Raw genomic sequence first — 144,179 nt, 5'->3', positions numbered from 1 at the left:
GTTATTCCAGAAATTGCTGGAGTGATGACTTCTTTGCTCTTAGAGGGTCTCATTACAGTGGAGCCCTGCCTTTCCTGAGCTGTGGAAAACTAAGCTGCCTCCTATGCAAATCAAGGCTGTTTTGCACCTCTACATTGAGATTTGTATAAAACTTGAAGATGTAAAAATATTCACCCCAACTCCAACTGGAAATTAGGCAGAAAAACATAACCATTTGCTCATTCAAGTTGGATTTTATTTAGTTCTTTAAGAATTGGATCTCTGTTATGTACAATATAGTTTGTACATGCAAATTACTAATAGGAAATTTAATGAAAAAAGGTTTTACTCTGGAATATTGACAAAAATCTGGAGTATTGGGGTAGTACTGTCTGTTAAGGAGTAGTCTCACTGTATATTCTGAGCACCTTACAGAAGGGATTCGGCTCCGCATCTGGTCAACAGACAGATATAGAAGCCTTCAGAAAATAATTGAAACCATGAGTTAGGCAATACTTAACTTCCTAACTTGGCTGATCTGAAATGGACGCTTCGCATTGTTTGCAAAAGGAGCCAGAGGCCCTGGTCACGTACATGTAGGACACAGGAATGGTCAGTGACTAATACTAAAAATTCTGTAATAATGCAGATTCCTTTGAAACACATTAAGTGCTAGAAAGCTTTCAAAGGTCCATAGTACAGATGTAAATATGTTGCAAACATTATTCAAAAGTATTTTGCTATTGGCACTGGGACACAATACCATATTATGTATTTTCATACCTGACCTCAGGAAGAAATAAGCTTTCATTTCAGCCTTTCGCCCTTGTGTCTCTAATATTATATCTCATATCCCAAAGCAGATGTTGAACCGCACACGTATACACATTTATATATTAACACAGTAGACAACGGGTCAGATCCTTAGCTGGTGTAAATAAGCATAGCTCCCTCATCTCTGCAGACAGCTCTGATTCATACCAGCTGAAGACCAGTACATTTTCCCTAGGTCTGGATTCAGTAAACCACACACACAGAGAGTGCAAAGCAGCCTATTGTTTGAAGGAAACCTTTCTTGTTTAGGGCACTGCTGAACAAATAAACTAAGCAGCAGAGGGAATTAGCAGGAATGAAGAGCATTAGTTCCTCAGAGAAAATAACATCAAAAAAAGCCCTTGGTATCCATCAGTCAGAATTCCTTCAGCGCTAGGCAAAAGCTGCAATGGAAATTGCTGTGTTGTAACCTACGTGATCCCATGCTGAACTATTTACTTGAAATGCTGCACTTCCAACACATTGTACAGATCAAGTATCATGGGCAAGGAATGAGAGTAAATGAGAAATTAGAAAGAACTGAAATGCTATTCAAGCAAAGCATTTAACCACGCATTTAACTTTTAACCTGAGAGTAGTCCTATTGAAGTCAATGGGATTACTTACGTACTTAAAGTAAATCATGCGATTAAATGGTCCTCTGGATCAGGGTTTTAAAAATCTGAGTGACAATTACTTAGAAATGGATACAGTACAACAGGGGAAGGGAAAGAGAAAAATCTGTTTTCCATCCTCTGTTTCAAGTGTGCTGACAAAGGCATGATAAGATCTAGCACCGCAAAGTTAAAGTTGGAAAAATCCAGCCTTGAAATAAGACATTTCCTCATAGCTGTGAGGAAAATATTGAGACAGCTTATGAGAAGGAAGTGGATTTACCCGCACATAGAGTTCTTATAATGACATTAAATATATTAAAAGAAAAAGGTGATTAATCCAGATTCTGGGAGTAAACTCAATGGCTTAAATAAAAATTAGGCAGTTCCTGGAGGAGAGACCCCTCCACCAGTTTATTGCAGTATACTGGTCCAGGTCCAACCTCCAGTTCAAGAGATTCCTAAACCACTGATTATGGGAGAGATGATTTTATACTGCTCTGCTTTTTGTATTTCTTTTAAGCATCTGCTACTTTTGGAAGTAGTACTGGGCTAGACATATTTTTGATTTAACCTTGTGCAACCGTATTTTTTTTTAATATTGCGTTATACATACACATACATCATGAGAGGATTAGGCTGACTGGTATTTGCAGTCCTTTCTGGCCCTAAAGTATGTCAGCCTGACTTCTGCTTACCACCTTTGTTCATGAGTTTGGCGGGAAACAGCATTGATTAAGTTTTCTTCAGCAGTCTGGCAATCCTGAGCTTTCTTCAGGATTTGGGAAGGAAGCAGGTACCATGCTGCGCAGTCGGCTGCGTCTCAGTGGCTGGCAATGGAGCTGGAGTTACCTGGGAACATCTCACCCGAGCAGGTCCCAGCAGCCGGGGTGCCACGCCATGAGGAAGGGACCTCTGTTTCTCCTCTCCATGGCACACGCTTTCTAATCTCCTGAGGAAAAAAAAAAATGCCATTTCAGTACTGGCATATCTGGGTAAAACTTGCGTATCCTGTGATTAACTACAGATCGGACCAGATGATCTCATTCAGTTTTTTCTGGCTCCAAACACTATAAACTTTTGTCCTGGGCTACGGCCCATCAAAGCCCATCTGAGTCCCTGGAAATGCTCCTATTGACTTTACTCTGCATGAATTCAACTCAATCTACAGCCTCTGTCCAAGTCAATGGGAGTCCAGAAAGAATTCAGCTCAGCTTGCAGTAAATGCATATACCTAAATGACCACAGGCAGAGCTATTCAGAAAGCACTAGTTATAGCATCTTCACAGAAATTAATACGTGTACGCTTAATTAGCTAAAGATATCTTCAGGAGATATTCTTCTCAGCTTTCTCTATGAAAGGTCTGTTGAAGTCAAAAGCTTTTAAAGTTACTTATAAGAGAGAAGTTTAGCACGGGCTATAGGGCCCTGCAGGATTCAGCCACTGGAGAAAAGTTGTTTCACCACAGTTTGTCCATTTCCCAAAACAAAACTGAGATCAGCCCGCATAATTTACATGAGTATTGGCTGGATTTTAAATGAGAAAAGACTCATGTTCTGGGCCAGAAGCACAGCTGGTATAACCCTAAGGATCTAGTTCATAGCAGTAATATTTTTCTGCAGTTTTAAGCCAGAGCTCCTGCAAGTTTCAGTATGACAGCTCTTAGCTTTAGACCCAAGACATAACAGAGTGCTGGGAGCAATTAACTGTGCACTTTTCCCCAGAATATCACAGTTTAAGATGCCTGTGTCTTTCATGGCAGAGAGAGGATCCTAGTTTAAATGTTGGGCTTTTTGCTAAATACTAAGCTGTACGTAATTTTTCTATTCTTTTTTATGCAGTGATATAGAATCCGTGAGAAATAGATGCATATTTGCATATAAAATAAGTTTTCATTGTCATAAGAGAGGTGTTTATATAGCATTTATGTGTCTGCCGTTTAAATAACTCCATTTAAATAATAAGGTATTTAGGAACGTTAGTTGAGGAATGAGGAATATTTCACTTTTTACAAGTTGCAATAGCACAGACATCTCGACGACTTTGCAACATTATTGTCTTTATGCACAGTCACAAGAAGGGAGATTTTCATATGATGGTTTTGTGTCTTTGTGGGTGGATTTGTCTTCTGCACTTTCCGTCCTTGGAATAGAAATGCTCAGGACTTTATGAGGCAAAGGTAACTTGAGATATAACTTTGCTCTACTCGGCAATTCAAAATTCCCATAGGGAAGACCAAAAATTTTAAAGTGTATAAGGATTAGGGTCAGTTTTCTCAATGCGGGTACATTAAATTAGGGAGGTAGCTGGTTAGCCAGGCATGATAACAAAGGCCCTGATTTTCAGATGTTCTAACCACCCCGAATTTCTTTTCCAGATTCTAAGTCTCCTTGGCTAGATCTATTCTGCCACACCAAAATTTGGACTTTAATTTGCTGAACTGTGTCTCAGAGTGCTGGTTTCTACACTGTGCGAAGGAAAGGGCCAGTTCCTCCCTTGTTCCTGGGCTTTTCTAGTTGTCAGCCTGCTAGCTTGCTTGGGACATCAGCCAGAGCTTGAACACTCACGTAGGCAGTGTGGATGATCCGATATTTGGGCTCAAGCACAAGTCTGACCCCAGAGCTAACAAGTACTGATGTACTCAGGATTGTCTTCTGGAGCTGCCTGCTCTGGCCCTAGCAGAAGTTGAAGCTGTGTCACCTCAAATTGCTTGAAGGGTTGGGGCCCCATGTAGAGCACAAGCAAGAGCCCAGGGTCTGGCTCAGCCTCACTGGCGAGCAGAAGAGACCACATTCATGGCCATCGGGTGTGATTGAGGGAGCAAGCAGTAGAAAACACGAAGCACTAAGTATGTACATGTGAGCATAAAATGTGGTAGCTGGTCAGCTAGAAGGGCTGTGAGTTTCAGGGAGATGATTGACCTGGAAAATTTACTTGTGGCTAAGATAATAACCTGTTTTCATAAGACACGGATTTTTTTGCCCTGCTTGTTTGTGAGTTGTGCTTTGTTTGCATTTGTTTTCAATTACATTATTTGTAATTGTTGCATTTTGCTGAAAAATTATAACTTTGGCACATACAGTTGAAAACCAGTTTTCATCTATGTCAGAGGCATTCACTCAAGACAATTAGAAGTGATGTGTTTGCATTTTAATAAGAAATTGGCTGCCACAGGAAATTATCTTGGTAAAAAAATCCGGCGAAGGCTGCTTTGCTATATGATACATTTTAGAAATGTCTTAGCTTTCTCCAAACTGCAAAAACTATGCCTATCATTTCAAAATGCTCTGGGGAAAGGCAGCTGAATCCCACTTTTAATTGTGAAATGATAGGCACAGTTTCATGCATTTGGGGCAATGTTAAATATTTCTACTATTGTTTCTTCCCTTTCTCCTGATCCCTGCCTCCTCTGCCTCTCCTTTCCCCCTCACTACTCAAAGCAACATTTGGAGCCATTTATCAGGAACACATATAAAAAAGCTTTCCCACAGAGTTTCATCAAGAATAGTTATTGATTAGAGGCCAGGGGGGCAACAGGCTTTTTCAAGAAAAGGCTTAACAGGAGAAATTGAGCATTTGATACAGGAGTGTGGAGAAAAATGCTGGACCATCGCCATAGGGCCTGGCAGCTGAGGAGGGAGCAGAACAGTGTAGGGTAGCGCAAAGAGATCAAAGCAGCAAAAAATTAGCCTTAATATAAGGGGAAATACCCTGTCACTGTTGGACTGGAATAGAGACCAAAGGGAAATTTTGGTGTCTGAAGACAGAGACTGAACAAAGGACTGGAAACACTTCCTGGGCAAGAACTCTGCACTGACAGGGAGATGGATGCATGTCTGTCAGCTCAAATACCATGAGCAGAGGCACAGGATTAGTCGTGAGCTACTAACTTCCACAGGGGGATCCCAGGAGGCTGCAGCACTGACACTGCCTGTTATAAATCTCCTGTGAAGAAGCAAGGTACCGAAGAAAGATGTTTAGCACACAGACAAAGAGAAGGGAGACCCGATTTCCATGTATCTCAATACCACATCCTTCCTGGTTGTCATATTTGCTCAGATGCTGAGTTTCCTCTGGAGACACTTAATTCCAGGGAGGCATCTCAATTATGTGGATCAGCAAATCGCAGCTGTTTCTCAAACCAGATGTTAGAAACTGCCTCCAGCAAGCATCTCCCAGGAGCTGAGTCGCCTGCGGTCGGCTACGCAGACAGCTCCTCCTCTGTCCTCCTCCCCATCCCACCAGACCTGAAAGCCAGTCCCCTGTGCTCCTTGGTGCCACTCCACCAGGCTGGTTGTTATTACAAGTCAAGACAGATAAGCCTCAGTCTGACAGTTCAGAGCTGTGGTTGAAAGAGAATTAGATCATTGTGGAGCTATGTGTCTTTTCAGATTGACAAGTAATGTTTTCATTGCAGATGAGGACGCTTGGGCAATATGTAAGCTATCAGAAGCTGTCTTCGCTTCCAGTTTCTGGGTCCAGGCTGTGCCCTGTTTCCAGACTGACATTAGATACTGGTGTGCATGCTCTAGCCATCTCCCCTTCCCACCCTACCCTGACATGCCTGCACAACCTACACAGCCTACACAACCAGGGGACTGGCACCTAGGATATGTGCATAGGTGCAAGCTAAAACACATATGGGGAAGTACGGCCTAATGTATCACGTCGTGATACCACAAAAACTTTCACTAACTGAGTGATGAGCCCAAGGGAGATGAGGAACAGCTGTAGAAGCTGCACAGGAACTCATCTGCAGTTTGAGTTTAGGAGCCACAGCTCCAGGGGGAACTGTCCTTCTGCCGGCCACTGTTCTGAATTACCAAATAAAAGGGCTCCTGTCCTCTCCTGCCTCAGTGACATTCCTCCATTAAGGGCTTAATTGTCTCCTTAGCTGCCACTGTCTGAAGGAGGAGGATATAGCTGAGAAAGGGTCTTAGGAAACCTGGTGGAAAACAAAGTGTCTGGCCAGTACATTTCATTCGGTAGATAAAAGGGGTTTGAATTATTAAATGCCTTGTGTGCATCTGACCTGGACTCACATTTAGAGTTTAGGTTTCTTTTCTTCAAGATCAAGCAACATTTAATTAAGATTTACTACAGAGAGTCGCAACTTATAGTTTCCCGATACTAATGCAGATCCTTCCATTAAATGACATTCTTAAGAGTGAATAATACCCATTCTTTTACCTAATAAATGCATAAAATAATATTTCTTGCTTACCCCCTAACAAAGGAATTTGACGCTGGATCACCTTCTCCTATTACGTGGGTTGGGTATTTTCACTGTATCTGAGGAAACAAACCAGACAAGGATCACTTATTCTGCAAAGTACACTTTAAAATGTTTGTTTGGCACCTTTGAACTATTTATTTCATTTCACTGCCATTACAGAAAAATACGGTTTCATACTTAATAAACATCAGTGAGAAGCTTTCTGTTCTTGTTTAAACGGAAGTAAACTTGAAGACTTTGTCAAAACAAGTAGGTTAAGCTCGACTAATCAGCCTGAACTCATTCTATTAATAGCAAAGATGGCATCATTATTCCATTAAGCTTTGTCTGGAATATCGGGGACAGGTACATGCATTCATACAGAAGAGGTTCAACCAGATGAACCTTTCCAAAAAGAAAACAGAATAATTGTCATTTACTCTATATTTCTTCAGTCTGTCTGAAGAAAACGGGACATGTGAAATTGAAACTTTTTCAGAAAACTTTGTTATTTTGCTTTCTGCAACAGGACAGTTGCTTTGTTATGGCTTGGTTAGGTGGAGTCTGAAGTGATGTTGTCATTCTCATGGAATATGATCATATCTGTAGCCAAACTGTGTGCATTGCTCATCCTATATAAAGTACTTACCAGACAAATTATGTCTCAGCTGGGACATCAAACACAATCTGATGAAATGAAGATAATCAGGAAACAAAGATGCACTTTTGATTTTTGTCAGTCTCATGGCAGAAGGATATAAAATTGAAAGAGAGGTAAAAATCAGGCTTTATATTTTCAGATTAAGTAAATGCAAATTTATCAACTACATCCAAACTATGAATAATTACCTGGGAACTCACATTCTGTTACTATTCACCATTTCCTTAATCCATAACATTAATCCAACTAATCCAATCCATAACACTTAATCCAACAGTGCCTCATCTAAGAAGCTAAGTCAGCACTAGGGCATCCACTGACAGCATTTGGGTTTAGTTTTTTTTTTTGTGACAGATTCCTCTCCAGCTCTAACCGACAAGTGTTTTCTATGGCTCCAAGAGGGAGTTGAACTTCAGATATTTCTGTGCATAGCTTCTGTAAGTGATCATCCACAGTACTGAAAAACCCAGGCACTTACTCATGAAATCTCTTCCCCAGCAGCAGTTTCTCCTTCTCAGCTCTCCCAGGAAAATGTTTCCATCTCTGAATCTTCAGCCCAACAAACAAAAATGCCACAAAATCTTCACCTAAGAGAAAAGGCCTGAGACTGATGTTTCGGCATTGCTTTTAGCCACCAGCTGGGGCAACAAACTGCAACTGAGAGCTGCTATCTATGTACTGCTGAAACCATAAAGATAAGCAACTAGGACAAGCGTCCCAAGGTCCCATGTATCTGGGGTTTAGGTAAGAGCTCTGTAAGCCACCCAGAGTGCAGGGGCATAAGAGAAAAGCCTGTATTTTAGCCTGCATACCTCTAAAAGATTAATGCTATCACTGAAGTGTTTTCTCATGTTAGGAACATGGAAGCATCAAATGGACAAAAGACCCCCATCGCCCCAACAACTGTCATAATTTCGTGGAGCTATAGGGCACTTAGATCTCAGTGTTTCAACAAAATAATTTAATAATCTATGCCACAGTCCTTTGTTGCCATCTCATGGCATCTATACTTTTGCTTTAGTAGTGTAATCATTTATTGCAATGGTTTCTTACAGGTGTAAATTTCCATGACTTGAGACCTTGAGGAGATCAGATCCATCACATAATTTATGGGAACATTAATGAGAAAAAAATAGGCTACAATTCCCCATCTGCCTGAAATGTTTATGTTAAAAGAGCTGCATGTGTAAGGGCACAGTGGATTAATAATAGAGATGCTATCACGTAAGTAAGTAGTAGGGGCTCCCTACTTTTCTTATAGGTCATTGTGGTAAAAAAGGAGCACTACTGAAACCACAGGTAACTCCTGTTCTCGCTACACATGACAAGTATTGTAGCATCTAAGTCAGGCTTCCATTCTCACATATGCAAGCAGATTTAGGATTTTTTGGTCACCGAAGAAGTGTACACACTCATGTAATTCAGAATGGAACAGCTACCAAAGAAATCATAATAAAAAGTAATGTTCTGTGATACGTAGCAGCATTAGAAAATAGTGGTTGTTTTAATTGTCAGATTTTGTCCAAAACCCACTTCCAGTTTTCCTGAAGGACAGAAGTGGTTTTAGAAATGAAAGATACGTACTTCATTTTGCAACATGTTCGGAGGTATGAACAGGTTCAGACGAAGTACTCTCTTAGATGTTTTCAGTGTTCAGGCATAAAAATAAAATATTTCATTTTTTAAAAGTTTCATGCTTTTATACGCACAATTGCTGATAGCTACTGTCTTTATTTGCTCCTTCCTTTAAATTTTATATGGGGAAGTTCTCTTTCCATTCCCTTCAGCTAAAGGAAGAGCTTCCTTCCCGTTCTAGCTTCCGAGCTAATACATGATATTTCTTTTTTTTCAGAGAAATTAGTCTAGAGACATTTTGACAGAAACTTCTTCAACAAAATGCTTTTACTTATACCCACAGGCCATGAGCAACCAATATGAGTTTATCTTCAGTATCAGGAGAATCTTCACATGTATAACCCCATGAGAAGGATGCTCTTCTGGCAATCCGGCAAACATTAGTTAGGACTGGGATAGTCATAGAACGTGCTCACTTATCCTTCATGCATCTTGACTTATAACTGTTGCCAGAGCAGGGAGCAGTTTAGAGAATAAAACTTTATAATCTACTTATTTCAACACTGGCCAATACTAAAGAGAAATGTCTATCAACAGTCTTCCAAGTGGGAGCAGACGAGCAGTTGCATTCACTCTATTATGTGCACTTAAAGCAGTTGCTCTTTGCACACAAAAAAACCCCCATGTAAACTTTACTCAACTTATGTTTGTAATGTTTGCTTGCAATTAAATAGCATTTGCTAAGCATAAGGCACAAGGCATAACCCTTGGTGTTTGGACTTACTGCAAAAATAGAAAAGGAATTTTTCATGTCATGGAGAATACAGAAAAATTAAATTTTGTCAACAACTCACAACATTTATCCATATCATGTGAAAAGTCCACTTAAATGTGGACATTTGCCAGAAATACCAAGTCTATATCCTTAGCACATAATTTTTCTATATCTTACTTTTCAACTGGGTCCTCTAAGGTCTTGCTCTTCCATATCTTATTCCTATATTCTTAGTCAGGAAACTGATGGTAAAATGAAAGAGATTTACAGACAGACACCTCCCATTTTGTGATTATACGAAAACCCAGTTGCATATGCAACTGGGGGCAGTTGTGTTAGGAATGCAGTTATGTGGCTGTGTTTGCCAATGCAGATTTTGCAAGATGTCCTCGTAGCCTTGCCAATCAAAAGTTTTCCTCAAACATTCTCTATAAATCATCTTGCAGTTTCACTGCGGGATGATTCACTCCTCCACTGAGAGCTGCAGCTAATCTGTCCAAGCCAAAGGAAGCTGTGCTGATCATGTCTGTATGGCAAAGACGGCACTGCCCAGGGAGGGAGACTTCCCTGGAGAAATCCTGGGGCTAGGAGAAGTGCTCCTGAGATCTCCTACCTTTTATAGCCCTTATAAAATGCTTTGAGTCAAGTGGCAGCATGGTATTGAATGGGATTGGGCTGCAACAGTGATATTACCCGCTGGGTGAGAGACCATTCTATGCTCCCACCCATAAAGGAGAAGTCTGTCTTCACAAGGGATGAGGAGTTTTGACCAAATGGCATTATATAGGTAAACATATCCTCCTTGCCTAGCTCTTCTGGTTTCTTTCATTGAACGAGATGTTTTCTTCACCGTCCTGCCTCTAAATGCTTTCATGTTGATGCTAGCACACTGCAACGGCTGCATATTGCTAATATGATCACAATAAGGTAGATCTTGTCTATTCTGCTAAAGCACTTGGTATACACTGTATTTTGTTGCCTTTTATTTTTATTTAATCCTACACAAGCAAAACACCAAGCACAACAAATCTGAGTAAGGACTAGAGGAATTTAGCCCACCAGTAAGTGCCTGTTGAACGTAAATGACTCTTCCTATCTGATAATGTGCCAAGCCTAAACTCGAGAAATACGGAGGCATTCACTGGATTGTCTAGTTTCTTGTTAGCTCTCCTTCAAGTTACCCAGAGTATTTGCAGAGCCCCAGCCTGCTCTGCTTTGCTTGGAGTACTGGCCATAATACAGCAATAACTGCTTAGCATACAAAAGTCATACTTAATTTTACCTTCTTCCAGGTTAGTCAGGATAGGAAAACTTACACTGCCTAACATGCCAGAAGTAAAGATATTTCTGCTCATTGTCACATTTTCCATAACTCCAAGTATAAGGCCACCTGCTTCACTGCTTTCTTCATCATATTTTCTAAATATGCTTTCTTTCTATGTTTGGATCACGGAAGTAATACATTTTGGCTGAAAACTTTTGAGCTGCTTTTCCAAAACGCAGGACCTGCTTTCCCATTTTTTCAGTGTATAGCTCTTTAACTAGAGCAACCTCGCAAGGAAGTCATAAGGGAGTTTAATCCTAATGCCTCTCTAACCAGTTGTACAGAAGGAAGTATTTAGAGACAGAAAGTACCTATTCTCCAGGATCAGGCTTGGATTTTGATATATTCCGCAGAGAACGTTATCAGTCCACTGTCTGGGGAATCTCCTGCTGGAGATTTCTGTGGAAATCATCTGAAACCATAGGGTTGCACAAGAGTAGCCCTGCTATAAAAGGGCTGGTGTTTGCAGCGGGGTGGCTCACTTGCTGACAGATAACCCACTTTCTTAGGGGAAATAGCCCTCCTGCCCACTAAAGAAAGGATCCTTGAAAAATCAGAGGTGGTAAGTTCAGTCCTTGGGTGGGTTGGGTGATATTGCCACTGAGGAAAGCAAAGGCAGTCCCACAGACAAGCCTTGGGGAGAAAACGTGGCTTGCAGAGTACATCCCATAGGAGCACCGGATCCCAAGCAGTGGCCTCCCAAAGAAACCTGAGATGCTGCTCTTTGGTTTGGTCACAAACTAAATCGTGTTATTTCTGGATAACTTGGCTTCCTTTTTTTTCAGTCTCTTTCTGAGAATTTTGTGGGATTTTGCTAGTTCCTTAATATCCACCGAACATATGTCAAAACTGCTTGGTGTCTATTAGCTTTTTGTTCTGTACATGCAGACGGAAGCGAGCAAGATTGCTTTGCTGCTGTCCCAAGCAGTCCTTGCAAAAACAGCCGCTATGATGTCAATAGAAACATTAAATCTCTGGCATAACAAAAGAGAATAAAAGTGACTTACAAAAAAATGTTAAAGCGGTGTTATTTTCCCAATACACACACTCCACAGTATTGTAGAAAATTCCTTAAGCAACAGAAATGGAAAGAGAAACAAAGTTTAACATTTCAGTACCTTACTCAGCAAAGTTTTCTGAGGAAAACAGATCAGCTGAAATAGTACACTTTGTTAGTTTTTCCATATTCTTTATTCAAATAAAGATATGTGAGCTACATATGTTCCTGTTTAATTTGAAAATTTTATTCTAAATGCCTTTGATGTACATTAACTTGATATTTTTATTTATTAGTTATTGAAAAGAGTGACACACGGGGATAATGTTGAATGTGCCATAAGTCAGTGCAGTATTCATCTTGTAGAGATTTAATCAGAAAAGCAAGACTTGTAGAGGGAGGAAATATCTTTTATTAGCCTAGATGCCATAGTTGGGAAAAAAGGACACAAATCTAAAAGCTTTGCCCATTTTTCCAATTAAGTCATTCAATCTAATAAAAAATAGTACCTTTCTTGTACCCTGAAACCACAAAAGCTACTGCAACACCAGTATGACGGTACAAAAGATTAATCATTTGTGCAGACATGGCCACGAAGCTATGCAACCTCATTGTCTGCATCTTCCCCTCTGCCCAGAATATAAAATATGATTATTGCACTCACAGCTAATGATTTCGTTAGAAAAGGAGAGGCTGTAGTTGATGCATTTCATGAGGGAAATGAGCTTAGGCAGATAAGGCTCGCCTGTCTTAGCCTCATGTAGCAGGCGGGAAGATGGTGTGTGCAGGACAGCTGCAGTATAGCACAGCACGTATGACCAGCAGCAAACTCTGTTTCAAATCCTGAGCACTCACAACAAAAGAAAAATAAAGCCCGACTCTGTGATCCTTGTTTAAGTATTGCTCGGGCTCATGAAAAGATGCAGGATTGAGTTTGAGTGACAAGTTTAGACTCCTCTTAGGGCAAAGGTTTGAAATTCCTTTACCTAATGAGTAATTGTATCATACCACCCCTGCGGAGCTGCTAATAGCAAATGAGAGACATTTTGGGACAGAAGGAAACTAGGAGTCCTTTCTAATTAAGTGTGGCCCTCTCTGAGTCTCTAGATAAATTCCACAATACTTTTTAGCCCATACTTGCATACCACACCTTTTTCTTCCTTCGCTGGTTTTCCCGCTTGCTGTATCCACTGCTCTGCAGGCAGAAAATTCCACTTGAATTCCTTTTGTGTCTGCTCATTCCATAGATTGAATCAGAGCCCCTTGGTTTATTATTAGGAATGCAATCATCTGTGCTATCAACATGTCTCCAGACGCTTCCCATTTCTATTTCCACCCTTAAGGTTCCTTTGAGTCGTTTATTTTATAAAGTCAAAAGCCCTATTTCTTTAATCTTCTTAAACTACAATCTGTAAATTTATGCTTCATCTGGTTTATCTCCAGCGTTTTGTCTATGCCAAGAAACATACAGAATGTCATGAAGCGTGCTTGGTTCTGCTCTCGATGTATCGCCACTTCTCTCAGACTTGAGCTAGACGTGTGCAAGGTCGCGCTGAGCCCAGGAGCCCTGCAATGGCTAAGGTGCTCTGTAAGGGCTGGAAGTGGCTTACCGCAGACTTGCACCCCATAGCCTCTGTGCCTCTTGGTGAACCGTCCCATTGCTTCTTTGTGTCTTCATGAACATGCTGTTCTGCCCCATGCCTTCAGTTCTTCTTATGTCCCCCATGTTTCCCACCATTGCAATACAGATAACCTCCTCCACTGTCCTTCAGTGCCCCTAAATCTTTTGGACAGCACAAGCTGTGGCTGGCTCAGATGTGCCTGCATGCCAGCCGGCCAGCTAACGTGCACATGGGTACGGGTCAGGTGGCCACTTTCAGACTGAACAAAGGCTGAGCTTTGTCTGCATTCCCACGAGGAACAGATGCTCCTCTGGCTCCTGTTTCTCTACACGGACAAATGGTTCAGTGAAACATTTGGGAACTGAACAACTTTGAGCCCTGTGCCCTTCTGCTGAATCTGATTGCAAGTAGTGAATTGCATTACAAAAAGTTCTTCAGAGTGATAGAAGACACACAGATTGTTGTACAAACAGGCTGCAAAAGTCATGTAGGAATCATTTTCTTAAGAAATAAGGCTAAAAACCTAATAGCCTGGGTGGAGAATGACATCAGGGAAGCTGGATTTGGCTTCCTGATTCTGAGACTCAGCCTGTGCTTTGCCATAAATAACGTTGCTGACAGGCAATTTTAAATTGCACAACAAATGGACCAGGGCAGGGCTACTCGATAGAGCAGAGCAAAACATATCCCCTGTTCTTTCCTGCTTTTCTGCTCCTTGCTGCCAGATGCCTCCTCCTCCCCCTTCCCTTACACAACCAAGTGTAGAGAAGAGTATCTGCACTAGCGGGCTTCTCCTGTCCTGAAGGGAAAATATGTCCTGATGGTTATTGTACCCCCAGGTTCCCTCGTGCAAAATATAGCCGACTTGTACGAGTGGATCTCAGGCAGGTTTGCAGCAGTGCTGACCCCCCCTAATCTACAGCCAGCTCTGGTGCTGGTCTGAGTCTGGTTCTTGTGTGTGGTTTAGTTCTGGTGCACCTAAAACTTCACGTGCTCGAGGTGGTGTAAATCCCTGTGGTAGACAACAGCTACTTGCAAATTTTTGAAGAACAGATACTAAAGTAGTGAAGGCACAAACTGAATAAATAGGTAAGACTGGAAAGGGAGGGAGTATGCTTGTGAAGCAAATTTCATATTGTACGGGCTCTTTGCAACAAGTTTAACAGAAAATAGCAGAAATTTTCTGAGGTCTTTGTTATATTCCATCTTCCTGGCACCTCCTCCATGATGTGAAATGGAGCTGTTTTGGCACTGGAATTTTGTCACTCTTCAGATATTCTAATTATCTGCCCTAACAGCAGCCTGGTTTCCTAGTTCACTGTTGCTTTTTCCTCCCTTGAGACTATTTCTGGCATCTGTTTCCACATCATTATGTGAACACTGAGTGAAAAAATGTCTTTAATGTTTTAGCAAGACTACCTAGCTTATCAAGCAAATACAAATCTGTAAATCTGTAAGAAAATCTACTGTCTTTTTCACTGACCCTTTTTCCCTTTAAGATGAGATTGGAAAACGCTTTGTAATATGTGTGGAAAACTTCTGATTTCCTCTCCCTTTTTTTCCTCCTTACCTGACACACCTGATGTGAAGCATCACTGGCTGATACTTCATTACCTGCTCTCGTCCATTTAGAGCGCAGTCCTCGCTGATGGTGATGGGTGTAGGAAGGGAGGGAATGTGGCACCTCACAGAATTCATCTCTAAGAGATGAACCAGAAATACTAAAGAGATCTTGAAGTCAGATTTTCAGTCTCAGGCAAATTTTGAAAAGAGCAAGTTGAAGTAAGTAGACTTCAGGGATTTCAAGGACTTTTTAGTTAAGCTGAAAACTCATGGCAACTACCATAATGCTGCTTGTATTTGCAGCCTCTCGTACAATGGATACAATTTGCTAAACCAAAAGCCAGCCCCTCAGTGTGTGTGTAAAAGATGTCCAAACAACCATTTTTTGAACTCCCAAGTGGGCTTTGTAATTTCTTTGCTGTCCCTGCCCTGCTTTAAAAGTATGTGCTAAACTCCACTCTGTCCACAAAAAGAAACATGCCAATTTAGTAAAGAAGATAATTAAGATTTTATTGAAAACATACATCAGGAAGAACGTCTACTTAAAAACTGCCTCCCCTCATGTAAGTACAGACACTACCTTTTCCTCTCAGCTCAAGAACGAGCGAACAATGCAGCAAGGATTCACAAGGAATGCCTTGAAAACAGCAGTTTCAAAGAAGAGTCCGAGCTGCAGCATGCAGAAATGCTAACGGTGTCATGAAGCAGATCAGAGTTGCAAACAGCTTAACGGCCTTTTCGTGTTCAGAAATTTCACTCCTGGCAGCTGCTACTAGCTGATTCTCCGTCCCGCCCTGCCCAAGAGGTGTATATGTGGATATGTACACATATGTCGAAGTAAAAGGAAAAAAAAAAGAATGGAAAATACTTTGATTGTAATGGGAAAATGTCCATCTCACAAGTTTTAAAATGGAGAAATCGCTATTTGCTTTTTCCTCACAAAATAGAAAACCTTTAAAATGTAGATATGTGTAAAATAGGCCCCCAAAAAACCCTTTAAAGAGCAAGTTAGTTAGTTCTGTGGCATCTCACCAGGCTGTGGAATTTATGAAAACCACATTCCTTGGATTCTAAAACACTGGCCATCCCTGCTGCTCTTTCAAATAATGTTGATTTTGCTGACTAGTCTCTCTGAGAGGCAGCACAGTTGTTTAATTGTAAGTAAATAATCTCAGAACAAATCCATGTTTGACATACTGTCATACTAACATTTACTGTTTTGCAAAAGGGATTTACTTCAAGGATATTGAAAAATTCCATTGGTGTTTAAGAGGAGTAGCAACTGTGACCCTCTATAAATTAAAATGTTTGACCCTGCTATATGATATAGATGATCCAAAGTATTTCACATGTTCAGATCAGTAAAGGCAGAAAACAAACCTTCCTTATGAAGATGTGGTATTATGTTCACACAAACATCCGCAAGGGCTATGAAGGTTTACAAGGGTTAGCTGTTTAAAGCTGAGACTCTTCAGCTCACGTGTAGCCCTGATAGCTTCTTTGGGAATGTATAAGGTTGATTATAAAGGTCTACCCTTGCAGATCGTATTGCCAGGAAAGGACATATGGGCCACATTCAGAGCTGATATATAGCACTTAAGGAGGACATTGGTGCCACTGCGATGTCAAAGTTCAAGAGCTTCATGAGCACTTCGGACCACCTACAACCTGAGGCTGCCAAATCCTAGCCTCCTGTGTATTCAAGGGAAGAAGTTAATGAAACTTACTTAGGTTAAAAGCCTGGAGCGGACAGCCTGAGCATGGCCCGCTACTGCTCTTCTGAGACCCTTGCAGGGCAGGCTGGGATCATGCAGGGACTCAAGGTCCAGCAGCCCCACTGCTCTTGAACCTAATGCCATAGTAATGGTGGCATCTAAGACAAGTGCCTGTAGCAAAGGATTTGCTTAGCTGAGATGTCACAACTCTCCTTCTCTGTCAATATAAACCAGGACTTAGCAATGTGACATACCAGCAAGCTCTGAAGAGCTCATCACACTCGTGAATGAGGACACCATGGTAGCAATATAAGCCCAGCAGTCTGCATGGCCCGTGGTGCCTGGGAGCCCTAACACTGCAAACCTCTGAGCCTTGCAGAGGACCTACTAACATCCAGGACAAGGTAGATGACATGGTGCATCTGAAGTGCAGGCTCACCTCCAGAGATTAGAAACCCATATACATACACTGAATATTGTGGCCAGCGACAGGAAGGGTGCTGGGCTGGGGAATGAGGGTACCTGAATTCCCACCTCTCACTCCTTAAATGAATGCAAGAAGCTGCTTTGTATGTTGTTTTTTTCCATCACCAGCATGAAGATACAGATCCATACCTCCCTTTGGGAAACTGACATTCATGATGTCATCATCATAGTTGCTGTTTTCATTTCCATCAGCCCTACTTACCATAGCTCTTGTTTGACATAGCCATGGAAAGAATACATCCTTTTCTAGCACGGCTGCTGTCATATCATGGTCACTGTACAACCTGCTTGAAAAGGGGTGCAGAGCTTATACGAGTTCCAGCGATGCAAAACGCAAACCTGTGAGCAGAATTACCTCAGCAAGATGCTCCATTAAACCAGCCCACCTTATTCAGGCACAGACCAAATTCTGAGCATGATGCAAAATTCCCAGAGATGTGTGCTTTGGCTTGTTAGATGTAGGCTGAGGTTTGCGGGTTTTTCAAGAAAGTTTGCCAGGTTCTCTCATCCTTAGTCCCAGCGCTGAATCCAATGTGCCTCGTACCATTAGGTGTAAGAAGGCAAAAAGGTGACAGAACTTTGCTACTGACTTCAGACCAAGAACAATTCAGGATATAAGTTTTCATATCATATTTTTACATGGCTGAATTATTTTTTCTTTTTACTGTGGGTTTACTGTACCTAGAGGAGAGAGCTTTTGCCTGTGACGTATTTTAGTTCTAATCCCTTTAATATTCCCATTATAAAGAAGTGGCAAAAATGGCTTATTGTGAACAAATTTAATAGAAATCTTCATAAGAAGCAACAAAAATGTTCTGCAACTAATGAAAGCATTTAAATTAGCTATCCAGATGTCTAATCGGTCCTGCTAATAACAAGTTTGCATTTGTCTGAAAATTCAAGCTATTGCAGTACAGTCAGTGTGATGGAGGTGTATGAAGTTTTGCTTAAATTCTTGGCTCCTACAGGGAAAAACTGTCTCTGGATTTGCGTACATCTGTTTCTATCTGAAACTAAAATCCAAAGAAGCAGGAGCTGGAACAGTTTTTGGTGTTGATTCAAGTGGTGCATGAAAAATCAGGTCAGTTCTCACTGGATCAGTTCCGATTTCACTATTTCCAGTCAAAAAAGTTATGATGCTTGTTATTAAAATGTTCTTGAATGGGACTGCGTAAAAAACTCCAGCGTGTCAAGCCAGTTCTTTTGGACTTGTGTGCTACCCACGGAGAGATCACTAATAAATGCTGCTAACAAATTTGCCCTTTGCGACCTCATGCTGTGAAGTTACTGCAATAATTAAAAGAGTTCCTATATCAAATAACAAAGCCCTTTTTTTCACAGTGGAATGTGTAATGTTTGTAGACTTTCCTCTCCAGTAAGCTGTCAACATTTTCAAAGGAAAACAGGAAGACGTCTAGTGGGGAGATCACAAGGTAGGGAGTCAGGAGGTCTAGGTTTATTCCTGGCCCTGTCACCATCACACTACATGACACACGGCTCCTCTCTGCTTTGTTTTCATCATCTGCCACCCAACAGCGCTGTTCCTTACGGACTTTGTCTGGGCTGTGCTCTGGGTGCCGGGGGCTGGTGGGCGGCAATCGGGAAGGCGCCGGTGGCAGGAGATGTTCACAGTCATCTGGAGCTCCTGGGCACCTCCAGCAGCATGAATTTTCAGAAAACATCGACTGTCTCTGAAAAAAACTGTACAGTTTTTTGCCTCTCTGCAAAGTTCAGCTGCTTTGCAGGGAATATTAACCACTTTCCCATGAATGCATGTACTGGCCACGAAGGTGCCATTATAATAGTTGTCATTTAATCCAATGTTTGTCTTAAGCAATAAATTTTCAGCAACAATCCAATAATATTTCCATGGGATCCCAAATGGCTTCTTTTTTTTTCTTTTTTCTTTTGAGGCTGAATTAACAGTTACGTAATATAAGGAGCTTTTTTTTCCTTTGCTTCATAAATGATTTTTTGTTAGGCACAGTGGAAAAAGAACACCATATAACAATTCAAAATGAAGCCATCTGGCTTTGTGTCCATCTAACAATGTTAACAAATATCCCACATCTAAAAGAAATACAAAGCACTATTTCTGTGGTGTGTTCATTTACTTTACTTTGAAGGAGCATAGCACATACATATATATTTTAAATGAAGCACATATTTCTGCATTTTTTTCCACGGCATTTCATTGCTTCTTTGCCTGTGTTTCAGTGACCTTGCCCTCCATTGTGGTGAGCCTTAAAGAAATCAGAAAGATGAACAAATTCTGCTGGCCATGACCGTACTGTGCAGCACCTCTGCGTGGGCTCCGACCTTGCAGCCAGCAGAAGGTAGGTTACCCAGCCATGACAGCCGGTAAACTATTTTACATGAAGAGAAAATGGAAGGGAACTGCAGTTATGACCAGGACACGGCACACCCTTAATTTACTTCAGAGTAACTTATTGGCTTGTCCCTTACCCTGGTGGGTATACGCTTGCAGCATGTGAGCACATTGGATGATGAAAGATAAATATGCCCCCATATGAAAAATGTCTCTGTCTGTTGGCATTTCGATATTGCTTGTGGGAAGAAAAAGAAAAGAGCAGAAGGGATTTCAAGCTTAAATTCATGCTACTAGGAAAGTCTTACAATTAGTCTACACCCAGTGTTCCTTAATGTGTGGTCTTCAAGACATCACAAGGGAGACTGTGAAACAATTGCAAAAAAATTAAAAAACCACACACATGCACACATATTCCCACAAATGCAAACAAGCAAGCAGGCAAAAGGGGAGAAAATAAAACTAATCAATGTGGCTTTGAAGCCTAGCCTTAGTATTTGGTTGTAGTGAAAACTTTTTTGGCAACACTGTGCAAGGTGATCCTTGGACTTGTTTTTTCCCCCCAACCCATTATGTGGTACTTTGGTAAGGAGGACTGATAAACACTGGTAAATGCCTTTAGAGAAGACACAACTTTCACCAATAAATGGAGTTTTGTGCTAATGCAGTAAAAAGACTTCACAGAACAACATCACAAATACACACAGAGTTTGTGGGGATAAATCTGTCAGTTTGGGAGTGCTTATTTTTATGCTCCTTTCTGATAAGACAGAGGCCAACAGAACTTCACAGAATGACTCTGGCCTTCCATCACGAGGAGGTAGGCCACCTTTGATGAAATAGCTCTGCTAAGACGTGAAGATGGGCATCTCTGTAGCTGCAACTGTATTTTGGTTTGGAGGGAATTGCATCCCTCTTGGATTCTCCTCTAGGAGATACCTCCTAGCATATTATGCAGTGAACTGCTCCTCGTGGCAGCACCGAGGAGGATGGGCAACGTCCAAGGACTTGTGCTGCCACAGCTCCCTTCATCCGTCCTTCCTCTCCCACCTCTGAAGGAAACTGCAGGTGCCGGGTAGTAGGAAATACAAAGGAGCTTCTGCAGGGCAGCTGTCTTTGTCTTTGCACCTCTTCAGGCCCAGGAATGACACAGCTGAGCAAGCAGAAATCCATAGGACAGCCAAGCTTTAAGTCAAATAAATAAATAAATGAGATGTTTATATATCCAACTCCTAATGTATATATAGCACCCACTTACAGAAACACTTCTGAAAATTATCATTTGAGCCACTCAAAGAATGAGAACGGTTTGGCATATACATTAGCAATCACAATTTGTTGCCCCTGTTTATAAAAAAAGAAGAAAGAGTCCAAGGAGCCTGTTGCCTTCAAAGGCCAGAGCCAGGGGCAGCCACTGGCAGTGGTGGGACACCAGAAGATGTGAATGGGATCTGTACCAGGCTACAGGCTCTTGTTCTGGGGATCCTGATGTTTGCATGTACACACACACACGTGCTTAGCTGATGCAACTCTGCCGTTACTATCAACAGCTTTGCTTCTTCTTTTTCGTGACCATCTGCGATTTTGACTCATTTATTCCAAAACTGCGCAGCTAACTCTGCCCAGCTCTCTAAAATTAAAGATCTTAGCTGATCTTAGTTGGCTTTTCCTTTTCTTTTTTTTTTTTTTTTTCTTACTGTGGTTTCATTAAATTCTGTCCTCCTTTCTGCTGTTGTGACTGTGCTCATGCAGGTGTCCTAAGACAGGGGAGAAGAGCCCAAAAATCCTGTATGGTGTCATCTCCACGTAGGCTAATGTGTCTGAGAGAGCATTGAAATCTTCTGTGCTTCTGCCTCAGACTTTCTCTTTTCCCCAACTGTGGTGACACAAGTGTTTTCTTTGCCATTAGCTCACCATGTGGGAATTGGTGGCTTAACATGCATAACAGTGCAGCAAAAGTTTAGAATATGCTACAAAGTTTAATGACAAAAATATGTGTAGAATCAAATAAATCAAAATCTTACTTTTGGACTGGTTTTTGTGGGCGGAAGGTTGTTCTTGCATTTCATTTTAAAGCCTTCATTCATTCCTGCAATAGAAAGCTATCTGTTTTGTTTCTAATTTGGTCAACTTCACACAGTTCTTCACATGCAACAGTCTATAAAAGGCAAAAACTACACTAACCATTAGACAATAGACTTAAGATACCTCTTTACTATCTTGTTCCTTTATCCGAGATCTTTTTTAAAAGTATGTGATGTTTACAGTTTGACAGAAAGTAATGATGTCTTTTACTCATCTTAGAGGGCTTAGCACCAGGGGCCCCATCAAATGGGTGTCTCTTAATCACACAGCCAAGCAGTTAAGATGAAAAAGATGATTCTTTTTAACATAAACTCACAAAAATATGTCTCGTCGAGGCCTCCCAATATGATGTAATACAAAAAATATATATAAACATAGGAATGATTCAGTGAAGTTTTGCAATCTTGACAAACTATCCATTATAAGATGGATCTTTTTCCTGAGAGGGAAAGTTAATCTTAGGATCAGAACAGAGCCACTTTCAAAGTAAAATAAGTGAAAAGAGGGCTGTATTTTTTCACAAGTAGCTCAAATTTGTATAGACCTTGAAAAAGTTGCAAACAACGTCTGTTGAATTTTGCATCAACATGTAGAGAACTGCAGTAGAAACATTAGGACTGGTACAAATGGAGCAGGAGTGGGAAGGTCAGGGTGGGCAGCCACCTGAAGGAGCAGCAGGGGAAGGTTTATGAGTGCAACAGCTGCTGACCATCACTGGATTAGCAGCCCATGAAGATCCCAGCTGATCTGTGTGCAGCTTTGCAGGACACCCAGACTGGGAGACACAGAGGTGGGACAGGCTGGAGTAACTAATGACTCTCGATTCCTGGATGGTACAAAAGAGGCACATAGAAAACCAGGTCATGGTCACCAACCTAAGAAGAAACCAGGAGGTGTGGGGAGGACTTCATAGGTGGCATCCGTTGTCCTGCCTGCCAGGGACTCACGACCAGGCCACCTGGGTACTGACATCTGGATGCCTGAATGCATCGGTTTGGGTATACACTCCTCATTGTGCTTGTCAGCATCAGCATATGGGCACAAGAGTGTGAGTATGAGTGAAATTTTGTCAGTTTTTCAGATAAAATCACCTTCCCCTCTAGATCGCCTTGCCTTGATCTTTGCTAGATCATTGCTAGTGTTGCAACGTTATTTCCTACAGATGTACGGGAAATTCTGGCTTTCAAACAGCTTTGCGTGTTGTTATGAATCAGGGATCGCTCTGCCGCCTGCTTGCAATGAACACAGGCAGGTTCCAGCACAATTTGCCTCTAATATGGATACAAAGAGGAGTTACACATCCAAACTCATCATATGTTTGTTTAACTGTATTGGATTTGCACAGCTTTCCTTTCTGCCAATAAAATACAAAAAAAAGGTAATCCTCTCAACATGCAGTGAAATCCTGGCTCCGCTGAAACCAGTGGCAGATATCCCATTGACTTCAGAAGGGCCAAGATTTCATGACGGCTTCTGGTCTTCCAAGCTATTCAATGTGAAAGTTTAAAGCGAAGGATGTCTGCAAAGATACCGCCTTACCAGGCTGTCCAGAGCTAGCACCATCAGAAAGAGCAAAAGTAGTAAAACTGCTCTAAAAAGACCATCTTCAAAGAGCAGTTGAAGTTCAAGCAGCTATTTAATAGCTTTTAAAGAATGAAACAATACTCACTCCTATAAGAGATGAAAAATAAATAGGATCTTTTCTGTTGACATTAATGGCAGCTCAGTCCGCCTCTCAGGAAACAAGCAGTAATATCTACATCCACGTCTGCATATGTCCTTGCAATGTGTTCATTTCCTTCATACACAGGTTTTAATATACTGCCATCCTGTCTTAGAACAGTACCTAAAATACTGGCTGACTTTTCCATCAAACTATTTTCCAATGCAATAATGCTCTTTTTCATCAAAATTGGAACATTTTAAAATACGTTGATACAAATGAACTCCACTCCCAAAGGCTTTCAGCACAAATGTTGACTATTTCAAGAAAATAAAATTCATCATACATTACGAAACTTCACACCGGCATTCTGAAATTATGTTCCTATTTGTCTTGTATAATTTTAAAATCATTTCTATAACTCATGTCATGTTATACACTACTGCAGTTGGCATATGACAACATAGCATAATGTGATACAAACTAACATCGTAGTTGAAATATTTTATTCCCTTACTGGGTGGTACTATCTTTTAAAATCATTACTGTGCACTGCTTTCTATCACTGAATGAAACCTCTTTCCTTGATCACAGTGTCTCTTGGTTTTTGCAAAGAAGTGGTATGTCACTCCCGTCCAAGTATTTCCTGTTTGTATTGGAACTGAACAGTTTGATAAACTGTTTCAACCCCACAGAAGCAGGGGACAGTTACATCGAGAAGATAAAATGCTTTAATGAGTAGTAAACAGAAGCCAAACTTAACGATTCTTTAAAATAATAAAATAAAATATAGTTCCAGTGAAGTAATAAACTGATTTCAAAATACTAAAACCAGCATAAAGTAATATCAATATAAAAATGTAAAACCATAAATAAGAAATACAGCAAACATTTTAAAATTTTAAACCAAAATTTCAAACCCCCAAACAAAATTTACAATTTTCTAAATAGATAGTCTTTTTTTAATTTCTGTACCGTGGGGTGTAGGGAAAATAGGTTCAAATGTCATTTCTCTTTTGATTCAGAATAAAAACAGCTTTTCAATGGCAAAATTTCTTGAACACATAAATTCCATGTTTTGATCAGGACTGATATTTACACAAACAAGTTAGGAGAAAATTCCTCTTTCCAAAAAATGCCACATGGCTATAAAACAGCATGAGCTTGAGCAAGCGTTTAATGAAAACTGTTTAAATTCAGAATGGTATTAATAAACCATGAAGGAATTCAGTCATTGTTCCAATATCAATTCATATATCATCACCATGTACAGTGTAAGATTTCTTAATAGCCAAAAATGCTGCCCATCAGCATAATCAGAAAGCGCAAGTCAAAGTAAAGCTGTGTAATTATATACAAACCATTTCAGTTCACTCTTGCCAAGAAAAACGTTAACAAAAGTATTGGCTGCATGACCAATTAATTCCTTTAGAAGGCTTAGCACATCGGACCATGAACGAGGCTCTTCACCTGCGATCCGCGAGCTCCCCAGCCCCATGCTGGCTGCACATCTGTCCAGGCTTGGGTGTAAATGAAATCAGACATCGGTTGCTGACAGTTTATAGGACAGTTAAAGATGTTCAGTTACCAGAAAACCCACCATCACAGACTATCAACAACAGCAGGAGGAGAGAGTAGCTCTGAAGTCATTCAGCTGATTCGGTAACGCCAGGGTCTGCAACCGAGTGAATACACCTGAATATATCAGTTGTAAGGGTGTTTTGTATGACCAGCATAAAGTTGCCATAAAACTAGGAGGAACAGAGACTTTAATGTACAATTTAAAATGTCAGAAAGTGATCCATTCTATAGGTTTCACCTGGACACATACAGGTTATGAACTTTCAGCTTTCACTTTCATTCTCTGCAGTCATTAGTTGCAGTCTTGTTTTCACAAGACTCTTCAGATTCAGAGTCACCTTTCGGTAAGAGCAACCCATTACGAGAACTGCCAGCACCTTGAAAAAAGCTTCCAGTGGTATAAAATGCTGCAGCCTACTTGGTTAGCAGAGCAGATCATATCCCAGTGCTGCATTCTTCACATTTCAACCCCACCATATAAGAAACCCATTTCAAGATTTCTTGTCTGGTGTTCAGATGGCCACATAGCTAATGTCAGTGGATGAATTCATCTCCTGCATTATCACCTCCTACAGCAGTTGTGTTTCTAGGGCAACTACCAAACTCAGCAAAGAAGCTCCAAAGTGCAGAAAATGGAGGGCTAACAGGAGCAGCCTGCTTCTAGCTGGATGAAAGAAGTTGGATCATGGCCATGCCACATAACACAGGACTGTGTATTGTACCTGGTGTCAGTGCACAGAGGATTTTCATATTTCATGGATTTAAAGTTGAATTGGGACTGGAATCCATTCTGAGAAGACATAAACAGGGTTACAGACTACATATTTTTCCAAATGCCTTATGCAAAACTCATGTTTGTGATTTAGCCTAGCTCCAGCAGTTCCTCACAGGCACCTAGTATGCACAGGAGATGCATTGCAGTCAGTGGAAATTGGGCTGCTACTGACTTCAGTAGGACCAAGATGATATTAGTGCTCTGCCATCCTTCTAAATGCATAACTCTCCTCACCCAAATGAATACCTCAAACACTGTAACAAGATAATTTATTTTGAATAAATAGAAAAGTGGGGCTTTACTGTTGTTTTCTTTTTTTAAAGCTTGGAGCTAAGATGTTAAGGAAGTGGGTGCATGGGCAAGCCCAGATGAGCACCCCATTGTACAGCTAAAAAGACTGGCATTAGGGTCCCGTTGTTACTTGGGACATTTGTCAAGACAGGTAAGTACCGCTCTCCGGATGCTTATGCATGTTTAGAGCCTGGCCATCCATCAATTCATCACAGTTGTCACTTCTTCTGGGAGATGGTGAATGCTTTTTCTGAAGTTGGAGGTTGCACTTCCATGTCCCTTTCCTTCACCTCAAGGCTGCAAAAAGGTCCGAGGCATCAGGAAGAGTTACCAGAAAGCATTGCTGGTCAGAAGGAGCTCACTCCTGCAGGAGCGGGAAATGAGAGCTGGCTGCAGTTATGGCCAAGGCTCTGCTAGCTGATTCTATTTGCTGGCAGCAGCTCGGTTCCTCTCAGGCAAGGTAATGTTTGTTCGTGTAGCCAGCAAATACAGCCAGTTCTCACCCTCATCCCGGGAGGCACTGAGCTGCTGCTGAATCAGGGTTACACAAAGACGAATGAGCCCAATGGGAAGGGGCAGGGAAGCAGAGACAGTTCACACTCATAAAATGAGAAACACAGGGTTAGAAAAATTACAGAAACGATAAAATTCATCTGCACTTTGGAAGGTCCTTCTATCAGCAGAGCCTGGGAAGTCCTTTCCCCCCAGTAATTCCTCTTCTATATCATCCAAACCTCAAATTCCTCTCTGGAAATGAATGTGGATGGGGCTATATTTCCCTGTGGTTATTGCTGAGTGACTCAAAACTTTTCCCTCCCTTTTCCTGTGAGACCAAGGGGCTACATCAACCACCAGCAAAATTCTGTATTCTGTGTTTTAGTTCTATGAAGGAAGTAGCATCTGGGCCAACAGGACATGAAAATGGCTTACAAGTTTCAGCTTTCTTTAATTGCAAAGACAAATGCTATCAATATGTAAAATACAATAGCGTAAAGTTAAGCTCTTTAGCTGGGTGGAGGGAGGCTTGCAGGGATAAACAGAAAGTGTACTGCTCCATAACAGATTCACTCCGACATCCTGCTTTTACTACAACATATACTATTGCTTCTATGAGCTGGACCAAAGCAAACTGCCTTGAAGAGTCCTTGCTGTATTGACACAAACACCCAACACCTAACGTACACTAACCTGGGCATATCTCCAGCAGGTCCTTCTTAGGACTGGTAAGGTCAAGGGAGAGAAGACCACTGTCAGGAGCACTTCATAGTCTCCAAGCTGGACCCGCTGCTGAATGTAGCAGCGCGAGCAGATGCAAGGTTGAGCAATGACTTCTTTGCCTTGGTCTTCACCAACAAGGTCTCTCAGGCCTTTGTGCCTAGCAGCAATGGTCAGGGAGAAGGGAAACTCAAAAAAAGGGCAAAGAATTGAGTCAGTGGTTTCTTGGGAAACCTTGACGTATACAAGCCCATGGAACTAGATAGGGTTTGTCCAAGGGTCCCAAAAAAGCTGGTTTATGTCATTGTAATATGTCATTGCAATATGTCATTGCAAGTCATCTTTATCATCTCTGAAAGGTCATGGAGATTGAGGGAGGTCGCCAGTGACTGGAGAAAGACAACTGTTGCACTCATCTTCAAAAAGGGCCAGAAGGACAACCTGGGAAACTGCAGGCCAGTACGCCTCATTTCAGTCTCTGGGAAAATCTTTGAGCCAGTCTTGGCTTCTGGGCAGATGAAGCAGAAGGTGGTGACTGGGAACCAAGGTTAAATCATGCCTGACCAACCTCAGTGCCTTGTGATTAAATGACTGGCCCTGAGGGATGAGGGCGCAGCAGTGGATGTCACTTACCTCAATTTTAGGAATGCTTTTGATGCAGTCTCCCACAGTGTATTTGTATTCCAGATGGGTTGTTATCGTCAAGGTGAGTGGACTATTAGATGGATGAAGAACTAGCTGGATCATCAGGCTTAAAGGGTAGTGGTTAATTGTCTGGACACTAGTTACAAATGAGATCTATCCTATTTTATACCTTTATTACTGACCTGAAGGAGGTGATGGGGTGCACTTTCATTAAGTCTGTGGATGAAACCAAACTGGGGAGTGTATTTACTGTGCTTGGGAGCAGTGCTGGGACCTAGGCAGGCTGAAGGAATGGGCCAACAGAAATGTTTTGAAATTCAGGAACAAGTACAATTTTCTGCTCCTGGGAGGGACTAACCTACTGCCATGGCACAGGCTGGGGACTGGGTGCCTGGGGAGCAGCTCTGCAGGCAGGGCCATGGGGGCTTGGAGGACAGGGAGATGAACAGGAGCCAGCAGTGTGCCCCAGCAGCTTGGCAGGTGAGAGCAGCTTCCTGTGGGGAGGTTAGGGAGAAGATGGATCTGGGCTCTTTACAGTGGTCCATGGTGGGAGGACAAGAGGCAACAGGCATGAGTTGAAAAAAGAGAGGTTCAGACAGGATATAAGAAGAAACTTTTTCAGCCTGAGTACATCCAGGCAGGGGCACAGGTTGCCCGGGGAGGTTGTGCAGTCTCCGTCCTTGGAGGTTTTCAAGACCCAACTGGGCAAAGCCCTGAGCAACCTGGTCTGCTCTCACAGCTGACCCCACCTGGAACAGGAGGCTGGACCAGAGACCTCCTGAGGTTCCCAACATAAATGATTCTGTGTTATAATTTTGTTATCCAAATGATTTTTGTTCTCTGATACTTCAGCATGTATTTGGATATTTGTTTCTCTGCAAGTACTTTGACAACATCCATTCAATAAATAGAAAAATGGAACTTTATTACACAGGCAAGTATCTCAAGGGGAAAAAAAGAACATTACGAGCAGACCAGCTGCCTGTTACCAATTTTAAAGTATACTTTCTGAAGTCTAATCCAATGCAAAACTAGTAACCCTCCTAAACTTAGAAAATTAAATGGCAACAGAAGAACCAAATCCTTCCGTACTTAAACCTACAAACAGCCCCCAGGGACAGTGGTCAGGTGGTGCCTCTGGTGCCTCGTCTTGTTTTTCTTCCTCTGGGAAACATTTCTCGCTTGCATTGCATATGGCACATGGGCTGAACATGGTGTCTACTGCTGCTCCATGCTTCACACTCCTCCCTGCTCTTGCAGTTCTCCATTGCCCAAGAAACCCCAGAGGTTTCCAGATCATAAGGGAAAAGTTTGAGTGAACAGGTGTTCATATGCTTGTTCTGCAGTTCATGCTGATTTTGACAGGTTTTGACCAAAAATTGCTCTGTCAACAAGCATACCTGGTCTCTTTCCATAAAGAAAACAGTATTGCAAATGACAGCATGAAAACTCTGCACTTCAAAGTGTTATTTTACAAATGTGTAGCAGAATCCTTCCCTCTCCATCCCAACTGTCCCTGCAGTAACAACAAAGCCCGTGAGTAATACAGAGCTTCGCTCTTGATCTCTGTGCGTTTGCCTCTCTGGGAGGCAGAGAGCTGGCAGCCTCGCTGCGCTGTTAGCAGCAGCAGATGTGTTGTTGCCAGAGCACGAGGCAGTTTTTTCAATTCCAATACTCTGCTGCAGCACCTGCATTGAAATGGGCTAGTAACAGTGCTTGTTTGCTGAACTTTAAACTGAAATGCCTGGAATATCCTTTACACAAGACTCTGCAAGCCAGCTGCACGCTGAGCAGTCATCTTCCAAGTAGAGAAAAGGATGGCCTATATTCTGCCTGGGGAGGTCTAAGTGGCTAATGCTGAGCCTGGAAGCACCAGCTGAAGGCTGTAACTCATTGTTCAGCTAGGCTTGTAGTTAATTTTACGTGGATCTCAGAAAGATAGGGATGCACATATCTCATTTCTCATAAATTTCTCAAGTAGAGAAAACTGACTTTTCTATTGGGGGAGAAAGCTTTGTACTGCTTTTAGAAGTCCTGGCAGCCTGGAGTGACAAAAGAAATGTCAAAATCAGCTTGTTCCCTTGTGTCCTCTCCATAGATATCTCCAAACACATTTTGGGTTATATCTTCCCTTTACAGGGTTGTATGATAGACAGAAGATTAAAATCACTGGCCACCATGGTCATTCTTTCTTCATTCCTCAACTGGTTTTGGCCTTTCACTAAAGTTACCCAATACTTTCCATTATAAGGACCTCATAGCTTTGCCAAAGTTCAGTCATTATAGCTGTAATTTCTCCTGCTGGCTGGATGCCGCTGGCTGATTTTGTTTGGACTTCTTTTGATAATTTTTTTGGAAAATTTTCAGTCATTTCCAAGAAAGAACCTAGGGGAAAAATGTATATATTGTTGTCTGTGTCAAAAGCTTGTAGAAGTTTTCTTTTAAAAACTCTCATTTCCCAGACTTTGGAGCACAGTCCTGAAATCTGGTGGGTAGATGATCTTTGCGTCTGGAATGGCGTTTTCTCTTTCCCAGCGGAAATCTGCACAGCATAGAAGCAAGAAGTCGACCACAGATTTGCATAGTGAAGAAAACTTTAAGTCTTTTAAGAGTTCTGCCTCACTTGTTGTAAAGGTCAGAGAGGAGGCAGGGGAAAAAAGAAGTTCTTATTTTCAAAGCTGGTGGCTTCAGTGCTAGAGAACAAGACTCTGGCTCTGCCAGGCAGTGCCTATGTGATGTGAGCAACTGCGCTGGGTCTGGTTGGGGTGTAGTTCATTTTCTTCACAGCAGCCTGTACGGTGCTGTGGTTTAGATTTGTGGCCAAAACAGTGTTGATAACACACTGATGTTTTTGCTATAGCTGAGCAGTGCTTGCACAGCATCAAGGCCTTCTCTGTTTCTAACTCTGCTGCCCCAGCAAGTAGGCTGGGAGTAGGCAAGATGCTGGGAGGGGACAGCTGACCCAAACTGACCAGAGAGATATTCCACACCATATACATCATGCTCAGCAATAAAACAGGGACATTTTTTCTCCAAAGTAGCTGCTGTTTGGAGACTGGCTGGGCATCGGTCTGCTGGTGGGAGGTGATGAGTGATTGCCTTTGCATCAGTTGGGATTTTCTTTTTTTTTCTTTCCCCTGTTCACTTATTAAACTGCCTTCATCTCAATCCACGAGTTTTTCTCACTTTTGCCCTTCCAATTCTCTCCCCCATCTGTCTGGGGGAAAGTGGGCGAGCAACTGGGTGGGGGCTGAGCTGCCACCGGCTGGCCTCGACCCACCCCAGCAACTCACCAACATCCAGCTCATCCTAGTTTATCACTGCCCATGTTTTTCTCAACAGTCCTGTTGGTATGGTATCATTTGCGGAAGGGCTGAGTACCTCCCTCTGCCATGGAAGTCAATGGGATCTAGCCTTCAAACATGTAAAATAATGTGCCTGACTGTAGCTGGATCGCCGGGATTGTGCTATCAGCAGCACGCTTAATGTCCTGATCTCTCAATCATCCACATGCGGGATTTGGCTCAGAGCATGCCAGGGTTGCTCTTTGCAGGTTTCACACACATGGAAAGAGGGAGAGGAAGGGCAGAGGCAGCATCGTGTGTAGCTGAGTCTTGTGGGGGGCTGTGGCTAGGACTTTTAGGCAGGCTTGCAAAGTGGAAAGCGGAAGGTGGCCTTGGGTGTATAGTGTAAACATTGACTGTAACACTGGGTACCCTGAGAAATCATAGCACTTCAGGTGATTCATTCCTTATGAGAGGATAACTTTTAACTTTAATCTTACTGTGGCTCAGTCCTATACAATGGGAGTAATAATACTCCTTATCACTTGCAAAGTTTAATTAACATTTGTGAAATATATAAACGCTACCCTGATGACAGGCATAGAGGAAATCAATAATTTTATCTTCAGAGCAGAGCGTGAATATTGCAGTGAATGGGACCTAGAGGAACAATGAAGAGAAGATAAAATATTGAATGGGTGCTCACTAAATTAGTTCAGTCCCTTCTCTGTACCAAATAAATGGAGTTACTGGAGAAAAATTAATACACTATTATAAACTAACATCCATATCAATACTTTTTATCAGTAGGAATAAATATATCTTGTCAATAATTCCAAACATATGCAGGTAAGTTAAGGTCCCATGGGAAATCTTCCTCCTGCCATTTCCTATTTTGTGAGTGCTCAATTTTACCACCTCAGTAATGTTCTTTGACAGCAATTATTTGTGTGTGGTATTTATGAAGTCTGACAAAATGAAAAAGACATGGGATCTCTCCAAAGCTTTCATTAATCTTTTCAGTGAATATCTAATGCCCTGTAGTCTACGTGAAAGAAGACAGAAATACTGCATCAGAAGCAACTGTTGATAATATGATATCAGAAGCAATATACAAGGGGTTATTTATCACTACCTATCTTTTGGTTCATTTGTTCCTTTTGAAGCCTGTTCACTCTAAAAAGCAAGACCAATGTAAACCTGGTAAATACAACTAAATACAACTAAAAATACTTATTAGAGTGGCTATCTTTTATTGTTATTATGCCCCAACAAGCAAAACTTAAAAGGTTCAACATTCTCCATAAACAGTAATTTACATAAATTACAGATGTGTTCTATATAGTGAGCAAAATACTTTACAATTGCAATCATGATGTTCTCTGATTTTCAAAGTTTTTTTCTATACTTTCTGGCCCAAATTCAGAGCTGAAGAGTTGTAATTTAATATTCCCCTGGACCTACTTACACCCACTTGTTGAAGCGTCAGGGAGTCCTGGTGGGTGTAACTCACAGGCTGAAGAGCCAAAATACGTTGCAATAATGTTAACTTAATGTAGGGAGGATTCACTGTCTTTTTATTTGCTTTTCTTGCTGTGCTCCTCTCCTGTGGCCAAGCAGTATACAAGCCATACTCCCTTAGCCTCTGTTTGACTCTTAGGTCTGCACTGCAAGGCAAGAGGTCAGGAAGACCACATATGATGCATTTGGACTTGCCATGTGGATCTATATTGCCATAACCAGCAAATTTGGGGAGTGGACGCACCTGAACCAAGCCATGTCGATGTCTGTAAGTAGATTACACCGGCTTCCACTCCCTCTGGCGCCAGATGGCCTTACGGAGACACCTCTGTGCATTACCTTACCTCTGGGAGAAGCTGCACAGCTAGACAGGAGCGTGCAGAACACGTCCAGCCATCCCTGAACCCCAGACAAAATGTATGGCATGTAACGACAGCTGGAGGACGTTCCTCTGGGCTGACAGAGCCCAACTCTGGGTTCCTGCTTGCAGGCTCCCACTGAAGATAACTGGAAACTGGACGTCACTGGCATTTGGACAGTCTCAAAACATGGCGAGATCTTTACCTCCCCCCATCAACATGAGCCAAACCCTGGCCGGTATCATTTTGATACACACCAGCCAAAGAGCTGACCTGGTTAGACCTCAGGCAATGAGAAATTATTTCTGAGGAAATCAGAATTATTTTACTCTGTGTGTTGAAAGAAACATACACTATGAACAAACAAAATGTTATTACTGATGTATAAAAATCTACTTCTGCAAGCATCCTAGTAAAATCTGGCACTAATTATTTGGTCTTGGTTTTGCTGTCTTCAACATTTAAGCACTCTAGCAGTAATGGAATTACTTTTCATTATGTGAAACTTTGGCGCACAAAAGTTGAATATTTTATTGGTTTAAATATTCAGCAGACACAACAGCTACAGTTGTTTTCAGTAATTTTGACAAAATATTGTGCAAGGAAATTGGTCTATAAATTGCCAGAATACAATTTCCCAAACTTTCTGAACCGGAAATAATCGCTCTTCATTCAAAATATGAATAAAACCCATAATGATGTGTTTCATCAAATATCAAAAATATAAAAGTGGTCTCTAAATATCATCTGCAGGTAATCGTAATAGCTGTACTTTTAATTGCATTCCAGCATTTTGCTTTTCTTAAAGCTGTCTCATGTTATCCTTCCAAGAAATCCAGGTTCTCAAAGAAAAAGGTCACAGCAATTGAAAGACAAGAGAACTGGTGCATGGGCCTTTTCATGATCAACATTCAAACCAGAGCTAGAACAAGTCTGTATCTCTGAGTAACTCTGCATCCTGAAAAGATAGCCAGCTGTTTTGCTGCCTTCAGAATCTCCTTCAGTTTCCCAGTTAATCAAAAAATGGGAAAGGAAAAGCAAAAACCAACCTCACTTGTCAGAGACAAGTCTAGATAACTAAATACTTTCAAATTATGATGCTAATTACGCAGGTTAAGAAAAGGCTCATCTGTGGATTTAACAAAATTATTAGTAAATAACTTCACCATTTGTTCAGGATCATTTACAAGCTCATTACCCAGATCCAAGGATAATGTCTTCACTCTGGGCACAGATCCAAAATGGTCATTAACAACAATATGAAATTGTTGTGGAGAAAAAGATCTATCATTAAAATATGTTATAATACTCAACTCTTACTTTTCAAATGCACATTCTGTATTGAACCCAAATGGTACTTACTTCAGACAAATGATCTTCCACATATGGTTCCCATGTCACATGCAGTTCTCCGCAATGATGCATGCAATTCTTTTTCGGATTTTTTTAATTATTGCCCTTTGTACTGCATCTGGGCTCAGGCAATGAGAAGGCTGCCAATCAAAAGAGAATGCCACACATACCCACCTCCATGTGCACGGACCAAGGCTTCTTCCAGCATTGCTCCAAGACTTGCCAAATCGCCAAATCGCCAAATAGCTTGTGGTTGGAGAAGAGAGGAGCGATGCTGACAACATTTTGTAGGTCAGGCTGAGGGAAAGAGCCAGGTGAGGGTAATGGTCCGTTGTGAAGTGCAATCAAAATGAACAGGAACTGTGCGCATTACCTCTGTTTTTAGATCACTTCAGCAAAGTCTGCACAATTTATTCTAAAGTGCATACAGGGAGATTAAATTTGCATCTTTTTCCTTTGGATTACTGCCGAATTTGAACATGTTTTGCAAAGCAAAGCGAGTGTGAACCGTTATAAATGAACTTCCTTGATATTCAAGAGAAGACTGTAGCAAGGAAAAAATGAACAAAACACGTGTGGCTGGTAAGTGCTGAAAGTCACACTATGGCTCAGCAACTGCAAAACACTCACTTGGGTACCTTATTTCAGCATTTGATGAATAAATTGTAATAGTTCCATATAAACAAGCTATATTAAGCCAATATGTAAACATTGCTAAACAAGGATGATTTTAGATCCTCTAGACCTTCTCTGAGCCTGAATCTGGCTGCAATGTGGGATCACTTTGTGACAGGCAGCCCGTTGCGGTAGTAAGCTGTTGTTATATTATTATTACTGGATGAAAAAACAGGCCTCATAATTTATGTCCTGAACTACAGTAACAAAAAAAGTCCATAAAATGAAGTATTTCTGTGAAATTAGATTTCCTTAGAACATAGTCTAAAGTTTCCTAAAAATAAAAGAATATGAAAATATGCTTGAAACTTTTTCTGAGAAGGTCAGTGGTTTTAACCAGAGAGGCAGCGTAATTATGTTTGGCAAATTTCACCATAGCTTTAAACTAAACCTGAAAAATATAAAAGAGTGTATAAAAAGTTCAAGCTTGTGAAGGCCCAGGACCGGGCAATGGTAGTTACATATTGCACCCTTTATTATGTATTGCATCGCACCCTAAATATGTACGTATTCTGTGGTTTACCTAGGTAGCAGAAATATCTCTTGATCCCCGTGTAGTAAGAAATGGAGATAAAGCTTAAGGTCTGGGAGGTCCAACCTCATGGGGAGCTCACACCTAAGCAGAAATAAGAGGGGAAGTCTGAAAGTAGCACCTGACTTAGTTGTTCAGGGTCAGCATCTGTCTGAAACCCAGGCAGTGGAAGGATGCTGGAGAGAGACTGCTCTTGTTAGCTGAAATCAAGTATGTTGAGGTATCTGCACAGTAGGTAGGGCCGAAATTTGGGAGAAGTGAGCTCAATTTCTTTTCAGGCCCACAGGTTGTGTCTCTGGGTGATTCCCAGTGTCCTTGTGCCTGAGTATCCTAGTGGGCAGAGCTCACAGGGCATGGGAAGAGAAAAGGAAAGATGCCCAAACCACAGGACCACCACACCGTCTAGCTCTGAGCAGCCCCAGTAAAGCGATCCAGTTTCACCCAGAACAAGAAATGGTTCAGACCTTGGGACCTGTAACACCACTGCCAACAAAGTGCTCACCAAGCCACTTTCCATCATCTATCAGCAGTCCCGGCTAACCAGGGAGGTCCCAGTTGACTGGAGGTTAGCAAATGTGATGCCCATCTACAAGAAGGGCTGGAAGGAGGATCCGAGGAACTACAGGCCTGTCACTCTGACCTTGGTGCCGGGGAAGGGTATGGAGCAGATCATCCTGAGTGCCATCATGCAGTATATGTAGGACAACCAGGTGATCAGGCCCAGCCAGCATGGGTTTATGAAAGGCAGGTCCTGCTTGACTAACCTGATCGTCTTCTACGACAAGGTGACCCGCTTAGTAGATGAGGGAAAGGCTGTAGATGTTGTCTACCTAGACTTTAGCAAAGCCTTTGACACCGTTTCCCACAGCATTCTCCTAGAGAAACTGGCTGCTTACAGCTTAGATAGGCCTACTCTTCACTGGGTAAAAAACTGGCTGAATGGCCGGGCCCAAAGAGTTGTGATGAATGGAGTTAAATCCAGTTGGCGGCCAGTCACAAATGGTGTTCCCCAGGGCTCAGTATTGGGGCCAGTTCTGTTTAATATCTTTATCAATGATCTGGAGGAGGGGATCAAGTGTACCCTCAGTAAGTTTGCAGATGACACCAAGTTGGGAAGGAGTGTTGATCTGCTGGAGGGTAGGAAGGCCCTGCAGAGGGACCTGGACAGGCTGGATCAATGGGCCAGGGCCAACTGCATGAGGTTCGACAAGGCTGAGTGTCAGGTCCTGCACTTGGGTCACAACAACCCCATGCAATGCTACAGGCTTGGGGAGGAGTGGCTGGAGAGCTGCCTGGCAGAAAAGGACCTGGGGGTGTTGCTCGACAGCCGCCTGAATATGAGCCAGCAGTGTGCCCAGGTCACCAAGAAGGCCAATGGCATCCTGGCTTGTATCAGGAATAGTGTGGCCAGCAGGACTAGGGAAGTGACTGTCCGCCTGTTTGTGGCACTGGTGAGGCTGCACCTTGAGTACTGTGTTCAGTTTTGGGCCCCTCACTACAAGAAGTACATCGAGGTGCTGGACCGTGTCCAAAGAAGGGCAACAAGGCTGGTGAAGGGTCTAGAGCACAAGTCTTATGAGGAGTGGCTGAGGGAACTGGGGTTGTTTAGTCTGGAGAAGAGGAGGCTGAGGGGAGACCTTATTGCTCTCTACAACTACCTGAAAGGAGGCTGTAGCGAGGTGGGGGGTCGGTCTCTTCTCCCAAGTAACAAGTGATAGGACAAGAGGAAATGGCCTCAAGTTGTGCCAGGGGAGGATTAGATTGGATATTAGGAAAAATCTCTTCACCGAAAGGGTGGTCAAGCATTGGACAGGCTGCCCAGGGAAGTGGTTGAGTCTCCATCCCTGGAGGTACTTAAAAGATATGTAGATCTATTGCTTAGGGCCATGGTTTAGTGGTGGACTTGGCATTGCTAGGTTAGTGGTTGAACTTGATGATCTTAAAGGTCTTTTCCAACCTAAATGATTCTGTGGTTCTATGATTCTAAAATGCTCCCAGCAGGCTGGCTGGAAGAAGTGCCACAGGGACTGCCGTGTCTCTGTTGGCATTGCCCACTGCAGCACCATCGCCCTGTACCTTCACTGTAGCCTGACCCAGGGACACCAGCAGCATTTAGACTGCACCCCGCAACCCACCTCCCTTTGGCTGGGGCTGCACGGCTAGAAGGCGCGTCCCCTGGGTGGTGGATAGGGGATCCCTCTCTGGAGGGTGCACCGGATAAAATTGAAGAAGGTGCTGCGAACCAACGCAGCCTAAGGGAAGGCCACCCTGACAGAAAAACCACTGGCCCTCCAAGTCATGGGGGTTGGGCAGGAGGCCAACTACCTCCTCCCGGAAAAAAAAAAAAAAAAAAAGTTGCAGAAACGACGAGCATCAGAAATGGCGGAGATGGAGAAAATCGGTAACGAAGTGAGGAGGAGGAGATGGAGTTGGATCGGTCGTGTCCTGAGGAAAAAACCAACAGAAGACTGCGCTGTGGCCCTTGGGACTCCAGAGCACGCAGCCGCAGACCGATCAAAGTGGAAGAACGATGTTCGCGCCTTGTGTGCCTCCTGGCACTGAGAGAATTCAGATTCAGATCAGACTGCAACCCACCTCGGGCAGGTAGGATGGGGTGTTGGAAGCCAGGCTGAACATAAGGCAGGTCTCCTCTGGACATAGTGGCTCAGACCATCATTTTCAGAGTGCTCGTCAAACAAGAACTGGAAATTTGGGGAGCTGTTCATACAGGCAACTGAAACAAAGACAATGGAGAGGAGACTGGAGAGCTGAATCCATTTACAGATGGAAAGGGACATGCTCATACTGATTTTTAAAAGCAATATTTCTAAACTATGCCACTGAGTGGTTGGGGTGGGGGGGTTTTGGATCTAGAATTCTCCTGTTTAATCAAACTGGTTTTGATGAAGAGAGTATATGCTCCACAGTATCAATAATCCACTGATATTCAGCTCATTAAGTATGCTTGCTCAATTACCCCATCTCCATGAACCATCAGCAATCTGCCTTCCCCTTCATTAATCCCAAGGTTGATAAGTGATGGTGACAGTGTCAGCTGTCCTTCTTCTGGTGGATGGAGATGGGTCAGTGGGAAGAAAAAAGGAACACATTTCAGAAACCAAAACTTAAAATACTTTGTTTTAGAGGAAAGATTTGACAGATGAAACAGTTCACGAGTTTCCTGAATTTGTTTACTAACACTAGATTTTTATAGTAGTATTAGTAGAAGCTCATCAGCCATTTAAATAGACAATGTATCGATAAGAAATCCAATGTGGAATACAACTTCCATGATTAAAAGAGAATATAGAAGCTTACTTTAGAATTATGAAGTGTCCCACTATGTCCACAAATTAATAAATATTTTAAAGTCACAAGAATGGAGGTAGATCGCAGCCCTAATGAATCAATCATAAACTCTATATGAATTCAAAATACTCATTATTTTTCTTTCAGTTAGTAAGGAACATGTTTTCCTCAGACACAGCAGTTCACTCATCAGTCTCTGCAGTTTTTTCTTGCTGTCCTTCAGTTCACTAAGGTTACTGTCTGAAGAATTAGAAAAGTGTTATCAGTTACTGCTTTTGAGGAATTTTCTAAATTCCTGCACAGTCCTGCTCCTTGCACACTCCCTGATGACACAGGTTTAAAATCATGTTCTTCTTTCTTCTTTTTTTAAAGCATTCCTTCAGCGCTGTGTTTTCAAGCAGAAGTATTTTTTCTTCGGAGAAATGGAGCTTCACTATTGGTTTCACTCAGTCTATGAGATTTAATGGACAGATTTCTTCTTGGAAACATACTCATGGGCTTTGGATCAGAGTCTAGATAGTGTTTAGTTCAGGAAACTGAATGATACTGACTCCTCAAAACAAAAATTGTGAGTTAACTGAGGATTCATAGTAAATCACACAACTGACCAAGCATTAATTGGTCTTATAAACACTGCAAGAGATGTTGTCCTAATCCAGCACAACACTACAGGACACCTGTAATTACCTGATGATAACTGTATTCAGATTTAAGTGTTTTACTCACGACTTGTACCAAAAATAGATATTCCAGTCAACTACCAGAGCGTAAACTAAAATCTGAGTCAAGTCTCTTTGATATCTGAGCCCTGCTTTAAAGCAGCAAATGGCTACTGCAGCTGGTATTCAAGTATTTTCGGCAATCCCAAACTCAAGGTACTGCCTCCGAGTCAGCGAAACGCACTCAAGCGGATGTCAGCTCAAGTCATCAGATCAGCTGAAGGAATGAAAATTTCTGTTCTTTAATTTTTGCTCTACATTTTTTGCTTTTTGTGGATTTAATCCTTCATTCCTTGCTCAGGCAAGATCATACCTGATAGGTTTCCAATGCTTTTTGACCTGGCGTTAAACTGATGCTGTGATACTGCACCATGACATTTCTGGTACGCTATGATCCTTATCGGTGCTGTCGGCCCCCTGAAAAGACCAGGTAGCATAATCATTTCTTTGGGCATCCCCTCATTCAACACACTGTGATACCAATAATTGCAAAGGCAAAATCGTGTGCATCTCCTCTCTGCGACGGGAAAGGCTCCCTGGCACCTCCACTGCTTTGTTTGCCCCCAGAATGAATTGGTGCATGTTGCACCAGCTCTGCTTCATCAGTACTGACGTCAGTAGTCAAAACTGGATCATCGTATCACCATCTTCAATAGCCTAAATATGGGTAGGTATGCAGAAAATCAAAGCGCGCCTTTCATGAAAACAGGAGCCTGGAAACGATCCGTTAATCCTGGCAACATCCAGAACTAGAGAAATAAAAGACGACTGGCCTGTATCTCCCTAATCCCACGAGGATTTACACACGCTCTTGAGTGCGTGCGCTGCACGCAATCCCAATGGATCCAACGGGACTGCTGGCGGCGCTTCGTTCGGCGCCAGGGTGAACTTCACACGTCCTGCAGCCTCCTCCCAGCCGACGGCTACGCACCCGCCGCTCCGGGATCTCCCGCTCGCCGTACCGCGGTGTGAGGCACGCCGGCGTGGGAGCCTGGGCGGTGCGACGCTCACGAGGACGGCGTTAGCCAAAAACCCCCGGGTGCCTGCCACGTGCGTGGGCAGGGCAGGGAGAGGCCCGTTCTCCCTCCCGGCAACGCCACGTCCCACTCAAGCTCACCGGTCACCGGTGGGTGCCGTGTTGAGTCCCGTCCCGGGCTGCTCCCCACGGGCCGACCCTGCTGCCCACGGCCCCGCACCCCGGGAACCCCACGGTCCCGCGGGACGCGGCGGGGCGGGGTGCGACACCCCCCCCCCCCCCCCGCCCCATCCCCAGCCGCCGGCGGGGCCCCGAGCCCGCCCCCGCCGCCCGGCCCCGGCCGCGGCCCCTTCCCCGGGGCGGAGGGAGGGAGGCGGGGCCGGGCCGCGGCTCCGCGGGGCCGGGCCGGGCCGCGCGGGGCTGGCGGCGAGAGCGCGGTGCCGCCGGCGGCCGAGGAGCGAGGGCGAGCGGCGGCGGCGGCGGCGGCGGCAGCGGCAGCGGCAGCGGCCGGGGGTTGCAGCAGGGCCCGCGGCGGGGGCGCGCCCGGCCCCCGGCATGGCCCGGCAGTAGGCAGGGAGCGCCGCCCGCCCGCCCGCCCGCCGCTCCCGGCGGCAGCCCCCGCCGCGCCCCGTCCGTCCTATGCGACCCGCCCCGGCGCCAAGATGAAAGGTAGGGAGGGCAGCGGGGCGCCCGCTCCGCCGCCCGCACACGTGTGCCGCCGGCACCGGGCACCGGGCACCAGCAGGGCTGGGTGCTGGCGGGGTGCGGGTTGGATGTGCAGGCAGGGTGCAGGCAGGATCGGCAGGGTGCAGGTAGGGGAGATTTCGGCAGGGTGCGGGTAGGGTGCAAGCAGGGTAAGCCGGCTGCAAGCAGGGTGCTGGCAGGGCACCGCGCAGGCAGGTTGCAGGCAGGGTACGGGCAGAACGCCGGCGGGGCACGGGCAGCCGGTGCCGGGCGAGGCAGAGCGTGGGTCTCACCGCCGCCCCCGGGCGCGGACGGGGCGGCCCCGGCCCCGCGCCCGGGGCTCTGCCCCGCCGCTGCGGGTTGGCTTCTGTCGGTGGGTGCCGGCCCGGGGAGCGGGGTGTCCTTCTGTGTCCCCCCCGTCAGGTCTGCTCTCCCCAGCGCGTTTTCCCTCGGCACCCAACTTTCGTCTCCCCCCTCCCCGGCGTCCCGAGAAGACGACTTTTATTTCTCCCTAATTTATTTGTTTATTTTTTTGCCAGCGTTTTGCGATGTTCTTGGTGTTGCTTCTAAACATCTGGCAGTGATTAGGTGCCAGTACAGGCTTAACTGGCTTGTGAAATGTATTTGGCATATTTCTCCTTAACATCCACCGACTGGAAAATATTTGGTCTTTGCTTTGCATCTGTTAAAACTGAAACTTTCCTTCTTTTCCTTTTCCTCTCTTCCCCCCCTTCCCTCTCTTTTCGTTTTAAATGGGTGAAACGTGCCACTTCTACCGGTTGACCCCATCCTACAAAGTTGTGACTGAGAGGTATTAGATAATACACTTTTAATATCAAATAAAGAAGCAGATTGCCAAATTGCTACACTGTAACCTAGTAAAGATGTACTGGGGGGGGGTGGCAAGAAAGCCTTCTGTTTATGAAAATTGATGGCCTTACAGCAAAAGGCAGAGACTTTACACTCTGGGGAATAGCTACAACGAAAACATCAAAGCACATTAGGGAAAGTTTAGGAAGTAGCTGGGAGTTTGTGAGAGTTGAATCTCGTTTTTCTTCAGAGGCAAAAATAAACTCGAAGGGTGGAAGGAAAAAACCATACATATAAGAAAATTGCTTTTGGGCACCAGTGTGCCTGTGCTTGGATTGCAGAGTTTGATTCCAGATGCCAGGAGGCCAGTAAACATGATGATAGTTACACTTAGTTTCCAGAGTCTGGGACACCAAATGATGTGATTATTTATTCACTTGCCAGAGTAGCTGCCTGAAGGGAGGAGAAGCTTTTTGGGGGGTTTTATTTTTGCAAGCCCACACACGCTATTTAAGTTACTTCTGGCACTGTGACATGGTGTCTCCGCAGGGCCGTGCAACATATTAAAAATAATATATGTACAATGTTCTTTATTTATAGGGTACTCGTGCCAGAAGTTTTGTCATCAGCTTGTCATTATCAGCATAAGTGTAATGGCAGGAACAAACCAAAACAATGGGGATCCAGTAATATAAACCCGTGCCTGTTATCACCGAAAGCCTTATGCTCTATTTTTGTTGGGGCTGAGGCTGCGCCGGTTTTGGGGGGAGGTGGTATGCAAAGGACCGAGGATGGCAATAACATATAATGCGATTTGCGTCTTCCGCCTCCGTTCCGCCTCTGTTGCTCTTTGCAAAGCGGAGAAGTGGCATTTGGAGGGAAGATGTTACTCCTGCTGGGAGCACATGTTGGTGCCCTGCCCTCAGCGAGAGGGAGATGCTTCACCCTGGTTGCTAGTCCTTACCATTCGGTGTCCCTAAGAGCGATCACAGCCGTCTTATTTCTTTCCCCCGCAGAGTTACGGAAATCAGTAATAAAACATGCAAAGAAAAACACTTAAATGAGTGTGCTAATAGCAAGAGAAAAGAGAAACTTCAAACAAATCATCACATCGAGTGCCATTGCCAGTGTTATGGAAGTCAGAGAGCCAAACCAAATTTTGACTCTGTGATTTCCTTTTCTGGGTACAGACTTGGTTTTTTGTATTTTCTCTTTAAACTTGATGGTGGTGATAATTGTAGGACTTTAGAACTCGGTGTAGTTACACATTTTTCTCAATAACAACAAAATGATCTGTTGATTGCAGCTGTCTCTGTATCTACCCTCTCTGGAGAACGGAAGAATATCTAAATAATTACATCACTAAATATCTGTAAGGAATAAATTATATTTTCCATTGCTGGTATTTGCAATGTGTTATGTTTTAAATCAGTAAAACAAATTGAAGTTTATGTTTAATATGCTCGCAGTTTTATTTCCAGCAAATTACACTGAGCTCACAAACTTTGTGATACTTTTTAGTAATAACTCATGTGATTTATAAAGGGACTTGACTGCTTTAGGGTCAGATGTATCTTTATCAAATGATACTTCTAAGTTGTAGTTATTTATTGGGTTATGAAGGAGTATTTGTTGCCTAGGAAACAAATGAAAACAGCTTCCTCGGAGTCAACCACCACCACATGTTCAAAAACATTGGCCCTAATTTAAGACAGGGACAAGTGTTGTTAAAACTGAGCACTTCTTTCTATCTATCTGTGATATATTTTGTAATTATTACTTTAAACTCTTTAAACTGTATCTGTAATCACTACCGTCATGGCCGTTCTGGCGATAAGTATTTTCATCTGCAATGGGGATATTGTTTGGATGACAACTTTAATACTAAGGCCCAAAGTTGGGCCTTGACAAAGTCAAGGTGGTCGCTCTGGGACTGTTGCTCCAGGATGACAGAGGAGCTCTGCATCACGATACCCAAGGTAGCTCAGCTGCTTCGTTCCACAGATCCTCCTCCTCCTCCTCCTTCCTCTCTGCCATCGCAGGCACCTTGCTGTGTGCCGCTTGTATAGCGATGGTGCTGGAGGACGAAACAGCTGGTGTCTTGTGCTTGAGAACTGGAATGTGACGAAATACCCTGTCCTGTGCAGTTCCTCTCATTTAAAAAAAAAAAGATGCACGGAGTGAGACGACAGGACAGGTTCATCCTTGGTTGTGCTCCACTGAAATCAGTGAAGCCGGCACTGCCACAGGAATGGTCCAGTCTGAACGCCCAGCTTTCTTAGCGTCAACTAGCTTGCCTCAAAGGCAGTTCTATGTGCTTCGTGCAGAGTTTTCAGTACACAGAGTACATCATTGAGCTTTCATGGGATATGCCAGTTCGGTTTACCTCAAGTTTCCCTTATACAGTGCACACTTTAACAGACAATTAATGACGTATCAGCCCGTATTGCTAAAATCCTCCCTTCTGTGTTTTAACTTGGATCCTGGATGTAATCTGGAGGTGAAGACTCCATTTGAAAAAGCTGAGTGTGCATGCAAATTCAGTTGCTCTTTCTTGGCTGCCTTGAAAAGTCTTAAATAAATAATGTATGTATATGATGTCTAGCTTCTTGACAGATTTTGTCTTTCTCTCTGTTTTGATGCCACCACTATTTTTAAAGAATAAAGGAATTCTAATTTTCTCATACTGGAGAAAAGTATATCTTTCTCTCTAATCTTTGTGCACACAAAATCAAATGACTAGGCATCTGCAAATAGGCCTTTCCTGGATAGAAACCTCAAACTGCAAATTTCAAAAAAATCCAGTCCAGAGCATTTTGCAGAAACCAGAACTCATCTGAAAACCAAGGATTAGAAGAGGAGTGATCCAGTAACCTTTACTTAGTCCGGCTATAACAGAGCTTATATGAATATAGTGACATAAACATGAAACATGTGCAGGAGCTCTGAGTGGTGTGTGTTGGACATGTCACAGGACCCTACCGCAGAAGTTCAAAGGCATGAGCAGTTATAATAAATGTGTGATACAACGCAGAACAAATCCCGAGCAATGCTACTATACCATCAGTGTGTATCCTGAATTAGTTGGGAGCACACAGGATTTTAAACATATGGATGAGAAAGGTGATCATGCAAGCATATGTCAAAGGATATTCCTATTAACGATGTAGAGGAAAGCAGAGTGTTAGAAGCTGTGAGAGTACAAGAGAAATCTGTTATTGCAGAGATAGAAATATTACTGTACAAGTCTAGTGGATATTGAGCAGAATTAGCCTATAAACCATTCATGACAGGAGTGTTTTCGGTAAGAAGTTGTAATTGTTCATCTTAGCTTTCAATATTCTACTTTTCCCAGCCACGTCCGACTAAGAATAGCACCGGTGAGCCTATCCCTGTGAAGAAGGGAGTTGTTTAAAATCTCTTGTGGCTCTTTCTTCTGCTACTTTGGATAACATAAATTTATTCTAGACTGGTTTCGCTACAGCTGAGAGCTGAACAGAGCCCTTTTTTGTCACAGCCACTGAACATTTTGCTTAGATCCGTGCTCAATGACCATTGTGCCCAGAGGTTCGAACACCTTTGCCTGCTAGGATAAGGAGGGAAAGGTAATCTTGGAGAGGGAGATAACTGATCAGGCCTTGCAGAGCAAAACCAAAAGAAAATACAGAAAGAGAGCTGTAAGAAATGTCAAGGATGAAAGCAGCTCAGTGCTGCGAAGGATGTGTGCCCAGTTATCTTCAGCTTCACAAAACGTTCCTTATCCTGAGGTTCTGTGTGTCAGAACAGAGATTCCCCCCTTCCAGCCCTCCCCCTTGGAAAGCAAAATAAAGACGCTTTTTACCAGGCACCGAAAGTGAACCTGATCCTCCTCATAATGTGAGCGTGGTCTGTACGAGTGAGGGATCAACCTAAGATGAATTGTCTTTGGAGTTTGACTGCTTCCACCTAAAACTGCCGTCCCTTTCAGTCCATAAATTTGAGGTGAAGACTGGGATGTCGCTAGGGAACAAAGTGGATGACTTATGGGAGGTAATAGAGACATGTGTTGTTCAGGAATGTGTATGCCATTTTAATGCTGTTGTTAATTGCCTCCTCTAACATACAGACAGGGAGGCACGATTTTTCAGTGCACTAATGAGAACAGATCTGTTTGCTCTTAAATCATTACGCTGAAATACGATATGATTTAAACTTTTAACTTCTAAGGTCGACCCTCTGCACCATGCATCTGGTCCTGACCCCAGTACTGTAACGTTGCTCTGCGGCACTTACAGGCTAACAAGTTTTGTTCAAGAAACACCCCTATTTACTGTCTTCATTTCGTGCCTAAAAAGCAAAACTAGAGCCATCACTCTTATACCTCTGAATTTCTTCATCTCCTATCTTTTTCTGCATTCTTAATGTGAGCTCTCACATTTTTCAGGCATAGCAGTGGAGAAATAGATCACAACTGGAATATTAAAATGCACCCATTTGTCATCATCCTTTTTTTGTTTTGTTTTATGTTAGGTGATGAGAGACACAATCTGAGTCTTAGGTTCTAAGTGTCAAGAGAAGATCTCTGACCTGGGACCTTTCTTCTTACTTTCTTGCAATATCGAAAGCGGATAAATTCCCAGATCAGCAGCCTGAAGGACAGAGGTGGGGAAAAGCCTCAGTCTCATTGCCAGAATCCAGGCTCAAACATCCCAAAGGATGCTTCGGGATGTGGGGAGGTGGGCTCACTCCCAGCACTGCCTCAGCTGAACCTCTGCCACAGCTGCCCTAAAGACCAGGTACTCTGCAAATGCAGAATCCATGTAATCCCCGTCCGGAGGAGCTTATGCATGACAAGTCGGACAAAGGACTAGGTGGAAAAGATGGGGACGATACACACCGAGCCAACAACAGTGACATTGTCAGCGTGACGTGTCAGCTTGGGACCTTGTCAATAGGGAAGGGTTTTAAGCGTGGGGTAGGTTTTTACGAGGCAGGGCTTACCAAAATAGAAGCAAAGAGAGAAAGACTGGAACATGAAAAGGGGCTATACGGAGAAACTAGCAGAGAAAGGCAGAAGAAGAGGCAGAAAAAGATGACAAGTGAAACAAAGCATCTGTCAAGAGAGAGGGGAATGAGCAGCCCGTTAGCACAAGCAGGAGACTGTCCAGAATAAAAGCTATGAAAACCAGTGAAAACCAATTAGACTGATGAAGTCATCAACATCTGAAGGCCGCAGCTGCTTGCTGTGCTTCTGCTGGCTCAGTTTCACCTCTAGGTCAGCACTTTGAATGTAGACTCGGTTAATAGTGACCAGAAATGCATATAAATCTGGTGGCTGCTCAAAAAGCTTTTGAAATGTGATATGAGAAAGATATTGGTGTTCACTGTTCTCATTTGTCTGAACAGTTGTTAATATTACAGAAACCTCACAAGTGGACAAGTTTTGCCTTTCCCTGAGAGGGCTGAGATGGAGACAGTGGGCAGAAGTAGCTTTTTCACACTGCAAGCGGTTGCTCATGATGGAGATGCACTTGTTACACAGTTCGAAGCAGAGTTCTGCATCCATGCTGGTTTATGGGTTAAAGAGAGGAATATAATCATTTTCAACTAATGGGCACAGCCTCTTTCCAAATAGTACAAAAAAATCTGCTCTTGATAATATTAAAATGAACTTTACGGAGTTGCACTGGCATATAACTATATAGCTCCCGTTAAATCAGTGGGAAAGGCAGGGCCCTAACTCTTAAAGCTCTTTAAGAGAGAGATTTATTTTAAAGGAAACTTACACTGGATGTCATTGTTACTACAAATTAATCTTATAGTCCTGAGTTCCCAGCGTGGTACTTGGTAAGTTCTAATGTACTGTAAATTGAGTTTTCAAGGGAGTTATAAAGCAACTTCTAAAATCTGAGTTGAAACTCGGCATGGCAATTTTCAGCCCAGATGCCTCATTCTCTCCTGAAATAGATTTCCCCAGATTTTGAAATGCAGTGTAGAATATTGGTGTCTTCTCTTAATTCAAGACCTTAAACAAAGTCTTTAAACCCACATTTACTGCATGCAAAAGTTCTAGAAATGATTGGATACCACGTGTCTGCAGCCACCACACGACCCAGCATCTCTACAGTTCTGAGGTCGAGTTTGCTTCCTTAGTTAATTATGTTTAAATGCCTGAATGGGGTATACTGTTAAAAGGTGAGAGCTGGACATGTACGTAGCAGCTTCCTGTGACACCTTCCGTATGCCAACAATGACACCCACAAAAGGAAGGGGAGAAAATGGAAACAATTTCCCTAAAATCACCTTGCACCAAAGGCTTCTCAGATCTGGTGCTGTTCCAGCGAAGGGACCGAGCGGTGTAGTGGTTACAGACCCTACATAGTCCTGGGGCAGATTTGGCATCCTTTTTGGCTCCAGGCCAGCTCTTTCTTACTTGACCTTAGAGTGACTCGTAAGTGGTCCATGATTAATTTATTTAAGGTTTAAGAACAAGAACTAGAAATTACACAGTTCTACTCCACAGATTTTTGCTTTGCCTCTAGCAAATTAATCAAATGAGAGTCTAATTTGTTTTAGATTAAATGAATTCCCTCTGGTCGCTGTGTTAATCCCCAGCTGAACTGCCTTTTTATAATTTCCACTCCCTTGAAGCATTGTACTGTAACTTATTTAACTCTACAACTGTATTTATTAGAGGTGTTGCAGTAATAATTTATAACTGGAAGGCAAGCAGAATTTGGCATTGGTACTCGGTGGGGTGTGGATATTGCCAAAATATCTCAAAGCCTTTTTTTTTTTGGACCAGAGCACTTGCTTTGTACTGACTCCCTAAAATATTTGACATACTGCTGCTCAGCTACAGCTAGCCACGCATTTTTAGCGGTTTGCTGTAAGCTCTGAGTGACAATCTGTTGCAGCCTCCAAGGAGACTCTTGTAAACCTGATGAAACAGGAGATCTCTGGTGGTCCTTCCCCTACACGGTTAAATACAATTGGTTGCTCCCATGTGTTTCTGTTCTGCCCAAAGTTCACCTTTTTTATGGAGCTTCCTTCTGCCAGAACTCAGTAGAAGTCGGTGGAATAAGAAATCACATTTTAACCAGCTTTTCACGTTTCTTCGTCTGTCTTATCCTAGATTCCCTCTCTTTCGGCTCACAGCTGAGAGCTCAGTAGACCAGTTTATAACTAAATTGTGGCTGGTCTTTCCAGCACTAAAGGGTTAATTCTTCCAGCTGGAACATAACAATTGATCTGCTTTATTATCTGCTTCAAGGAGAAGTACGCCATTCATATTTTTCACCCGGAAAAATAAGCCTTGCCTATATATAAATGTATATGTATGTAAGGGAAATATTGCATTCATTCCAGTCCTTTTTGTAACCCAGAAGGGCTGGATTTAAACTAAAGTATTTCTAACTTACGGCTTTCACAATGTCAAACAGAACCCTCTTACACTGGTTGCAGCCCCACTTAAGTGTATGGGCACCACTGACGTAAAAATGCAAAATTTCCTTTTGTAATATCAGCCACCAGTGCTCAAAACTCCTGAATTTCTTCCACTCTGATTTCTGATACTGCCTTTAAAAGCATAAGGCACAAAAACATGCTGGAGGCTTTCTCACTATTTGCTTTCCTACTTGGCGTGTATTTTCTTAACCTCTCTAATTCATCACAGATCACATTTTCGTAGTTTTTTCTAGAAAAGCTGTTCCCTTTTCAATGAAAACTCAGGTTCTCTCATATTTCCCTGATTCAAAGGTATCATGAAGCTTTGAGATTTTTGTAAAACTTGTGACAAAACTTTAATGTTTTCAGCACTGGAACAGGGAGCTGAGGGTCAAGTTTCTGGCACCTCCAGTGAGCGCAATACTGCCTGAAAGGCATGGGGGGAGCAGGCTGGGGCACAGGGCTTTGCCTCGGGACTTAAATTTATAGGCTTGTTTGTCAACTTCATTTTTAATATTTCAAATGCAGGATTTCTTTTGAAGTAGGATTTTCAACACATCCCAGTCTCTTTTTTCCAAAGGATGCAGTGCTGTTCATTTCTGAACATTTAGTCTAACCTTGTTTTATTAATTTCTTCTTCTCGTCTTTGTTTTCCTTAAACTTGTTACATTACAGTTAATATTGTAAAATATTATATTTGCACACGATTTGAGTGAAGTGCCTAAGTGGCAGCTGTGACTGAAAGACGACTGAGCTTAGTCTGTTAAATAGTTTTAATAGACTTCCCCTAAAATACATTGCTGTTGCCAGACCAACGCACAGGGATTAAAAAAGGTTTTATCTGATGGTTTAGATTTTAGTGAGCAGGGAGCCAGGTCACCTCTTGACAAAACTGTCCTTACCTGTCTCCACTTCTTTGTTTCAAATGCCGGAAGAGCTCTTCAAAATTTGGAGACTAATGAATAATTATACAGTATTAAAAGTTTTTAAAAAAATTCATCCCTAGCAAGCACAGCACGCAGTGTTGCAAATATTAAAAAGTATATATAAATATATATATAAAGTATACAAATGTCTGTAGAAATATATATAATATATATACAATATATGTATATAAAACATATACATAACATTGCAAATATTAAAAAATCCAGAGAAACAAAAATATGGGTATAAATGTGTGGCCAGAGGGCAATGCCGTTGGGCTCAGCATGAAACACCAAATGACTAGGGAAGAGGCTGGCAGCCGGGGAGGAAGGTCTTGGAGATGTGGCATAGGATGAAGCCGCAGGATTTAAACGCAGCCTGGCTGCATACGTCAGATATGGATCAGATAAGCCAGGTTACGCTCCTGAGAAACAAAGGAGGCGATTGTGTTAGGGCCCTGATAGCAGGAGAGGGCAGGAAGCTAAGGGCTCTGGAGCTGATAGCTTGTTTTGTGCGGCGTTTTATCTTTTGTGCAAGAGGGGAAGATTTTTCCTGAGGAGTTCACTGCTGGGATGAGAAGCTTGGTTGTTGACTGTTTATGGTTTATTAGTATTTGTCATGTTTTGTCAGGTGACCTTGTCTTCAGATAACATTTGGTACAATTGCGAGGGTTTGTTGGGTTTGTTTTTTTAAAGGATTCCTTCTGCCTTCAAAACCAGAATGTGTTTGTTTTGCCTAAGGAGTGTCCACTGGTTGCTCCATTTTTTTAAATACACCTCCAAATTGGGGGTCTAGCTTAAGATACAGACGGGAGTGCCTCTGGCAGTGAGCAAAATATGTGTATCATCTGGTGAAGAATATGAGTTTTGAGCTGTTTTATCAAAAGTGCTGTCTGAGTAAAGGGTGACGTTCTGCAAAATGATGCGTTTCACAGACTGCTTTGCTGCAACATCTCCTTCAGACTTCAGTGCATGGCATCTTGCAGGTCAGAAGGAGGCGCAGGTCACATTTGTTGCTGGACGTACACTCAAATGATTTCTACTTTGTTGAGCCTGGATGAGGACCGTATTTTTACTCCACCTTTGAATTCATCCCCCCTAAGACTCTGTTGTGGCCTGAGTCAGCTGTAGCACCAGTTAGCCCAGTCTCATGATGCACAGCAGCCTGTTCATGTGCAGTAAGTCTGTGGACAACCAAGGTCTAACTGAGCACAGACCTTTCACTCCATCACATCTGTTTATTGGTTTTGAGCCTGCTTTTCCACCGCCGCTCATTAAATGTTGCCTTCTGGTGAATTTCTTGACTGGCCTTTGAGCTTCTGTTTCCTTCTCCCCTCCTGTCGGGGAAAAGCCTGGATAGAGAGGTTGCAAGTGAGTGAGCTTCCTCAGCACCCCGTGCTGGCAGGGTGGCACAAGGTGGCGAGCAGCCACTGAAGTGTCCCGGGGTGCTGAGTCTGCCTCCCCTCTGCTGCAATGCAAATGAAAGCCCAGGAGTACCCAGCTTTCGGAGAGCAGGCTTGCCGTCAGTCCCCAGCGGCATTTTTCGCAGCGTGGAGGCAGGCTTGCCTGCATGCTTCTGCTCAGAAACGCAGCAAAGGCGGTGTGGTTCGCCAGCACAGTGGTGGGCTGCGAACCCACGGCTGCCGCTTGGGAAGCCGTCTCCTAGGTCCTGTTTAAAAAGAGCCCCGCAGAGGCTTCCCCTCAGATGAAACGGTGCTTGCGGGAGGGGGAATGGGTCTACTCCGCTTCCCCCAGGAAACAGGGAAGCGGGAGAGGAGCAGCCAGGGCCGTGCTGCCCTTCCTGGCAGTTGGTCGCCTGGTGCAGAGACTGGTCCTGGTGATAAGGCAGGGCTCTCGCCTTCCCCAACTCAGCAGAAAGAAGAGTTGTGTTGGTAGGAAAAGGCTGAACACGCAAACACAAACATATCCTTTTTTTTTAAAGAAGTCGTGGGTGTGTTTCTTCTGCTGATGCCAGCCTTTTCCTTTGCTGCTGGAAGGAAGTGGAGAGAAATTAAGCTTCTGACAAAATAAAATCGTGATTATTAGCATTTAACTGCTTGCTAGCTGGTGAAGATGAGAACAAAAGGGCTTAAATGGTTTTTACTTTTCTCATCCGTTTGAGTTTATCAGTTCTGTTTCCCATTTTCTATCAAATCAAGCTAGTGGCCATGGGAGGTGGTGGATGGACAGACAGCCATCCCCTCTGACTCCTCTCTTGTTGCTCAGCACAGCTGTGTGTAGCACTTTGTGCAAACAGCCCAGCTGGTGCACATATCACCTGAGCCCGACAGCCTGGACAGCGCAGGCAGCAGGCTGGAGCAAGTGCCGTGGTCCGGCCGAGCCTGCCCAAGCGGCACTCTGGTGACAATTGTGGCCATCAGCGTGATGAGGGACATGCCTGCTCTGGTCTATACTTAGGTGGACAAGCACGCTCCAGGATAGCTGCCAGGTGATGAACCATTTGTAGTCTGGATTTCGCCTGGTGATACTGGTTTGGGGGAAAGGTTCCGAACTGCCTTTTCTGCCCAGGGACAGAGGTGGGATATGAGCAACGGAGGGGAAGATCAGTAGCATGCCTTACAAATCGAGTAAACTTTCAAGTACATTATTTTATAAACATGCACCTGTAAAAACTTCCTCCCATCTTTTTCCAGTGGTAGTAGTAATCTGTTGCTGTGTCTTTCTTTCTTTCTCCAGACGATTTTGCAGAGGAGGAGGAGGTGCAGTCCTTTGGCTACAAGAGGTTTGGTAAGTGACAGCAGGTCTTTCAGCTTGCTATTGCGTAGTGCTTAGGGTAAGTCAAACACTTGCTATGAAAACCTCCCTTGCTGGCAGCATCAAAATATACAGGTACAGTCCTGTTATCCACTTCACTCTAATATCTGCCCAGAGGAAGGTGTGATTTTTAGACTTGCTTTATTTTCTTGGCAAACATAACGCTTCAGAAATAGCCCTGATCAGAAACAAGAAGTGGTTGGTTTCATTATTTGATCATTAGCATTATGAAAATAAAGCCCATACCTCAACAGAAATGAATGTGCTGGCTGTAAAAAAGGATCCACGCCTCTTAGGTATCCTCTGCCCAGCTGGGCTTTCCTTCAGCCCACAGACTGATGTGCAGCAGGGTTTGCAGGTATTCCCAAGAGTGGTGGTGTGGGACCTCCTGTAGACTCACAGAAGCTGTACTGCCAGCTGAGTCAGTACATATGCTGTGCGCTCCTCTCAAAGAAGAAATAAAAGTATATGATATGAATGTATTCGGATGTCAAAAATGATTAAAACACTTGGTCACTTTCTTCCCTTTTTTCTGCTTCGTTTCCTTTTTTCCATGTTTGTTCACTGAAAATGGCCTCATGTGAAGAAGGCAGTGCACGCATCTCTAGACAGGGCAGCAGCCTTCAAGGCTCCTCTTTTCAATGCTCGTGCTCTCTTTCCCTCGGGGAAGCGTTTCAGCCTCTGCAGCCAACAGCTTCACCTGGGGCAGGCTGACTCCTGTGCCTCCAGACACAGGGAGGTGATGCGGTGGCCGCTGAGCTCCCACAGCGCCAGCTGTGTCTTGGAGCAGCCAAAGGGGCTCATCATCCAAGCTGCTGGCTGCTTTTTCAACTGTAAGCCATTGGGATAAAAGTTCACCCTGTTTTTTCTCTCCTGGGAAAGTGGCTGCAACAAGAGTCACTTTCAACAACCCCACTTGGCAAACGGATAGGAAAGGCAGGCTGAAAATAAAAAATAAGTCAACAATTCCCTCCATCCCAAAAGGAGCAGGGGGAGGCAGTGTAAGGAGATGCAGCATTCGGGAGGTGAGGATCACATTCGCATGACCTCTTCTACCCCCTGAACTACTCCACCGCTCCCTGCTGTTGAGCTTTATTTTGGATAGGTCAGCCAACCACAGAGCCAGCATCTGTGGCTTGGAAAGTCCTGGCATAAGGCTGCACATAGGGTTTTTTCCTACTCCTTTTTTTTTTTTTCTGGATTAGGCCCTGGAATAGCAAAAAAGAAAAAAAATCTTGAGAAATGGGAAGAAATGTTAACTGTTAACTTCTTAAATGTTAACTTCTGTCACCTCCAGCAGAGTAAAAAATATTAGATTCATTAACACCTTTAAAAAATAGCTTCCCTCTGTGTTGCCCACTACCTAGCTATACCTGGTCAGCATGCTCTTGCAATGAACTGCGAAAGGTTTTAGCAAGGAGCGGGTACCTCACTATCCTTACTATCCCAATAGTAAGTGCACTGTTGTGACGTGATGGGATTTTTGCATGTTAACTTGCTTTCATTTCTTTCTTTCTCCCGGGTAATGTGGTGCTACCAATGTGAGTTATTTCTCCCCTGAGAAATGCAAGGTTTATCTCAGCATTTCCAGAAATGCTTGTGCTGTTGCGCTTGGTGGGGCAGCAGGGAGGGAGGAGAGAGCCAGCAGTCTGGTGGTGACAGGAGGAGATTTCACCACAAAAGGAGGAGACAGGGTAGTTCCACCCTTAGGAAGCAATCATAACCCCCTTCTCCTTCATGAAAACAACATTGCTGTGGTCAGGGGAGTGTCCCAAATGTCTGCAGTACTTGAGAGTTAAACTCCAAATCATCCCAACCCCTTCCTTGCTTTACAAGAGCCTCGTCAAAAGGGGGAATGGGGCCACGAAGCCATAGCATTGGCACTGGTGAGAGCTGTGTAATTCGGTAGTGTCCTGTTCCAAGAAGCTTTCTTTGTCCACACCATTTCTGAGCCCAGACTTCCTCCCGTACACCCTTCCTCATCTTTGGGGCGGCACAGGGAGGAGCTAGGCTGACCTGGTTTCCATACATCCCTACACCAGTATGCATGCTGTTTGCCTGCAAGTGCTCATGCTTTTGTGGCTCCTAAAGGGGTTATTTCCCCTCTCTCAGGAAACCCTACTCAGTGCGTTCCCATTTCTACACTCCCTGCTGCATTTCCAGGCAGCGTCTGAGCAACCTCTGGAGGGAGTGGGAGCCATGTGCCTTCAGCAGCACTGACTGCTTCACCTGGCACCAGGCTCCTCCGTTCAAGAAGGTGACAGCGCATCTTTTAAAAACTCCAAATTCACTAGCCAGCTGGGTCAGCATTTCCAGTGAAGCACCAGAGGCTGCTCTTGGGGCCAAAATGCAGCCGAGTAGTTCAAGCTCTTGCCTGTCCAGTGGGAGATGTTATGCCCACTATCCCAGCTGGTGTTCCCTCTTTGCCCAGTATCCTCACTGGGAAGAGAAGGCAGTACAGGGGAAGCCCAAGGCAAGAACCAAGTTTTGTTATACAAATCATTGATAAAACATCGTTTTGAAAGGAGTCCTGTCCTGTCTGCCGGCTGGCGCTGTAGAAATCCCAGTGCTGTTCCTGTACAGCCTGCTGGAGAGGGCAGCAGTAACAGCAGCAGTGGGTTCTTTGTTTCAGGAGCCATGGTGTAAGAGCAGTTGTGTTAATGTATTGTGACCGGAGTAGTCCCTGTATGCCCCAGTGACATGAGACATAGTAGGAGGACTATGACTCAAGTGCCTTTGACTCCATCGTTTGGAAGTGGGAGGCCTTGTTTGGAGCAAAATGTGCTCCGATGGGGAGACGGCTAGAGCACAACCGGTTCATAAAAAACATGGCTTGCGGTGAGTCACTGCTGGCAGCTGGGAACATGTGTTGGTCAGCACTTGGCAGGCAAAGCCTTGACCAAACTGCTTTCCTAGAGTTCAGCTGAAGAGTTTATTATTAGCTGCCTTGTTGCTGGAGCCTGTAGTTTGGTTCAAAGAAGGAAGAGATTTGCGGAGGGAGGGAGGGAGGGAGGGAGGCGTTCTCCAACAATTCTCATTTGGGGGAAGAAGCTTTTGAAAAGAGGACTGAATAAACGCTATCCTGCACTGCTTCCTCTTTTTCTGAATCTTTCTGTCCCTCCTCCTCAGATAAGCTAATTTCAGAGAATTTATCATGCTACTTTATTTTTTAGTCAGCAGAACATTAACTGGTGATATTAAGCCAAACATACAAAGCATAACACACTAACATATTAAATAACAGTGAATGCAGATGCGGACAACTCCAAGATGCTAGGAAAATACACACCAGCATTTTTTCTCTTTTGAGTTTGGGACAAATTTGCTGCAGGGAGTCAAGGAGGTTGAGGAAAGCACTCTTTCCAGCTGTCTGATGCTGTTTACTTCTCAATGGATGCTACAGATGTGCAGGGACAGTGCCAGAAGTGCGACGCTCAGCTGCAGTGCCTCCAGATTGCTGCAGTGAGAAAGCACGTGAGGAAGCGTGTTTCTTATCACCGTTACTTCATCATCAGTCACTGCTCAGACTGCTTTGAGGTTATCTGCTGCAGATAACAAGCTATGCCTCTCCACTGGTTTTCCTCTACTGGCTTGCCACCGATGTTAACTCTTTCGTCAATCAGTGTCATTGGTTTGCATTCCCCCATCACCCTACTTTGGGAAAGAATGAATGAGGAAAGGGCAAAACTTGCTTTTCAATATTACACACTTTGGGGATGCCAAATCTTAGGCTTGAGAGGTCAGATTATTTTTCAGGTGGTAGGTACCAGGATGAGATCTCTTTACGATGGGGTTTTGACTCTTTCCTCTGAGATTTGGGCCCTGGGCATAGCCATGGGCAAGGGAATTGAAGGGAACTAATAGACTCCGAAGTGGCAGATGTCATCTTCCTAACTTGTGGCATTCCGAGGTAATAGACATAGAGATCATTGTGAATTTTGTTTCTTTGTTTTAATGTTTTAGAACTTAAAACCTTCACTTTACTCAATAGAGTATTTAATGGAGAAATTTCAGTGTGAAGTTATTCATTGCATAGTTTGAAGCTATAGCACAATATGGAACAGCTGAAAGCAACGGAGATGGTCTTGGAATTGTTGCGAAGCACATTTTTAATGCTTTAGAAAACAGGCTTTGAAGAAATGAGGTGAAGGCCCTGCTGATGAAGAGAAACCTCCCAAGGAATCAAAAGATAGGGCCAGTACACTATAGATAAGTAGAAGACTAAACAGCTTGTGTAAGATAATTACCCTTTGCCCTTGGGAAACACAGCCAGAATTGGAGGCTGTAAGCCTGTCCTCCATAGCAGGACCCATCTCGGTCACCCCCATGCTCTAGATCCTGAGTCAGGATCCTCCCCGCCTTCCCCTTCATGCTCCCCTGCCGCAGGGCTGAGCCATCGGTAGGGGACCCTCGTGTCCCCAGGTATCTCCAGTGCGCGCCAAGGCCCTGGTTCTTCAGCCTTCCCCACGCCCTGTAGGTCAGCAGCTGACAGGAGGGGAGGGATGAAAATTACTTTAGGGCCCTCTCAAGTAAGGTAGGTACTTTTTTAGGTACCTTCCATGGGGTATGCAAGAGATTGACTGGGTCAGGATGTCCGTTCTGTGCGCTTATGACAACCTAGCTCCTAGCATCATTCCAGGTGTAAGAATTAAATCTAGGCATTTCTGGACCAGAAATGGGTGAATCATCCTGCCACATGGTAATGAAATCTGCTATGCTAAAAAGAGGTGAAGGGGAAAAAAAAAAAACTGGTTTAAAAACATATTTGGAAAATATGATTTTTTTTTCCCTGATGAGTGGCTTGGGAGCAGCTGAACTAGATCCATTTAATAACTGTTTTCTCACTATATACTGTTTATAGTATTTTATACAGCGAGAAGCTATGTTATTTCTCCACCTTTGATAGGATAGAACTGGGGAGTTTTAGGAGTGTAACAATTGATAAAAGCCTTGTGAATGGTTTCCAGTGAAAAATGAAAACTTTGAGATAGATAGAAAACTTTTTCAGAAAAGGGTTTAAAAAAATACAGTTTTTTTTTCTGCCTATAAATAACAGCTCAAACATGATCATGGTAAGCAAAATTTACAGCTTGGAATTTTGTGATAGTTCAGGAATAGCATTTATTCATTAACACTGCACAGACAGAATTATTTTAGTCCTTATCTCTGGATAAATCCAGACCATTGTTCACATCTATAATAACACGCACAAAAAAATGTCTGACATCAGTCTGGTGGTGTGCTATATCCACACAAACCTTAAGCCCCTAACAAAAAAAATAAATTCTAAGCTTTAGGAATTTGTCAACTTTTCTTTATGGTTTGTAAACGACCAGTGAGGGATTTCAGGTGCCACAAGCCACATCCCTCCCTGGGCATTCTTTCACATGTATGCCTGCAGAGTGTAATCATATGGCTTAATAAAAAGTCACAAAAGCCAGAGGAAAGTCGGGCACGTTGCTTCCAGTTCACTGATCTGGCCATATTTATCAGATGAGGATTTTGCCTGCATGCATCCTGGGGTAATTAAATCCCCACTGAATGGTGGTGCCTGTGTGGCTGTTCATTTTAGGCCAAGAAATTTAATTTGGAATCATAGAATGCCCCGAGTTGGAAGGCACCCACAAGGATCATCGAGTCCACCTCCTGTCCCTGCATAGGACAACCCCAAAATTCACACCATATGGAGCGACCCTTTTAATTGCAGTGGCCAGTAAGGTGGAAGGGGGCCAAGCCTACCCTCTCCTGGGGTGAGCCCTGGGTGGTAGAGAGAGCCCAGCACCCTCGGGGGTCCTGGGTTTGCTTTGGGGGTTCAGTCATCAGGGGCTGCGTGCCTGTGTAAGGGTTTCTTAGTCCTTCTTTTCTTTTCCAGTACGTACTCAGAGTACTGGGGCAGTTGGCAGGGAATTGAAGTCTCGATAAATAAATAAATGCTGACGTGTGTGCAGTATTGCCATTGCAGAGGAACGTCAAGGTGCTCATGAGCTGTCAAGGTGCCTGCGTGCCACCAGCATGTCCTTCCTCTGTCAGTAGCTTCTGTCTCTTGCGATGTGAAAGGCACAGGTGATACATGGATTATTGCTGATATATCCAAACCATGAATTTAAAACTGCCAGTCTTCCTAAAGATGGAAAATAGTTGGTGCACCCTGATAAATCCATCAGTGTCAGGCAGTAATAGCGCGATCCAGAAAGTAATCGGATCTGTGTGTCCTGTGCTAACTTACTCAGGAGCTGTGAGCCATTCAGGTCTGTGGGTTTGGAGCTGCCCCTCTCCAACCTGTCCCTCTGTGCCTGGCTCAAGGCACTTCTCCTTCTAATCGAAACCCATAAAGAGGCCTCCTAGCCGTGCCGTGGGGACTAAAGTCATTCCAGCTGCGTGCTCTTATGTAGGCAATCTATTTTCTCTTAGTTACGGGTTTTTCCTATCTAGTACAATTAAAATTCTTGACATGTTTCTTCATATATTGCATTTGCACGCTTGGAGCAATACTTGTTTGACCAATCTCTGTCTTTAACAGAGGTGTGTTGAAAGGTAGTATGGTCACCATTTTTGTGAATTTTGCTCTCTATTTTTCATTAGAGCTGTAAAATAGGTGTGTGGGCTGAACAGAGTGTTGTATTTACGAATGGAATGAAAAACATTGGCTACACTGTAAGCAACACCTGGGGATTTTGTATTTATTTCCCTGTAAACTAACTGGACAAATAATTATGTTTGGTAACATCAGGTTGCTGCCAAAACACCTAGGCTGCATTATGGGCTGTTCAACTTCATAACAAAATTACCTGTGAAATTAATGCTTTGGAAGGAAACTAAGAATTGTATTTTCAGCACTGGTACCATTATGTTTCCATGCAAAGGAGCAACACAGGAAAACTGTGGGAGAAATTAAACTTTCAGATAAGAAGCCATCAGAAGAAGGAAGGGAAAGATAAAATAGTTGGAAATGCCTGCTAGTGGACTCTCCCAGCACTGCTGTGGGATTGTAGCACACACCAGCATTACTCCTGAGCTCCTCTTAAGCTTTATTCAAAATACAAGTCTGCATCTGTAGCCAGTTGCTATTATACTCTGCTCTTTACTGCATGCTATTAACTATAAGGTTGCAAGTGCTCAAACGTGTCTGATCTCTGGCTTTTCTGTACCAACTTCAGAGTCATTTCCCATCAGAAAGTTGCCGTGCTCTGCTTACTGCTGGTGACACAGTTTTGAAAGAAACACACTGATGTCTCGTGAGAAAGGAGGTGCTATTTTCCCTTGAGAGTATGTTCTTAGATGTATCTAACAACACTCAAAAATAAACCACATACCTGTCGGATGCTGCTTACATTGTATCCTAGATTCCTTTTATTTCTTGGCAATTTCCTCAAAACGTCCTGTAGCTCTAACGCCGACGTTAAGTGACATGGCAGAGGTGACATCCCTGCACCTGATTCTGCAGGGCACTGAACCCTTTGCCAATGCTGCTCAGCATCCCACTGAACCAGACCCGCAAAAGTGCAGTCTGGGTGAAGCGGTGCTGCTGCCATTACTTTTTCAGCAATTTCTGAACAACAAGTATGCTAACAGTGAAGAGCTGTGTGTTTTAACTAGCAGCAACCAAGACAAATAGTTGGTACAAGTTAGCTTGACAGATGCGTTGATAGACACATGCACTGCCTCATACAATAAGCCCCTAGCTGTCAGATTAGGAAGCCTCTCCTCCTTGGGCCGCTTTGCTCAAAAGCCCCTGTAGTCATTCGTGTTTGCCACAGTTAAGGGAGCAGTCATGTCTCCTGCCAGCCACTTCAGCAGCGTCCCAGGGAAAGCGAAATTGTTAGTAAAATTGCGAAAATAAGTGACATCATTGTTAGTAAAATTGTGAAAATAAGCGAAATTGTTAGTTAAATTGTTAGTACGGCATTTTGTCTGCTGAACTCTCAGAAGCATTACGACAAAAGTGCCATGATGTTTTGACATAAGATGTCATTTAATATTACATTAAGCTTCCCTGCCTCTGTGTGGCTAGTGCCTGATTTCCCACGCTCCCAGGGGAGCTGCTGCGAGGCAGGTGTGAAACCTCACCAGCTTGACCCAGACCCGGACCCAGACCGGGTGGTCTCTGCTGTCCCCCGTGATCACACTCAGCAGCCCTGAGCCCAGCCAGTGTCCTGGGACAGGTGACAGACAAATGCGGTACATCCCGTACTTGGCAAATTTCTTGATTTTCAGAGAGAAAATTTTACGTGTGAAGATAGACTTCCAAGTGAAATCTGAATTTAGGGCTTGGGGTGGGAGTCATTTCACCTACTTTTAAGGGAGCCTAGACATCTACCTCTTTTAAAGACACCTGTCCTTAAAACAGCAGTAGCAAGGAGAGGCTAATTCTGCGTGAAGGGACTCCCATGCTGAGCGAGCGCTTTGCTCATGGTCATTTTGAGTTACTACATGGAGATCTTCAACTCCAGATCTCTGTATTAGGTCCTGTATAAATGCTGGGGAAAGCATATAAATGCCTAAAGAAGCCTGTAAGAGAGAATGGTAACGGAGTTAGCACAAATAAAGAATCTGTAAGTATTTTAGGCTGGTTTTGCCTGTTGCAGACACTAACAAGGAACAGTATGTTGTTTTGCTGAGTCAAAACCAATTCAAACTCCACTGTGCTGCAGTACAACTGATTAGCCAAAGGAAAGCTGGAATAAAATGTTATCCAGTCTCGATTAACCTTCTGCATACAGGTAAACCTAAGTGAAGCAGCCGGAGAGCCGAGAAATTTCCATTTGTCCTGTTTCAGCCAGGGTTAAGTGAGTGGGCTGAGATTCTGGAAAGCGGAGCGGGGTGAAGAGGGAGGCGTGAGCGGGAAGGAGTCTCGCTCGGTGCCTGGAGCCGGCACGGACAAGTGTTGCGCAATGGGTGCATGGAGAGGTTTGTGTCCTGCACAGACTCTTCAGCTCGGTCAGGAATGCATCTGGAAAATCCACCCAGCCAGAGAGAAAGATCGATGCCTTAAATAAATAAAATATGGATGTGTTTTTTTGTGTTCCAACTTGTGATTCTTAATGGAGGCAGCTGGAGGTTTTGTAGGAGACAAAAGTGCAAGACACAGGGATCCGCTTCCCTTCAGCCCAGCTAAGGCTCGTTAGGAGATTTTTGTGTTAAAACTCTTGTGCAGGCACTCAGGCCTAGCGTAACAGGACTTTGTAGAATCTTTTCTGACAGCTATTTCATAATGCTACAAAGTTGCAGTGTGGATAGAATCACAGAATCACAGCATGGTTTGGGTTGGAAAGGACCCTAAAGGTCACCTGGTTCCAACCCCCCTGCCACGGGCAGGGACACCTTCCACTCGACCAGGTTGCTCAAAGCCCCATCCGACCTGGCCTCAAACACTTCCAGGGATGGGGCATCCACAACTTCTCTGGGCAACCTGTTCCAGTGCCTCACCACCCACACAGTAAAGAATTTCTTCCTAACACCTAATCTAAATCTATCCTCTTTCAGTTTAAAACTGTTACCCCTCATCCTATCACTACACTCCCTGATAAAGGGTCCCGCCCCATCTTTCCTGGAGGCCCCCTTTAAGTACTGAAAGGCTGCTATAAGGTCTCCCTGGAGCCTTCTCTTCTCCAGGCTGACCAACCCCAACTCTCTGAGCCTTTCCTCACAGCAGAGGTGCTCCATCCCTCTGACCATTTTTGTGGCCCTCCTCTGGACCCACCCCAACAGCTCCATGTCCTTCCTGTGCTGAGGACCCCAGAGCTGGACGCAGCACTCCAGCTGGGGCCTCACCAGAGCGGAGCAGAGGGGCAGAATCCCCTCCCTCGACCTGCTGGCCTCGCTTCGTTTGATGCAGCCTAGGGTGCAACAGTTGTTTTTTTTTTTAAACGATGTCCGGGCACTAGGATCTGCTTAACAGGGTTTCGCTGCATATCTTTCAAAACCTGAAATTTTAAAAGTTTGGAAAATGCTTATTGATTCACTTTATGTAACATGTTTCTGTGTGCTTGTTACCAAGGTCTTGGCCAGGAACATGGAAAATTCTACTGAGTTTTATATTTTGAATTAGCCCAGGAATGGGCATGGATGCTTTTACTTGCCAGGCTTGTTAAGGTCAATATACCCTACATTCCGTAGCGCTCAATGGCAGAAAAAAGTACTTGCTTTTTATATTTTGCTAAGAGGTTAAGGTATGATTTCAGACCATCTGTGTATGTAGTGACAACCTGTAACTGAAAGATTCCTCACATACGTTTCTGCTTTATCATACAATGGAGGACAATCTGGTTACAAGAAATAATAATACATAGAGCCAAGGGGTATTTTTCTTCCTTCCTCCCTCCCTTCTCCCTAGAACTTAGTTGCTTCAGGTGGAAATACGGCATATAATGCCCCACATAACTGATGATTTCACTTTAAATCTGACCTGTAAGACTCAAGTTTGGAGTGGGAGAGCTCTTGTCCTTAATTAACATTTTGAACAGTCTGAAACCAGAATAATCTGAACACCCACTGTCAAGGTTTCAACATAGCACCTGGGACAGCTAAATTCACTTGACCCCAGAAGTTATTGAATGTCACTGCTTGTTTATATTTAAACCTATGATGTGCTTGGTTTCATACAAATACATCCAAATTAGATTTGGGTCAGCATGTTGGACTACCTAACAGCACAACTTCAAATATACAAAAACCAGATCCGTGGACGTTTAGATTGCATGTAGGTTCCATCTGGAAGTTTGTGCTCCGAATGTGTTCCTGGGTGTATTGTTCCCCAGGTCTGAAAAGCCAAAATTCTGAGAGGTGGTTCTTGTCTTCACCTTGTTCCAAGTCCCCAGTCACAAGTCCTCTCGCTGCCCTGAACAGTGATGCTTTCCTGAAACAGGCCAACTAATCATTGCTCCATAACTTTTTTGTCTCCTTAGGAAAACAGGTTTCTGCTTGATTAATGATAGTACATGTTTAACCTCTTTTACAAATTTGTAAAAATGACCGTATGCATTTTTCAGTGTTAGGCAAAATTTCTTTACTAAAAGTGCCTTGTGGAAAGCAGCAGAGGCAAGGACTGAAAAATGCACAGCGTGGCTCAGTTTTAAGGGGAAGCAAACAAACCAACATCTGGTTCTTCTGCCCATCGCAGAGGAGCTGAAAAAGCTTTCCCAAATATTGAAAACTTTAAAACTGGTCCCTTTTTTAAATTGTTACTCAAAGTTAGCTAAAAGTGGGAGAAAACTTTGAGGTGTCAAAGTACTGAGTTTGGGGTGTGTGATGGGTTGAACCAACTGCTGGAGGAGGAGGAGGAGGCTTACATGTGTCTTTCTTGTCTTTCTGGTCATCAAACAGAACAAAAGACCATTTTTCAGAGACCTGTAATTCAACCCTCTTTGCTCCATCCCTGCTGGTCACAGAGCAACGCATCCTTTCTGCAGGGTCCAAAACGGTGCACGAAGCCATATCCGTGGAAGATCCCTCTGCTTTGTGTAGCATTCACAGTTCCAGTTTTAGTTCATCGAGGTGCACAAAGCAACATGCTTTGTGGAGATGGCAGTCTGTGGTGCCATAAGGGAACCCCATGTTCTGATTTTTCTTTTCAAGCAGTAGCAGGAACAAAGCAGAGGTGGCTCCTGTCCTTTTTCTGTTTAGCTGGAAGTCTGTCCCTTATTCCCCCCATTCCTTCTGCCCATACAGGTTAGGTCTGGAGTAGTCCAGCAGAAGGTAAAAAGCACGTCTGAGCCTCAGGCTCGGCGCTGAGCCCACCAAGAGGACGCAGCAGGGAAAGCTGGTAGCTGCAGGAAATGCCTGCCATTGTCAGAGGGCAATCGGCACCCCATAAACCCCGTAAACGTCACAGCTTGCCTCTTGCTTCAGCAAACCTTGACTCTGGGCCAGGAACAGAGGAAGAGACAGCACGAATTTTAACCCCTTTGCCCAGTGTGTTACTGCGGTGCACGCTGACAGGCAGGATGGGAGGGTGTTAGCTGGGGCCCACCTTTGCAGCAATAGCCACATCTGCTCCTCCGCTGCAGCTCTGCATCCCGACCCCTGAGAAACTCGTATTCTTGGCAAGCTGCTTTGTGAAATACGGCATGGTGGGGCTGTTTTTATTCTCAGTCTTCTATTCAAGAGGTTACTGTGAGTAGTTCTGTGCTTTAATACAGAGAAATGGAGCTGTATTTTGCACAACAAGCTCTTTTTTATTACACTTGGTTTGAATAGCAATTGAGCCTCTAGTCGTGTCTCCAATGGAAAGAAGACCCCTTGTGAAAGCCTTTCATTTACTGCAGAGAATGAATTTTCACATGCATGAGAACAGATTACCAAAAATACCCCACAAAATAACCAAAAGAGCTACCAAGAATATGTATATGTCCAGTGGGTGTTCCAGGTGGCCTAGAAGAGATTAAGTGGAAGTGTCTTTGTAAAAGGAGGCAGAAGAGCTGACTGTGAAATTAAAAGGCATCTTACGTCAAAGGAATACTTATGTCACCGTAGTCCTCTTCATTTTGAGCTTGCTGATTGCGCTGATGTGGCACTATAATAATTTTAAAACAGTATTTTAGAAAGAAAAATAAATAATCTCTGATGTCTTTTCAGTTGTTCTTCTGGGAAGACTTGTGGTGAGTTAAAAGAAAATACTCAGTGAAGCTGTGAATGGGAGACATTTCCAGGGTGGGTGTGTTTTGAGGTTTGTTTGGGTTTTTATAATACTTCACTCCTCCTTTTTTTTTTTTTTTTTAATAGTTTTCATATGCTTTAAATACAGTTGCCACTGAATTAAGAAACTCCTCCAAATTCCACCAGTTATGGGAGCTTTGCAGCGTGATGTGTTATAGGACTATCACCACCTTTGCAGACCTGCTCTTAGGACAGTTCTGCTGGAAGGAAGCTGTGATCCCACTCTGGTCCCGCAGCCTTCTCTTGGGCAAATTCACAGCAGGCACTTGTCTCCCCTTTTGCTATCGGATTTGTATGTGAAATGGATTCATAACCTCTAAGTGACCACGTTTCACCTTTTGAGATTGCTATTTCCAGAACAGCAGAGCTCCCAGCGGGGACCGAGGATAGTGCTGTGCTCATTACGGTCTCGCAAGGAATCTCTTCTCCCCAAACACCTTCCGTTTGGAGGTCACATAGCTTGTCCCCCACGCTGAGCAGCACCGCTTCAGGTCACAGGTAGGACTTGTTCCTAAAGCATTCTGCTGCAAAGTGAAAAACCAATGCCTAGAGGCAAATGTACTTGGGCGAATTGGTGATATGTTTGCGCAACTTCCCTCAAGCTATTTTAAACAATATACTCCCAATCCTGCAAAGCTGATCTATTTTATGAAAGAATACCTGTCCCCTGTCCGATGGATACATTGCATTAACTCAGCCACCAAAACTAAGCAGTCAAGGACATGACTGTTTTTTGGCGCTGGGGTCAATAAAGCTGAATGAGATCAGCAGGGGTTTTCATCCTGCCCCGTGCTGGAAGCGTAATGCTGAGAGCAGCAAAAAATGGAGAGCCAGGCTGCAAGGCGACAGAGACGCTCTGTGGCTGCGGGGAGGCTCGGGCCCTGGTGGCAGCGTGGCAAAACCACACAGAGCCGGCAGGGAACAAGAGGGAGAGGGGTCGTCCCAAAGCTCAGCTGAGGGACTCCATCACGAGTGTTTGGCTACAATTATTTGGATGCCGTTCAGTAGGGTTCATATTTCCAAGCCCATTCACAGAAAGCAATGTAAAACCCTTCGGACCGCTCCAGCCGGCATCTGTTGGGGCCGTTCCTGCGCTGCCTTGAATTGCTTTTGTTTTATGTACCGGGCTTGACTTCATCAGAGCAGAGCGTGCAACGCGGGCGCGTTTCAAGACAGTGTTAAAAGCATCTACAGTCTGGAAACCGGCAGGGTCCCTGGAGAGGGTGTTAAACCCAGGGAGTGCTGATCTGTTTCCTGCCTTTGTTATGATTTCTGCCCTGTAACCCAATCTCGCCCTCGAACCAGCCCGAGCCCGGCCCAGCTGTGTCAGCAGGGCACGGACCGCCGCCACCGCTGCTCGTGTCGGCACGGCCAGCCTCCGAAATCCCGGCGGAGAGTTTAGTAATTTGCAGGTTAAGCCGTGCTGGGTCTGCCCTGAAATCGGTGGGGGCTCACCGCCTTCGTTCGCGTGCTCGGGAAAGCACAGCGGAAAGGAGGAGAACGGACGGTGAAGGGGGTGCTTACCGGTCAGCTGCAGTTGTGTGCCTATCTAGAAGGGATATACAGGGCTATAAACCTAACTCATTGCTTTTTATATGGGTCCCCACACAGCCCTTTAGGAAAATCCTATAGAAAATGAGTATGGCATTTAAGACTCTGGGTGGGGACTCTTTTTCTGTGTTCACCTCCAAGGTTTTTAACAGGCTTCATGTTCTTAAAGAAAAAAGACCATTACCCACACGCTTTCGCACATTTTTAGCACAACACAGACTGCAGTCTTGCAAACACAAAGGAATAACACGGCATGTGGTGCAGTGAGAGCAGGGAGGGAGAGCTGTGCCGTGAGCAGCCACTGCTCGCACTCGGCGCAGCCCTGTGGTGTTTCACCTCCCACCCTCGGAGGCAGCCGGGCCCTACGTGTACATCAGTTACCTGTCTCCAAGAAGTGCCACCATCACCCTGAACCCTATCACTGTTCAATAGTCGAGGTAAACCAGCACCCAGGCTTGCTTCCCTTCCCCAGAAGTGGCAGCCCAGCGAGGAGGAGCGCTGCGAGGAAAAAGCCAGCTGCTGCCAGAATAAAGATCAATGAATTGTTTTGGGGAGAGGGATGGGATGGAGGTGGATGGTGTGGTCCCCCTCGCTCTGTGGGTCCAGGCCCTGCAGCAGTGATGCTGTACTGTGCCCGGGAGCCCTTGCATGCAGGCAGGTAGAGCAGGGTGATGCACAACAAGAAAAATTCATATTATTTTGTTTGTTTTCTCCTCTTTCTTGCGAGACTGACGGGAGCTGGCCCTGCCATCTGATGTCCTTTTGATCTTTTTATAGCATGGTCTGTGTGTTTTTTAAAGTGTTTCACTGCCAGAGCTGACCACTACTATGAGAGAGAAAAAGCAGTCAGCAAACTTCCCCGTTTAAAAATGCACTGGTTTAAAGCTTTGCAGACTACACTGCTTGTTTTTCAACCAACTCATAAGGATGTTGCCAGCAGATTTTCAGTAAACTAGATGTTTAAGTCAAAGTGGCTTCTTTGAAATATTTGAACAGTGGCGTGGGGAAGGTTTCGGTGAAAGATAGAGGTGGGAGGAGGACAATCTGCAATTTTTCTGCAGCTCTGCCTGGTGTAGGTGAGATACCCAAAGCAGATCATTGTTCTCTTCAGGTTGCGATTTGTTATGAGGATTTGGGATTTTCCATGCTGATCCAGGCCTCAAGATACTATTTACACACTTCAGCTGTAGTACAGTAGGCAAAGAAGTGTTTTTTTTCTGGGATTTCTTGCTTCAGGCTCTTTTTGAAATTCACGGGAGTTGTCCATAACATCATTTTCTCATCATAATTTTAAATGGCTTTTAGAAATCTGAGGAGAGTGGAGAATTTTCTGTTTCTCACAAATTACATTCCTAGGTACAACTCCACTGATTAAAGCAGCGTAGTCCCTGCCAGTATTGAAGTGTGAAATGACTTGACTGGATTTGTGTCATCCCACTGTTGGAAGACAGGGGGTTAAACCGTTCTTGTGCAGCCAGCTGAAAGGCCTACATAAGTACGTTGCTTTAAATCACAGTAAGACCCATCATTTATTTCCATTGTATCTAGTGAATTAGAGCCAGGCTGTCAGTGAACAGGACTGGTTTCCTCTGTAATTGCACGCACCATGCCATCCATTAACACCTGTCAGAGGAGCTCAGGGTGCTTCCTTCAGAAACGAAGGCATCGAAGTATGTTTTAAGATCCTAACTATCTTTGTGGATCTGTACCTGGGCATTTTAATTTTTCACCCTTGTATTTTGCTCTACATATTGTAAAAATGAGGACAGTTTACGTTATTATGATTATATCTAGTAAGTCAGATAGGGTCCTCTCTCCCCACCACCTAGTTCAAGAACATGATATAAATGCATAGGCAAGAGTACGCTAAGACCTGAATAGCATCAAAGTATTATTGTATCTCACTGTAAATGTTTTAAAGTTTTGCAATAGCAAAGTTAATCCTGTCATGGAGTTTTGCATCAGGTCATTATGGGATTTATAAAAATAAATAATGTTTTGTTTAAATGCCAGTACTGGATCTTCTCACTGATCAATAGTGTTAAGAGAGTCTGTTTCTCTTTAGTTACCTAATAACTTGGTATTTACTGCAAGCTGATTTGAGATGGACATTCCTACATTCTCATCGTTGTATTATTAATTTTTAATGAATACAAGACATGTTGAATGTGGTCCTAGATGACTGGGTGAAAAATGGGCTAACAGATAAACTTGTTTTTATATTTTATGCTTCAAAACAGTATCCATCTTCATCTCTATATATTATATATATTGTATTTTTATAATAATATATATTATCCCACTCTGTATGTTTCCTTTATTGGGGAAAAGGTTAAAAGAAACCAGCTGGATAACTCAGAGTTTGCCACCTTGCAGCTCTGTTCTCTGATAATCTTCATTTCTTGCTGTGTGTCGAGGAACCGTGTTAGTTACTTCTTGTTATGCCCCAACTGACTTGCAAATATATACCAAAGGAGAAATAGCAAGGACCAGGCTCATCTTACTTCCTCTATTTTGCTCAAAAAAGCATCAATATTCACTCAGCTCCCTTAAGGCAGTCCTCTGTCCTCATCTTGATTTTAGAAAAATGTTTGTTGCTGCTTTTATGTAACCAGCCCGCCGGGCCATGTGCACGTCCCTGCTCAGTAGATGATCTGCTGCAGCCACATTCGCGCTCCCATCCGAGCGGCAGCACCCCTCTCGCTCTGCAAGGGTGGGCTGCGAGCACCGTGTGGCGGAGGTGGGGTTTTGTTCGTAAGGGTACTTGGAGCGCTGCCCAAAATGCATACACAAAAAAATGGATCGTTGAGCAAAACAGGAAGGCCAAGCCTTGCTTTTAACATAAAATGTGGTCATGAGTATCACCAGCCTCTGTGAATCGTGAGCTCATACCCATTCCCTCAATGGCATTTCCATTGCAAGCGGAGGGAGCGTGCCATGAAGAGACAGAGCACCTGCTTTGTCCCCTGTGCTGCTCATTGCAGGATCACCGTGGTCTGGGCTAATCAGAACCGACAGCAATTAAGAATAATTGAGGTAGCCTTTCTAGCTCAGTGATTTCCCTGTAGCTTTTAATAAGGAGAAATCAGAAGGAAAAACAAATGCTGTTGTTCACTAAGCTCTCATGAGCCGTTTCTGATTGTCTTGGGATTCAACAACTCATTAGATGGAGAATTGGCAGCGCTCGGTTTGAGTAACACCAGTTTTCTGCATGTCTGTGTGATGACATTTTTGTTTACATTCTTTAAACATGTGGAATGTTAATTTTTCAGTGATTTTTTTTTTTTTTTTGTCTTGGTATGGGGTTCTTGGGTTATTTTGAGCCTGAGCTTGTTTTCCTCTATTATGTAAGAAGTCAAGATAATAGGAATTGCAATGTACTTTCCTCTCGTGATACTGCAATTAAAGGAACTGCAAGGGCAGGACTGGCCAAACAGGATCCTTGTCACAAACTTCTGGTCACAATAAATCATTGGCTTTGGAAAACATACTAATAATATGAGTTTGTTTGTTTGTTTCTCTTATAATATTGCCTGTGTTTAGCATAATGAGGACAAATAAATGCCAAAGAGATTGCAAAGGTGAAGCATGTTTGTGGTGGTGGCAGCCCTGGCTGAACAGCTGCCTCACCTGCAGCCTGTGTGCTGGGAGGTCTCTGCTGGGACCACGTCTGACATGCCAAACCTGTGAGCAGTGTCCGGTGGCTGCCAATGAAAAGAAAAAATGTCCAGAGAAATATTTCTCTCTTATGCCCCGGTCCCAAAATGTGAATTTTTTTTTTCTCCCAGTTTATTTTGGCCTAAGTTCAGGACCCCAGAGCAAAGATTGCAAATAGTTGGTGAGAGGGGGCAAAGAAGGATCCATGTCAACTGCTTGTCCTGCTGCCTATGCAGCATGGAGCTCCTCATGCCCTCTGGTCAGAGGATGCCCTTGCCACACCATACCTGTGGGCAGATCTTCATATTCATGCATACCTATGAATTGGTGTCCTGAATAGCCTCTCTTCATAAAAAGCAACGAAAATGGTGACTCCTCTACCAAGTTCTCCTCTTAAGCACCAAACATTTTTTACAATCAAGCCATTCTAGCATAACTTGGGGTCAGTAATGAGCTGTGGTAGACAGTACTGTAACAAAGGGGAAAATTGTTGGGAAAATTGTAGTAGCAAATGCATAAGCTTTTCAGATAAAAGGAGGAGGCAGCTGCTGATAAATTCTTCTAGTTTACCACAGTTTCTCCTAGCAGATTTGTATTCGTTACTTTCTTGACATCAAGACTTCACAAATAAAGGCTTGGTGTCTTCATGAGATACCCCTCAGGCAACTCAGGTATTGTTTTGGAGGATCCGTATACTCTTGGTCTATCTGTAAACAAAATAGATATGCATTTATCACATCTAGAGAAAGCAAATAGAATCAATGGTCTTCGCTTCTGATTAGTTACTACTTTGAAAATACTTTCTCAAAATGCAGTTTTCACGTTTAAATAATAAACTGTCATGTTCTTCCTTCTTATGCACCACCTGCCTCATGCAGATGTTGATGTGCATTATTCCTGTCATCTGTGCAGTAACCCTCATCTTTGTGTACACATTCATTACATGCTCTGAGTTAGGTTTTCAAGAGCCTGATTAAAACAGCCCTGTGGCTCCTTGTAAAACTGAAAAAATCAGAGATTCTCCTTGGCTGACATATCAAATACATGAGGAAAGCTTTAACTGGACAGTATGATGGTTTAAAGCAAGTCTGTGCCCAAAAGCTGAACCTGTAGCTATGATGGCACAGAACATCCAAGTAATGGGAACCCCAGTGGATCCCCACTCTTTTGGTGCTTGGGTACCTTTTTCGGTATCTAGAATCATAGAAACAAATAATCACAGGATGGTTTGGGTTGGAAAGGACCTTTACAGATCATCTAGTCCAACCCCTCTGCCATAGGCAGGGACATCTTTCACTAGATCAGGTTGGTCAAAGCCCCGTCCAACCTGACTTTGAACACTTCCAATAATGGGAAGTCCACAACTGCTCTGGACAACCTGTCCCAGTGTCTCACCACCCTCATCATAAAAAATTTCTTTCTTATATCCAATCTAAATCTACCCCTCTTTCAGTTTAAAACCATTGCCCCTTGTCCTGTCACTACAGGCCCTGCTAAAAAGTCTCTCTCCATCTTTCTTATAAACTCCCTTTAAGTATTGAAAGGCCACAGTCAGGTCTCGCTGGAGCCTTCTCCAGGCTGAACAACCCCAACTCTCTCAGGCTTTCCTCATAGGAGAGGTGTTCCAGCCCTCTGACCATTTTCATGGCCCTCCTCTGGACCCGCCCCAACAGGTCCATGTCTTTTTTGTTCTGTGGACACTGGATGGACATCTAGAACTGGATGCGGTATTCCAGATGGGGTCTCACCAGAGCAGAGTAGAGGGGCAGAATCACCTCCCTCGACTTGCTGGCCACGCTTCTTTTTATGCAGCCGAGGATATGGTTGGCTTTCTGGGCTGCAAGCACACATTGCTGGCTCATGTCCAATTTTTCATCCGCCATTATTCCCAAGTCCTTATCTGCAGGGGTACTGTCAATCCATTCATCCCCCAGTCTGTACTGATACTGGGGATTGCGCAGACCCAGGTGCAGGACCTTGCACTTGGCCTTGCTGAACTTCAAGAGGTTCACATGGGCCCACTCCCTAAGCCTCTCAAGGTCCCTCTGGATGGCATCCCTTCCATCAAGCATATCAACTGCGCCACTCAGCTTGGTGTCACCTGCAAACTTGCAGAGGGAGCACTCAATCCCACTATGTCATTGATGAAGATATTAAATAGTACTGGTCCCAGTATGGACCCTTCAGGGACAGCACTCGTTGCTGGTTTCCACTTGAACATCGAGCAGTTGACTGTAATTCTTTGAACATGGCCATTCAGCCAATTCCTTATCCATCTAGCAGTCCATCCATGAAACCCACATCTCTCCAATTTAACAGCAAAAAGGTTGTGGGGGACTATATCAAAGGCCTTACGGAAGTCCAGGAAGATGACATCAGTAGCTCTTTCCTTGTCCACTGATACAGTCACTCCATTGTAGAAGGCCACTAGATTGGTCAGGCATGATTTGCCCTTGGTGAAGACATGTTGGCTGTCTCTGATCACCTCCTTGTCTTCCATATGTTTCAACATAACTTCCAGGAGGATCTGTTCCATGATTGTACCTGGCATGGAGGTGAGGCTGACTGGTTGGTAGTTCCCAGGGTCCTCCTTATTACCCTTTTTAAAAATGGGTGCAGTATTCCCTTTTTCCAGTCACTGAGGACTTTGCCTGATTCCCATGACTTTTCAATTATGATGGAGAGTGACTTAGTGACTACATCAGACAATTCCCTCAGGACCATGGGATGCATCTCATCAGGTCACATGGACTCATGTATGTTCAGGTTCCTCAGGTGATCTCAAACCTGATCTTCTTTTATGATGGGACAGACTTAATTCCCCCTTTCCCTCCCTTGAGGTTCAGGGACTTGAGAGATGTGGGAAGAGTAATTATCATTGAAAACTGAGGCAAAATAATTGTTGAGTACCTCATCCTTCTCCATGTCTGTTGTCACTAGTTCTCCTGTCTTATTTACCTGGGGAGGATAAATTTTCTTCTACACTTCTTTCATGTCAGTGCACAAAGTGCTGATGCATGAGCTCCACTGTGGGCACCGCTCCCCTTGTCCAGCTCAGTGCAGGAGCTGCTGAAGCAGACCAAAGCCTTTCCAGGCTCCCAGGGCAGCATCCTTTTGCTGAGTGCCTCTGTCACCAAGTGACCAAGTGCGATAAGGTGTCAGATACTTTGCATCAGAGAAACATGAAATAACTTGCCCCTTCTTTGGGCTGCTCTGACTTAGTGGCCTCAACGCAAAAGGATGAAGATCGAGAGTTTCACACTGGTTGTTACAAGTAGGTGCTTCACCTGTAGACTTTTTTTTTGGTACATCATCACTCTTAGCAGCAAATTCAGGAACTTAATGAAAGACTGGGTGGAAAAGGTATTTTCTCAGTCTTTTTTCACCATGATTGATGTCCCATATATTTGTAATATGGAAGTTTCTAAGCACCAGATACTTCTATCATTTAGATCTCATTTTGGGGATTACGTACTGCAAATACGACTGCAATGCACAGGGCTGAATTTCATCTTAAATTCCAAGTATATTAGTTTGTTTTTATACGGAAATACCTCTGTCCAAAGAGAATGCAATGCTGACATATTGCTCTAATATTAGACCTTGTCAAAAACTTTTGACTGTTTTGTCCCAGAGAAAACTCTGGTATTTTAACTTTTTGTTTTGTTGCCCTGAATAAAGACAACGTATGATTTGCCTTCCACTTCTCCCACCAACAACGGGCAGTTGTAGAAAGAATCGTCTCGGAAAAGCCTAGACTGCTTTATTTTGAGGTCTTCAGTTGAAGTGCAATTTCAGAATTCCTGAACGACTGAGCTATTCCACTTTATTCTGGTTTGATTTTAAATTTTGTTGCTTTGTTTTATGGGAAAAACAGATTAGATAGATAGATAAACTATGTCTCAGTTTTCACCAGGAGACTGGGCTCCCTGGGCAGAGATGCATGGGGTATCACAGTGATTTATTTAGAAATACTGTCCAGTTGTTTCCTCTTTTTGTTACCTCAAAATAAACGTATTTCAATTGAGTGATGTAATTTTTCAGTTTTACAGAATGTTTTGATGCTTGTTCATTATAATTACTTTGTCCATAATCTAAACATTATCCACAGCTTTTTTTAGCTTTCCTTAAAGAAAAATCTGAAAATGTTTGTAAAATTAAATCTTTCAAATGGAATTGCCTGATTCCATAGACACAATATTCTAGTAAAGACTTCCACTGGGTTTCATTTCCCAAAAAGTGTCACATTCTTCACTATGGTTTAATCAGCAGCATCCTGCTCTAAAAAATATTACAGACTGCCCCTCCATTTATAGAAACTATGTATGCAGAAAAGCTGAGAAGTGACTAAATGTTTCATGCTTACTGTGAACAACTGTCCCCTTTCCAGTTTCTAAAAGATGGGCTGTTGCTGTTACTCATGGAGCTTATTTCAGTAACATCTGCTGCTAACCCAAATTCCTGCTAAGAACTGTGCAGGTACCAAAGAGCTTGTGGTCTCAGCAGCTGAGATAAGCAAAGAGTGGGTAATAACCTGCAAGGCAAGGGAAGGATGTGATAGCATGTCCACTCTGCTGGCTTCTAGGCTGGAGATCTAAACAGAGTAGAATTAAAAGACAGTAGAGTTCGTGAAAGTTGAGATGATAGCATTTTAGGAGCATCCATGATTCCAGGAGAGCCTCCCCACTGAATGACTCAAGTCTTAATGAGCAATAAATAAACTAGTTCTGCTATTAGCTGTCATATAAAAACATATTTTCATCTATATTGCTTTCCACAAAAATTATTGTGAACAGGCAATTGCTTCTAGGCCTGTTTGTAAACAGCTAGTAAACAGGAGGTCAAAGTATTATCCAAGCAAGTTCGTAAAGGCTTTTTTTACTTGTTTGGTTTGTTTCATCTAACATATCTAGGTCTGTTGGTACAGGCCAAGGAGTGTCTTTATGTGTTGATCATCTTCATCTCATTTAAACTTCATAACCTGGAACTAACACAGGGACATTTTACTAAGAGGTTTCCAGTTACTTTTTTTTTTTTCAGTTTGAGTATCAGAATACAATGTGAGTTTATCATGCACAGTCAAAAAAACACTGAGAGAATATGTAGTAGAGCTCAAAGTATGGTTTCTAGATGCATCCAAAGTATGCCTTGGAGAATAAAAACCTCTCCAAAAACTTGAAGAACAGGGCAGGGGAGATGGAGGATGGGGAGGGATGTAGCATTCCCATTTCTTCTGACCAGTTTAGCAAAGGTTTAGCATCGTGATGTGGTTGCAGCTACAAAACTGCTCAGCCTCCCACACAGATCAGGGCTGTATTTGCCCTGGGTGTTGTGTGCTGCACGAGAACTTGTTGACAGACTCCTTGCTGCAGCAGCATCACGGAAGGTATTACAGCTAATTCAGCGTGTCTCTGGCAGGGGTTAGGCAAGTTTGAGGCTTCTGTGGTATCACTGTTCTTCCACATCGGTGTTTGTGAGAGCTAACTCGGCTCTTTATAAGCAAATATAAACAAACCAGTTCAGGTTGTACAAATTCCAGGGGTGGTTCCAGTGCTCACAGCTGTGGCAAAGCAGGAGCGTAACCTGTCCAGAACAGAGGGATAGTGTTTTTCCTGAAAGGCTCTAAAGGCAGAGAAGATGGAACCTGCTGAAAACACATTTTTACTCTGAAGAAAAAACAACCGTCAAGTTACTGCCTTTTCTGATATTTAACTTACTCTGTTCATCATCTGAAATGATGGCACAGGCCACTTTTTATTACTGTAGTATGTGTTCACATCAAAGAACCAACTTTCATGTGGTTAGACCGTTTTCAGCAGAAATAAACAAACTGAATATTATTATTATTGAATAGAACAACAAGTGAGATCTGACCCTCATGCAGTTCTTCCTGACAGAAAGTCATGATATTCAATTATATCTTTGTTCTGCAACTGTGGAGACAGGCAAGGTGCCCACTGAACCTGATGAAAGTCTTCCCTTGGATTAATCAGGCAGCTGAGTCAGCTGTGCCTGGGTTTTTTTTGCCTGAATTAGGTTGAATGTGATGTAGCCAGGTATAGTAAAGCAAGCTGGACAGATCATGCTTCTGTATGATGCATAATTTATTATACTGATATTCAACAGTTCTTTGGAGACTTGCAGCCCATCCTGCTGGATGTTTGTAGGTAGATGCTGACTGCATTTGCTCTCTCGGAGAGGCTGCTGTGAGAGCTTCAGCTCCACAGAGGGAGGTCGGCATTGAGGGCTCCCGTGGCACGTTACGGAGCAGTCCAGGAATCAGCTACAAATCTTCAGTGAGCTGCAGCATTATGGCTGAAGTGTTGTGCACCCTAGCTCCCAAAACATGTAATGTGAACAGGATGAGTATTTTGCTTTTTCTGGTGAAGCCTGGAAGGAGTCTGGCTGACCTGCTCTGTTCCTCTCCAAAAGCTTTTGGACAACTCAGAGGAGCAAGGGGGGGTTGGGGATTAAATTGCGAGGAAAGTTTTGAGAGTCGATTTAGGGTGTGCTCACTGCTGAGGACTAATGAAGTGTAGCTGTCCTTGGCTAAGTATGTGGTAGTAAAGAAGGGGCTGATTCACCCGTGGATAACTTGCAGGGATGAAGCTCTTCAGGGAAAAAGAGCTACCCTGGGGTGGCAGGGCTGCTTGAGCCTTTGCACCCTGGTTTCTGCCAGCAAACGTGCTGTGGGCTTATGCCAGTGGGTAAGAAACCTCCCTACCCAGCATGAGCACTCACACCTCACTCTGACCTCGGGGCTTGCACCTTTCAGTCCCTTCCATCTCCTTCCCAGGCTGCAACAGGCTTTATCGTGGAAACACAATTTCCTGGCTCCTGTCGCTGGCAGAGCGCGTCTCGAGTGACCGTGTTCCTGTGATGGCTCTCTCTCTTTTGGAGGGGTAATACTGGGTTATTTAACCCATGGGTCAGTCCCATGTAAATTAAACCCTTGTTGCCTCCCCATGGGGTTGAGGAGGGGTTGGCATGCACCATTTCACGGTTGGACTTGATGATCTTAAGGGTCTTTTCCAACCTAAACAATTCTGTGATTCCATGATTTCCTTTTCTATTCAGAGCACTTTTGGGGTGGTCATAGCATTTCTGAGACTTGCACAGTGTTTACCCCAGGCAGCGTTCAGTGCATGGACCTCTTTCAATCCGCCAACTCCAGCTCCAGACAATGTGCTGACAGGGTGGGTGGCAGACTGACCACCTCCAGCTTGGCCCCACACCTGTGGTCGGGGGCGGGGGTCCTGGATCCGCGCTTCTGGGTCTGCCCCCACATTTGACCCCTAACCCTGTCAAACTGGGGAATTTTCACTTGATCCATCTCACCAGTCTAACTTGTCCAGCGTCGGGCTCTTATGCCTATTGCTGACTTTTGTCATGGCTAACTAAACTAAGGAGGTATTGATGAGAGAGAATTTTGTGTCCTGGATCCTCCATTAACTGTTACTTAAGGATGACTGTGAACTGCAGACTTTTTCCACTTTTCCCCAGTTTTCACAAGGATAGCTCCATGATGAGATTAAATATATCTCCTCAGGGTGCAGGAAATGGGATGAAGGAAACAGTCGTTTGGAAGAAAGATAAAGCAGCCTGGAAAGATATGTTAACCTGGGCACCGAAAGAAACTCTGGATTCTTGAAAATGTTTTGCAGGGGCTATCCCAAAGCCTATGTAGCTTCAGTAATCCATGATCTCTTCCAGCTGTTAGCATGAGCACCACAGCATAACAATCACCTCCGTGTGCATTAGTCATTCTCCATTTTATGGTATGTCTCTCTACTTATTAGATCATTGACAGAGGGAACAAGCCATCCGTTGAAGGAGACCTGGATGTAATTATGCATAGCTCAACTGGATCCTATTAGTGTTAAACAACAAAAGATGTTACACGTAATCCGAGTTAGTAAGCTACACAGAGGAGTACAGCAGAGCCAGGAAGACAAGGACTGATGCTCAGCAGAGACTGTTGCTTGCGGAGATACAGTCCTGATGACATATTAGCCGTGATGCATGTTAGCCATGGGTCATTAATTTTGGTTTAACGTTCTCTCCAGGTATGAGAGAGAAACACTGAGATTACGCAGGAGTTGACTAATGACAAATAAAACCTGGCCCGGCACAGGAGAACCGGAGACTTTTGTAGTCTATAGTGAGCACATGCCCAAAATAAGAGAAGACAGAAAATATTTCAGGCTGGTGCCTCTGCCTTGTCACAGGAATGGGTGTGAAGGTCCTGGGGAATCCTCTGGCCCGGTGTAACAAAACAGTAGTAGCCAGCCAGACCACTATCAGCAAACCCCAACAGGGAGTCCTCATCATGCAGGTGGCTGGCACTGCACTCACAAGTCGTCTTGTGTAACTAAGTGCGGTGCAATGCAGGGACGCACAAACACACGTTAATTAGTACCAGCAGCATCTGGGGTAGTGCTGCTCAGTTTCTGCAGTAGTGTCCAAGGCAGGCTGGTTACTCCCCAACCCTACCAAGCACCGAGCCCGTTTTCTGACTGACTGGCATCCAATGTGCAGTTTGCACCCAGGCTCAGATTGCTAATAAATTCAGGCCGCTGAGGTGCTCTTATAAGGGATCAGTTTTAGGCTCTGGCTAGATGAGTGTCTTGCCAGCGTAACTGTGCTCAAGTACTTCATTTTGCACACATTTCCTCTTAGCACTTGGAGACCTATAAATGTGTAAGTTGAAAGATTAGAGGAGAAAATCCCTCAAAAGTGAAGCACTTGATTTACCACTTAATGGTCTCGAAATCAGTGCAATACTGTGGGCCAACTGTAGCAGTTTTATTCCACCGTAAAAATGATAAAAAGGATACAGTTTTCAGTTAATTGTGCAAACTTTCCTTGTCGATATGGTTGTTAAAAGAAGCCTCCTGATTTTTTAATAAGCAAGAAACAAAATAGCTGTGGAGTTTAGTTGATACCTCACATGTTCCAACACAGTGAAACAGCGTTGAGACAACTGGTGGTTCACGAACAGCTCCTGTTTTGTTTCCAAGCCACGTTGTAGTAGGCAAGTAAGTGTTTGTGCAGACTGAGTTAGGAGCAGCTTTCAGCTGGTATTAGTACCTGCTGACAGGCAGAAAATTACGTTTGCAAATGTTTTATCAACAATATTTTATGCAGAACTTTTCATAATGATAACAGTAATGTATCTTCTTGTTTACTGCAATGCTCAGTTTTTGATACATTGGTCTCCCTCCTCATCATTGCACAATGCAGGGATTTGGAGTGGCTGATGAGTTCACCTGGGTCAGGAAGGCTTTTTTGAACCATACACTTACTGTAGCTATTGGTGAGGCAGAAATAATGGCTGGTAGCCCACCTCCCATATTGCTAGTTTGTGCTGTTCCCCAGCCCCCTCCTGGAGCTGCCGTATCCAGCTGGTCTCCAGATCAGTGGAACAACCCCCCGACCAGGTATATACAGAACCTAGGATGGAAAAGCAGTCGCTCAAGGCAGCAAGGAAAGTGTAACTCTTCTGCTGCTGTTGCTGAGAGAATAAAGAGTAAGATCTGCCTTTAGACTGGCAAGGATGAGAACTCTTTGGCTCCTCTTTGACAAGGGTAGTCCCCCTATTTGTTAGTGGTCACGACTCTCCTTAACCTTGGAGAAGCAAAGAGAAACTTTGGAGGAGTGTTTCATCTGATGAAACGCTTGCTTGCTGAGCTGGCTGAGCAACATTTCTTGCTTGTTGAGCTCAAGATATATCTTAGCACTTCATGAACTGTTGAAAAAAATCCCTTACTGATGCTCAGCCAAGGTGGCCATAGGAAAGCAGCATGGCTTGAAGGGCTGTTGTAATTCCTAAAATTGTTTTAAACACCCTGCGCTACTGTGGGAGAAGTAGCTTTTGAAACAATGCGAGTCCTTCATGGTCGTGTAACCTGGGGAGTCTGTGCTGCAAGATGCTTTGGAGGCTGCACTTCTGCTGGAGAGGACCCTACGGTTTGCCAAGGCTTGGCGCTGCTGTTAACTAAACGGGAATGTTGCTGCCTGTGATGCCAACAGCAAGCCGAAGGGCTCTGTTTTCCTCTTTGAACTGAGGAACCCAGAGCAGAGTTTCTTGGTTACACAATAAAATAATAAAAATGCTAGTTTAAATTTTGAATTAGTAAAGGACTATTTTTGGCTTTCTCAGAGACAGCATCTGTAAATAATCAGGCAGAAGCCTTTCCATAAAACAACACAGAAAAACCTCAAAGAGCATTTAGATTCTGCAACATTTAAACAAGATTTTTAACTCATGGGGAAGCCAACATCAACACAATGCTTCCTGCACATAAAAGCATGGAATTTCTTAGCAGTGTGGGGGCAATAAATGACTATCACATTTCCCTCCTTTCTAAAAACTAAATATTTTTCAATGGAAATAGTAATATTGATGGAAAAAGAAAAGAGGACCATGAATTATGTAAGAATTGATTTAAGCTCTGAACCCCTGTACATTGCAGACTGGAGACTAATTAAAGAAAAACTTAAGCTGTTCAGTTTTGCTCTAATTGTCCTCCAAGCTCAAGAGATCAAATATGCTAGCTGAGATCCTTCTTGTAATCATCCACATTCATGACCCAGGTTTCGAGTTCATTCCCGCTGCTCTCAGCCAGGTCCATCCACAACGCAAACAAAAGAGGTGAATGATATACTCTTAATTATGTCCTCTACAAAGATAGGAGAACATGATGACTAACAGCTATACACATATATGCTCCTAGCAACCTCTGACCACAGTGTTTGCCCACAGTGTGTGTGAAATCAGAAATTCATCCATAACCAAGTACATATGGACAGGTTATTTGCTAAGGAAAAATGTAAACATTGTCCAGTGTAAAAAAATTAATACGTTATTCAAGATGCTGTTAGCTTGGTTTCTTGGCTCTTGCAGGAAGAGTGCTGTTGGCTTAAGGGGCTGCCAAATCAGACTCTTGTGCATTTGAGTGGAAAATTGTTTATGAACAACTGGCTACATTTCTGGTCATTAGGTTGACCTGACTGAAACCTATAGATCTCCAAGCTGTGGATAAATGAACCAGTAAATACCAAATCTGAGGGGGGATGGCCAGTGCAGGCAAACAGAACTGAGAAATGTTATGATTTAATACGGCTCCATGAGCAAGCTGTGTGGTTTCACAAACCACCCCTGGTTTGTGAACCGCTGCTAGAGAAGGGCTGAATTAAGCATTTATTTCATCTGTGTGAAACTCTGGGTAAAGAAGCAAAAATCACAGTCTTGCAATTCCTGTTTACCAGTCTGGTTAGTTTTCAGCTGTAGTTCATAAGTTGTTATTTAGAGTGACTAATTATCTAGCTTCCCACAAACGACAGATTTGTGTCTTTTCCCAGATGAGGCACAGCTATGAAAAGTTATATAGCAAAGGAGTCAAGATAATGGCATGCCAAACTATGCCTAAATCTGTTTTTCTCTGCTAAATAATTTACTTATTTTGATGTCCTGAGAGATGCCAAAGCAATTTCCCAAAAAACTAGTGTTTGCTTCATCGGCAGCTTTCAGAGAAAACAAAATGTTGTGGTTCAGATATAGGAAAAGATTGTCACAGAGATACTGAGCTTACCAAAGTGCATCCATTGTAACAAATTCCCAGTAATGGGTCAGTCAGTGTTGGTGGGACCTGGGAGCCTGGCACACCTGTAGCTCTTGGCTGAACCACGTCTCCTGGCCTGGCACAGCTGTAGCTCCTGGCTGAACCTTGTCTCCTGGTCACCTCCTGCTTTCTGGCTGCCCCAGGCAGGTAGCGCTGGAGCACAGACTCTAGAGCTGTGCCCCTTCCCAGACCATGCATGGTGTCTCTGGAGCCCAGCGCTGACATTTCCAAAGGGACAAAGGACATGTAAGCTGGTTTGCACCTTTGAAAATCCTGGTTGGGTCTACCACCACACAAAAATGCTTCGATGAAAGTAAAACATGAATGAAGAGAGACTCCATCTTCTGCGGCTGGAAAGGTTTTACTCTGTCCCATAGTAAGAATTTCTTTCTTTTTTTTTAACTCTGTCAAGCTTGGGAGCACCACAGATTGGCACACTTTGATCATAGCACCGTGTGGAAACCAAAAGTTTGTGCTTTAATTACCTTCTCAGCATAGCTTTCTTTTCAAACCAATCTAAGCTGCCATCAGAAGAACAAAAAGCCAGCATGGAGTTTGTTAGCATGAGACCAACAGACCTGCAGTGATGAAAGTGTGTGTCATCCGCACATTAGTCTGTTTACTTGTTAATGTGACTTGTGGCTTTTAACATTTTTGACTATAGCACTTACAATTTAAGAAGGATACACCTTAAGATTCTCTTAAGAAAGATACCCTTAAGAAAGATTCCCCTGTAAGCGGGAAGGATGCTGAGCAGAGGAACTCACACAAGAGATAGCTGTCAAAGTAGGGCAATCCTGCAACTCTTCAAAGTAGAGTAAGAAAGTCACTTAGCAGCAATGTGGTTGATGGAAAGGTTTATTAACTTGGTTAACAGGAATCTTCAATATACAATTTTTCAGGTAGTGTAAGCTGGTGACAATAGATTTTTAGTACTTAAATTGAAGACATAAAAAGCAGGCATATTTCCCTAAGTTACTTGAGTGTACCTGTCTTATGCTGCTGCATTTTCATACAGGTACTTCAACTTTTCACATTAAACACAGTGCCCATGCCAGTCACAACTTTTCATGGTACTTTTCATGAGTACAGAAATCAAGGTAGGAACAGAGTTGATGTAGTCTCATAGATCAAAAAACAATGAACAAGATCATGCTGTTCGGGTATTATGAAACATTTTCCATTATTTTAATTCAATAGGTAATGATCGCAGCATGATCAACACAGGACTAATAGTATACAATATGGTTTTGCATTTTTTCTTCATATCTTACCCATTCAGTCTCTTCATACCATGTGGGTAGCAAACAGATGTATTACATTATACTACATTAAATCCTGTGGAGGCAATAGTCTTAAGTGCTGCGTCAAATATTTATAATGTGGAATTATTTTAGGACAGGAGCCAAGTGCAATATGGCATCCTTCATAGTGTCTCTCTTGTTTTTGTAAGAAGCGGAAGCTCAGCTACTGCCTTACAATTATGCTTCTTCTCTAACCTTCAACATCCCTTTTCATTTGTCAGCATCTGAATATGTTTTAATTATTATCGTATATTAGAGTCTCTGTTGCTTTCTTTATTAGCTTTCTTATTTAAGCTGGGAAAGACCAAGTTTTCAAGAGCCTCTTTCTAGCCCTACTGCTCATCTGGGTGGGCAAGACCCCACTCTCTTGTGCCCATGAGGCGCAGCACGTGTGCAGGGAGTATATGTACCGACTGTGTGCCCTCCAGCAAGCCCACAGCTATGGACCAGGTGCTGGGAGCAGCTGGCCTGTAAGACATCAGTGCGGGCTGGGTGCGAGGCAATGCCATAGCCCTGGCCATGGCAGGGGTCCCAGGATTCAGCTTATTGGTGCTTCTGGCCCATGGGTGAGGGTGCAGGGTGGAGGGCCCAGGGAGACGGGTCAGGGCAAATAAGCCTGGCACATCCTGCCAGCTGTTTTACACTTTGTGCATTGCAGGGACGTTATGCTTTTTGAGACTATATTCTCTTTGGTGCACAAGACACTAATAATTTCAATAGGAAGAAGAATTTCCACTCTTAAATCTGCTTTATTGGCATAATGCTGTGTTCCTAGACAATGTCTTGCTTTTCTTTTACTTTGCAAAAATGAAGACCCTAACCATAGCAGCCTGTCCTGAAAACATCTAAAATATCTGCAGCTATTTTCTCTCCAGAAAATCGGCACGTTAAAGGAGTTTGTTGTTCATCTATGGCCACGTGTCTTCTATTTATGAGTCTGTTTAAATGCCAAACTTTTGCATGCTTCTTTCACTTCCTTTGACTTCCAAGCTTATCCAAATCACTTTTTTTATGGAATTAATTTACAGGTCAAGTTAGTCATTAGAAAGTCTTTACTCAGAAATATTGGCAATATTTTTACTCTTTATTCAGAAACATTTCTCTCTGAACACGTTCGTTACTCAGCCAGCTGTATGGCTGACTTCATAATTGAATTGTTCAATTCTTTTGATTGTTTTAATAATTTTCCCACACATGCAGGATCCCACTTTACAGTTTGACATTCAACAGGAGAACGTCCTTTTGTTTGTAGATGATTTTCTGAAGACTTAGAATATTGTTTTTTTCATGTAGATTAAAGTTTTGGAGCATCATCCTTGCCTACAGTAATTCATAGGGTTTGAGTTTGGTTGAGGCCAGAGTCCGTTGCAGTGTCTCAGTTTGTGGAGCCAGCTAGATGCTGACCAACACACTCCAACACACTCTGCACTTAGAGCCTACAAGCAACCCACAGACTGCCCATGTTGGGGCAAGTTCAGCCTGCCTTATTCATGCCTATTTTTCTTTGCTGTAAAGATGCAGCCTTGAATAACCTAAGTGTGGTTTGTCTTCCTCTTGCCTCCTCTTTGTGGTTATGTGTTTCAATATTTAACGTGTTGGCAGACGCATGAGAGCTCGTGAGTCAGAACTTCCAGAATAAGACCATTGCTCTTCATAGCATGCTGCCCTGAGCCTGATGGAGAGATTGATCCTTCTCTGTGTGCGTGGCTAATGTAGCATGGAGGATGCACAGACATTTCTACAGGGTTGTAGTGAACCGCCTCAGTCTCACGCAGGGACACATAAACAGGACTGTTGGCTATCACTCTGTCACTTGAAGTAAGGGTTTACACTGATCAGCATTGGTATGGCTGTAGCTGAAATACAAGGAAGGATGAGATTGAGATGAGATGAGATGAGATGAGATGAGATGAGATGAGATGGAGAGAGTGCAGAGCTGAATGATGAGATACGGCTTTATTTTGTACGACAAATGTGTGTCCTCTGCCAGCTGTTTTCTGAGCGGTGCCAGTCCTTACCTCTGCAGAAGAGGGCATTTATTCATTTCAGTGCTATCACTCTACTGGAAATTTTTCTCCACATTTAGGAATTTGGAGAATGCATTCAACTACATCTTGGTATTTTATTGATATTTTCTTGCCTTAGAGCTGATTTCCAAACTAAAATCAACAGCTTCTCTACTCTAACGATTATTGTAATATGAAGGGGGGCAGCTATGAGTAGTGTGTAGCAGGGAAAAAGAGGACAGCCTCCAAGTTCCTCTGTAAGGGCCCTCTTTCAATACTTCCAATCCCAAATCCTAATTTGAAAGTACCATAATTCTTATTATAGTATCTTGACAACCTTAATCCTCTCTGTTGGCACAGGCTGTAACTCACTCTTCAGACTGTTTCTCCTGTTTGAAAATGGCTTCAAGGAAAATGGAAACTACTATCTGCTGTTACTTTAAAAAGGCAATTGAAACATAAATATCTTGGCACAGAAGTCCAAGTCAATCTATTTTTTAGTTTCTCAAATTCAGTGTGGCATTTTCTCATTCCATAAGAAAGGAACACTGTCTGAGGTTTCCAGCTCCTCTGGGTGGGCTCATGAGCCAGTGAAACAGAGGGGTGGTTTCTACCAAACTTGGCTCGGGTCTTGTGTAGCAGCTCATAAACACTGTGATTTGCATAACCTCTCCAGCATCTGAGGGAAAGAGACCGTCAGTCAACACTTCTGGCATGTCAGGGTCATTCTTAACACATTTGATCTGAAAGGGCACCAACGGGGTGAACTTAATCTCCTTCCACTGATGTGACCCACATACCATCCGAGATGGGGAATGATGTTTTCAATCAAGTCAAAATGAAGATGACTACAAGTTGAGACCATTCAGTCTCTGAGCCTTTTATCAATCAAACTTCATATGTGATATTCTTGAAACTATCTAAATTTGCACGTCTCATTGAAACAGAAAATACCCAGACTGTCAGTCTGGTTTTCATTTGCACTCCTTCCAGCTCTGCTGTAATTGAGAGCAGGCCTCATACAGTCTATCTATAGCTTCCATATACCTCTTTTAGGCCTGTGTACTTCCTGGTTTCATACAGGGTCCATTAGAACAGCAATGAGAAACAACTTGGGGAAAAAAATAGAAACTGTACAGAATATATTTTGCTTTGACAGATTATTTGACTAGATGATCCTGAAGAAATTTTGCATTTTTAGTTCGTGCTTGCTTTCAGTGTCGCAAGGTGATGTTTTTCGCTTGGCTTTTAATGATTTGATTTCAGCAGGATTTACTTGTTAAGGCACTTTTTAAAGTCACAGAAGGTTTGCATCTGCATCTCTAGATGATATAGTGCTTTTAAGAGGCTGTGCCTGCATGACTTGCTCTGAGCCCCAGTAGAAGCCAATGGAAGGACATTGTCCATTCCTAGCCAACATCCTGGCTCCCGGGCTGATTTTCCTTGGCTGTACCAAGGAAAATTTGTGAAGTACAAGAGGGCAATAGGGAAAATCTAAATTAAACTCTTTAAAAAAAAAAATTAATGAGGCAAATGACTTTGTGAAAATTGTCACATCTGGGTCTGAATCCTTCCTTATGCCACCTGGCATTTCTTAGGGCACTTAAGAGTCATTGCAGTCCCTGACTAACTGGAAGTCCTGCTTTCATGTGGAGCATGCTAAGTGCTATCCCTTGCCTCCTCCCAACAGGCTTGAAAGATGGAATTCTTTTAGTCAGGCCTTCTGAGGGTTTATCCACTGTCCTATTCAATGCCTGTTATGGCAAACAAATCAGCTTAATTCTTTACGTATTTCCTCACCATTTGCCTGTCATTGTTTGTTATGTTGTTTTTCTAGTTCACTTTAGACATAATGAGTTGTTGGATGCTCTGGTGTATCTTGGTATGTATTATCCCTGAAGTCCATTTAGTGCCTAATATTTTTCTGAAGTGTTTATTTTCAAAAGCACTCAGAGTCTGCCTATGTCTTTGATAGATTCCCATCTTTCACATCGACATATGATGACAAAAGTAATATCTGAGTTGGAGATTTGTACTTTGGTCTTTTAGCAATAGATTTTTGCTGACCATATATTGTTTAAAGTGGTAAATGCAGCTCTTGTCCTGCCAGTTTGTGGCCTCATCTCCTTTTCTCCATCTCCAGGGGGACAGTATGTTGCTTCCAAGGTATGGAAATGATTTAATTCCTGGTATTCATTCCTATTTCCAAATAATATTTGTACTAAGATGTCACCAAGGTTCTCATTAGATTTTTTTTATAACAAACTATTAATACTTTGGTTTTGTGGTGCTGAATGCTGCTTAGGTATTTGCATATTGGCTGGGCTGACACTTAGAAGAGCAGTACTATCAGCAAAACCAAGCTTACTGTTGATAAACTTTGTGATAACTGTGTTATAGACCACCGCACTTCTCTTTTCCCAAGAGTGAAGTGCAAGTCAACTATTGGAGATGGATTTGGGGATACTGCTCTGGAAAGGCCCAAGGTGCTGGGCTTGGGAAGGCTAGGGAGGGTGTGCACCCTCGGGGGAGTGCCCCATGCTCCCGCACAAGTTTGTCATGGCTTTATTGGGGAAACACTGTTACCCCAAAACAGTTAGTATGATTAATAACAAACGTTGGATCGAATGTAAGGAGAAGAATGCGCTTGTAAAATTAAAGCCAGATCCAACTTTGGATCATTCTATGATAATGCCTGCCTTTCGCAGACCTGATTGTATTAATCAATTTAAAAAGAGACTGAAACACCATGATAATGAACATCATTTGGACAGAAACAGTTAAAGTAGAAGGGAGTTCAAATGCACATCCTTCCTCTTTTTCATTTTAAAGAACTTATTTTGAATAGGGTCCAAATGACAAAATCAGATTAGTTTTCTGGTGCTTTTTGTCAATTGATTTTACCTCTTTTTGACAGCTGCATCCCTGTGCAAATGTAAGATCTGAGCTCCCCACTGAGCCCTAAGTTTGGAATAATTCAAACCTCATCTGAAACTCTTTTTTCGAAGCTTCAGTACTGCCATTCTTTATATATATATGAAGTGCAAGCCTTTTTGTTACATGAAAATGGTTGAAAGAAAATTTGTCTTAACTGAAGACTGATTGAGTAATGTTTAATGTATTTAACTCCAAACAATCAGTTCCATGTGTGACTATAAAATGCTTTGCTTTGCAAAAAAGTGGGCATCTCTTTATTACAGTTTTATAATGCCAATACATCTTTCTCTCTCCTAAGTCTTGAAGACTATGTGCAGCTAGTAAGAGTACTAAAAAAGGTCCATGTATACAATGTGTGTGTTTGTGTGTACATACATGACTGTTACACATGTCTATGTTAAGTAGTATCCTATAGAGTTCTAGGTACATCGTTTGCCACAATTATGTTGTTTAAAGTGATGGTAGGTTTCCAGTCATATTCTGCATATGTCGCACTGAGAAACAATGAGAGCTTTCCAAAATAGTTTAGATGCCTTATAATTATTTTAGCAGCTGTGGTTTCAGTTACCTTTAATTAGTTCCCCCTGCAGCTCTAAATAAAGAGAGGCTTCTGTTAAATGCAGTTATTTTCTTCTGCAGATGGCATGGTAAAGTGTGGCTACTCATAAAAGGAGGCTACTGAACACTACATGGCAAACTTGGGGCTCTAAAGAAATGTGATTATTAATTAAGGACAGTTTCTCCATGGATTATTAATGATTTCCAGTCACTATGGTTTTATATCAGAATGGTCAGCCCTAGATTTTATGCCAGCTGACATTGCTAACATTTGGTTTAGATGCTTGAGAGCTGGGGAGATAACCCTTCACCATGGAAGCAAATGGTGTTTTGACATTGCCCTGCATTTTCCCTAAATCATTTACTTGGTTCAGTGACCCCAGCACTCCTAGAGAGTGTGGCTTGATCTCTATGAACACGTGTTAAAAAGACAAAAAAGTCTCCTAAAGAGTATTTGTTTCTCTTACATATAGGACAAATTCTCAGACCCTTTTCAGGCCAATATGGTTTTAAAACATTTCAGATATAGAAACTGTAGGGCCGTGTTCTGTTTCCATGGGATTTAATGGTACATGCCTACTGCCATCCATAGGAGCAAACACAGGCACTAGTTCTTTCCAGTAAAGATTTCATATCATCATTTCTTATAGAATCCTTCAGATATTTCAAGTCTATGAACTTTATCACTCTTCAATTGTATAAACAAAAGCCACATGAAGCAAACTAAGGGCTCACAACAACACAGCTTGAGTTTTAACGGTCAATTTTAATTTTTTTTTAAAGGTAAAAATAAATATACATAAATAAATATATCTGACTTGTATTGCTGCTGAGTGACAAGGAGGGATGGTATCAGAGTCATGACTTTATTACCTGAGAGTGAGCTTCAGCCTGGAAGGCGCTGTAAGATGTAGTGCAGCAGGTCTCAGTGGGCAGGAGAGCTCTGCTGGCTTCGCTCTGCAACTTCTGGATCATTTAATTAATTAAAGAATTGTTTCTGTTGCAACCACAAATGTTCCAGTTTGCACTGTTACCCAAGGTCAGAGCTTGCCTGACCTCCCTGGCAGAGGAAGAGAAGAGTAAGGAAATAGGGAAAAAAGAGAGTAAGCAAATCACTTCAAGGAAGCCTTGTTTCCCTTACCCCCAAGCCCAGCAGAGCAGAAAAGGCTGAATTGAAAGGGAAAAGGGCTAAGACTGAGATTGATTAAGAGAGGTCCAGCCTGAAGAAAAGGCAAAGAATGAAACAAGTAAGACAGAGAAAAATAAACTACATTAAGAGTGAGCTCGGATGAGAGAGTCGGCCACCGGCCAGGAGGGAGCAGCTGCGGCAGGAAGGCCCAGATCCCATTGAAACAGAAAAGGGGCCATCTCTCTGCTGGAATGAAAGGGAAACAAAAAAATAATTCACCTTAAAGGCAGAGAAATGGGATTCGAGGCTAGGGGAAGGGCAGAGAAGAATGAGAATTTGTGAATGAAACGAGTTATTTTTTTCTGAGAGCAAGGCAATGGCTGTTAAAATCCTCCCAGAGAGCTGTGTGATGGCGCAGATAAATCAGACGGGCCAGAGCGGGTAAGCCACTCCGAGCAGCTTCATGTTGCGTTAGGACTCTTGAATGAATGCTGAGCATCAAGCAAATTTCCTCATTTTTACCAGGGGAGATGAGGCAGATGACATACCATGCCGATGACATCATGCCTCGCTCCAGATGTGAACAAAGAGGGAAGAAAGTGTAAGATGGATATTTCACCACAAGCCAGAGTAATCCTCAATACTGAGGGGGAACATGAGACTGCAAATCTCAACATACCGAGGTTCAACAAAATAAAGGACAAAAGGAAGCAAAGCAAAACCTGGGGCAATTCTGAGCGAAAATTTCAGGTTCAGGCAACAGAGAACAGACATCTTGAATTAAACATTTGTGCCTTCTAGAAAATACACCATGTGTGATAAGTGAATGTCATAAGTGTCACAACAAGAAGTTATACTGCACTGTGTAAATCTGGTAATTTAGGTGTGGGTTGGAGGAGAAGCAAAGGGTGTGGAGAGAGCATTTCACCTGAAAGTGTCCACAAGGAGGTTAGTTCGAAAGCTGCTGTGGTTTTGGATGTGTCAGAGCACTTAACTGCTGTTAAAAAAAGGAAGGCTGTTGATGTCCCACTTAAAGAACTGTTTCAGTCTCATGGTACCAGAACTGTACGTTTTAGGGCCCTGCATGGGAAGGCAAGGAAAATTTTCAAGCGTACGTATCTAATGAATGTAGAAACGAAATATCCTCTTTAAAAGTCTGCTGGACTGCAGCTCCTAACGATCACAGAGCTCTTCAAACTCCCCCTTCCTGAACTGTCCCATTGATTCTTGCTAAATAAGATGCCAGATTTTTGCTTCTTCAGGTGAACCGTACTATCTCCAACCAGACTATGAGAAGGCTGAGACTCTTCAGCTTGATGTATCAGCAAGGTTGACAAATCCTGGAAAAAGGGACAATTTTGGAATATATATACTGAAGTATGGGAAATATAGCATACAAATTCAGCTCAGGACATCTTCAGAAAGCCCATTTTAGTCTGGGAAAAAAGGAAAAAAGTAATACTGCTGTAAATCCTTCAGTGATGCAAATACTATGTGGGAGCATAACAGGAGGGTGGTGTCACCTGCTTTTCTTTTTCTTGATCTCAGAACTTCTTATACCGATTTTTCACGATGGTAGAAGTTAATTAACAGTGAACTTGTTTGAATCTCTTGGTAGCGTTTCCACCATCTTTGAATAGGTGATTTATCTTGTGTGCCTGATACTGCAAGAGCTCACAACTGTACCAGAAATAGCTTTTTCTCAGCACTGCATAAATTGTCCCCAGATTTATACTGACAAACTATGCAAAGGCATTCTGGAGTTTTGCAATATTGTAATGCATGTTAAAGCCCTCCTATAAACTATAAACATTACGTTAAAGAATGACCGCCATTTTTGCTATTTGAATCTTTGCAACATTTTCCCAAACTCCCGAGTACTGTTGTAAACAAACAAACAAAGCCACAGGAATGACTACAATTAGGCAGTATAAACAGGCTTTGTCCAGATCAAAACAAGGGCTAGCTAAATTCAAACAGTTATGGTTGCATTCTTATGCAAAAGAGGTTGGTTTGTAGTCTGAAAGACCCTATCCCTGCTTAGTTATGCCAGGCTTTCCATTATGGTGTTTACTGTTAGGAGCTGCAGTTAGGTGAACTGGAGGTTAGAGTACAGCCCTGAGAAGCTGCGCCTCAGCTTTGGCTCTCCAGTGTCTTGGCACAACACCTCCCAGATAACCACCGCCTGGTTCAGACCTTCCACCCTTTAAGGTGGTAACTTAATACAATCACACCTGCATCCCTGCTCAGCCCAGTGCCTTCTCTGAGTCCTATCCTGATTTCCCAAGGTGAGCAATGTACACGCAGTCCGAGTTACAGATCGCCAGCTCCTGCTCAGTCCAGCGAGGCACAACACCGAGCAGAGCTCAGCACAGGTAGCCAGCTCTGCAGGGGCGTTAGCTTGCATTTCATCCTCCTGTGGTAGGGACCCAGCAAGGAGAGACAGCGGGAAGGCAGAGGGGCACTGGAGGAGCTTGCTGATGAGGTCTGTGCAGAAGGAGGCACCAGGATGATCCTGGAGTAAAGAAGCAGCAAAGGAGAGAGCAGAAGCAGTGAGGTCCAGCTCTAAAAGGCTTGGGAATACACTGTACCCAAAAGTGAGATGCTGCCTAAGGTTTGTGTGGATCAAGCCCTTGGTTTTCCAACTTCAACAAGGTAGCACAGAGACGCCAGCTTCCCTCCGTCTCAGCTAGTCTAGATGAATGCAACTTTGAACATGAGAGATGCAAATCTGTACAGTGTGTTGAAAGAGTTGTTGTGACATGTCGCCTGTGGTGAGCAATTCTTAGCAAGTGGGAAGCCACAGTGTGTGGCAGCTGTTGCCTCTGAGTGATCTTCAGGGGTAGCTCCAAGCTTGAGTGCATTGCAGTAATTACATCTTGAAGAAAAATCAAATGGAAGTGGAAAACTTTGGTTAACTATGGCAGGACCTGGGCCTGAAGAATAGGTTGTAAAGCCTTCAGTGAAGTAAAGCCTTCAGTGAAGCAAATACTATGTGGGGACCTAACCAGGAGGGTGGTGTCACTTCAAAATCACAATCTTCTTGCATCAGAGGAGAATGACAGTCTTCAACAGCAGCAGAAACAACCCCTTCCAGTGCATCACTGTCTTTCCCTCCTGTATGTCAGTGATGTACATCTCTGGAGTTTCAACCCAGGTCAAGCCAAGCTTCAGCAAAAAGAATCAGTTCGGTCCAAGTCCCTGTGCGAGCCAGAAACCGAAGAAGTAAAGAAAACTGTACTGCACTGCTTTAATGAAGGCAGACTTGAAATACACGTTTCACCTCTGAGTAATGCAGCAGCCCCCTAGTACATACTGAACTGGACCGGTGGCACTAGGATGTGCAAAATCAATTGCATACACATTTTTCATTTCTGATTTGATTTCTTCAAAGTCTATTCTGTCAAACCACTGTGGAATGTTAACTAAACTTTTATTATCTATTTACATGGCAGAACAGATATTTTGTATACACTTATTGCCTCTAGACTTTTTTTCCAGTGTCACATTGCAATGCAGTTGAAGCATTTTTTTAATCCAACCCCAAGTTTCCATGGTTTTCTCAAGATAAAGCCAGAAATGTTATCTGTAGTCAAATTTTATACTCGTTTGGTAACAGGAACATGAGAATTGAGGCATAGTTAAGTTAGACTTAGGTTTGGTTTTGACCCATTTGTACCCAAGTGCTTTCTCTTTACGCTTTTCCAGTTCTCTATATTATGTTATTAAAGAACATAATGCATGTGAGTGGATATATAAACATCCCCCCCCACTGTGAAATGAGGCAGCGTGCAGAATGCATGGTTGAAGTTGTCAGCTACAGATACTTCTCCACATGAAGAAATGGAAATCCTGGTAACGTCCAGCTGTTTTCAATCTGCTGCAGTATTTTGGTTTGGTTTTGTTTTTTTTTTTTAATTCTTTTTGGTTTTTAGTTTAATTAAGAAGATGACAGACACCTTATAACTTCTTTATAGAATTTATAGTAGATGGCTCTGTCTGTAATTAGTACATCACACAGATATGCTACAGTAAGTAACTTCAGACGAGTTTTCACATGCGTACTGTAAGACTTGGATCTAGCCTTGTAGGTCCCTTCTCTGTATGTCCCCTCACAGAGTCATTCTCTGAAAGCAGTGAAAGCTGCAACACCCCTGTCTGACGCTACTACCTTTTCAATATATTCTTTAGCAAAATGAGACAAGGAAGCAGTCTTGGGATTCTTGCTGTTGCTTGAAGTCTCGGCAAGACTTTAAAAGAACTTTTTAACTTGTTGAAACACTTTCAGGTAAAAAAAAAAGCAAGAGTCTTATCACTGCTGAAAGTATTCATTGGAAAGCAAAAAACATAGGGCTCTGTTTTGACTCAGAATCATGAACAATTACATGAGGGGCTAGCCCTGCACAGATTTTCGAAAGGATTAAGAAGAATAATATGAAGAGATTTCTGCTCTTTGTGCAAAGAGAAACCAATATCCTTAGCCTTTTGCTCCAGAATGGCAAAGGTCTGGATTTGATGCTGGGAATGTTCTCTATGGTATAGTAAGGAGCAGTTGCAAGCTGGATACTGGCTGTAAGATCAGACCTTTAAATTTTTTTCCCGAATATCAAAAATTCTGAGCAAAGCTGCTGACTCTGTACGGTCAGTGGAAGTGTAGTCCCGCATCAAACTCTGTGTCCCACAAAAAGTAGGCTTAGTTTGAGCATCTTGTAGTGATGTAGTTATTTATCCTTGGGCTAAGAGGAATATGAGGCTCATCTGGCCATCTAAGCAGAAAGGCCCTGGAGGTGTTTGTGTGCACAGTGTTTTGGGGGAAGCAGACTTTGGTCTCAGGAGGACATATCATCCTTCCACATTACTAATCAATCAGCATTTTTCATTTTTAGATGTGAATGCATTTGCCCAAGACCATTGGCATCTCTTCCTGGCGCCTCATTGCTTTTCACTACACATTACAATTGTAAAATGGTGTCGCTTTGAAGTTGTCTATGCAGGAAAGTGAAAGCCTTTTTATTCTCCTGAATAAGAGTAACGACATGAGGACTTAACTTGCTTTAAGTCACATGCAACGTGCTTCATATGTCTAATTGATTTATCTTAGCTTTCCCACATGTCCTCACACAGGCATGCCTCAATGCTGCTTGAAAGGAGGGAGTGCAGCCTTATGGCTGAAAAGCTGGTGGTAAGTAATTAAACCTAGCAGCAGTGAGAACCCCTGAGACAAAATCTTTGGCAGTTTTCTACACCATGTAGTGAGCTTGGGTCACCAAGGGCCTGTAAATAGCATCATAATGACTGGTTCCTCAGCAGGGATAAACATGTGCTTTGAGTTTTCTAAATGATTCAGAGGCCTGCTGTGAGATAACTACTGATAACAAGCAGATGTGAAGTTTGCTTTTTAAGACAGGGAGGATGAGGGGGAAAGTCAAGTAGATTTTGGCTTATGATCCTCTCAGAAAACCTGATATTTGAAGATCATTAAAACTTTTTTTTTTTTTTTTTCCCCACTGCATGGGAGCAACTCAGTTGTATCTGATGAAGGTAATGCTGTTTTAAACTAGTTCTTGTGAGGGCTAGTGAGATACTGTAGACAAAGCTTTCTGTGAGTTTGAACCTGAAGATAAAAGTGGAACCTTACTTTGTAAGATTAGGAATGTTGTATAATTTCAAGATCTATTTTACATTATGCCAGTGCCTTTCCAAAAGCTTTCTCGAAACTTGCATATGCATAAGTCCTTTTTTATTTAAATGGTGCCTAATTGTTGAAGGATGCGTTTCATCATACCAGGCAGCGGGACACAAAACAGGGGTGCTGAGCTAATGTGCCCATACTGGTGCCGCAGTGCTGCTCAGCGCTATAGGTGCAGTAACGCTGCGGTGCTGTGAGTCCAGGGACAGGGTCAGTGTTAACTTGGGGCTCTCAGCACTTTCGTTTCATGTTAGCAGGATAGAAACACGACTAGTCCTGTAGGATGGTGCGTTTGCGAGGTCTCAAAGGAAATCTCCCAAGTCAAAGGCTCTTATCAACAGGTCACCCGTTCTTTCTCAGGGAGGTCTGGAGTTTTGCTAATCCTGCACAAGTGGAGTAAAATAAAGAAACTGCATCTTTTGGCATTATTTAAAAAGCCAAAGAACACATCAATATTTTTCTCAATTACAAGAGTTCCCAGTGAACTGAAAGGTGAGGCGAAAGCTATTTCGGTGTTCAAGGAGAGAGTGAACTATTTAGTAAGAAAAGTGACTCCAGGCATCGCTTATCCACAGTGACTCCTCTGAAACAAGCTGGAATAGTTGTGGGGATGGATTTTTTTAAAAAGCAATTTTTCTATATTTTGTTTAGGAGTTCCCTTTTAAATGGCTTACCCTGATGCCTCACGATACTTTAAAAAACCTTTTTCCTAAAACAGCAAAGGAAAAGTTTCTCCCTTTTTTGAGGGGCCAGAGGGGGAGAGAAATGAAAAGACATCACCAAGTCATATTGGGGCTCATCAGTTGCCATATGTGTCTGGTGCCTCTTCGGTTTCCACTTTGTCCCAGATTTCCCAACAGAAACACACTGATTCCTCCCGAGCAATGCCTGCTGCTCTGTACTGTGATGTTAGCTCCCTATTTGAAGGCTGAACCCTGCCCCGGCACACTGGTGATACACACTGCCTACGTGGGAGCTCACCCCTGGTTTGCGGATGGAAGGAACCAGCCAGCTCTTCAGGCTGGGAGGCTTCAGCACAGTGGGGCCTGACCCACCTGGCTTTGCAGACACGAGTCCCAGCTCAAGCATGGTTACTAGATGTGCGAGAGAGGTAGCCGGGGTGACTACCTGTACAACAGGAAAACTGAGTTCAGATAAAAATCTCTTCAAATGCACAAAGGGAACAAGCACTATATATTATTAATATTTTCCGTTCTGATCTTCTACCCAAAGAAGAAGCCAGCAAGGCTCAGGCAGCTTCTGTGCCCTCAGGGAGTCTTTTGCACAGACATCCATGTGGTATCTATATGTTCGCTTTTTGCAGTTGAGTCTGTTCCTATAACCACAGCAGCTGGTTACTAGCCGTTGTGAGATACCCTCTTCAGCCTGTCCATCTAGACAGTGACTCATTCTTATAATCATATAGTTTGGTGCGATTCACTGTTTTCAAGAGCTTAGAATGCTTTAAAAATGCATAGGCGCATAACTTTACAACTAAAGGGGACCATTATGATCGTGCAGCCTGACCTTTTGCATGATACAAGACAGAGTAATTGCTGAATAATGCCCATAAATTTTTTTCTGGAGCTAAGGCATATCTTTTTAAAAGACATCCAGTCTTAATTTTAAAACTTCATGTGACAGAAAATCCATTAAATGTCTTTTCCACTGTTTCCCATTGTAAATCATCTTCTCTGATAAAAATCATCAGCTTGTGTCTACTAGGAATATGTTTAACTTTATGTTTAATTGGCTCTTATCACAACTTTGTTTACTAGAAAACCCTGTATTATCAGAAAGGGTTTCATTTATGAACAAAACATGAATAAGTCAGCTTAGCCTTGTCTTTGATAAACTCAGTAAAATGAGGTTCTTTAGCCCCTCAATTTAAGGCAGGTTTTTATCATCCTTTCTTCTGTACTGCCCAAGCCATTGCTGCATTTCAGTTTTTCAATGAGTGGATGCAAAAATGGCATACACTCTTCCAGTAGCGTCACCAGACACAGTTATACCACGTCTCTAATCTTGCTTATGCACCCAGCCATTGCATTTACTCTCTCTTCAGTTACAGGGTTTCCTACTGTCAGGCCCTGGTCGTTACCCGCACTGCCTTCACCGCTTGCTAAAACACAGTCACCTATTCCCTCCTACGTGATTGGGCTGTAGCTTTTTTTATATTTAGTTGGCAAGATTTAAAAAAAAAAAAAAGAGAGACAATTTTGGCTGAGTGAAGTGAATTGCCTCACAATCGAGCTGCTTTGTAGATCTTACTCATCTGTATTTTCCAAAGTTTGTGTCCTCTGGTGGGGTTTTCAGCCATGACCCACAGACTGTGGTGAACCCTGTTAAGTACCCACCGCAGCCGCCAGATATTTTATGCTGTACAGACATATTCTCCATATCCTCACGCATCTTGTTGGAGATTATATTGCTGTTTGAAAGGACGTGGTGCTGAATGCGGGTTTTGCATCAGGCTGTTTCTGGCTCGGCGCCTCTTTGATGTGTCCTCTTTCAACAGCCAGGTGGGCTTGAGGTCTGTACAAAAGCTCTTCTGACAACTGCAGTCTTCAGATAACAAGTTTATCAGCACGGCGGTAACTGTCTTTTGATAAACCGTCAACATCTGTTTCTGTCACAGCCTCCTTACATGACATGATATGATTTGGGGAAAGCAGATATTCCTCTGAGCCTTCGGAAACGGGTGGATTACTGTCTCTCCTGCTCTTTCAGGGACTTGGGGGGGATGTTAGAGGGTTGGTTTTTTTTAACAAATTTTGTTCTGTAGTGTTTCAAAAGCCCTCACTGTCAGACTCCAGGCAGAGTAGCTACAATACTATATTCACCATGTCATTTATAATACACTTTATGTTGCACCGTTCAAACTGTAACATACTCAGGATAGTCCTTGCCCACAATTACTTCCAGGTTAAGGACAGGGACATACAAGTAAACCCAGAAGGCAACCAGGTAGCAGATGCATGCACAATGCAGCTGCTGAATCTTGAGGGAGCCGGGGACTTCTGCAGAGGAGTAGGAGAGAGGAGAATGTGATGGGGCAGGGCTGGGGCTCTGTGCACAAGACCGGGTGCTGCTCAGCTCATGGGAGACAGAGAGCAGACCCAGCTTCCCTTGCGTGTCAGAAGTTTTACAAGTGAAAGGAGCAGGGGAAAGGCCAGGGTGTGAGAAGAGAGACATTAGAGGTGGGAGGATGGCTCCAAAGGACCTCCAGTGCGACCGGCAGGCCCATGTGTATGTTGCAGAGATGGGGAAGGGGGGCGTAGCAGAGGGGTGCGGGAAATACGATGGAGTCGGATGGGGGAAAGGGAGGTAGTAGCCGCCTCGGAGCTCTCCTGGAGGAGGTCAGAAAGAAATGTAAGGAATCCGGTGGCAAGGGGATTTTAATCATTGAGTCGAGGGGTGGCCAACCTGGGGTCCAAAATTTTAGCAGAAAGAATGTGGAGAAAGAGAAAGCTCGTTGTAGAAACTTTTAAAGAAAAAAAACTGTATGACTTAATGACAGCTTCAGCCTGAGTTAAAATCTGAGATTTATTCATAAACCAGCAAGGAATGAACCACTGATATGCACCCCTTTGAAACAACATGGAAAATTAACACATTGTTGTAAATACCTATAGGAAGGCTTTCTGATAGTTTTAATCTCATGTTGCACAAGGCTTTAGCTATCACAGGGAGAGCTGGAATTGCTGAGCAGGTGAGAAACATCCTGCACAGCCAGGCAGGATACCAACAGAAATGGTGTGTAATATCTAGCTGTATATATGTTCATACAAGGGAAATTAGCTGTGCGATAGGTACGGCAGGTAAAGTGTCGGAGGCCTGCAAAGCTCTCAGAGTGTTTATGAGGGGGGAGATAGGGACGTGTGAAGAAGACTGAAGATAAACGAATAGTGAGTTATTGCACTCCATGTGAGTCACTCAATTTTTACCTCATCTGGCTAAAATTCAAAGTTTGGTTTCAGAGGGCTAATTTATCCCAGCCTGGTTCCTATGTCTCTGGTATCTACCGAACTGGCTAGCTAAATTAGAAGAGAGGCCTGGGACTGGAGTAGCAGGGAAGCTAGGTCGGGGTAGAGGCATGTGAGCTGGGATCCCATTATTCTTCAACCTCACACTTTCATAAGTACTCACTTGGCTAAACGATGTGCGAGGCGTTCTGAATGCAGATCACTTGCTAAAACTGTTAAGTAAGCCTTTAGATTTTTCTCACGTATAACTTGCGTAAAGGAGGAAGATAATTTAGGTACAGGAGATGTTACTATCGTGCATGGTGATCTTGCAGAGAGACTCTACTTTGCATTAATTACTCCTAATGATATTATTCCCTACAGCCCAGACTTTATATTGCATGTTTTCAGCATCTCCGAGGGTGTTCCTGAAAGCACTGCCTTGACAGGGAACCAGGAAGGACTACAGAAAGATTTGGTCATGGGAAGATACAAGCTGATTTTGAACATAATTTTTTGTTCTGAATTGATGACCCCTCTTCTGAAGTCCTTTTGAATATCCCACAAAATATCTTAAAACAACAAAGCCAGAGCTTTTGGACATGGCTTCTACAGTTTATTTCAACAAGTAATATTTTAAATGCTCAGGTGCTGTTCTGTTTTCACTTGTACCAATTTAGATCTAGAGTTACTACACTGGAGTTATCCTGGATTTGCATTGATCTAAGAGTTGAGAATTTGGTTCAGAAGAAAAAATTTGCTTAGGAAGGCAGCAAATTCCATGGAAAGCCTGTGATTATGTCTTTGCTCTGCGTATCGCAGCAGTAGAGGGCCAACCAGATATTTCAAACTACTACCTGCTGGGAGTCAAATTTTGTTCCTGTGCTATTTAAGGTGGACAGCATAACTGGCAGTCTGTATTTAAAGGACAAAGGTGTGAATACACAGAAGCATAGACAAAATTTCTCCAGCAAACCTAACAGAATACTGTAGATCTGGTAAATGTGGCATATTTTAGGGTTGAAAATTAGGTTATGCTAAAAATCTAAATTTGAGGCAAAATTGTTGTGAATAAAGTAAAGAATTTTCTGTTGGAAAAATGTCAAAATTATAGAAAAAAAAATTCTTCTGTTTTCTCTTCTGTGGTTGCTGAATCATAGATTTTTTTTTTCTCATGAATTCACTGTTTGTCCCAAACATGTAGGTTTCTTTTTCTAGAGCTTTTGTTTCACTCTGTCTGCTCGGCCAAAATCAGGAACTCCAGTCACTTTTTGATTGACAAAAATAAGTAGGGAAGTGGGATTAGTCCAGAGTCTTCAAAACAGGGACCTTGGCTATGGAGGCATTTGCTAAATAGAAATAATAGACCAAATTTCAAAAGAGCTGAACCATCAGCAACTTCAGTTCACCTCCTACTCATGTATTTAATGTTAAACTGTTTCTTTGATGAATGGTCCCAATTTCAATAGGAGTTGCCAGGTAATTTTGAAATGTAGGCTCTTTACTTAGTAACTCCCCTGAACCTGGAAGTGCTTTACATTATTGTAGCACGAGAGCATCTCTTTTTCATATTCCACGTAGACCCGAATGGCGTGTCAATACTGAAGAAATATCTGCTCTGCTGACCAGCATGTCAGAGGCAGAGGAAGATATATTTGAAAACTGCAGTGAGGGCAGAACTAGAAAAACCCACTAATTTCCACTTTCTCCTCATTTTTACCAGCAGTGGTGTTTTGTGCTAGATATCCTGAAACTCTGTATTATAAAACATCTCTACATAATCTGCTCACTTGAAAGTCATAATACATTAATTGTGTTACCAAACAATTGCAGATTTAGGGACAAATTCTGCTGATTTCCGAGTTCCCACAGCTGCAAGTGAGCTGGCACACCTGCATGGCCATATGAATACCAGACTTGATTTACACTACAGAAAATTATCTTAATTCATGGTAATAATCTTTTAGAGCTGAGTTTCAGTCTGTAATAGCTGCTAAGCAAATTCAATCTTTTTAAATAAGTGTATATTCACCAAAGAGAGTCTTGATCAAGCAAAGTAAAAATATAAATTTTAGAAGTCGTGTCTTCGGTAGTTGTCTCACAAAACTGAGGGATGGGCTGTCCTCTTTTTTTTTAAAAAAGAGCTGAAAAGCAGGGAATGGGCAGCAATCAGCACAACAAATTTTGGTCCAAGTTTTATCTGTGTGATGACAGTAACTCTGTGAGGCTCCACTGGAGCAGGTACAAAGATAATTTGGCCTCGCTACTGTAAGAAAGTAAAATAGATTAATCTGCGACTTATCTTGAAGACGGAGTGAGCCAATGGGAACTGGCACTGAATCCGAACACTGAGCCTTACTGAAAATGCAAGGCAATGTTTTTCACTTTGTAAGATTGCCAGGTACTATTCAGACAAGTGAAGAAGACACAGGCCCTCAGTCTTTCTTTTTGCAACACATTAAGCATCCTTGTTGAAATGCAACACTGTTAATTTAAGAAGCACCCTCAGTACTAGAATGGCATTTTATCTGTTAATAGGTTTCAGACTGGATTATATAGCACGTCTGGGTGCTCAGCCTTCCACATTTTGCTGCCTACTAGATGAAAAAGGTAAAAAAAACAGTAATAGACCTGCAGGCTGCAGAAGTAGTCAGCATGAATGTGAACATCCCTGGAGCATGTCGCCCTGAAGCGGAGGTGGCCACACGCTCTCTGCAGTGACTGTCCCCCTTCGATGACGGAGTCACTGCCGTGCTACAGATTCCCAAAAGTGTCCTTACCCGTTCTCCCGGCACAGCAGAGTCGTGGCTGGAAGCAGAGCACAGCCGCCCCCGGCTGTGACTAACGTGGTGAATGATTCAAGTTACAGCTCACAAGGAGGCAGGTTTCTTGGCTGTAAAAGGCTGATGCGTTGATTACCCGTTATGCCATGAAAATCTGACAAAAAAAAAAAAAAAAAAAAAAAACTACCAAAAACATTTCAGTCTCTGTTCTCTTAAAAGTTGCAGGAACCTTCCCAACAGATGCAGGTAAAGGAAGGTTTGCAAGAAAACAGGTTTTAATGCTTAAGCCTTCATGGTCGGTTGTCCAGTACTTCTAGCAATCTTCCAGTATTTGATTTATTATATCATTCATTATATTTTTTTGGTTGTAAACAAATTGTCCTGAAATGCAGCATTTAATTTTATTGTTATAAGTAAGGGGTGCAAATACAACAGAAAGTATCCTCAGAATAGGGACTGCAGGGACTGGTTGGATCTCAGAAGTTTTCTGTGAATGTCAAGTAAGCTCTGTCTTAAACAGTACTTCAGTAAATAGCTTCTAAAAGCCTGTCAAAGTTAGCCCTTTCCAGTTTGCTAGAGAATGCTCCGATTTCACATCCTGGTCCTAAATCCTTACTTTCCATACTGTGCCTTTTAGTAATCACTAGCATTATCAGCAAATTTTCATTGATTTGTGTAGCCATGATACATGTGGTTTAGTACTATTATCTTTTCCCAGTCTGTATTAATTGACTGAAACGTTGTTCTTCCCTCATACTTTTCCATATGCTTTCTGTACTCTTCAAGGAAAAAGTTGCACTTGGGCAAAAAGAGCTTCCCTCCAGAATTTGGTGGGCAGCTCTGAAGAAGGCCCTGCAGACTGGAAGAGCCAGCTTTAGGAATTTCATTCAGTATGTTCATTTAAAGAAAAAAAAAAAGGAAGGGCCAAGATGAGAAATGTGTCCTTTCACCCCTAGGTAAGAGACAGATACTTACCTTGGTTGTTGTCTCTCCAGGTGGATACCTGAACACTGGAGATGGTGCCTGCCCTTGGGGAAAGCAACAGGGTGATTTCTCAGCAGTCATGTTTAACAAACAGGACCAAAGATAACTCACCGAAGCTCTTAGCATTTTCTGGCAGTATTAAAGGGCCATGATTCAACATAATAGACTGTCCCTGGGCAGTTTCTCCCATTGTATTAATAGAAACAGGCTTTTAATTAGCCTTCAGCCTTTATTCCTTTTGATTCACTCTATTTTGTTTCTTGAACAAACAGACTTACTACATGCTTTATAAGGAAAAAAAAAAAAACCTCTCGTGTTCCAGTGCACAGAGCTACACTGACCCTTATCATCTGCTGTCTCCATCCAGTGCCATAAAACATCTGGTGGGTTATCTGCTCACTCCCTGTTTTAATTCTGAGCTCAGCTGGATCCAAAAGGCATGTCCCCCTCAGGGCAGTGAGATGCCTTGTCATCACCGTTAATTTCCCCTAAATATATTTTTTGTGCAGCACGCCAGAGCAGAGACACACGTATTTCCATTTGTAGGGATTAGAGCCAAAGCGCTTAACTACTCTGACATCTTGTATATGATAGGCCATACAATTATATCCAGTTACTCCTGTACGAAGTCCAATGACTTTGTTTTTGGCTAAAACATATCTTTTAAATGAGGAGTCAGGCTTGATCTAATGACATTAAAATACAGGGAATCCCCTGTGATGGTAATTTGTTTCAGCTGTAATCACCCCCACTGCTTGAATTTTTGCTTCATTTCCAAGAGGCATCTTTCTACCTCCAACTTGTAGCCAGGGGTGTATGTTACTCCTGCCTCTTCATAAAAGTGCCTTTTAGTGCCAGTGCTCCATTAAAGCACCCAGGGTCTGCAGCCAAGTCTTCTGTTTTTCTTTTTTTTTTTTTTATGTTTTTTTCTGAGTAAGAAAAGCATTTGATTCAATTTCAGCCTCTCACTGTAAACCCCAGTCCCCTGGTAAGAGTTGCAGCCTCCCCGCTACGGACATGAGGATCGTTAGCTCAACAGCAGCTCTCTCCCGTATGTGCTACCTTGGAGCCAGTGGCCCTCAAGGCTCCTGACCCCACCAGGAGCTGCCCTTGGTCACCAGCCCCAGGAGACCTCTTGGTCTTTGCATCACCGCCCCGGCCCTGAGCTGCTGAGCTTGTTCAAGGTTGTCCAGGCTCCAAGTACTGTCTCCAGCTTGAGAAGGCTGGAGAGCCACAGCAGTGTGTTGGGCTTTTGGGGTCCCTGTGTCGAGCCAGGTGCTCATCAAAGCTGCAATGCCCAAGACCTGTCCAACTTCCAGCTCATTGCAGCAAGCTGGGAAGCTGGATCTGCCCTTTTGGCCCTAACATCGTGGTGGGAACTCTTTGGTAGTCTTCTTGTCATTTCACCCCTGTTATCCTTTTTGGAGCAACTGCTCTCCAAGCACAGCACACAGGGTTTATGGGTTTTGTTCTACCACACTCTTAGCTACATTGATGTTCTCTTTCGGTAAGCCTATCCTGTGAGTCAACTTGCTTGAATGGCTGCCCTGTACTCATCATTAGTTATGCATTAAGTTTTGTGTTCCTTTGGAAACCTTGTAAGATTTGTGTCCGTGGCTGAGAGAGGCCAAAGAAGGATCTCCCACAAAGCTGGATGCCATTTTCAGACAATCCAAAATATTATGGAACAGCTAAGCAGTTTAGTGACTAATGAAATAATGATTAAAAACGAAGTGCTCTTCTGTCCTCTGGCTTCTGTCCATGTACAGCAAAATTTTGACCTGAGTTTGCTCATGCACCTTGGCAGAACACTTAAGAGGAAATTTCTGTAAGTGCCTTTAACTTTTCTTTAACAAAGCTCTCGGCAAAACAAGGAGTGGAAGAGAGAAGAACCTGCGTAACAAATTATACTACCCTTACAATTTCTACAGGAGTATGAGACTTTTTGCTGGGCATATCCTCTCTCATCTTTTGACAAAAAAGCTACCAGGACATTTATCAAGCAGTTTAATCTATTTCAGGGTCATGTGCACAACTGTGCAACACAGTTCATCTTCTGAAATTGTACAGACATCGATCTCGACAGTAAAAATTTGTATTCATATAATAGGAAATGAAGGAGTTGAATCCATTAATTAATCTTAAAAATATTTTTGAAAGTTTTTGTTTTCACAGCATTAAAGAAAGTCTTATCTAAGCTATATTTAAATAGAGCAATGCATTGTGCAAATGAGCAAACAGGACACCGTCTTTTCTTGTGGATCAGGCAAGAAGTGCGGAACAAGAAGAGCATGGAAAGTAGTGAAAACCATTAGTCTCTTACGTGAAAAGGCTACATCTTATGTGCCCAAACATTTCTTCCTTGTGGACGCTTGAGTAAGATTCAGAGTACGAGGAGGTGATGTATGAAGTATGCTTAACAAACAAAATACATCTTTCATCATTAAAAAAGAAGGTTCTGCTCACACTGAAAGCTCTGATTTTCATGGTCCTGTTTGTGATGTGTGCCTTTAGCTATAGTTTATGGTTTTCAACATTTCCAACTCTGCTTTTCAAGAGTATATAGTTCAGCCATGGAAAAATTCATACTGGGCTGAAATTTGGCATACAAGGAACGAGCCAAAAAATAAATGTTCTAAGCCAAATAAAACTGCTGAGAAACAGACATTTTTAGAAAATATTTTTACTCTTAATACATGAAAATTATTTTTCAGCCTATTATTTATAAATCTTAGAGCAGTACAGGGCCTCAGTGCCTGTGGACTCCGAAGACACAAAAAAGAGTTATTTTGTAGTTTATTGGATTTTCCTTAAATAGGTTATAGTGCTATGTGTTAATTTTTTTAATCCAAAATCTCCACTGAGCTGCCAGTTTGGCTGCTTCACCTGCTCTTCTATGCTTTTAGCTTGGTGTGGAATAAAAGACATTTTCCAGCTCCCTGGCTGAGTGATACACCTGCACTGATATAAATTGCATGTAAGTCTGTGGAAGCCAGAGAGGTTACACTTGCGTAACTCAAATTGTGATAAGAAACAAGAGTGTTTAGTGCAGTTTAGTGCTGAAAACATTTGACACTTGCATTGAGCAAATAAATTATAGTGTCTCCACACTTAGGCTGAAAGACTGTGGGTCAAGGGTGTGATGTATTTCTCTGTTGGAGTTCAAAAGAGCAGCTGCAGAGTATGGCATAAATAACAGCAGATATTGACTTCTTTGGGAGTGAAAAAGCAAGATGTATTGACCCAGAAGTTAAATATTGACCCCAGATTTGTTTCAGTCATTTTTTTTGCTTCAAGGACCAATAAATCTTGGTATTTGGCAAAAAAAATAAGAGTTGAAAAGCAAATTCAGGCTTGACACAAATGTGTGCAATTCTACCAACTTTCTAAGTGCTCACCACCTTTTACAATAAGTACAGAAAGGGACCATTTTCCTTGTATTTTCAATGGTATATCATATCAAAATAGGGAAACCTGATTATTATAACCATTATTTGAGGACTTCAACATTCTTCAAAAAGTTAAAGGTATGATAAAGTTACAAGTCTGGAAGAACATTGGAAGCCAATGAAAAAGTTCTAATGTAGATATTTAGGTTTGCGGTCTGAAAGTCTTTGGCATTAACTTCAGAAAGAATAATTTTTCAAAATAAAAATAAATTTACACATCTCGATTGTCTGAGTTCGCTCAGTTTCGTTCTTCCTTCTTTCTTGAACTGTTGCCCTCCAAAGAAGTAAACATTATTTTCAGTTACCTTGGGATTGCTTTCAGTGAAACACAAGCTAAGATTTGGTTTGGGGTTTTTTTTATTACATAATATTGTACCTTTCTCAAAAACTTCTAATAATATATTTACATATCAATTAGGGAAAAAAAACAGATCTATATTATGCCTTCTGCCTCTTAATTAAAATGTCCTTTAGTACCTTGGATTTTCTCTCCATTAAAGCACATAAATTTCATAGTGAAAACTTCTAATTTTTTTATGTAGTCTTCTGGGTAAGAAAAGCATTTGGTTCAATTTAAGCCTCACACTGTCAGCCTCAATCCCCTGGTAAGACTTGGTAGCAATGAGCCTGAAACTCCTGGTAAGACTTGAGTCCTCCGCCAGCAGATGTGGAATCACAGGAGCCCCTGGCCTCGTGGCAGCTCCCTCCCCTTCATGCTGCTCTGGTGACCCTAAAACTCCCTGGCTCCATTCGAAAATATTTTGCAAATACTTAGTTTTCCATTACTTTGTAAGCTATCAAGAAAAGGATTATAGCACGGAGTATATGTTTCAGGCAGATTATTATTATTGCAGGTATTATTATTACTATTATTATTGTAACTGTAACAACATGCTTAATGCTTTGTTAGGGCGTGGTCTAATAAATTTCCCAAGATATAAAAAAACGGCAGGTTGTTACAAGGCATACATACACCCTACAGATTTAGTAGGTTAATGCTTTTAATGGATTTGTCAACTTCTGTATTTCCATGATTGCAGCCGAGTTTTCACCTACTTGGCACGGTGATTGCATTGACATTAGGAAGGCAGTGGGTAGGTGCTATGTAGGCAGATAGTATCTTTGTTGTACTCCTGGCTAGTCACTTATCTTGCCTGTGACTACAGTGCTCTGGATGCCCTTCTGCATAGCTTTTCCTCACTTGTAACAAGCAGATTTAATTCAGCACCTTCCAGTGTTTGTCAAGACAGTGTAAATTTGCTTATTACTTTATTAGGAGGGAAAACGTGAATTGCATTCATCAACCACACTTCCACCTCTGTACAGGAAACTTCTTGTAGTAATCTACAGAATAAAAATTTCCTCTCTAGATATAGGTGAATATTAAGCAGGGAAAAATCATAGAAATTGTGATGGTATTAGGTGGAAAAAATCCATTTATCATCAGGCGTGTTTGCTCCTTACATTGTGTAGCCATTGCACATTGGCACAACTGTATGAAAAATGTTCTGATTGCCTGAGGAATTCACTCTAAGTCTGCTTTTTATCCAGGAAACTGGATGCTAGTGAGGTGTGTGCGAGCCAGGGTATGGGGAGAGCTCAGGAATCAGAGATACTGCAGGACACAGGAGAGAGGGAAAAGGGGAGAAGAGAACGAGAAGACTGGAAGATGGTAGCTGCATTGGGTCACAGTCCTTCCTCTTAGCCCAGCTTCGCAGGGGAAATCATCCATTTTGAAAAGATACGATTCAGGACCAGGAGGCAGAGACTGAGGTGGGTTGGGGGAGGTTAGTTAGGTTAGAGGATGGAAACAGGATTTATTGTCTCTGCCATCAAGCCTGCAATATTTCTGAGGAAAAAGCCCTACCTTTAGAAAGTGGTTTTAGAAGGTCAGTGAGGTGAAAAATAAATCCTAGCCCTGCCAGCCCCTCTCCTTTGGAGGTGATTTAATGCCATGTTTCGATTCGGCCGAGGGGAGTAAGGCAGCACACTTCCAGAGGAGCAATGTTTATACCTAGACATAATTTCTCTCCTGTAGTTGAACATGTAGCCTCAGGAGATTGGGAATGAATTTACAGCCAGTGGATTTGTGCCTGTGAGCTACGGTCAATGCAGTGCTTGCGGGGATCCTTTCTTCTCTGCTCGGTGGTGGCATCCCAGCAAGGCAGTCTTGATATCTTCATGGAAAAGGCTAGTCAGAAGTGGCAATTTGCACTCACAGCCATAATTAAATGAGTACAGCAGGCTTCTGCATACGTACTACATTTTCTGCACTCACTTTCTTCTGCGAGGTCCTACTGCGATCTTCCTCACGGCCGTCTTCACTTTTGGGATCATGTTCCAAATAAGGGGCCTACATAACTGCTAAGTACCCAGCATGAATAGAAACACCTTCACCTCTTCTTTTACATGCACATAAGTCTTTTATATTCCAAATAATATCCTCAGATAGACTTTTCTGTTAGAAAAGAGGCAATTTTTATATTAGAATGCTTCTTAATGAAGGCAACAGAAGCCTTACCACTAAATCCAGCGAAGGGTTTGAGGCATTAAATCTTGATTAACTTTTTTTGATTCTGTTAATGTCAGCATTTCATTGCAGCATTCCAGCTGGCACATGTAACAAAACCTGTAGATACAGATACACCTGCATTTTAATGCTAACAAATCACAGTCTTTATAACTTTCTCAAAATTTTGCTTTTCCACATGAAGTTGGGCATACTTGTTCATAGCCTGCAGGCAATTATTTTTCCTGCTGAAAGCCTCATCAAAAGTAGCTTTGTATTTTTCCCTAATGGAAAAAGATAAATACAGTTTTTATGCCATCAAGTATGGTTGAAACTTTATTTTGTTATGCTCTGCTAGGTAGTGAAGGAGAGAAAAAAACACGATGAAAGAGAAGGGCAGCGTGCTTCCAACTACCTAGTGAAAATTGGTTTACATTCATATGAGTTACAAGAGTTTAAAAGCACACTTTGCAGAGACACATGGGATTTTATAATGCACTTAAACGAACGACCTGCCTTGACCACATTAGGGGTGCATGTGTGCACGTATGTACCTGCACAGAAACTTATGCGGAACAGATGGTTGCCGAGTATTCCCACCTAACTTGTGCACGCACATAAAAAAAACTAATTTCTGTAGATAACTGGAATAGCATTTGTGGCAGCATCGGTGAATATAGAAATGTTGCCTTGTTATGCGTGGCTGGAGTCTTCATTTGGCGAGGGTGAGCTTTTCTTGTTCTGTAAAACAGTGATCCAATGTTTTTAGCATTGTCCTTAACATAATGTTAAAAGTTGCAGAAGAAGCTAGTAAACAAAGGGTGAAAGTTTCTTGCAAAGACAATGTTTTTTCCACCTGTCCTGTGGATGACTTCACCACATCCCCGGTGAGTTGCTCTGCAGTACAGGTGTCACTGCCGGCGGTATCGGTACCTACCACACTCATAGCCCTGGACAAGATCATGTTGCCCACTTAAAGAAATGTATCTCAAAAGCTACAAAGCACAGAGTTATTATTTTTTCTACCTACCAGTTAATGTAACACCATTACTAGGGTCCCTAACACCTAAATACTGTATTATAAAAATAGAGAATATGGCGGGAAATGAGTGTGTTACCTTTTTTCCTCCTTTCAGTTGAATGTAGTTAGAATTAAGACTAAAAATCATGTACTTTAATCATCAAATTATACCATCTTAATTAGGATCTATGTTTCATTAGGAAGCTGTTTATTTCAGAATGGAGGGCCTGGACTTACGCAGAAATGGCATTACTTCACCATCTGACATAACTCTGAAGGACAGATCCCTTCTGTGACTTTGCTAATGCTTTGTTCACTCTAGTTTTAATTAACTCACTGGATGGAATATCCTCAGGTTGTCTTAGGAGGCTATTGCACAAACCAAAGATCTGGCTTTGATCTCCCTATAAATCTGGCTGTATATCTTCTTGCCAGTCAGTCTAAATTCTTCTCTATTGGGATACAGTTTGAGAGAGGCTCTTTGCTGTGATGTATCGTGGGTGTCTTCTCTGTCATTGGACAGGTCTTTAATTCATGCATAATTTTCATCTTCTTTTAACTGTTCTGGCTTTTCTCTCATCTTCTGAACAGCCTAATTACATTTTTGGGTTTAGTTCCAGAGACGTGCACTGAGTGATCCCTTGCTTGATTTTCAGTAACTGAGGACAGACACATCTCTCTTGTTCCAGACAGTTATTTAAAAGCACCAGCGCTTACTGTTTTTTGTTCTGGTTTGAGTTAAGCTCTAGACATGTCTTTAAATCTAATAGTCTGTGAGATGTTGGACCCTCTGGTGGTGTGATATTCTTACCGCGTTGCTATGGCTGGACCTTAAACTTTTGCAAATCCATGATTTTTCTTAAAATTTACCACACTGGTCCTTCAGTTCTGTTCATAATATTTGCCTAACATACAGTTCAGATACTCAGCAGCCTTTGCTTAGCCTGTGTTGTGGTTGGGCTTTTTGTATCCTTTCAATTAAGATATTTAGTGTTTAATCACAGTAGGACATTGTTTGGTAATACTATATAATTAAATGGTGATGGTTGTTGAAGTGTATAATTAGGATGTCTGACAATTCATTGTGAATCTCTGGTCTACTGTGAAGAAGAACAAAGCCAGAGAGAAAATGCTGGCTGGGTTATATAAATAAGTGAGAGATGATGGTCAGGCTGAAAATGAGGGTTCTCCCCTCCTTTAATGAAAGGGTTTGTGTACATTACATAGAATAAAGTATTTCTTAGGCTGAAAGCTTTCCAGAGATAATAGTGTTGGCCCGCTGAGGCTCTTTATTATGTCAGATGTGGGATTTGGATTTATGGGAAGCGGCCGCTGCCTCTGACAGACTCAGTCTGGTGGAGGAGAATTTGCCCAGCCTCCCCTGCACACACAGCTTTGGGCTGCAACCTGCGGATTAGCAAGGGTGGGGTTTTTCCAAGGTGTCCCAGAGAAGGACCCCCCCCATTTGCACTAAAATACCCTGGACTCTTGGGACAAATTGTCCCCCTCCAGCTTCAGGGGATGAAGGACATGGTGAGCCCTGCCAGTCCCAGCCCCAGCCCCAGCATTGCCCCATCAGTGGTGTGAGTGGCTCTTTAGGGGCAGGATTATGAAAAGTCCTGGAAATGGTGGATTCTTCTAATGTCTTAAGCCTTGAGGAACAACATCTCCCCACTTTTCTTTTTTTAACAGTCTTAGGAATATGCTGTTCTCCTAAAATGCAAGCTGAAAGTCTCACATAATTATATAGCTGCAAGAATCATAGAATCACAGAATTATAGAATAGTTTGGGTTGGAAGGGACCTTTAAAGGTCATCTGGTCTGACCTCCCTGCAATAAGCAGGGACATCTTCAACCAGATCAAGTTGCTCAAAGCCCCATCCAACCTGGCCTTGAATGTTTCCAGGGATGGGGCATCCACCACCTCTCTGGGCAACCTGTTCCAGTGTTTCACCACCCTCACAGTAAAAAATTTCTTCCTTATATCTGATCTAAATCCACCCTCTTTTAGTTTAAAGCCATTACCCCTTGTCCTACTGCAACAGGCCCTGCTAAAAAGTTTGTCTCCATCTTTCTTATAAGCCCCCTTTAAGTATTGAAAGGCCACAGTCAGGTCTCTGCGGAGCCTTCCCTTCTCCAGGCTGAACAACCCCAGCTCTTTCAGCCTTTCTTCATAGCAGAGGTGCTCCATCCCTTTGATCATTTTTGTGGCCCTCCGCTGGACCTGCCCCAACAGGTCCATGTCCTTCCTGTGCTGGGGACCCCAGAGCTGGACGCAGCACTCCAGCTGGGGCCTCACCAGAGCAGAGCAGAGGAGCAGAATCCCCTCCCTCGACCTGCTGGCCATGCTGCTTTCGATGCAGCCCAGGGTACGGTTGGCCTTCTGGGCTTTGAGAGCACATTGGCGGCTCACGTCCAGCTTTTTATCCACCTGTACCCCCAAGTCCTTCTCTGCAGGGCTGCCCTCAATCCCTTCATCCCCCAGCCTGTATTGATACCAGGGGTTGCCCCAGCCCAGGGGCAGGACCTTGCACTTGGAAAGAAAGAGGCACCAGGGTGAAAAAGATATCCCACAGTGTAAAGCTCAGGATAAAATCACAGGAACTGGCACCACTGGCTCCGTCAGGAGTCACACAGCTCTTTTGAGGCATAAATTCTCAGAACAAGCTTTGGAGGTGTGTTTTTTCCTCTACAGGGGTTATTTGTACAAGCTGCCAGCTATGTAACAGGGCAATCAGGTTATGCGGGACACTGTAGAAACCTGTGAGGATGGAGTGGTTTGGGGTTGGTCCATTTATTTATTAATTTATGAAGAAAGAATTTCTGTGTCGTGCAGTGTTTACTTGAAATATAGAGTGGCTGTTTCGGGCTCTGTCTTGCTGCCATGTTTCATGATTTTCCACCTGGCATAGGAAAACTGCCACAAGTTCAGTGAGTACATGACCACCGCTTAGATTTCAAGTTTTGCTGCTTTAATTGCTTCCTAGTAAATAACCAGAAACCTTTTCAAATCAAGCGTAGCTTGCATTTATCCCTATTTGATTACAAAACCAGAAGCAAAACTAGCAAATTCCGGAACGAATGACAGCATGTTTGTGCTAAATATTTTTTCCAATGGCATTGTAAAAATCTGACAATGAAGTTAAGCAGGCTGTTGCAATTCACCTGCCCTCAAGCCAGCACTGCAGGACTGTTGCCATTGCGGAGACAGGGCTTGCAAAGACTGTGGATGTGGGAGGAAGGCTGGCACTCATGTTCCCCCTAGGGCCGAGTGGAAAGGGAATCACAGCAAGAGACTGAGCGAGGAGTGAAGAAGGTGGGGAAGGTGGACACAATTTGGTAGTATCACCCCTGTTTTATAACGTACAATAAAGGGCCTTGGTGTGCCTGGTCAAGAGCTCTTCCCCACGAAGCCCTGGGGATGGATGTGCACACGTGAGGGAGCTGTGGCGTGAGGAATGGCTCAGTTTGAATGAAGGCAGCAGCATGGCTCTCCCAAACCAGGCACTTCACAACCACAACCTAAGGGCTCAGCGCTCCCCTGCAGACCAGTCGTGCAATAGCCATGATGTTTGCTCTTTTAGCCACACTTACCCCCAAGAGGGGTTGTCCAGAAGCATTCAGGTTGCAGAGCCAGAGAGGGCCTGGGGCACCATGCAGCGGCTAGAGGGGCAGCTGCTCAGAGAAGCCCCAGTACATGCTGTTCTTCCCATGGCTGCAGCCTCATGCTAAATGCCCATCCAGTAACTTGGGGATGGGCACAGACCTTTATGCATTAGCTAGGAAAAATGTAGGGCATCTGTTTACACTTAGCTCAAGTTATAGCCTTTATAGTGTAAGAATATACTCTAAACTGAAGGGAGGAGATTTATCTCAAAATAATAATTAAAAAAAGAATGAACCAGTCTGAGTTTTTGCCATTTGTAACCATTATAAAGAACAATTGCTTTCTGGGGTAGGATAGTCATATGGAGCCATCGAATCTTCAGTTTTGCTGACTGCAACGAAACCATTCATGGAGGATCACAGGAATTGTTTTCGTGAAGGATAGGTTAATAACCTGTAACACCACACAGAAGAAAAGACAAAAATCTCACTTCAAATTTTGTGGCTGGCTGGATCCAGTAATCTCAAAGCTATACAAAGTTTATAGTTGGCAAAGATGCGTCTGCTTCTGATTTGAGCATACTAATGTAATATGCTGGGTTTGTGTCAGTACAAAAGCTTCTCTGTAAAAAACATATACACACATATATTTTTCTATATATTTGAACATAAATATGTCTGTATGTGTATATATGTATGTATATATGTACACACTTACATGCCTGAATTTTAAAATCCTCTCTGTCCTAAGAGACAGACTTACTTTCCTAATGGCTAGTCATGCATATTAGTAAAAACCTACCATTCTACACTTGAGTGCCTGAATTTAAGCACTTACAGCCACGTTTCTCAAGGCATTTAGTTATTTAAACCTAGAGATGGATTCTTCATGGGACCATCTACTTTTGCTAGTGAGATAGGCACCCCCTGGCAGCTTGCTGCAACTCTGCACCGTTAGGTACCTGTCAATATTTGATTCCTACCTACATGTTGAATCATTGAATCATAGAATCATAGAATGGTTTGGGTTGGAAGGAACCTTAAAGACCTTCTACTTCCAACCCCGTTGCCATGGGCAGGGATACCTTCCCATGGCAGGGGAGTTGGAACTAGATGTATATAATTTGCTCAGGTCCCTTTAAATATAGCTATTAGATTTACTGCTCATCAGTTTTGAAAACATTAGCTTTGAGAAATTTATCATTTGAAGGCTGCAAACTAGGCTTGCAGTCTTCCTTCCGAAATTCAAGGGATGTTATCTCTTTTCAATGAATCACACTGGGGAAAACCCCTCCTAACTAATGTATGTATCTCCATTTCCTGCGCTACATTTCTTCAATCATTTTATCAGCACATTTTTTGTCAGGGTTACAAAGGGAACCTTGCATCTTTGTCAAAACTGATCTGCTAGCAGAAATATTATGAGGCCACCTATGATCCTGCAGCAAGAGCCAAGAAAAGGACACAGAGGCAAATACTTCTAAAAGAATTATTCATCAAAAAAATGCATGTGCAATCATAGTTGAGTGTTCAAAGATGTGCTCCTGAAGCGGAATATAGTTGAGGAGTCAGGCATTTTGTAAGGTGCTTACTCCATGTCAAAGAGCAAAGATATTTAATGTCCCATTAAAAAACACAGAACAACAACAACAAAACCCAACCAAAAAACCCAGCTCCTCCTCCAGCAAAACCTCTGTTTATCTGGAGCCCAAAAGGAATCTGCAGATGTATACCCCCTGCGTGAGAACAAAGTCTTCAGTCACTGGAATGCAATGCTAGAAAAACAAATACTACAAAGCCTGGTAACAGGGGGATGTCTCACTTGCATATTTTTTTGTGACCATCTTGGTTTGCAGAGAAGGGGGTCCCCAAAGCATGTGAGCCAGCAGGATCTCTTTGTACTAGGTCGCTGTCTGTTTGGCCAGATGTCTTCCCAACAGTGAGGCAGAAAAACCAGAGCTCTTATTTTAATAAGTTGGGGAAAGGAATGGAAAAAAGCATGTGTCCAGTGAAATGAGGCACATTGTGTCCCATCTGATATTTATTAAACGTTGATCAAATCAGCAGTGAGAAATGCACATCATGCGGAAGTGACCCTGGCTCCCTGGGTTTGGAAGTTAGTGACAAAAGTCTGGGAGCAGACCAACATTGAAAACACGTGTACAGGACACAGAGAGGAGTGTGCTGCACTAGGAGCAACAATAACAAACGGAGAAGAGCTGACTTCAGCCAAGAACCCCCTTTTGCAGGTTTTACATATGTCCTATCAACGGAATGGGTGTGTAGGGTCTTTCCCTGTATGTTTACAGCTTTCTAGATAAGAGGTTACACATCTCCTGGAAGAACACTGCATTTTGTGTAAGCCATGAAAGCAGGTAGCTGAGTGGGTAAAAGTGGGGAAGTTTTGTCAAGTTAAAGCCCAAGCAAGAGCCCCTTCAAGCCTTGACTCTCAGCTTTTGTGCTAAACCTGTATAATTTTATGCCAACCTGCTGGGTTTTGTGTAATCACAATGAGCATTTGAAATAGTCTCCCACCTGTTGTTGCTTCATGTTTTGGCTATCACATCTTCTCAGAGCAGCCCTTCAATAAAAATAAGTGTCCTCACAGCACGGACTAAATGCATCTCCTGTATCAGAACGAGCTTATTTGAGCTTGGTCCTTAAACAGGGTAGTGGGGAAGAGCAACAGGGCAAGTTGAAGCCAGGGTCTGTGCTTGGGGAGGTTGTGGAGCCCTGATGACACTGTAATTCATCCCTATAGAGAGAGGGTTGCATTCCTGGCTTTTACCTTTGCTCATAGCCTGCATTATTTATCTGCACAAAAAGACATCAGAATGAGTCTTCCAGATACCTCTATCTTTAGTAATTTTTATATGGCTAGTAAACTAGAAAGTGAGCTGTTACTAGCAACAGAGTTAAGAGCTCTGTATTTAATAGCTCTGGAAGACTTTACTGTGTCCACCTCTAGGCAAAGGAAAACAAAGGAGCCTGTTAGAGCTCCGTGGCATTTTACTCCAGCCCTGGACCTGGGGCACATTAGATGAGGGTAGCGGGGATTCGATGGCAGACAGATGCAGTTTTAAGCTGACAGGCAGAAAGTGCCAGCAGGCAATGCAATACACAGTCCCAGCCCAGCTTAGTTAATGGAATCACTCCTGCCTGTATGATCGCTTTAGGATGCTGTGTTTATGTTATTGATACCAACAGTGCTGGACTGTTAAAGGATAGAAAGGTCTGGCTTTTGTTGGGGTGCTGTTATGATGTCAGTTGGAAATACGCTGAAAGTAAAAGTTCCAAAAAGCCAAAGTGCTGTTTTATAGCACTAGCAATAGAGAGGACTGAGACAAGTGAAACAAGATCCTTATGAAGCGCTGGAAAATACATGATGCTAGACGCTGACCTGCAATACATCCAGTGACATCAGCAAAGTTTCAGCTCATTACACTACACAGGAAGCCGGAGTACGGTGACAAAAAGCAGGTCGTCATAAAATGAGTAATCTTAATATGAGACTGTAATCAAGTGAAACATCTATGTGCAGTTGCTGTCAAAGGTTTTGTTTTTATTTCTGCCTTTCTCTGTGCTTTGTACCTCTGCAGTCTATCAGTCTTCCCAGTTATGGATCTGGTCCTGCTTCCATTAACATTAAAATAGGGAAGATCAAGCTTTCTGTTAGCTGTGTATTTAGAAGGTGAATGTCATGTGCTTTGTGCCCGAAGATTCTCGTGTTTTTTGATATGTGAGATGTTCAAAGACTTACAGGATAGGAATCTGAATTTTAAGCCCTTTGGAGGAAGAACCTTGCATTCAGCTCACAGGGGCTCAATGAGCCCAGTACTACCAGCTAACAGCAGCAAAATGGTGCTCCAGACACCACGAGTTCACACTGTGGAATAATTTCAGCCTCTGAATACCTACTGCAAACCCTTAGAAAACTGCACTTTCCCTCTCCAGCTTTTTCAGCAAGCAGAGCTTCCCCACTAGCAAACTCCTTGAGATTGTCAACCAACCAAAGAAAACCAGCCCACACATCAGGATCCACAAGCAAACCTGGCTATTGAATTATCGATCCTTCACCTTTTCTTTTGTGGTGCAGAAGTTATCAGCCTTCCAAATCCAAGTCACCAATAAACGGGCTATGCAACTGCCCGTCTCTGTGCCAGCTCGCTTCCTTCCTGCCTGCACAGGCAGGAGAGAAGCCTTTCCCCTCTAGAGTTTCTGTTCTTGGGTTTATGCTTACAAATCTTTGTCTTATTTTCCCCTAATGTTCCTGTTCCTGAAAAAAGAACCAGATTCCCAACTGCTCTTATGCCTAAACCCCAGGGAATCCAAATCTGTGACATCGCTTTCATCACATGGCAACAGAACATGACGTCCCAGCTGAAAAGTTTAGAAAAAACATGTGATGACATAATGTGGGAAGAGAGCTGACCTGTTAGAGATGCATTTCTGCCTTAGCTACGGCATATGTGCAGAAGCAATTGAGAAAAATGCCTTGTCAAATAAACTTGGTATAAGTCCTCTTCCCAAGTTGCTCCAATATGGTAATCCCTCCTTCAAGTACCCTGGGCTTCAGGAAGTCACTGCAAACTGCTGGTCTTTGAGAGGGAAATACAGTTGACTTAACTTGATATATTGGTCACCCGTCCTCTGTGAACCCAGGGGAAGTGGCCCGTGCTTTTCTCTTAAAAAATGAAAAATAAAAAACTGCTCTGCAGAAGGTCATGATTTGGGAAAAGTAAAATCAGCTGTGGGTTAGGCCTTGGGGGAAATATAAGTTACTTATAAAAAGCTATGGAGCAAGTTTTGATTAGTTAAGTAATCTGGTACATAGAATTTATTAGAGCTTAAAGCTTTCCTGTGGGACTCCCCTAATAGTACACAAATAAAGTAAAATATCAAAGAAATGTAGTAGAAAGCTACATTAATCCTGGCCTGCTTAATGCACATTGGAAGGAGGCATAAATCCCACCCATTCATTCCAGCACAGTGGTCCAGTTTTCATGTTTTTACACGTTTGTGTTTTCTGATTAATTTCTTGGTAACTTAATCAATGCTTCCAGCCCTCTTGAGCTGTTCCCAAGGAGCACGTAGAGAAAAGAGGAATATTGCTTCCTTAATAGACTCAAAGACATCAAACCATTCTGCAAAAAGCTCAAATCTAAAATAGTAAAGGCCTGTTTTCTCTCATTAACTTGCAGCCCTTTTTCTTAAACTTGTCCACAAGGGGAAATTCACCAGCATCTTTCTGTTGGTATAGATGTACCACTAGCTTTACCAGTATAGCACCCCTTCTTTTCTGTGGAAACGGTATTCTCCATACCCCCCAAAAATAAGAAAAAAAGTCTCTCTCATTATGGAAAGAAAGTGTTCACATGGTAACCATTTGTGATAATGGTTACAAAGCAGGACCAGTACTCCTACCAGGTTTTCACAATGCTATTTTATTTCTGTATTTTCCTTCTGCTGGAGCATTTACTGTCTCCTATTGCCCTTGTAGGGAGACTGAATGCTAAGAAAGAGCTGCTGTGGCATTATGCCTGACAGAGGAGATGCTAAGGAACATTTGACTTCCAAAGCTCCCCATAGTGGTGTGAGCACAATCGGAAAATAGTCATGTCTCTCAGGAAAGCCACAGGTTTTCCACTGAAGCAGAACCTACTTCTCTTCCACATGCTAAAATCCCAAAGTGATTGTATCGCTAAGCTGATGCTTTAACCACCGTGGAGGCTATCCTGGCAGAATAGGCAGATAGGCACCCATATATCATCTGCTTACATAAATAATTTGTTCTTTAGAAAATGGAGGAGAGGAAATGGGGAGATAAAACCAGCAATGTGTTCTCTGCTGTTGTTTTAAAATTCTTAAAATCTTCTTTTGCAGGTATTCAGGAGGGGACTCAATGTACCAAATGTAAAAATAACTGGGCACTGAAGTTTTCCATCATCTTATTATATATTTTATGTGCCCTGTTAACAATCACAGTAGCCATCCTGGGATACAAAGGTATGTACGCATCGAGGCCAACACTTCACTTTCAGCCAAGCATCCAAGCGCATTTCCACATATTAGATAGAGAGGCAATTTATCACATTTCACCTTAAATATCAATACCTTGGCAATGTTGGCTTTTTGTACACACGTAACAACAAAATGCAACCTTAGATTTTCACTTTCAAACAATTATGAAGTTTTGAAACTAGATTAGACGTTTGAAAGAAAAGAAAAAAGTTAGAACAAAATGACCATTCTTCCACCATGAAGGACTACTAACTGGAAGACTCAAAGCCCTGCAACATGTGCTATACCTTGATTTCACTGAGCTCTTTTACACATATCACACCTTTCCAGAATAAATGTCCTTCTGATATGGGAGAGCCAGGAATAGTCTTACTAATATAATATTTATCACAGGAACAAAGTGTGGGATCAATATTCCTTTGAAATATCTGGAAGAAAGGTTGAACCAGGACGTGCCAATGTATTGAGTTATCTACAATTATTTTGATGAACAAAGACGCTTAGAGGCTTTTGGCAGTAATTTCAAAGATTCTGGTAGCTGGGCAACCCAGTAATGGAGAAAATTTCATTTGTGCAAGTCATCGGTAGGGCACATTGGAAAGCACCGCTTAAAATTCCCATATATCCTCAGCACTAATTAATTGTAGCCACTTAGGCATTCTTATGAATGTATTGATGTAAATGTCTGCTAGTTGTGCAGTCACAGCTATAATAAGTTAAATAAATAACACGTGAGTTTCTGGTAAGAAAAAGAAAGTGAATAACATCATTGTGAGTATTATAACAGGACATCGCAGCATACTGCAGAGAAAACCAAGCTAGCTTTAAACTAGCTGCTTGAGTATGGCTCTGAGAGTAGCTTCAAACCCCCTCCAAGAAGCTGGGTAAATATTCATGCGATTAGCATGCAGTGCGTCCTGTGCCGCCAACAGCTGCGCTCATAGCAGAGCTGACATCATCTCTGGTCCTTCGCCAGAGAAAGAAAAGGAAATTGTAGAAATAGAAAGGGATAAATACTTATTTAAGAGGATTTGGTACAGTTTTGAGTGGGAAGAAAATTAAAACTGCTTGGTTTAGATGGAAGATTTAGAGATGAGAGAATGTGAAGGACAGATAGAGACATGTAGGTATTCCTTTTTCATGATAAAGCAGACGGAATGGGGCAAATTAAAACCAAATGTAAAGAAATGCAGTACATATATAATTGGTCAGACATTCTCCTGAAGAATATGTATCTGGTCTCTGGAAGTCAGATTCTGAGGAAAAAAAACTTTCCAGGATTCAAAAACTTGTTCTTGATCTATAAAAATAAGATCATTTGGTTATATGGACTAGGGGAGGACAAACTTAGGCCTTTGGCAGATATAAATCTGCAGAGATCTGCTTAGAGCAGATGAGGATGGGATCCTTCTGGGCTATAACCCAGCCACTAAATGCCTGGGATTTAGCAGAATTTTCCTCAAGAGAGTTTTATACAAGGCTGTCAGTTCTGGGGCTCACCAGAAGACTCAGACCTCTCTTGGCACCAGAAACAGCATATCAAGTTGGAGGGACCATTGCTCTGTATCTTGCTTTGGCAAACGTTTGTTCGTGTTTGTGTAGGAAGCAATAGCAATAAGGAAACCGTCCAAAAGATCTCTTTGGGAGAGGGAGTTTCTCTTCCTCATTTCAACCCACAATTTTCAAGCTTCTTTCTCCACAGGGGCCTCTAGCACCATCTTTACCCCAGGCTTTGCTCTCATCTTGAGGCCCCATCTTTGCTACACTTATTTCTAAACCTCCTTCTTGTACTGAGTAGTCATTGGTGCCTGACTGGGGACTAGTCGTTCTGTCACGGCAGTACCAAGCCACATCTATCCAGGGCAAGGGCAAAAGAATTTCCTCTCCCACAGAAAAATGGGAAAAAGATTATAGGAAGGTGGATAATGCACATCTTGCTCACAGACCTTAAGACATTGTGGTGACTACTGCTCCGCCGCTCACCGACTTGGTGACTGCTCCACCTGAATGCCAAGAGAAGGAGGCAGACACTGGAGAAAAGTCCTTTTTAGTCCAAGGTATCCTGTCTGTAACGCCAAGCAGCAAATGGTCATATGTCAGGCATTAATTTCACCCTTTGTACCTGCAGCTTAAGAGCTTCGTCTCCACAGTGCCTAAGCAGTAATTTGCAGGGAAAACATGAGTTAGACAAAACCCCAGCTGATGGTACATATTCAGAGGAATTATTGCAATATTATTGATAGTTGGGAAGGTATTAGACATTAAAGGAAGAACAAAACTCAAAATAAAATTTTATAGAGCTCTTGAACTCTCCTCTCTGCATCAGTTTGGCTTGTCTTTTTTATTGCAATATTACACCAAAAGAAGGAATTCTGCTGGCATCAGGGATTCTTTCAGTCTCTTAGCTAAGTTTCTGTTAAATTTGCCTCCCACACTTATGGTTATAAAGCCCAAAACTACTTTTAAAACTTTCATTTCCTACATGGTATTTAGATATCCTTTGTGATTTAAAACGTTAAAACTACTAATCAGTGGATTAAATATGGCAGGCAAAAAAATAACTCAATGGGAGGCAAAGTCAACATAGAACAAACCTCCAAACTGGTGGTAAAAATTACATAGTAGTTTGGAGGAACCTGAAACCAAAACATGAATTAAACATCAAGGTCATTAAGGAATAACAGGCCGGGTTTACTATTAGTTTGCTTTGAGGGGACATTAAATTATTGTTAAAAACATTAATAAAGCAATCTGTAATTTTTTACACATGCTTTCTTAAATTAAATGCAAAATACAAAGTTATAATTTTTCTGGCACCAGCCAGTGTTGAATTGGCCTACTGGAGGTGAATGATCTTCCTGTGACTCACTCCAGTGAGGGGAGCTAGCATGCTCTCAGCTTGAATTTCTCATTCCCTGGTCAGTCCTTAACCAATCAAGAATGAAAACATTCTTGTTGCTATAGGACAGTATAAAATCTCAGTTTTACAAACTTCAGATCTGAAGTACAAACAGACATTCATTTGAACAGCAAAAGGAAGAAAGTACATTTTCCTTTCATTATTGATAATATATATTCATTTGCCAGTGTATTGCATGAGTGGAGAAAACAGGTGAATATTACACTAAATCTGAATTAACAAGACCCATAGGTGATGTGACATTGCTAGTCAAGGCACAGGTCCAGCAGAAACACTTGGAGTAGGCCTGCTTTTTAAATCCAGATGCTTTCATGAGGTCCTAAGTGTCCAGACTGAGCCATGTCCTTCACAGTGACTATCCATAAACAAGGCAGAACACCACAGACTGAACAAGGAGCTGCCTAGAGCTAGCCAGAAGGAACAACCAAGTATGGTCCCCACGCTGACTGCATGTGATGCATAGGTGTATACATGCATCAGTGGAGTGTCAGAAGTGACTGAAGGGTCCTTCCTCATCTGGGCTCCAGCCTGGAAGACAATTGGGCAGGACAAACAGAGAATCTGTTCTTGCTTCATTTAGGAAAAATGGCATACAGCATTTTGACAAGTAACTTTAATGAGCAGAAGACCCAGTGAAAAATTAGTGCTATATTGGAGGGGAAAAATGCTTTCTAAAGCAGAAGGTATTGAGCAATGGTCCCCCTGAAAAAGCAAAGCCATTATTGTAGCCTGGATCTGGTGCTTAGCAAGCAATCTGCCATCATCTCAAATACAGAAAGCCACACTGACTCTATCTTTGCACACACAGTAGAGTCTCTGTTTTACTGGCTTGTTAGCAGTATAGAAAGGAGCAGGCAGGTAATTCACCAAAGGGTGTCTGGTCTCTCTGAAAACCTTGGGACTTTTTCTCTGTTGCAACTCCATTCACCTCAGTGCAGTTGCACTAGGGATAATCTTGGTCTGCTTTTTCTCCTGTTGGTGTTGGGGAAGCAATAAAAGCCTGCTGTGTAACTATGGTACCCAGAGTCAGAAAAACAAGGGCAAAAGTTAATAAAGGAGCACTTGGTGGACTACACTTTAAAGGTCTGGGATTCTTGTTGTTACTCATGAACAGTAGAACCCTAAAATTTCCACTTCTAGTAAAAAACCAAATCTTTAAATAGCAACAACTTCTATGAGGCTATTTCCTAGCTGCAGATTATTTCACAGACAGAAAGAGTTAGTGGTACCCCCTACCCCACACAGGTTTACAGAACTGGCTTCACTATCTCAAGACATGGGAAGCACCTTATTTCTTCTGTTTGAAAGAGGGAGCTGGCACAATAACTTGTGTAGCCTCTCCCAGGGTTGGTTCAGATCCATCCTGCTCCCAGTGTAGCAAAAGGGCTAAATACTCTTGTGATGAGAAGAAATTTCTGCCCCTGGTTGTCACTTGAATGCAAAAGCCTATTAGACAAGGTTTGGTGTGGAAGCTGAAGGCTGCCTCTGACCTTGCAAGCGTTTCACATTTTTGCCACTGGAAGCTACCCCAGGCTCTTTATTTGTTGCTCTGCTTTTTCTGTTTCCATATCAATTCCATCAACTAATCAGATTGTCTCAGTGACAAGAAAATGCCTCAGGCATTACAAAATAAAGAGCACATCAGCCATAAATCTCCAATTCCTGAATGACCATCCTTTCAATCTTGATGAGGCAGAATGGTTTCAAGACCATTTTGAGTGATCTGTACCATTACCAAGATGTTTAAAAGTCAATCCCCAAAACATTCCGTAAGTGCATATTCAAACTGTTATCTCAGTCCGAAGTTTGCTACCCGGGTGGCAATTTTTAACGATTAAAAGGCACAGGAAAAAAAAATGTTCTTCTTAAGGAGAAATGGGTCATAGCAAAATAAAAGGAAGTCTTCTCTCATGTGTCTGAGCCTTTAGCAATCAGTCTGCCTTTGCCACACAGCACTGTGCTTGGAGCATGGAAATACTGTTAAAAGAAAAGGACTTGGTTCATGAGGAAAACCCACAAAGAGGGATTTCCTCATTCAGGAGAGAGATTGCTCATGAGCAAAGAAATGTTTGGGGAATGTTGGCAGACTGAAGAACTGGAAGAATGCTGGGCCCCACCAGCAGATAGGAGCTCATCCTTCCAACATTTCACAGAGCAACAGCAGAGTATAGTGGCAAGCAAGGCAATCTTAAGGTGGTTTCTTTTTTTGTTTGATGGTAGTGGTGGTTTTTTGGTTTGCTTTATTGTTTATGAGACTTTTTTCATAATTTCACTTTTCTTCTTTCCATAACATACTGTTCTCTTTCCCCTAGTTGTAGAAAAAATGGACAATGTGACAGGTGGCCTGGAAACGTCCCACAGAAGATACACAGAAAAGCTCACAGAGGTGGAGAGTGGTCTGAAGAAATTAGGTAATTACGCACAAGCAAAGCCCCTTTGTATTATGGTTTTGGGGTGTCCTCCTGGCAGATAGCGGCAGGAAATTTGTCTGAAAAATCTCTGGCTATGACAAGATACAGCACTTCTATTCCAATTTCTCAAGTACTTGCGAAAGCAATTAAAAATAGTTAAGGTCAGCTCTACTTAGGACAGCATTTTAAGCATACTTCAATATTTACAGTTCCCACTGAAGTCACTCTGAAACCATTTATACTAAAATAAACAGACACTTAAAGGTTGTCCTCAGGAAAGAGTTTTCTCTGAGGTAGAGATGTAAAACATAGCAGAAGCTGTTCCACAGCACAAGAGATTCTACATAAAATGAAAATCTGTCACCCAGTCATCTTGATGCTGTTTTAGGAATTAAGGTTCAAAACTGAAGGCCATTTTAAGGGGTGCACAAATAATCAGCTGTTCAAAACTCTTATGTCTGAGGCAAGTTGATTACTTCCATAAAATGTTTCTTAATCATCTCAGGGAATACAGGACCCAAGGTTGTTACGAGTTTAGGTCTCCCAAGTGCTACCACAGTTCTCAATTTGCAGGAAGATGGAAAAAGATCATGGATAAGGATTTTACTCATGAAGTGTACATTTCTACCTTTCTTCCTTGTCTGGAAAGGAAGCAGAGCTGTTTATTATCAATTTATATATACATAGACTTATCGTTTATATAATTATTTTTTATATAAATATTGATATACACATACATCCATGTGCTTCTTGAAATAAATTTTGTTTAGCTTCATAAACCATATATTGAGATGTGTATTTCTAGGAAAAATGACTTGCCTGCAGCTTGATCATAAATTTTTACTACTTTTTCCCCTCAAAAAATAGCTGGATTCTGAAGTGTTTGCACACTGCATTTAGTTCAAAGACAGGGGGTAATTCAGTGGCAGGTACTTTTACTGATACATATACAGAAGTAAATGTTACACCTTAAAGCACATGCAAACTTTTGGGCTATATTTGAGTTATTATATTATGATGATTAAATGTTCACAACTTGGAGCACCTTTGATTCATTCATGCCCACACATTTTCACATGCTGCTGGATGGATGGCCAGTGAGACGCTCAGGACCATCAGTTCCCATTTAAGTGGACTTACCATGGAAGAAGTTAAAAAAGTTATGGGGCAATGTGTGTGGGAAGCATAAAGGTAAGAGAACTGCTGTAGGGCCAGAAGGATAACGGCATGTGGTGAATGAAAGACAGGCCTTCAGGGATTAGCTGTATGTAGACCTGGCAGTTGTCAGAGCTGTGTGAGGAACACAATACAATTTGAGCTATAACCGAGAGGTAAACGCAGAGTCAGAGCTGAGAAGATCCTGGAGTGAGACAAGTAGCAGGGAGAGGAGCTGTGCTCGGGAAGATGCCCATCGACGAAAGACTCCGTAAACACTTCAGACTGAAGTCTCACAAGCCACCATTTGATGTTCACCATCATGACTCATTCAGACACCCCAGAAGAAAGCTCCATACACAGCTGTGTTGAGTGTAGTTTATGAAAAAACATTCTGCCCTCTCTTGGAGTCATCTGAAATGATGGACTTCAGACTGCATAATTCATAAATATAGCTACACTTAAATGAAGACAAAATATATGGACTGTGTGTAGGAGAGGGAAGTGACTGAGGTCAAGCAAGGGAATCTTCCCTGAAAGTGAGTGTTGACTGTTTATTTCCTTAGTTTCTATGTCCTGGCTGATGAGCTGTGCAGCCTCAAAAGGTTAATCATGCTCAGGCAAGCTCCCAGAAGTATACTGTAGTGCAGTTTAAGCAGGAGCAGAGATGTTCCTCTAAGATTAAAGGTTTTGCTTTCCTGAAACTCAGAACATGAGGAAACAATAACAGCAAAATAAACGTCATTAAAAGCAATAGTAGTACGTTAGAGAGAAAACCAGAAATATATCATATCCTGTCATATCTGGAGTAGCCTGCTGGCAAAGCTTTTGTCTCTAACCCAGATTGTTTTAAAATAGCTATTAGAACTTTTTTAAAATTAAACCCAAGATTTTAAAAAATGAAACGATATGTACTAAATCACAATGAAGATATTCCACCTGCCAGGAAAAGGAGGAAGAAAATATGAACAGCTAAAATGTACCTCTGAGCTTTTGGCAATAGCCAGTTGTACCTTCAAAACATAAACTTACTGATACCTCTTTAATATTTTGAATTCTGCTTACCATTCAGTTTTCACTGAGAATACTAGCACTACTGGACTGCATATATTCATAAGTTTCTAATGGTAGTTTTTCCTGTCTATGACAACAGAATCATCATTTTGTCCTCCTCAGCAAGACACAAGGTCTTCATCTCTTTGATTTTTTTTTCTCTGTCTAGTGGCAGAACTTTCCTTAGTGGTTTCTCTTTTCTGGAATAGATAGCATAGAAGTTCTATTGACAGAACATTTTGACAACCTGACTGTACTTAAAATAGACTGTGCTTTTTTATACTGTGTTTTAAAATACTCATCCTAAAGCCTTTCAATTTTTTTTCCTGTACAACAGATGACCAAGCTGGACAAAAAGCCATGAATACCAACACTGAACTGTCTAGCTTCAGATCTGACATTCTGGCTCTTCGTCAGCAGCTTCATGACATTGCAGAGAAAACTACCAGAAACAAAGATACACTGGAGAAGCTGCAAGAGTCTGGAAATGTATTGGATGACAGACAGAGCCAAATGAGAAGTGCCTTAGATAGTAACTCTTTCATGATCATCAGTGTCAATAAGACTCTTCAGGCATATACTGGCTATATCAACAATCTTCAACAAGACACAAGTAATATTCAAACAAACTTGCAAAACCAAGTGCATTCTCATAATGTGGTCATCATGAACCTGAACAACTTAAACCTGACACAAATACAGCAAAGAAATCTTATCAGTGTCCTGCAGAAGTCAATGGAAGATACAAGCTTGGCTATTCTACGAATCAAGAATGACTTTCAAAATCTGCAGCAGGTTGTCCTTCAAGCCCGGAAGGACACCGACTGGCTTAAGGAGAAAGTACAAAATTTACAGACTTTGGCCGCCAACAACTCAGCATTGGCAAAAGCTAACAATGATACACTTGAAGACATGAACAATCAGCTCAGCTCCTTCAGTGGGCAAATGGAGAATATCACCACAATTGCCCAAGCCAATGAACAAAATCTAAAGGATCTCCAGGAACAGCATAAAGAATATGAAAACAGAACTTCTTCCAAATTCAACCAGCTAGAAGAGAGGTTCCAGGTCTTTGAAACCGATATAGTCAATATCATTAGCAACATCAGCTACACTGCTCATCATCTACGGACACTGACTAGCAATCTCAATGAGGTCAGGACAACTTGTACAGACACCTTAAGTAAACATTCAGATGAGCTGATTTTTATGAACAGCACACTAGCCAATATTCGCTTAGACTCTGCATCTCTCAAGATGCAACAGGATTTGATGAGGTCAAGGTTAGATGTTGAAGTTGCCAATTTGTCGGTAATCATGGAAGAAATGAAGCTGGTAGATTCCAAACATGGCCAGCTCATCAAGAACTTCACCATCCTACAAGGTACACAGCTTCTCTAATGATACCCATAATGGTCTATGCTGAATTCCTGCTTACATTACTTCTTTAGTTCTGTGGAAGTTAGTTAGTGCATGCTGGTACAGAGTTTTCCATTATCTAATCCTAAACTTTGGAAATGTAAATGTATCTTGAATATTCCTTCCTAATTTTCCTATGCCTTCTCTACATACCTAGAATGGGGATGTTACGAAAGAAGGTTCTGACTTAGCAAAAATTTTTTCAGAGTGACTGACTGACTGGATCTGCTTTTGATTTACTTTCTAAAATAAGCTAGTGAAGGTGTGGAACCTCAAGAAACCAATCTCTGCTAAGGAGGAAATGGCTAAAAAATATATGTTGGACTATTCCCAGAAAGGTCCACCCTTACTGAAAAACAAGTTGCTATTTCACTTTAAGCCAGTTGTTAGTCTGCCAGAAAACATCCTACTTTGCTTAGTTTTTAATCCTGGGATATTTTATTTTCTCCAGAAATAAACAGCATCAAGTTTAGGAGGTTTCTCCCAGCCAAGTATTATCCCAAATGAAAAGAACACTCATATTTCCAACCTGATGTGAACCAGTCAGGCCTAAAACTCTAATCACAAATATAAATCCATTGCTCCAAATAAACTAAGGCTGAAGTACAGCCAAGATTACATGTCAGTAACCTTAACCTTCCTCATTTCAACCAGGCCTAAATGACTCCAGTTTAGGAATTTATCTCTGGAGGAGTTAAATGATGTAGGTTGGTGGGGGAGGAGGTATTGGCAAGGCATCTGCTCCTCCATGATCAGAATCCAAAATTATTTTGTTGTTTATTGCTGTCACAATATTGCCATTTCCTATCGTGAGTATTGTTCTCTTTCCTGTTGCAGCCGGCCAGTTAGCAACTAGTAATTCTGGTCTTTCCCACAGTTGGCCTATTGCTCGCTCTCCATCATTTTGTCTCTTTTTGACAACCCATTATTGACAGAGCAGCAAACAGAGTCATTGCAGGAGAAAGAGTCCTGTAGTCTAAGAGTGGAGAGATGGGGCTAGAAGGAAAAGGGAGCGTAGCAGAGTGAGGGAATGGGAGCATCAACGCGCAGGACCGCGTGCATCAACTTCACGGAGTGTGTCTTGCAGGGACTGGCGCCTCGGCTGGTCACCTGGGGCATGGTGTCACTGTCCAGTTCACAGGACAAGGTGCATTAGATTATTTTCTTCTGTATCCTGTATTTCATGGAGGCTGAGGAAAGAGCAATGGTATATAGTGCCTGAGAAGCAGATATACTTTTACAAGCACTGCTTGAAGTAGCTGTTAGCCTGTTTTTCACAGTGCTGAATATCCAGTGTTGCTGGTCTGAGATGTAATAAACAAAGACCCCATGTGGGCTTTTTGTTTTGTTTTCTGTCCGTATCCCCACTTTGCATGCTTCCATTGTTTCAGGCCCTCCTGGTCCAAGGGGACCTAAAGGTGACAGAGGTCCTCAAGGTCCTCTTGGCCCCGCTGGCCTAAAAGGACAAAAAGGAGAGAAAGGAGAGCCCGGACCACCAGGACCTGCAGGTGAAAAGGGCCCACCTGGGCCAACTGGGCCACCAGGAGAAAAAGGAGGGAAAGGTTCAAGAGGATCGCCTGGCTCCAAAGGTCAGAGAGGTTCTCCTGGCAAGACGGGTCTGCCTGGACCAAGCGGAGATCCAGGGCCACCAGGTCCACAAGGCAAAGATGGTCCACCTGGGCCACAAGGCCCACCAGGATTTCAAGGCTTGCAAGGAACTGTGGGAGAGCCAGGGGTACCAGGACCTCGAGGACTGCCTGGGCTGCCTGGAGTCCCTGGGCTGCCTGGTCCAAAGGGCCCACCTGGCCCACCAGGGCCGCCAGGTCCAGGGATGCCAATGGCACTACAAAGTGAGCCTACGCCAGAGCCTGAGGCTAATGGTAAGCTGTCAACACACCACATGCATCTTTTACTGAGATACAAATATATGTAGCGGAGGGTGCTCACCACTTAGTTACTGGTTCAAATAACCTCTGCTACCTTAGACTAAATCTCTGGGATTTATCACAAAGAGCCCCGGTAAGTGAAGCCATACCTGTTGGTCTTCCTTCTGATGACCTGAAACTGATTTAAGTTAATGTTTATGGCTAAAGAAAAGGCAGCAGTTATGAGGAATAAATAATCCCCTTGACCAAACAGTTTAGCCTTGATTTCACAGAGTCAGGATCCTAATAAGTAAATTCCCAAATTGTATGTAAGTACTTTAGGTGGCAGATGAGTATGGGATCCTCCACTTATTATTGGCCCTATTCAGAAAGTGACCACTGACCTGTTGAGTTATCAGTAACTGGCTTAACACAAAAAATTCACAACACAGGTTGTTCTCCTCATTGGAAGAACTATACAGAAAAGTGCTACTACTTTTCAATTGAAAGAGAAATTTTCGAAGAAGCAAAGTTATTCTGTGAAGAGAAGGCATCACGCTTGGTTATCATAAACAACAAAGAGGAGCAGGTAATTACCTTCTCTTTCTGTTTTTCAAGGAGAGAGTTTGAAGTTATTTAACATGTCGAAGCCACAAGGCAAGTGGGAAGCTGAGAGCATCGTGAATTCATATAGTGAAGTAGACACAGTGATTGACTCCAGTTAGCATTTTGTCCACCCTCTGCCTGCTCAGCAGCTTCTCCATGTGCAGAAGGGCAGTGTGAGCAGAGCTGGTGCTGACCCTGAAGGTGGTGGGCACAGAGCAGCCAGAAAGGCTGGCGAGAATTGTAGGAGTTTTGAACCTTTAAAGATGGAGTCCATTATGCCTTGAATATTATCCAAAATGTACTTTTTGCAGTGGTGAATATAATTTAATTTTAAATTATCTGATTTAATACATGCAGCCTAAGACTACTGTGCCCAAAAATATTTTTAATCGAACTATAAATCTAGCTATACTTTTACTACTGTTCAACATAATTATTTATTGGCTACATAGCAGTGGGGATGTCAAGATACAACTGCTTACTCTTTGGGGTTTTTTTCAGTTTGCATCTATAAGACGTTGGCCATGACTTTATGTCAACCTAATTTTCATGCCTAGCTCTCTACCTCACATGCAAACACTGCGATGTATTCTAGTGTGGGCAAGGGGTTGCAAGGCCAAGTCCTGAAACATATCTTCAGCTTAGAAAAATTTCTCTGGCCCTTCCTATTCTGATAACAAAGATGCTTATGAAACCAGAGTAGCTTATTGGCTCCAAAGACGCTTGTGTGTGTTTGTTATGGACTAAGATCTTTCTTTCACAGCAATGGATAAAAAGGCAGATTTTTGGGAAAGGCAGCTTCTGGATTGGACTAACGGATTCAGAGAAGGAAAATGAATGGAGATGGCTGGATGGATCCTTACCAGTTTACACGTATGTAAATAAAAAACAATGGTGTTTATTTTCTGTAGATGCTACCACTCTTGCTGACACTAAAAGCAGCATCTAGAAATTATCCGATGGATCCAGAGAGTTGTAGATGCCAGTGAAATAATTCGTTACTGAGGGTGCTGTTGAACGGGTTTTATCTCTCTCCCTTCTCCATGCACAAGGCTTTCTTCCCTTGCCAGGAAGAAAACTGAATGTTGAATGAAAGAATCACAGAGCTACATAGCACAGTGCTTCTTGCCAAAACATTTGCTCCTGACTTTTATTACAAAGTTGAGATGGAAAGCACAGACAGTTTTGCTGTCTTGGTTTGAATTTTCCTTATTTGCATTACAACTGGCTATAAATAGAGTGCTCGTTCCGATAAAAAATGGCCAGCCTTTAGATAAAGCCCAAATCCAAGTGGAAAGCATTAAACATAAGGAAAATGCATGAAATGAGGGTGTCTGAGCTTTGGCCAGCTGAGAACCGAATTGGCAGCTCTCCAGGAATCCTAGGGCTACACCTAATTTGTCCTAAATGGAACAGATTGCAACCACCCAAATTTTTAATACTGAGCAGTGGACTAAAGAGTTTATAGAGCTGAGCATGCTGTGCTCCAGAAAAACAGGCTACAGTCAGTCAGATGTTATGGAATGATTAGCTGTGATCTCATTGGTGTTCATTTTGATGAGAAACATGGAAAAAGTCAGATGTATTTCAAATGAGCCGTAATATTTTTCCCTTTTTCTCCTGCCCCATTTTCATCTTTCTTTATGGCAGCACTGTGACCGATTCCCACTTCAGCCACTGCTTTGAATAGGTTTCCTCTACACCGTGGTTTTAGGTGCCCTGTCATAACCTCAGAGCTGTCAGTTACTGATTTTCAAAGTATTTCATTACTTCTGGAAGGCTGTATCTCCTCCCAGGTGCCTGGTCAGACGCTCTGTGTCAGGCAGGCGTGTTTTTTAGCTGAGCATGGACCGTATCAGCCAGCAATCACAAGCTCCCTTCAACAAACTGTTTCTTCAGGAAAATGGAGCTTTTAAGTCCCAAGGTTGGAAGGATTTCTCACTTGTTAAACAAAAACAGGATGAGGAAACACTTGCTGCAAGCTTTTTACATGCTGCGTTAAGTTTCACCATCAAAGCTAACGATCTCAAAAGATACGTGTATATATACTTTGTACATTCCTTCTAAGTCCAAAAAATCACTTCCCATCCAAATATGGGTCCATAAAAGAGGTAAATCTTTGCCATGCCTCCCGAGAGGCCCACCCTCACCGAGAGGTGCAGTCCTCTTTGGGCGCCTTTGCAGAGAGCGACGGCAGGGTGCTGCCAGCCTGGGTAGCAGTCATGAGCCTGCCGGCTCTTCTCAGTCCCATCTGCTGGCAGGAACGCAGCGCGCAGGCTTGCAGCAATGCACACGGAGCATGGAGCACTCCCGCTGTATGTGCCTGTACATTCAGAAACTAAAATAAAGTTCATCGGTCTAATTTTAGGTCTCTGAGTTTTGGCAGCCCGAGGCCGAATAGATTCTCTTCTCTGTTAATACATCTGTTTTCCATTTTCAGCAAGAGTCATGTATTGTTTGTTTCAACGTGTATTTCCCGTTCAGAACAGATCTCATGATGTTTTTGTTAATTTCTGCGGTGAAAAACTGTCATGTGTGTTGCGTTGTGCAATCATATCTCTTGTTTTTTGGTGGAAAGAAACTGGAAAACCGGGCAACCTGATAACTGGAGCCACGGGCACGGGCCAGGAGAAGATTGCGCTGGGTTAATCTATGCTGGGCTCTGGAATGACTTCTACTGTGAAGATGTTAACAATTTCATTTGTGAAAAAGACATGGACAAAGGTAAGCAAGGCAGTTGGTTTGATTATTTCACCCTACCCCTAGCAGGCCAAATTCAAGTAAATTTTCCACAGCTAGAGGGGAGAAGATCTAGGCATAAGGCTAGATGCTATCGCAGTGCTTTGTTGAGGAAGAGGGGGAATCACACTTGGAGCACTTCTACTCAGATCCAGCCCAACGTGGGCTTTTCTAATGCTCTGCACGATGCAGATGCTGGATTTATTGCAATAAATCTTGTGCCCTCGTGCTCTTTCACCACAAGAAAAGAGTAGCCTTCAAGCTGGTTGTAGGCATAGCATGCTCTGCATCTTGACCATCTCCTGTAGACTTCTGACGCGCCTAAAATTTCAAACATGATTTGGCACGTGTGCTCCAGACCCTGGCCACACTGGAAGCTGTTTTTATAGGCTCAATGGCCATGCAGGGGGGAAAGCTGGCCATAGGATGGCTTAGGGACCAGCCTTTGAAAACCAAAAGGACTCTGTTTTGAGAGTTTATGCAACAGGAGGCACTTGGTGACTGCGAAGGAGGTCTTAAAATTCCCACTGCTGCCAGGAGATGTCCTATAGGGCTGAGAGACTGGGTCTACAGGCCATAAGCACCTCATCTGTTGCAGCTGGAGTGAAGGACGCATAAACTGCCAGTGTGGCCAAGCAGTCACCCAAGTGATTGCCATGGGACATCTCTTTCTGGTTATACAAGCATTTCTGCAATGGCAGAGGACAGGTTGTTCACGTGGCTGCTCAGAGTGCAGCCCCAGCATCACAGAGCTAGGTGATAGGTATGTTCATGACGGGGCTCTGCCCAGAACGTTATCTACTCCATACAACCTGTTTAAGCATTGCTTTGCCAAGGGTGCCTGGCTGCTCTAGTTGCAAACACGTATGCTGAATTTCAGTCACGGCAGCTGGAAATGTCAGCTAGAGCCAAAATTACATCCCATCCCCCAAAAATGCCCCCCTAAAACAAACCAAAACAAAGTGCTGAATAAGCTTCGTGTGTGTATAACTCTGGGTGTCCAGAGTGAAGGACTGTGTGTAAGTAACCATGTAATTTGCCCTTGTTTTCCTACATACATTTGTTATTTTAGGAAAACTTCATGGTTTACAAACATTTATGTTCCACGACTTACAGGATCTGAATATGAGTTCACATAAATTTTTAACATACCTTGATCTCTGTAAGTTTTCTTTTTGAAAATGCATTTAATCTTCGCAGGCTTTTTACATTATTTATTTTCTCTTTTTTTCTTTTTTCTGTCATACTGTAGGGCAAATACTTGGAGTGTAATAGGCTGTGACTTTACAGATACCTACATATTATGGAAATTTACTTAAAGAAGAAGAAAATCCTGGGAGGGAGCAACATTGCCTACCAAAACCGAAAAAAAAAAACAAAAGCAAGCACTGAAAACTGGTTTAAATGCATAAAGGAATTCAGCGGCAACTCTTCTCCAGCATCCTGCAATTATTCGAGGCCTTTCAACCCACAGCATCAGGAAATACCACTGGACTAATTCTGTTATAGATTTTCTTCCCAACCGGTAACGACATACATAAGCAACTTGTGTCTTCTGAGAAAAGACATTCTGTCAATCTGAGTAAGACTGTTGGTCACTCATATAGAAAAACATATAAAGCAACTGTGTAAACAGTATGTTTCATTTGCTAAAATCCCAAATGTAGGAAAATTATACAGATACACGAATATATAGATTTTATATAAATATATATATATAGTCCAACTCTTATCAATAATATGGAATATACTTTTAAGAGCTTTTAAAACTTTGTATTTTTGTACAAAATATTTGCTTTTTACAATTGTTCTCTTTTTTACTGACTTTTTTTACAAATATAGTGCACAGGGGCCAAAGAAAACAATAAAGGTACTAATAATTCATTAAGGTTTGCTGTCAGGCCTAGCTCAGCTATAGAGAAATATTTTTCCAGTTAGAAATATTTGTACTTTCCCAGATGATTTGTTCTGGTTAAATTACTTTTAAAGCAGATTTTAGATAGTGTTTTCCTTATTATATGCAGTCTAGTCTGTGTGTGTAACAATTAAGTTGACTAAGGACTAGATACTCATTATAGCTCTGATCACAGCCAGTGTTCCATCAGGGTACCATGCAAAGACTGTGTTAATAAAAGCTTTTCCTTCCTGCCTGCCTGCCTGCCTTTTCTGCCTGCCTACCTTCCTTCTTTCCTGCCTGCCTGCCATCCCGCCTTCCCGCCTTCCTTCTACTCATGAGAAAATGCCACAGAATTAAACCTCCGAGTTTTTAGAATGATTTTGAAATGTTTTCATTCCTCCTCCCTTCTCGTGAGGAATTCTACCCCAGTAGGTGCTACCCACATTGCAAGTCAAGCCCAGATGAAGGATTCTATGAAAACAGAAACAAAGGAGCTGCACACACTGAAATATGTTTCTTTTTAAGACAGATTTCAAAATTTGGTAAGAAAAACATGCCATACTCAGAAGAGTCTAAACAACTTGCACTTCTCCATAATAAATCGATCTCTCTGTTTTCTTGGACCAGTACTTCTCTCCCAAACAAACTAGGAAATAAAATATCCTGCAAAACAGAAAGCAGTGTGGCTAATGACATGATATCATCACCCAGCCAGTTTCCTCCACGGTCCCATGAGCCGTTGTCTAGGCAGCAGTGCTGCTTATCAGGAATTAAAAAAATTAGCAACGGGTTAAAGTTCATTAGCAGAAACCCTGGTTTCAGTTCCCGGTTTTTATACTCTTTGCACGGCCACACGCTGTACCACGAAGGAAGTTGTTTTGGCTTCTTGGGAAGGAGAGTTGTTTTTCCGTTGCCTCCTGACCTGCCATTTACCTTGGCTGAATGCAGATAAGTTTGCTGAAATACTCCAGCTCTGTTGGAAAGAGACAGGATTTTGTACTTCAGATTTTCAAATATTGCTCCTAAGACCAACCAATTAAAGCCTGCTGCTTTCCTACATCCCACATTCACTCCAGTGTTCGCTCGGGGGGGGACGGCTTTTTAATTTTAACTATAATTTGCTTAAAGAAAATACATGAAACGTTACACTTGGGAATCTGTCCTGTGGTACGTATTAGATATGAGACAGGCACAACATGAAAATTGCATATGTTTAGTTAAACGTGAAGGTCTGTGTTTTACAGCTGCAGAAACCATGTGTCGCCATCTTGGAGGCAGAGCTTTTCTCCAGACATTTTGGATTTCCTGAGACTTTTCTTTTGGCCTTTTGATCAGGTTTTGAATACAACATGATTCTGCCATACACCCTGTCATGCTGTACCTGTGAGTTGCGTGTAGATAGACACTGTAGTGTTTACATAGATATTTACACAGTGTCTGTGGAGATAATGTTAAACTGCTATTTTTGGATAACAAGGTACAAAACTACTACTTTGCACGCCCAGGGAGCCTCTCAAACCCTGGTGAGTGGAGCTTTGCGGAGCCATACTGAGTTAGAAGCGCTGCTGCCTCTCTTCTGAATGTCGGCTTATTTAGGTAAAATAAGCCCATTCTGAGCATCTCCCACTATAAATTACATTCTTCCTGCTTTTTACTGATGTGATATACTGCTGTCCACAAAAGAAGTTAATGAGAAGCCTCTGTATCAGCCCCAGCTGTACTGTTTCCTCGCCCTGCTCTCATCCTTCTCTTCCTTCAGCAATAGACTGATGGTACATATCGAGATGAGAGGATCCAAGAGTCGCCCAGTGTCCTCCGCTCCCTCTAAAGAGGTTTTCTGCGCAGTGGTGATCAACAGCTCTAGCTGCACTTACGCCTGCCTAAGATTACAGAAGTGGCTGTTTATCAGCGATAGCCGCTTAGCTCGTTGAAAACTAGCACAGCAGCTATGCTAAACTACGGGCAGTTGGGTGGCCTTAGCGTGGAAATAACCATTGAACTAGGGCAGTTTAAGGATGCAACATGTTTATGAATTACTCATTTCAAAGTGAATTTCACTGCTGGGTTGTAATTATCTGTAATAATGCTCTAATTATCCACCTTTAACTGAGAAACGAAACGTGCCTGGGCTCAAGCTCTCCGTTCACACGTTTGAAGCAAAGAGTGTAGCTGTTAGGCAAGACTGGCTGGGGAGGGATGCTGCAGTTGCATGCCTGGTGTGTTCAGCCACCCTTAAAATCTGGCCTGAGCAGCCAGGCGGGCTGAGACAGACTGTCCTTCTGACCCAGTATTCCTGCAGGAGGGAAACGGAGGTGTCAAATGGCAAGAAAGATTGAAATCACTGGGAGGATCAAGAGAGTGTTAAGACAGCTCAGGAACCCGTCACAGAAAGGAGAGATTGGCAGGGATGCAAGCAGGACACCAGAAAGGGCCAAGAATTGTCATGAAAGTCAGAGCTGCCACACAGGGTCTGGAAAACATCCCCATTAAATCTGCTTTCTGTGTGGTTTGAGCGATAACGCAGGTTGTATGGAAAGTTTCAAGTGATAGGAAATTATTTGGTCCCAGCTCGAGTTTTTGGCTTTCCTTCTTATGCAAAAATACTGTAACTTGGTATACTGAGTATACATTTCCATGGTCCTTTTTCTTGTTTTACATCAAACTCAATGCAAGTTCATATACCCTGGCAAGCACTGGGACTGTTGCAGGAAGGGGAGAGGAAGGCAGAGATGGTGCAAAGTCATTGTGATTTACATCCAGCACTGGATTTCTTAATGTCATTCCTGACTTCTTTCATTAATTTATTTGGAAACACCTTCAGCTGATTAGAGCATATAAATCTCAAACTCTTATCCCCTTTGGTGTCTATAATACCTGCAAATGTTCCAATAAAGGAAGCACTAAGCAGAGACATGGAAGTGAATGTTGTTTACTCTGTGTGTGCTTGTGTAACCAAGAGAGGTGTGGAGATCAGAGAGATGTGGAGCCAGAAGCATTTGTAGGTATTAAAAATCAAACTGATTAAAATTATTTTCATTAAAGCCTTTCTTCTCACTTACACCGTCCTAGTTCTAAGCATGACTGTGGCTGGTTTATCCCTTAATTGTGGTTTTAGTGTATTGTTCTTGCAGCACCTGGGTGGTAGAAACTTGGTTTTAAAGGTCTGAGCTGAACAAGACCTTTAAGAAGGTCTTAAGAAGCAAGAATTCCCTCTTGCTGTTCACTGTCCTAGCAGAAGCACACAAATCACCTCAGGTGGGCCCCCAAGTGAAGGACGTCTTGAGTAGAGCAGGATCATCCCTAGATTAGCCATTATTGTGTCTAGCTTAAATCAGCTGTTCATAATGGCTAATCTGATCTTGCTGTTTCTCTCTCTCAGATGGCTGACCTCCTCTTTTAATTTTCTGTTCCTGGCAAGTAGCTCCTCTGTTTTTAGCAAGTAGCAGGAACTGGTCTCTGATCACTGGCAAGGCGAGGAGCTGGTCGGAGGGTGGCCGCTGGCTGTCGGAGGAAACTGCTCCGCAGTGAGTAGGGGAAAGGCAGCCGAGTTGACTCGTGTAAGAAAACAAAAGCACTTTTTCCCAGTGCAGCTTCCTTGGTTAAAAGCACAGCAGCTCACGCAGATGTAGCATCCAAAGAGAACAAAATGTCTCCAGCCCCAGCCTCTGAACTCACTTTGCTTTTTTCCCTATCACTTCTGTGGGTGTCTGTACACCCTGGAGATGTCTGCTCCTCCATGAACGCCCAGCTGCCCCTGGAGCAGGCTCTGCAGGCGTCGGGGCTTGCACTGGTGAGGGACGGGCAGCGGGACAGCCACCCATCCCTGGCACTCTTCCCCGCTGGGACGCCCCACTCTTCCCAGGGTCCTGGCAGGAGCAGGAGGAGGAGGCTGCTGTAGGGCTCCCGGTGCTTACCCACGCTCACTCAGCAGTAGTTTGGGTATCTATAGATGGGAAAGCACAGTGCCTTATGGACAAAACCCTCGTTCCCCAGAAACCAGGCCTGCCTAAAACCAGAGCCTATTTGTTCATTCACCATCTCCACCTCTCTTTTTCCATGCTGTTTAGTGAAAAAAAAAGAAAAAAAAAAAAAAACTTGGCTAAAAAAATTTTTGAAAGTTCTCATGTGTTTTCTTTCTTTGGGTGGAATACGTTTGTTTTTTCTTTCCATCTGGCTCAGAGATGAAAAAAACATTCTTTGATTTCTTTTTCAAAATAAACTCAGTGTAATGTTCCAAAATTTGTGTAGAGATTTTTTTTTTTTTAATACCAGAACAATAAAAGCAAATCACTGGGCAAATAATGCTCTTTTTAGAGGTCTTGCATGCCATGAGGATTTTCTTACCCAAAGGGCTTCCCAGAGGCATGTAAGTATTGCCAGCCCCATTTTGTGACTGGAGGAAAAAGAAGATTTTCAAGAATATGGTTCATTTTAATGTCTCAATTTTGGGGATTTTGTTTTTGTATGTTGGGGAGGTGATTTGTAGAGGTGTTTTTTTCCAATGAAATCTTGGCATAGAGCAAGTTAGTTTTCATACACCTCAGTGAAGGGAGTGGACTTTTCAACGCTAAATTAAACAGAATGGTGTCTCTCCCACATCACCATGCATATGGGAGGTGGCCATTTCTGCTGCTGTTTTCAGAGCAGAGCTCAGTGTGATGACAGCAGAGCAACATCAGCCCAGTAGACAGCGATGTCTTCTGTGGGTAAGAGTGAACAAGTGACACTAAATTACCAAGAGGTAATTGATTGGGGGAAGAAGGTTAAAGGACTGCTGAGACTAGTGACTCCTCAGCAGCCCAACTTCAATAAATCTTCTGAAAAACATAGCAAGTTCTGCTTTAAAAATAATTAGGGGTTTCTTTGCCCCTTTAACCATTTTGGCTGCTCTTCAAAAACTTTATTAGGAACCTTCTTTTAATAACCAGCATGAATGCAATTATGTCCAGATTAGACACATTTGTTCTCATTCCAGTGCCATCCTTAAGCTTAAATAGCATCTCTCCTGGGACCGTCAAGCAATTGTAGTGGTCAGCGTGGAGCCATTCATCTTGAGACGCAGTAAGGGATGGTTGGGAACAAACACATCCGTCTGACCAACCGGGGAGCCCTGACGACAGAGCCTGGCTCTGGCCCCACAAGGGATCATCTGAGGACACGCTGGGCTTCTCGCTGAATGGTGGAAGTTTCCATGCTCTTTTCTCGTTAGTACTGCTAGAGGACAGGGAGCAACAAAATGGGTATAGAGGATGGTTTCCTGCTGAATTAGACTACGTTACAAGTGTTTGGCTTTTTATAAGGTAGTGCCACATTTTATAAGGCATTTGAAAAATTAGTCTGTAGGTCTGAGCTGAAGCATGCTTATTCTAGTTTTACACCAGAGCAGAACCTAAGTGCAGGTCAGACTTAGGCCCTTGATCTTCAAGAGATTAAAATCTCCAATTCAGAGATTAGCATGTGACTTCTACTCTTTCTGATCTATCTGTCCTGCCAAGGCACAAATCCGCAGCTCAGGCATCGGTGCGGTTCCAGGCTCTGAGAATTGCTTCCAAACTCCCCGCATTCGTAGTCGTGCTCCTGCCAGCCTTGCCAGAGGTCCTGCTGGTGGAAGCTGCAAGGCTGAAATGTGACTTTGGAAGAAGTTTCTTCGGGAATCCCTCTCATTCAGAAGTCTGGGCATATTGCAAAGATGACATTTCCTTAATTCCAGCTCTATTACCCACACTCATATAAAACAGATGATGAATTATTTTTCTGAATGGTAACAATGTATTTTTGTCCACTTTTTTTTAATGTCAAAATAAAAGCCTGGAGGTGGAAAGCAGACAAAATATCCCTTGGCATTGCAGTATCCCACTGTAGCAGGCAAATAATGTTCCTGGATTAATGCCTGTGAGAACAGCATGAACTGCTATTTGAACAGCAGACAGCTTAGTGCTATCTGCTTGTGGAAGCAAACTAAACTGCAGGTACAGCTTTATCACTGGTCCATCTTCTGATGGACAGGAGCAACCCCACATGCCTGCAGCGTTTCAAAGAAACTGTGGGAGGTAAGAGAGAAAAAAGGTAAAGAGAGAAGAGCTGAGGACAGAAAGGTGCCCTGGTTTCGGCTGGGATAGAGTTAATTTTCTTCCTAGTAGCTGGTATAGTGCTGTGTTTTGGATTTAGCAGGAGAATGATGTGATAACACACTCATGTTTTAGTTGTTGCTAAGCAGTGTTTATACTAAGTCAAGCTTCCCATACTCTGCCAGCAAGGAGGTGCACAAGAAGCTGGGAGGGGGCACAGGCAGGACAGCTGACCCCAACTGGCCACAGGGCTGTTCCATTCCGTATGACGTCATGCTCAGTATATAAACTGGGGGAGTTGGCCGGGGGGCAGCGATTGCTGCTCGGGGACTGGCTGGGCATCGTTTGGCAGGTGGTGAGCGGTTGCATCACTTGTTTTTCCTGGGTTTTGGTCCTCTCTCTCTTTTTTGTTGTTTTTCTTTTCGTTACATTTTTTAAAATTATTATTTTATTTTGTTGTATTTGAATTATTAAACTGTTCTTATCTCAACCCACGCGTTTTCTTACTTTTGCCCATCTGATTCTCTCCCTCATCCCACTGGGAGCGGCTCTGTGGTGCTTGCTTGCCGACTGGGGTTAAACCACGACAAAAGGGAAGAGAGAAAAAGAGAAAGAGAAAGGGACAGATAGGGAGAAGAAAAACAGATGGAGAATGATTCAGGAGGAAAATGAACTCTGATGTTCTCATCGTGATTTCTAGTAAGATCAACCACAGAGGAGCCCTCTTCTCAGAAACAATGTAACAGGGCACTGTCGTGGTTCTCGTAATTCCCATTCTGGGTTGTGAAAAGAATACATCCTTGCCTTGCGAGAGAAGCATGTCATTCAGTTGGTGCCTGAAGTCATGTACTACTTTCCCAGCACAAACAAAAATTCCTGGTGGCTCCGGGTCTCTAGGGAGCTGGTCTGGGGCTTTTGTTTGGGTGGTTGGTTGTTTTTTCCTACACGTCTTTTTCCCCCTACACAAGTTTTGAAACACAGAATATTTTCTGGTTTTCCAGCTGTACTAGAAGTACAGAGCTCGACTGTGGAAGAAATTAAAGCAAGAACATACAGCAGGTCTCCAAGCAACAAAACAATGTGTGCAGTGGGAAAGAGGTCCACAACGGTATTTGGACTCGTAACTCCTATTTCCGTACTAAACTCTCATTGGTATCTGCATTTGAACAGGTGCACTTTATGAACAGTCAAACATGCCTCTTTAACAATCGTAATAAACAGCAGCAGCAATGTACAGATGTTGAAAAGGAGGAATTATTGAAACAAAAAGGAGGTAGCTTGGTTTTAAAAACAGATAGACAATTGTTGAATTTGAACGGGGAGAGTT

The 144,179-nt window shown here is 42.8% G+C and overlaps 1 protein-coding gene across 1 annotated transcript; it reads left to right on the top strand.

Annotated features, from left to right (window-relative positions):
* Window positions 1-52,228: 52,228 nt before the first annotated feature.
* On the top strand, window positions 52,229-140,958 carry COLEC12 (collectin subfamily member 12; the record flags this gene model as incomplete). The annotated part of the gene is made up of 10 exons (XM_082328991.1): window positions 52,229-52,385; window positions 53,195-53,245; window positions 120,582-120,704; window positions 125,952-126,050; window positions 128,596-129,642; window positions 131,069-131,557; window positions 131,995-132,131; window positions 132,912-133,021; window positions 134,727-134,872; window positions 136,140-140,958. The coding sequence occupies 10 exons, from the start codon at window positions 52,229-52,231 to the stop codon at window positions 136,157-136,159; spliced, it is 2,379 nt and encodes a 792-aa protein (XP_082185117.1). The 3' UTR covers window positions 136,160-140,958.
* Between the last annotated feature and the right edge of the window lie 3,221 nt (window positions 140,959-144,179).

This window comes from Platalea leucorodia (genome assembly GCF_965183815.1).
Source record: "Platalea leucorodia genome assembly, chromosome: 1".
Classification (NCBI taxonomy): Eukaryota; Metazoa; Chordata; class Aves; order Pelecaniformes; family Threskiornithidae; genus Platalea; species Platalea leucorodia.
This window is presented reverse-complemented; position numbering and strand designations above follow the sequence as displayed.